Source organism: Rhinolophus ferrumequinum, chromosome 3 (assembly GCF_004115265.2).
Source record: "Rhinolophus ferrumequinum isolate MPI-CBG mRhiFer1 chromosome 3, mRhiFer1_v1.p, whole genome shotgun sequence".
NCBI classification, from domain to species: domain Eukaryota; kingdom Metazoa; phylum Chordata; class Mammalia; order Chiroptera; family Rhinolophidae; genus Rhinolophus; species Rhinolophus ferrumequinum.
Window position 1 is genome coordinate 81,517,917 of NC_046286.1, and position 144,179 is coordinate 81,662,095.

The 144,179-nt window shown below is 36.0% G+C and overlaps 2 protein-coding genes across 3 annotated transcripts; both read right to left on the minus strand.

The window, feature by feature from the left end:
* Positions 1 to 3,960: 3,960 nt before the first annotated feature.
* Positions 3,961 to 24,843, minus strand: ALDH8A1 (aldehyde dehydrogenase 8 family member A1). The gene is made up of 7 exons (XM_033103447.1): positions 24,659 to 24,843; positions 20,113 to 20,260; positions 18,537 to 18,692; positions 16,794 to 16,943; positions 12,336 to 12,592; positions 11,080 to 11,241; positions 3,961 to 4,860 (listed from the first exon to the last, which is right to left on the minus strand). Exons 1-7 carry the CDS (start codon positions 24,794 to 24,796, stop codon positions 4,408 to 4,410), a joined length of 1,464 nt encoding a protein of 487 aa, XP_032959338.1. The 5' UTR covers positions 24,797 to 24,843; the 3' UTR covers positions 3,961 to 4,407.
* An 8,565-nt stretch (positions 24,844 to 33,408) lies between these two features.
* Positions 33,409 to 108,848, minus strand: HBS1L (HBS1 like translational GTPase). Of its 2 annotated transcripts, XM_033102443.1 has the most exons (18): positions 108,622 to 108,848; positions 105,119 to 105,184; positions 100,047 to 100,169; positions 96,128 to 96,322; positions 62,519 to 62,627; positions 58,027 to 58,289; positions 57,388 to 57,553; positions 54,742 to 54,859; positions 52,359 to 52,505; positions 50,635 to 50,709; positions 49,978 to 50,095; positions 49,483 to 49,551; positions 46,584 to 46,688; positions 43,363 to 43,453; positions 42,830 to 42,938; positions 37,418 to 37,518; positions 35,168 to 35,312; positions 33,409 to 34,073 (listed from the first exon to the last, which is right to left on the minus strand). In XM_033102443.1, exons 1-18 carry the CDS (start codon positions 108,662 to 108,664, stop codon positions 34,062 to 34,064), a joined length of 2,055 nt encoding a protein of 684 aa, XP_032958334.1. In that variant the 5' UTR covers positions 108,665 to 108,848; the 3' UTR covers positions 33,409 to 34,061. The 2 variants fall into 2 exon arrangements, with proteins under 2 accessions (XP_032958334.1, XP_032958335.1); XM_033102444.1 differs by lacking the exons at positions 33,409 to 34,073; positions 35,168 to 35,312; positions 37,418 to 37,518; ... (9 more) ...; positions 58,027 to 58,289; positions 62,519 to 62,627 and adding an exon at positions 90,180 to 94,894 and having other exon boundaries at positions 108,622 to 108,805.
* Between the last annotated feature and the right edge of the window lie 35,331 nt (positions 108,849 to 144,179).

Sequence of the window (144,179 nt, forward strand, 5' to 3'; positions counted from 1 at the left end):
AGCTTGAACTCTATGGAAAATGGAAGTGTTGGAACTCATTTTCAGAACAGTGCACAGGAAGCATACAGATGTCTCTTCTATATGTTTCAAACTATACAAATCATTAAAAAAAGGAAAAAAAATAGGACTGGGCCTCCTAAGATCCTTCAGGGCTTGAAAATTAAATGTCATTTTCTGTATGGTTGACACTTAAGGCAATCAAAATAGGACATAAAAAGCTATCTATCGCTGCCATGATTTAAATCATTTTTCCAAAATGTGTTTTCTGAGACAAAAGGAGGTGTTTTCTGCAGTGAAAGGGAGGTGAATGAGACGGGGAGTATGTGTTGAACAGTCCCAAGTAATCGTTGCATTTATTTAGGTTTCTGCAGCTCTCTGGCCCTCTGCTTATGATATCAAAAGGCAGAAACAGCAGTGCTCACCTCATCATGCCACAGGATGTTATATTCGTTCTATAAACAATACGGTGCAAAGGTTCAGGGAGAGTGAGAAGTCTGAGCTGAAGCAGTTTTTCCACTACTTATCATGTTTGACAGTTACAAGAAATCAAGAGAAGGGATTTTCTTGTCTAATTATTTCTAACCTTAAAGTTCAGGGAGTTAGTCTTCCTCAAGATTAGGATGCACTAAATACATCCTGAGGAAAGGGTGCAGTATATTTTCTGCAAATACTGTCCAGGAGATGTGCACTCTCTCCCTTCACTTAGGATATCAGAGGAAGGAGCAGGAGAGGGGAGGATCGTTCAGTCATCTCAGCGCAGAGCAGATGCTTCAGCTCACGCTTTACGTCTCTTCCACCTGCAACAGGGAAATAGCCATCTCGGTGACGGAACTCAGTCTGCCCGCAGACCTCTACCTCAGACCAAGTCCGAGCCAGCGACCACGGGGTCCCAGAGAGTTCTAAATAACCCCTCAGAACTGCTTTCTGGTGACTTACGACCACTGAGTGGGAACATGCAATTCCCTGAAGACTCCGTAAATGAAGGTAAAAAGAACTCTAGAAGCATGGATTTTGCTGAACTTGAAATATTAGAGAAATAGTTATAGCCCAGGAGAGAAAATATGCTGATCATCAAGTTTTAACCTATCTTGATGATTCTCACATACTGTTTCTCCAGGCTGTTGCATGAAAATCAGATTTCTCCTATTTAGAAACTCGGGTGTTCCTTCTGCTTGTTTCCCAGTGGCTGACAGCATGATCTGATATTTGGACACCTTGATGAGATGCTGCGGCGAGAGCATTTGATGGGGGTGCAGAAATCTGCTCCCACACAGGTAATTGGCACCTGGTACAATGGAGCTTGTGCTGACACAGAAACTACACAGAATCAGAAACTGCTCCCCCACACCACCCCTGGCAGCCCAACCGCCCCTGAGGGGGGCACCACCATGCTTAGAGTCCACCAGAAAAGGGGTTTCCACCCTCTTCCACCCTTCACTCTTTCTAAACTTGAAACATTAAAATAAAATACTGTATTTCTAGTTTTACATATAAACTCAAATTGTAATTAAGACCTTCTACCCCCCACATGTTGTCCTCAGTGGACACAGAGGCCAGCTGCCTGGCTATCTGTGAGCGGGAACTCCAAACTACTTACCAGAATGTGCAATTGTTGTTCATTGTCCTCTGAAGACCTCTACCTCTTTGATGCTTGCCTATTTCTGCATCTCCAGCCCCACAGAGAGGCACTATTTACTGTTAGATCTTTGACAAGTCAGTTGACCTCTTTGTGCCTCAGTTGTCCATCTGGGAGTGGGGAGAGAGTTACACGGCATGTTCTCAAGATCCCTGGCAACTGTACCCTGTTATGATTCAAAGACTCCACCAGCCCTTAATATTCCCAGGAGTAGTTTTCAATGCTTTGTTGAACATTGTTGAGTCACACTGGAATGGCAATGTTAAGATGAGGTTGGAGAATAATATTTCCTGAAATAAGATTGGACTGAGGAAGGTGGATGAGGAATGCAATGCAGTGTGGGAAGGGAAAGCACAATCAGAGTGCAGAGATGGCATGTCCGCGGCCAACAGACAAGATTAGGCAAATTTCCGACCCTTGATCAATGGCCAGCTTTCATCGGAAATACGACTCTTCCCAGAAGAACTGTCTATCATCTGTTTGGCAGAAATCTCAGGGTAATGATGCCAGTCGTTTGCACAAGCCCTGGGTGAGTCAGCACTCACTGGGGTACTGATAAGTGAGGCTTCAGAGATGGACAGCGTGAGTGCTCAGGACTGTGAGGCGGATGAACACCAACCAGGACACGTTCCAGAAGGCTTACTATAGACACCAATAAACAAAATGTCTTCCTAAAACGATATCCTGGAACACTCACCTGCGAAGCCTGAAGTGAGGTGCTCATCCCTGGGACATCCAGGGGATGGATCCACCATTAATGGGGTCACAGGCAGCTGCAGGCCCCTCCAAGAAAAGGACACTGGAAATTCCCAGGAAATAAGCAAATCCACAGCAAAGAAGGACCATGTCTTAGGAGTTTTGTTTTAAACTCAGGGCTCAGGTTTAGGGGAATATCCCATATATTATCCAACCAGCCTCTCCCCCTCCCTGTGCAGGCAGGAGGGAAGGAATAGGAACAGTGGGAGGAAGGCTCTCCTGGGGTGGCCTCCCAAGGACTCCTGCTGGGCAAGCTGGCAGTGCTAGGGGCACTGGACAACATCTTCTTCCTTTGACCTGACATGGGACAGGTTTCTCAGGTTTTCTCCAATCTGTCTGGGTCTCCCAAGACACCAGGTGATCGCAGATCTCTTAAGGCAACCAGGGGTCAGAGTGCTGGAGACCTGGAATAGCCTCAGATAAAATGGAGCACATCCTCCCCAATTCCCACATGTGTGAAAAACATCAGTAGGTAAGTTTTTAAATACAGATATTATTATTTATAAAAGGCTCTTCACAACGTGTTAAAAAGTAAACTCAAAAGCATACCGAATGATTCACATGAAAGTCTCTCCATTATGCTCAACAGCCCTCCCCCAGCCTTAGTTCTATGTCCCAGAAGTAACCAGTTTGCAATAGTTCTGGTTTTAAGTCTTCTATACCATAGAACCGACCCATATGCGTGTGTCTGTATTTCTGGCCTTATCAACTTCAGATAATATCTGTTAGGTTCCTACCACGAAACCTAATTTAGTACACTTCCCTACCTCCCAGCCCATCTGCATTTCACCTTCCAACTCTTACGAGTTACATTAACATTTCAAGACCTCTAATTTTTAAGATTTCTAATGGTCACGTGCATAACTTTAAGTAATATGCGTAAATCCCTATTTCTTTTTCTTTTTTTGTAAATCCCTATTTCTTGATTCATCAACTTCTGACATTATCAGCCTGGTCCCTATTTTGCAAGATGAGGAAAGTAGTTTACAGCCTATAGCCTTGGCCCCCACTCTTTCCTCTTCGCAACTTGTCGGCTGACTAATACCCTAGACAGAGCCCTGGGTTCAAACCTTCCTCTGCTTCATGCTTTTTGTGTGACCTTGAGCATGCAACGTAATCTCTATAAACCTCAGTTTTCTCCTCTGACCACCAGGGGATCCAGAAAAAAAAAAAAAGTGCTAGAAAGACTTCTATTACTTAATATAAGTCTATACTCCGAAGAGGGTGGGGATGGGGAATAAAGAACAGTTCAAAAAGAAGGTGTATGCCATACTGGTTGCTAAACTTGCTCAACCTTTATTGTTTCCTTTAGGATTAGTAAATTGCAAACATCATCAAGTACATACACAAAGAATTGGAATTGATTAGACTGCACAGTAGGAACAACTCTTCTTGTTCTAAATTTCCTCCCCAAGCAGTAGCTGTATTATTTTTCTTTGTCCTTACACAGAAATATTTAGTGGGACCTGCTATATGTGTTCTCTGATAAAGTCCATGCTGTGTTTATCATTGACGTGCAAGGTCCCCTTGGGTAGTAAGTACAGTCAATTACCACGCACCAACTACTGGCTGACGAACAGGGAGACCATCTGGACAATCTTCCCAAAGGTAGGAAATCGTGGTCATTTGTTTCTCTTTAGCTTTGCAGAGGTTTTTTGAACCACCCACTTGCAAATGGAAAAAAAAAAAAATTCTGATTATCTGTGAATTTCCGAGAATTCAATCAAAATGATGATAAAAATCCTACGAAGACACAACATAGGAGGAGCCGGACAATTGTTTGGCTTCCTTTTTGCATTTTCCTGTTCAGATGCATTCTCTTCTTTGCCTTCACCTTGAAAATAGACAGCATCTCTTCACCAATGGGCAAAAGTACTTACTGAGGATAGCCAGAGATAACCTCCTGCTAGGTCAAGACCGGGTTGGAACCTACGCTAGTATTTCCATTCACCACAATGGACGACTGATTATCTGCAACCAGGTACTGACCATAATAGTTTCTCCATTGGCCAAGGTCAGTGTTTAACAGTGATAGTTTTGACTTCAGTGAAGAATTCATAAGAGTCCTTGGCTCCTTCTCTACCTACCCCGGAGCTCTTCATCCCTCCAAAAGGAAGGTTCAGCTCTCTGATGAGCCAGCAGTTGGTCCAGACCAAACCTGACTGCAACTTCTTAGCCACGCGGTGGACACGCCCCACGTTGCCTGACCACACTGTCGCTGCCAGCCCATATTTCACACTGTTGGCTCTTCTAATCACCTCCTCTTCGCTTTCAAAGGGGACAACACATGTCACTGGACCAAATATCTCTTCCTTCATGCAACAGGATTCGTCCTTAATGTCTGTTATCACAGTGGGAAGCATAAAATAACCTGCCTGATTCCTTGGGGGCAGATCCAACTTATCCACTCCCTCACCACACAGAACTCGGGCCCCTTCAGCACGAGCTTTCTGGATGTAACTTCTGACCTGGGTGGATAAAAACCACGATTAGCAACATATTGACATTTGGCTTAATACAAAGCTACAGGAAATTCAATATTTTCAAATCATCTAGGAAACATACATAAGGTCACTGCCAAGAAATCTAAGGTTGGTTATCTTATCACTCAGCTGCTAAGCCTGAGGGGCAGAAGTGCTCTAACCATCACTTGGTATTCAACCCTCACATGGAAAAGGAAAGAGTAATGTATGTAATGTCTAAGTGCCGGGATTAAGTGCCTTACATACATTGTCACTTAATTCTTTCAAAACTCTGTGCATTGTTATCCCCTACATGCTGATGATATAATAGCCTCAGAAAGGGTAAACATTTCACAACTGATAAACAGGAAAGCTAGAATTCACTCTCAAGCATATTCAGTAGTTAAACACACAAAAGAATATTTTCTCACTGTTGGGGGGTGGCAGGGACTATGTCCATTGCAGAAAGTGGGACGTTATGAAATTTTATTAAAGGCCAGGATATATCTCAGCTTCCAGAACAAAGAATTTCTAATTCTTAGCCTCATTACTGATTATATTCTGACACTATATCTAGGTAATATAACACAGCTAACTACAATGGGAAATAAATTATGTAATAAGTTAAGTCAGTGACTCACAGACAATGATAGATGTTAATCAATAATGGGTGTAGAAATGATTCATTATAATAATGATATATGGAAATATTGTTGAAGTCACAAAGATACATGATTCCACCCCTGAGGGGTATTTATTATAAGCCTAGGAGAAGTACAAAAACAATCCTCAAAAGTAAAAGTATAGACCAACAGTCAAGTAGTACATCAAAAGCAAGGTAAATTTTAAAATGACATTTTGGAACCCTACTTATCATTTATCGTCCAAATATTTTGCCCCAGTTAATACTAATTGGTACTCCACAGTAGAACTATATTCAATATAGAGCTATATATTTGCCATGCAAAAATTTTAAAAAGGTGATGTTATTTTATTATTAAGTGTGCTTCAATTGGTAGAACACTTACTAAAGCCATGAAGTCAAAGACTTTTTAAAAATAGAACATTTGGTCCAGCTTTATATTCCCCTCTGCTCCACTACCTCCCACAACAGCACCATGATCTCAAAGCTTTCCCAGAAAAACCGTAGCCTCTTTTGTGGGTAGAGACTAAAATAGGTCTGGACTTCTCTTTCCCCCTAGTCTCTTGCTCCTTTTGCAACAACCCACCCACATTGATTAAAAGATGCCACATGCAGCATCCTGTGTGAACAAAGGAAGTCCAGGGAAGATCTCCAGAGGCCCCCGCTGGAGGCAGTGCCAGGCTTTTGTCAGTGATTCCAATGGTGCAAAGGCTGTTCTGGCTTTAAATTATCACATCTAAACGGAATTACATGATTATCTCTTAGAAGCTCTTGGGATAATCAAGTATGAAGGGAAGTGTCAGTTTTCAAAATGTGAACTTAACATAGTTCATGTATAAGGTGACACATACTAAACTGAATTTATTTTCTAGAGGAAGTGTAATTGGATGATAGAAGGGTATCTACACTAGCAGTTCAGGAACTGAGATTTTCAGTAAACTCTGAGGGGGAAAAAAGCAACCCTTGTGACTAGTAATGTGCTATAAAATGTAACGAATTGTTATTATAAAACTTTTGTGTGAGAGAAGGGAGCACAGAATAGTTAGGACTTTGGAGCTTTGCACATAAAATCAGAGCCCAGCGAAGAGAGGGCCGGGGAGCCTAACTGTGTTCAAATTATTTATGAGCTGAGAGATTTTAAGTGCTCTGTGCCTCTGTTTCCTCATCTGAAAAACAACATTGCCACCTAGTCATAGGATTAAATCATATAAGATGTGTAAAACATTTAGCATGATGTCTGGTACATAGTTAAGTCTTTTGAATGTCAGCGGCTGTTGCTGTTGATGAAAATGATGCGTGATCTGACACTTACTAGCTAGGAGACTCCAGGGATGCCACTCAGTATGTCATTTTTTTTTTTTTTTTTTTTTTTTTTTTACCTGACAAAGAAGATAGAAAACTGCAAGAGTGGACCTTGGTTAGGGCTCGAGCCTGGTCCTACAGGGGGATGCACCTGTGAACTTCCCCTGGGTTTCCTCCAGCCACACTGTAAACCCTCCAAACTTCTACCTCGTTAGTTACTGGCATTTATGGGAAGAAAGGTATATAGCCCAATTCTCCAGACAGCCAAGTGGGGAAGGAGTCAGAAGGGCAAAAAAAAAAAACTCTGTGAAGTAGGCAAGGGGGTCTTTCCTTCATTCTTTGAGGACAGAATCACCTGCAATTTACTGTGCATCCCCGGCAGTTACTGGGCACCTGGAAAGTGACACGTCCACGTAGGAGCGTGCTTCATCGCTGTAAGTTACTGAGCTCTTTGCCATTATATAGTAACTTTTACACGTTCTAGTTGGAGTCTTCTGTCACTGCATCACTATCTATCATGACAATCACACAGAAGTAGGATGGACACAAAGACCCCAGACTCGCAGGGCTAATTTGATTTGGAGAAGACATAGACATACTGCAGAAGAGACGTGGAATTCAAAGATGGCAGATGGGCCCTCCCTGACAGCCCCCAAAGCTTCCTTGTGAAAAGCAGGGGGCAATGACCACCCGTGGAGTGTGTACACTGCCTGCTTGGTCCCAGATGGTTTGACACACTGAACTGAAAAGAGTTGCAATCTGAAAAGGACAAGAAGATGGGGAAACCAGGCTCTCCCTACATATCTTAGCCTGGACTCAGATGAGAACTTTCTCTCTTGGTGAAACCCATGTGGGGAGCTGGGCAGAGGCAGAGGGAGACAGGCCTGGGGTGTGGAGCCCCCTCCCCAGAACACCCCCAGAAGTGGGGTATTTCTCCTGCCTGTGCACAGGTGCTAAGGGACACACACACCCTAAAGGAGGTCTCAGCTCTCACATGCCCCGACCCACTCTCAGTCTGCAGCAGTCCCTGGGGTCCACCAGGGCAACCCCTGCCTGCCTGGGGGTCAGTGTTATTGGGCCCCAACTATCACCCTACTGAAAAGACAGCAATTTGGGTCTTCTCTGTGTCTTCTCTTCACTCAAAGACAGGAAGTTTAAGGTGTATAGTTTACTCTAGAAAAAACTTACAATATTTTATACTGAAATATTCTGATACTTTAACTTGCTAAATGATCTCTGTCCATTTTAGGGGTAATTAAAACTGCTGGGAATCACCAAAAACCAAATCGAAACAAAAACGAAAGTTTGAGAATTGGGAGGGTACCTGAGTGCAATGCGAATATGGTATTTTCAACTAAATGTGTTATAAATTAAGTTTTGGGTCCCTTTTTATAAGCTGGTTCTTGAGAAAGCAAAAACATTGTGGAGGGAAATGCAGACCTGCAGAAAATATTCCACTTGTCTCTTTACAGCAATGCTGTAAAAATCGCTAATGAATTTAGAAAATAAGCTGATCCTTTAAAAAAAATTCTTAGTTGGCATTTAAGAAGTAGGATTTGTATAATATTGAGGTATTGAACACCCAGATTTATCCAAAAATGTTTAAGAAACTAGAATTCCATACGAATGCTGCCTGTGGCATGAGCTGAAATAACCAATGAAAAGAAGAAGAGTTAAAGGAGAGTCTGAAGTAAAACCTAAAGGCTTGTGTGTGTCCAGATGGTCTCATTGTTGTTGCTGTTATTTCATGATCAGTGATACCAGATGCTGCATACTTGTGTTCAAGAGTTCAAGGAAAACGGAACTGTTAAGTTTGGGGGTTATACTGTGACGAGAACACATGTTGTAGTGTTAATTCAATCATTCGCCCAACAAATCCTATGCACCCACTATGCTATGGTCCCGGCACTTTTCTAGGGCCTAGGGATATAGCAGTGAACAAAACGGACCATGGAGCTTACATTCCAGCCAAAGAAAGATAGTCCATAAAGGAATACATAATATATATTATATGTCATAAGAATCACAGAGGAAAATAAAGCAGTGAAGAGGGAGAGGAAGTTCCGTGGGGTGCGATTTTGCACAGGGTGAGCAGGAAAGTGCTCCTTCAGACGATGACATTTGATCTAAGGCGGGAGCCAAGCAAATCTCTGAAGGACAAGCATTTCAGGCGGTGTGGGCAGCCAGAGCAAAGTTCGAGAAGAAGGACTGCTATTTTCAAGGAAGAAAAGAGCGGCTAGTGTGCAGCAGGGGAATGAGGGAGGGGAGGGCGGCCTTGGTAATAGGGGACAGAGGTATCAGGGGACAGTCTGCTGGGTCATAGTAAAGACTTAGGCTTGGCTGTGAACGCGATGAGGTATGACTACATAACATGCTACATCACAGCCAGTGATGAAATGACTCTGCTACTAGCGCCAGACTCTGCTACTCTGCTACTGCTATTAGCCAACAAGTAGCTTGGCTAATCTGGAAATACCCGCATGGATACAGGACCCTCTTCCAAAGGCATCGTGTGAGCTCAGCACAACCAGGCTTTTACGTCCACTCCTCTTGGATGTTGTCAGGTTACTTCCCGTCATCATGGAGCATCTAATGGGCAACCACATGGTCAGATGCTGGCCTTGATTACTCCACTGAAAGGACCCAGGGCTTGGAAGAGAGGTCTTATGCCCGTGTGGGGAAGAGCAACTCAGATGGCTAAGGCTGTTTGTTATTGGAAAGCAGAGATGCCTACAGGAGGGCCTGTTTTGGGGCTAGAATGATGGGGGGGTGGGGGGCAAGCTAAAGAGAGGGCCACTGTGGGCAAGCAGGGATATGCTGAACATCAAATATTGTGTCAAAGCCCACAGAAAAATCAGACACTTAGATTTGCTTCACTGATATATCTCCCCTCGTTGGGTAAATTAAACAGTTAGTATGGCCTCCAATAGAAGAAGTTGTTTTTCTGCTGATTTGAGATTAAGAGAACTTAGAAACTCAGGTGAGTGATGAATTGCAAAGGGGACCTTAGACTGCACGACAGCCTTAGCCTACTGCAAGATGTTCCTGGGAAGTTAACTTTTGCTCCACAGGAAGCATTCAGAACATGCTAAAGTTGTTTTTGACCAGTTATTTGAATATGTGGGCAGGCAGGCAGGGAGTCCTGGTGTCCAGAACAGCCAAAGAAAGAAGACAAGGAAGCATCTTGCACCTGGTGACTCCTCGCTCCACAATGGGGGACATCCACAACTGTGGATCCCATGGGCATTCTGAGGACTGCTGCCTACATACCTGAAAACTTGCAGGTGAATTTGGTGAAAAACAGCCATGCTGGGCACTTCGCTTTAATAAATGATCACAAACCTCAAACCTCAATGAGCCCTTGGAGCTGCCCTGCTGACAACATGGTCACTTCAAAGTCCATTCTCTCTCCTGATCGCCTGCAAGACTGTGTCACACTTCCTCTTTCCTCCTGAAACCTCCAACACTTTCTCTCCTTCCCAACCTGCTGCCTATTTCACTGAGGATACAGAAAAATAAAAAGAGACCATCAAGCTACTATACCTTCCCACCTGTGAGCATCTGCGCTTCACAATACTGTGAAGGTCAATATTAAAATGTGGTGTGTCTGCCAAATCTGCACAGTGTCAGAGATTTCTACAAACTTAAGTAAAGGCTCTGCCCCTTATCAGCTGACTGATGGAGACACATTTCCCTTAGTGGACCTTCCTCACTGCAGCTGAAAACAAAGTGTTTGCAGCACCAAAAAACTATGACACTTATTTTGGGCGTACTCACATCAGGTATAAATTAAAACAATCTTAAAGACCTAAACTCCATAAGCCACCCAGAGACCACGCATAGCTTCTCCCGCCTAGGCCACCACTAACAAGTCGCTTGATGTCATATGGATTACATGTGCTGGCACTTCGAATGCCATCTGCTATAAGCCAGAGGCAGAGCCCCTGGCAACATTTACCTATGGAAATTCTTGCCACCATTAATCCACATCATTCTTGTTAGCTGACCCTTTAGGCTTAGAAATTTGCCTTTCTCTTCTAATGGTCTCTCCCATGCTGACTTCTCAAGTGCATTCATTTCACATAGATGCTGCTTTAACCTGCACTACATTTGCATATTCATAGCCAACATTTTTAGACTCTGTGTCCGGAGACAATTTTCCACAGGTTATAATTTTTCAAAAACAGGGCAGTAAATGACAATATTTCAAGGCACGGATATGTGCTATGCCTTGCATGGAGCTTCTCTCCAAATAATTGACATGGCAGAGATTTACTTACTTTCTCCAAATGAGCTTTACTTATCAGAGCTCCCATGCTGGCTGATGGATCAGAGGGAACGCCAACTTTCCACATTCTGGTAGCTTCTACAAACCTCTTTAAGAAATCACTATAGATACTCTTCTGGACAAAGATCCTGCTGGTACAGAGACAGATTTCACCCTGCCAAGAATGACACATGAGGACAGATGAGAATTAAGGGCACACTCCATGGGTAGATCACGCTGCACTTCTGAGCACCTGCCATAATATATATAAATATGTACATTTCTGAACCACTTTCTCTACTGTGAGAATTACTGTGAGAGAAATCATTACAATTAAAATGATTATAAAAATAATCATTGTAAAAAATGGTTTTCATTCTCCATTCACAAAAACCCAGTTGTCATTTCCATAATTTACAGGTAAAGAAATGAAGGTTCAAAAGGTGATGCAAGTTATTCAAATGAGGTAAATAAAGATATATCTTATCCCATTCATCTTTCCTTCTATGGAAGTTGTAACTCTTTGGCTTAGGTCTTTGCTTTCTGCTAAAACATTTTTTAAATACACCCTTTGGAGAAAATCATTTAGTATTCATGCACACCTGTGCCATTCTAGGCTCCATCCCGGGTGTTGACATTAAAATGCTGCAAAGAAGCAGGCACAGCTGCCCTCTTCATGAAGCTCACAGTCTAACACATCTGATCCCGTGTTCTTAGCCCTTTGGGATGCCATAGCCTGAAGACTCTGATGAAAAGTATGGATCCCAGGAAAAGATCTATTACAGTTTCAGGAGATGCAAAGTTTCCCTGAAGCTCATCCATGGCTCTCAGGTAAGAAACCAGCCCTAGACTAGTTCGGGAATTTATTTCTAAGTATGAGAATGCATTTGGGGTGTTTTGAGAAGGAGAATAATTGGAGATAGGACATTTAGACAACAAGAAGAGACTGGGGGCAACTCTATGAACACAAGAAGGAAGAAGCAAACATCAATCATTTTGCCCATGGCTGGTCCCTGATAAAAGTTGTGTAACTCAAGAAGACAAGCTTGCTGAACCAAAGCTGTGACTCTACAAGGCAATGGATTGACACTGACATTGAACAGATAGTAAGTGGAATAACACAATGTAATAATTCTTCTTCCACTGAAATAACACTGGGTTGACCTACTCACTCCTGGCTTTGCCCTGTGATAAAACAGATCACAGGGCCACAGGGTTAAAAACAAACAAACAAACAAACAAACAAACAAAAACAGGCAGAGGACATACTTGGTTGGCAAAGCTGGACCTGACAGTGGTTGGAACACACTCCTCCAGGTTTGCATCCTCAAAGATAATGGCAGGATTCTTGCCCCCCAGCTCCAGGGAGAGCTTCTTGCAGTGGGGAGCACTCAGCTGTGTGATCCGCTCAGCCGTGGGCTGGCTCCCCGTGAAGGAGATGAGGGGCACCTCGGGATGGGACACCAGGGCCTCACCTACCCTGGGCCCTGTTCCAAACACAATATTTACCACACCTGGTGGAACACCTGGATGGGAAACAGTGTCCGTTACAGCAATTCTTCTCAGTATATTGAGGACTTCAGGTTACATGGAGATTCTCCTTGAAAGCCCAATAGCTTGCATGGGTGTGGGAGTAAATTCTTATGGCTGTCTGCAGTTTAATAGCAAGGCAAAGACTCCAGTGTCACCTCTGCCTAGAGCACACCCTAGGTGGCATTTCTGTGGGTGCTTTGCCCTAGAAAAATGCACAGTAGAACATTCTATGTAATTCATTCCATAAAATGGACACGGGCTGAGGAGGCAGAAATATCCTCAGGCAGGTCAAGCCCTGTGAGGGAACAGAGCCCTACTCCAAACTGGCATCCAGGAGTCACAGCTGAGTGTGAAAATGTTAAATAGAGGAGAAAGTAAATGCTGCAAACTCCAGAGAGAGGTTGACTATCGTGGCCCAGAGGAGTGAAGGAGGGTCCTCCAGGAAGGTAAGTTTTGAGTTGAAGGTCCTGTGCCCCATGATATAGATGCACTATTATACTCCAGGTCTGACTTAAGGGACCAAGAACACCCAATAATAGATGCCCCAGTCTTTTCTACCACGAGTCCCGATTGCCCTATGTCTGTATGTATTTCTTCACATGTTTTGTGGATTGACCCGTTTACTACCTACCTACCACCAGAAGGTATACTAGCTAAGGGCAGAAATAATATCCGTGTGTCGCTCTCCATGGAGTATCCCCTGCACACAGCCGAGTTTACCACATGGAATACCAGTAAATGCTCACTCACATTTACTGGGTGCTCACTGTGGGTCAGTCATTGCTGTGAGTGGTTTATACCGTTTAAACCCCTCAACAATTCTATTGGGTAGGTAGTATTACATCCTCAGGAGAAAATTGAGGCAAAGTAAGGGTAAGTGACAACAGTAAGAGGCAAAACTGGGTGTTGAAGATTAAGAAATAGTCATTGTTAAGTAAACAGATGAATTACTATTTAGTGTACATTATCCACGTTGGGAATGGTTCTGGACTTTGGGAAGCTTTAAGTGTCCAGAAAGAAAATCTATGTGCAATGGCAGTTCTTAGGGTTTGCCTGGCGGTAGCTGAGTTTATTCCTTCTGTTTCTTCAGTCTTGAACTACAGAAGGGGCAGAAATCCACCCTTGTATAAGGTTTCTGAGCTACATCCCTGCTCCTAGCGTCTTCCCTTTGTTCCAGGTTAGACATTCTGTCCATAGAAACATCCTCTCTTGGATTAAAACCATCTGTTCCAAAACAGGCTTTTAAAGTATAAATAATCATTTTGCACTGACGGTCCATTATCATCCAAACCACCTTCCCACGGAGCCACAGCCGTAGCCCAATCATCTTGAGGGCACAACCAAGGCCCCATTCAGGTGAGTCCCCGAGAAGACAGGTGAGAAGACTCAATGGATCATGATGGCATCTGGAGAAAACCTCACTGCTACACTAGGTGTGCACATTTGTTGAGATCCAGCTTCAGGCTGTTCTGGATCCTAAGTCACTACCAGAGGAGAGTGGGCGCACAGTCCGGCACCGTGTGAGAGCAGCTCTGGGTTGGGGCAAAGACGGTGTTTGGGGAGAGGCCCTCCCTGTGGCTGACGGGAGGAAAGCTAGGACAAGTTCCCCACCATTTCCAGACGGGGCCTTGCATCTCCCTCAAATATCAGGCATGTGGGTATTTGTCTGATATTTGGATAGGAGTTGGGGGCAGGAGAAGGTGGACTCTTGGGCTATATAAATCCTGAAGGCAAACAGTGAACCAAATCACTTGTAATGTTTACAGTAGCATTTTATCAAAGAGTGAGAGAAAACAGAAACACCACATATTTATCACCACAGGAAAATGAGCTTGTTTCAGCAGGCTCATGGCCTTCTACACAATGGCATAAACATTTTGTTACATTTCCTTGAGCTCTGATGGTAATACATTAAGAGCTACCTACTGCTCATTATTTCTCAGTACCATTTTGTCACTTGATCAAGACGTTAATGAAAAATGTTTAGAGATATCTGAGCTCTACCCTTAAGAGAGTCTAGTTATAAGAGAAGAGAGGCAGTTTAATCAACAAATAACAATTTGGTAAAACTCAGGATGGGTGCTAACAGACAATGAAGGGAACAAAAGCCCTCCAAAGCTAGGATATGGCAGGGTGACGAGTTTGAACTTAAATAGAACAGAACAAAAACTAATAGGTAGGGCCAAAAAACATGTCAGTGAATCCTCCAGGAATGGGGCAAATAATTGGTGCCCCCTGAAAGAAAATTAATATTCTAGGACTCCTAAAGAGGTCTTCCCTGCATACTTTTAGAAATGATTTTATTTCAAAGAAAGGTCATCCACCAAATTCAAGTCTGTTTGAACCTTCAGGACTAGAGGAGCTAGCTCTTTAAATGTCCTGAAAGCATCAGCAGGTGGTTTTGGCTTTCTTTTCCCTACTATTGGAAAGTTTCTCTCCCAATGCTCTAAAGCAAGGTTATATAAATGTGATTCACGCCTCCTCCAATCCTAGTGCAGAAACTGAGAGCTTAGACAGGTGCAAGCTGAGCATCGTACTCTCAGTGTTTGTCAGAGGAGGAAAGTTTGGCAAAGCTAGCCTGGGGAGGGGAGGAATGGAGGACCATCTTGACATCATAAGCTTAGTCATGCACAAAAAATAAGACCAATGCTGTGCAAATAGATAGAACCATAAAGCTTTCATGCAGACCAAGTACTGGGGTGTACGAATGGGGAGAATGGTTAGGAAAGAGAAATCATCAAAGCTCAAGAAATGGTTCATTTTAGGAGTGTGTTCTCTGGACCACATCTCTGCACCACCCTCCCCACCTCCATGGCACCCTCCCCAGCACAGATGAAAGCAGAGGTTAGACCCACTCCTACCTCACTCAAGGGAACCTACAATCAAAAGGCAGGAAAGAAATGCCTCGGACCTTTGCAGACACTAGAGACTCAATTTTGTAAAGAATGGGATTAGAACGTGATCCCTTGTGTAAGGGACAAATGGCACACGCTGGGTCATAAGACAGGTAGGCACATCCCCCGGAGGCCTAGGGCATCCACAGACATCATCCCAAAGACCTCAGCTGGGAGGCCTCATTCCTCTGTAGGATACAAGGGAAATGGGCAACCAAACCAGGGCCAGAAGCCCCATTGCTCTTCCCTAAATAGGCATGGTTTAACCTGCCATCTAGGAGTAAAGAACTGATTCAGCTTTCCTGGAAGCCAATGTGCATGTTTTTGCTTCAAGAGAAAAGGTATCCAGGAGCGAGAGATACCTCAATGGATGTGGGTAAGCCCAGCAGTACCTTCTCTGTGGACTTGAAGGAAGCAGGCACAGCAGAGATCAACAGAGCCAGAAAGACGGCCTCTTCCTGCCACCCAGCCATCATTCCAGCCCAGGCTGTGAGGAGACATGAGCTGAGGGACCCAACAGCAAGGGGTTTCCTCGTGGGGTACAAGCTAAGGCCTCTTGCCTGTTACCTTCCAACCTGGGTGCAGTGCCAGGCTGAACACCTTGAAACTAAACCAGGAATGCACCCTGAACGTGGCCATTACCATATTAGCAGCAAGAGAAGTTATTAGGTGGACGCAAAAATAATTGTGGTCTAAAAGGTTAAAAATAATTGCAAAAGCCACAATTACTTTTGCACCAACCTAATATATTATATCAGCATACGAGTAGTGGTTCCACATGCAGGGAATACTGAAGGATGTATATTCAAATCTCTTGAAAATGGGCTATTTCTGTCGGGTATTCTACAGCTACACAAACCAGAGAAGTACTTAGCAATATTCTTAGCAATTTTCATCAAGGTTAACTTGTGATTCATACCGAAGATTTAACTTCAAGACACTCCCTGGAGCAGGCTGGTGCCTGATTTATTCAGGTTCTTTAAGCCTTTCTATTCCTATTGTGTGCCTACTACTCTGCCAGCTGACCTTTACAGGCAGGAACTATCGTGCAGTAGCACCATTCTGGGGTTGAATAGAGAAAGCCGTGTGAGGGAACCCCCATGGACAGAGGGGATTTCTCAGAAAAAGTTCAGGGAAACAAAAACCAAAAATGTCACTGGAATCTATTTTGCTGCTGAGCGGATTGCTCTCCAAAATCACTTTTCCAATATCAGTCACCCAAAGGGGACTGAGCCTACGAAACGTACAGCCGGAAAGCCACTCACTGCTGTGCCTCCCCCACCCTCTCACCCCTAATGACCTGCTTTGTCCAGGAGTTTGCACATCATCCACGCGGTCACCGAAGTCATCTCGCTGGGCTTGGCTATCACAGTATTGCCGGCAGCGATCGCCGGAGCTATCTTCCAGGTCAGCAAGTAGAGAGGCAAATTCCAGGGACTGATCAGACCAGCTAACAGAGGAGAGCAGACGCAGGGCCAACAGTGACAATCAAAGCAAACTGGCCTGGTGGGGTTATTAAGATGCAATTCCTTCATGCCACATGACACTGAAGGTCCTAAAACCCTAAACTTTGCTTATTTGGAGCCAATTGCAGGGAAATCATTCTCTAACGTATTACAAGCAACTGTGCCTTTTAAAACTATAATCAACACAGTTTACTCTTTTCTTGATGACTTACAAAATATTTATGAACAGCAGCAGTATAAGTTCCTGAGCTGAAAGGCTGTCACATGCCACTATACGGTTCCAGGATGGGATGACTTTTGAGATTTATGGACTGATTTTTGTTTCAACGTCTCCCTCCTCAGCATTAAACTGCCAGCTACTATTGCTTCAAAGCTTTTCCATCTGTTTCTAATCTGTTATGGATTGAGACATAAAATCTCAAGCTTTTTAGAATTATTTGTAAAATCAGAGCACAAAGGTTCTGAGATTGGGGAATCCATTTTATCTAGCCAGAGTATTTTTGCATAAAAAAAATTCTCTCTATGTTCTCCTGATCAGGTAAGGTTTGCTGGGTAGGTAACAGAACCAACATCGAGAGTATGTCTCCGTATAATATTATGAAACTGTCTAGGCTTCCGACCATAAAACACACACAAATAATAGCTACCTTATGACTAAGTAAATGGATTCCACTTATTTTATAATCTTCCCTTAAGTCTGTGCTATAAAAATAAACATAATTTATATTATGACATTTTCCCATTGAAAAATCTTTCCTTTAGGTGATAACTATTATTTTGCAGCATAATGTATTAGCATACTTCTTAGGAGGCTGTTTTAGCTTTCCATAATGCCTTGAAAATACCATTTCCAAAGGGCTCAAATAATCAAAGTGGTAAAAATGTCCCATTTTCTTTCCTTTTAACTTACATTCTTTTATCCTGTCCTAAAATGTAACTAGTAAAATATTAACAGGGTTGATTTTTTTTTTTCCTCAGAGGAAACAATGACATCTAGTGGATATTTTGAGTCATTGCAGATACTTATATGTCAAAGGGCAGGAAGCAAAGAAATTAATGAGGGAAGCAGATAATTCAGCCAAGGTTTATTCACCACGTACCTGGCACTGCTCTAAGAGCACTACATTTATTAATTTATTTAATTCATATAAAAATATATAAATACAAAATTAAACTATTCTCCCAGTTTTTCAGATAAAAATACTAAAGCACACAAACGTTATGTAATTTGCCCCATACATATCTAAAAATCCATGCTCTTAACCACAACACTGTCTGGAAATATACTTTTTTTTTTTATTACAAAGGAAAAGAATCTTGGCTTGAATCTACTCTCAGCGTCATTCTTTTCCCTGTGATTTCCCAAGAACAATGTCCCAGGAATAAGTAGGGACCTTCACACAAAGAAAATAAACTAGAAATCGATGTTTTTAAGGCCAACTATGTTCCAGTCAAGTAGAAAACAATCACCTCCTTCCTTTTCTTTAGTCTGTTCCTTTCGATCAATTCTACAGAAATGACCCAGCATCTCTATGTGCAATTGTGGCCCAGGCTTTCACTGCACAGCAAGCACCTACCGATCCCCACAGGGGCCCGCACAGTGTAGTGCAGACAGCCCAGGTGGTCCATCTGTGTGCACTCTGACGTGTGGTGCAGGATGGAGGAGGCAAAGAACCGGAAGTTCTGGACAGACCGGGGAATGTCCATGGTTCTCGCCAGTGTTACGGTTTTCCCTGTAAGAAGCCAACAACAGAAAGCACTGTCAGTGTATTTCACCATGGACAGTGGAGACACTACAACACACGCACCTCAGCTCATACTGAAGTAGCCTCTGCTCCTTCCAGTCTCGGCCAGGCCCTCTTTGAATATACAGAGCGTTGATCATGGTTTGATAAAACCACGAAATAAGTAGATATGAGGTTACAAGAGGAGGTGGCGGGATTAAATTTGAGTCAAATGATCTTTGCTTTGTGAACTGAACAATTCGTAGGAAGCATCATGAATTTGCCAGATGCTACCACTTCACTCACACCAGCTCTTTCAACTCAAAATCACACACTTTGTACATACTGCAAAGGGGTTGGAGCCGTGGGTGTTAAAGCAGCTGTATTTGCACATCACAAAAAACCACTTTGACAAACACGTGATGTATATGAAATGTCCCCACAACACATGACAAGTCATTCAGATGGACACATGGCAGAACAACTGATGGGAACCCCTGGCACAGGACACTGTGTAGCACTTGATCACTATTCATGTGTCACATACACGTCCCAGCTCCGGGATTGAACAAAAAGAGATACCTAAGCTCACCTGGATTGTTAGTTATCTTTAGTGATGCAGGGAGACAGCAGTGTCAGGAGAACCAGCAGGAAACATGTTCTTTTTAAGGACTTAGAATCAGGCTGTTTCCTAACTCGAGGCTGGTTTACAGCGTGCATTATAATTTTAAAATGTCTTGGCTTTTCCTAATAGATATTATTGCAAAGTTCTCCAGACATTTACTTCATTATCCTGACGTCTGGGAAAGAGTAAAAAAAAAATTTGGAAATAGTGTTGGGAGTGGAATAGTGACACCTCAGATATCTTTCTAAATAACTTGACTCTTCAAATAACTTGCTCTTCAATTGCCTTTCCTTGGAAATTCTCCATTTAGAATTAGTGGTGGAAGACCACATGATCAACCCTACGTTTTCCTCTCTCCTCAGATCCATGCCCTTTGACATACATCTTTGCAGTTCCTTCCACCAAAGAGTGTATATATTTCCCTGCCCCCTGAACTTGGGTTCAGCGGTGACCCGCTTTAGCCATCGGAATGAGCAAGCCTCCGCCTTCAGAGGCCTTGGGGGGTTTTGCTTTCTACCTCTGCCTTTGCTATGAAAAGAGTATGTGCCACCCAGCCTGATGGTCCCAGGAGGGATAACACGAAAACAGTGCCGCGTTCCATCCATTACAGTTCAGAAGCAAGAGACCACCTGACAAACTGGAAGGAGGGAATGAATCGCTCACATCTGAGTAATGGATTGCCTTTCCATAAAGCATTTGGTAAGAGACAGCTGCACTCAAGTCCTTGCTCTGAGAGAGAGCCCGGAAGAAGGAAAAGGAAGAGGCCTGCAGAGTGGGCTCTCCAGACACGCCAGCGGCTCTCACCTTGGTCCTTAGATTCGGCCTGGGCCAAGTCCTCCAGGGACAGCTCCAGCAAATCTGCCAGCCGGTGCAGCACCTGCGAGCGCTCCTGTGGGCTCCGGGACGACCAGCCTGGGAAGGCGGCTCTGGCAGCCTCCACCGCGGCCTCAATCTTGGAGGAGCAAAGAGAGAGGGTCGCCTTGACACTTATTCCCCAGGGCTCGAATGACTCCAGAACCCACAGGTCCATACACGTCTTAATTTTTTTCTGACTAATTTCCCAGTGCTGAGTTATCCACAAAGTGGTGTTTATGTGAACCAGCAAAGCAGAAGCACCCCCCAAAAAAAAAACAAAAAAAATCACTTTGTTTCAACCAAGATATTCAGAATGTGGTAATCAGATAATTAAAAAGCAAGCTACTTGAATTTTATTTTTTTTTCCACACAGCAGCTCATGCTGGCTGTCTGCCGCTCACGCTGGCTGCCGGCCACTCACGCTGGCCACCGGCCACTCTTGGCCGCACACGGTGACCTCTGCTGCTCACGGCAGCACAGTTCCAGGGAGAGCCCTAGGCTACCTCGGGGTTAGGAGCATGGCGCTCCAACCACCTGAGCCACCAGGCCAGCCCTACTTGAATTTTAACAGATGTACATTTTCAATCATTTCAAAATATAGAATTTTGGGAATAGCAATATGAGGGACGAAAGTTAGCTGAGATGTGCAGAATCTCTAAACCCCAGCTCTGATCTATCTGATAAAGTGTAAAATTTTGTTTGAAACCACATACTGTCATTCCCACTTGAAATGATCATATTAGTCATTTATTGACTAATTTTTACATGTAACAGAATACGAGTCTGACAATTAAGTACACGAACTCATCTGAGAAAAAGTGCAACTTACATCATTGCTGAATATCACTATGGTCACCTTCCAAGTACTTGCATTGGGAACCTATGCTCCGTTGTCAGCACCTAGTCCACCCTTCAAAGCAATTTTGGAACTCTTTTTCTGGAATGGCCATCAGAGCTGGTGTTGTATTACCCTTGATGTCCTGAATGTCATCAAAATGTCTTCCTTTCAATATTTCCTTTATCTTTGGGTAAAGAAAGAAGTCATTGGGGGCCAGATCAGGTGAGTAGGGAGAGTGTTCCAATACAGTTATTTGTTTACTGGCTAAAAACTCCCTCACAGACAGTGCCGTGTGAGCTGGTACATTGTGACGCAAGAGCTCCTTTGGGACCATTTTTGCACACACCTTTCCCACGGCAAGCTTTTCAGTTAAGATTTTCCTAACTGTTTCTCTATTGAGGTTTACTTGGTCTGTTATGCTTCTCACAGCCAGCCGACAATTTTGACGCACAATTTGACGAATTTTTGCAATGTTTTCGTCAGTTCTGCTCATTACTGGCTGCCCTGACCTCTCTTCATCAGTGACACATTCTTTCCCCTCAGAAAAATGTTTCATCCATTTGTACACTGCTGTTTTCTTTATGGCAGTATACCTCAGGGACCAACATGTCCCTGATTTCACTTCCATTCTTGCCAAGTTTAACAAGAAATTTTATGTTTGTTCATTGCTCTAATTCAAGCTCTGACATTTTCGGGATGGCACACAAAAACACGCAACAACAACAATGAACACCACTCAACAAGACACCACCACACGCCCACACAAACACAGCTGTGAGACACTGATATGCCAAGGTTATGAAACCTCACCGAGCTGTTTGCACAGCGCTGCCAATGCAAGGGCATGCTGGCAAGTTCTCAGACTTAATTGTCAGACCTCGTATTGTAAATGCTTTACACAAATTATTTCATTTAACCCCTTTTAAAATTCTGTAACATGAGTGTTGCTTTGCCCATTTTACAGATGAAAAACTGAAGCACAGAAAGCTCAAGTAACTTGCCAGACAGAGATCACACAGCTAATAATTGGCAGAATCAGGATTCAAACCCAAGTCTTTGTGGCTCCCAAGACTACGTGCTGGCCTGCTATGGCCTGGCCACAGTGCCTGCCCCATGCCTGTCTTGCCCAATGGAAGAGACCTCTGTTGGACAGACGGGTATCTGTGATTGAACAGACAACTTGGCGACCTGGTTTTGGAGCTAAATCCAAAAGGAAATAATATATGGGAAGGTATGAGCAAGGCCAATTCATGCAGGCAGAATGAATTTTTAGGTCATCGGCTGCTTTTCTCCTCTCTTAAGCAATGTGTAAGCAATGCCTTTTCGAGAGATAGCAAATCCATAGACTGCCTTATGCTCTCCTGACTCACATGCCTGACAAACATTTATAATCATTCACAGCCTTTTCCTACCACAAGGCCACAGGCTCAGCCCCAGAATCCTTTTCTACAGGCTTCAGGCAACCACAGCTTATTTCTTATATCACATGACCTGACAATTCAGCCACGCATGCCTGTGCTAGCCCTCTCATACAGAATCTGACCTACATTTTCTTTATGTGAACAAAGACATTTTCAGATGAGCCAAGGTAAGGTGTAAAATGATTTTCATCTGAATTAGAAATTTCTGGAAAGATGGTTTCACTTCATAAAACTGAATTTCTGATATGGACCTGCAGACAGGATGAAGGTAAACATGTGTGTTTTAGTGAGCTCCACCCTGAGCTGCAGTCTCGCAGATGCCCTGCTGCGAGCCAGCCAGAGGAGGATCCATTCCTACAGCTGTCAATGTAAAAATCCAATCTTTTTTGATGAACAGGTCCAGTCAGATTTTTTAAATTGTTTTATGTCAAATATCTTATGTCAATTTAATACAGAATACAGGTTAATCTACTATACACAATAATGTTAGCAAAAGCTAATACTTAGAAAGCATTTACTATATGCCAGACACTAACGGTTTCAATATAAATCAGTAAATCAGCCTGTTTAAACCTCAGAACAACACTATGACATAAATTATTATCATCCCCATTTTATAGGTAAGGAGACTGAGGCACAAGGAGGCTCAGCTCTAAATCAAGACCCTAGATACTAAGTGGTGAAGCTGGTCTTTGAAGCCAGGCTGTCTGACTCCAGTCTGTGCTTCTAACTGCAACGCTGTAATGCAAATGCTACCAGAAGGGTGTGTGTGTGTGTGTGTGTGTGTGTCCACTGATCTAAACGTCAGAGGTAAGAGAATTAGCATACTGTCCTCTGTGAAATAAGGACGATGATAGTCTAAATTGTAGATTATGACTCATGTTTGGGACCATTCATATTAAGGGGCTTAGTGAATGCAAAGTAAAGAGCAAAAACTAAATGGGAACCACTGTTCGAGCACCAGCAGCTCTTTCTGTGAGTGATTTTTTTGGGAAATTGGGCATATAATTTCTATGGTGACCATATTATTCAAGCCAGAAAAAAAAGGGGGGGGGGATTTATGGGATCAGATAGACTATTTGCAAGCTAGATTGCTGAGAAATCCAAAATATCTAATCCTCTTCTAGCAGGAGCATCCATAACTCGAAAATGCATGAACCATAGCTGCAGAAAATATTTCAACTGAATTTGGCATATTTTTTATTTTTAACTTCAGTTTGGAAAACACTCAGATAAGGAGGATTGGAAAACACAAAGCTGGATTCCCCACATCTATCTTCGGTCATTTGAAACAAACAAAACTGTGAGTAACAGTTTAACTAACAAATTAGTCAATACTTGCAAACTTTAATCCACAAGGGTTTTTCTCTTTTTTTAATGCAAGACAGATTTAAAATATTATTAACAACAGAAAAATACTACCTTAGTTCTTCCAAAAAAAATTGCATATAATACTTATTTATATATGAAGGCTACAATTATCTCTTAAATAATCTGGTTCTTTGTACCTTAAAAAATAAATTAAAATCCACTGGGCATTAGATGAGTACACATTGACACATTTATCAGCCACATTTATCACTCCAGGCATATTTATATTCTCAGTGCAATAATTGATAACTAATCCAATAGATCACAAAGTTCTTCAAATAAAAGTGATGTGGATCACTAAAAATGTTTAATGTGTGTGACATTAAGCATTTGAATAAGAAAAAGGCTGCTATGAAATTTAACTCCAAAAATGTATGGGAATTTAATTTTGAATTTCACCACTGAAACGATCAACTTTGCTTTAGTAGGTATTTTGAAGAAATCAGGAATTATTAGAGGATAATCTAAAGTAAATCAATAGTTTTTAAAATTTTTTAGACATCCACGGGTACAGTGGCAAATTTAGGCAACACTTGGCAGAGAAGAAGGGGCACGTAATGCTGATAATTGTTACGAATAACACTTTTTTTACTAGACACTTACTAAGCAATGTCTGAGAATTGTGGCTGTTTGTGAAGTTACCTCGCTTAATCACTTGCTTCTACATGTCATAACCTGAGATTTGCTCCATATACCATATATGTCGAGTTACAAAGCAAACCTTCCTAGAACTAAAATCTGCCTACTGCTAATGTTTGCCATTCTCCACCTTTTCCCAACCCCCTTTGTTTCTAGAAAATTAAGTTACACATAATTCACCAACATATTAAACACATTTCAGTCTTCTATAAGTGGATAGACTCACCTCTTCTTTTCCACTGTTTGGCACTCTGCAGTACACCTCACCTGTAGATGGATCGTAAGAATCTATATATGAGTGGGAAGGTAAAAATTTTCCACCTATGAAGTTTTCCAGCATCAGAAGTGTCTTTGTTGCAGCCATAGTTAAGAGGACTCCTGCCTTTCTCCCTGACAATTGTTCAGTTAGGCTATCCCACTTTTCCCTACTCTTGAATTAGTCTCCTCCTCGTTTCCAGGCCCAAAGTCGTCATTTGCCAATCAGTGAAAGTGGGAGGTGCCCTGACACTCAGAGTATTCCAGTCTCCAAACTCCGGATGAAGAGAGTTCTCAAATATTTCAGACTTCTAGTACATTATGAGAAATAAATAATAATGTGTTAAACTAACATCCGCTTATCTGTTCATCGTACTTTAAAATTGTCACAAAGTTTCTGTGCGTATATTGTTGGGTTCACCCTGTAAACTATACATGACGCAAACACTGATTAAGTGCTAAGCACCGAAGCAAGTCTTTCACATGAATTTACTCATTTATTCCACATAACAATCCTATTAAAGTAAGTGTCATTACCTCCCTTCTTTCGTAGAAGAACTTGAGCCTCAGAGAGGTTAATTTGTCCAAAAGCACAGTTAATAAGAAATGAACATTAATCTTTTTGTGCTTTTCCCTTAACGCATCCCCGCCCTCACCCCTCAGAGGTGATGGAAGTCAGACTCTGTTTTTCCACTGCTCATCTGTTTCTCTTCACCTTGGATGCCGTCTCTCTAAACTTTCTCTCCATCTTGAAACCAGGGTTGCAGAGGAAGTGCCCATCTTCCCAGGTGTGCCATGGAGGTGAAGACGCAAACCAAAAATATGTACAATATATAACATATAAAAAATCCACACCTGTGATGTATGTTACAATTTCTACAAACTGATAAGAGAAATTTACCACCCAACAGAAAAAAATAAGCAAAGGATATAAAAACACAATTCATAGCGAAGGGAATCCAATTTGGTTAATGAATGTACAAAAGGATGCTCCGTCTCACTATTAATCAAGGAATGAATATATAAAGAGGTGCCCTGTTTGGCCAATCAGACCAGAAAACATTTTTAAAGATCAATAACATCTACTCTGTGTGAGGATGTGGAAAAGCACGTGTCTCTTATTCCAGGAGGGTTCACTGAACACTGGTTAGGGCAACCTGGTAGTGTCAATATTCAAATGTACCTACTCCGGGTCTAGCAATTCCCTTTCTAGAAATTTCTGTGACAAAATTACTTGTTCATGTGCAAACGTCTCTGTCCCCACCAAACCCCAGTGGGTGGACTTAGTGCCAGGTCCCGCACAGTGAGGATAGAGGACTCAAGACCTTCAGCTCAACTGACAAAAATTATTAAATGTGAAGTATTAGCAGGACCAACATTCTAAGAGAACTAGTAGTTCTAGAATATTCCAGAAGAGGACAGGGTGCTTTTACCTCATGGACAGAAGTGACTCCCTTCAAAAGGAGGGAGACAATCCTGGTTTAGTGAGCTCTGAAGTGTTTGGGGAGCGCTGGACACCCCAACCCAGGTGGACTGCATGCCAGGATGTATAACACGATGAGTTTAAGTGAGCATCTCCTATATGCCAGGAGCCACGAGTAAAGATACAGGTACTTGAAGCCGGAAGAACTCACCTTTTACTAGGGAAGGCGGACTGGTAAATAAACATCACAATATGGAAGCACAAGGGCACCCGTGGAGGTATGCGCTCAACAAGGCAGGGAACAGAGAGCCCCTCGTGATTTGAATGAAGACATCAGAGGATGAGACTTTGGAGATGAATAAGGATCAGTGGAGAGGAAATTAAATGATAGACAAGAGGAAAGTAATTCCAGCCAGAGGAAATACCTATTTGGGATCCCATCTTCCTTCCATCTCCATAATAACCTTGACGGCTGGATTATCTATCTGAACCTTAGTCCTTCTCCTCCTCCTGGCTCTTCAGCCTTTAAATGAATTCAAGCCTCTGCAATATAATATATCACGTGACCAGTGTGGAGGAAATTTGGGGCCTGGCAGGGTAAAGATGTGTGCCTCCACCAGCCTGAGAACACTGCTCTGAGAATCAGAAAAATTAAATCTAGCTTATGGGGTGTCAAACTAATATTACAAAGGCCACAAGCTGTGGAAGCAGCTACTACGATCTAACTCCATGGTGCCTTGATCAATATTTGTGACCAGATGTTTGGGAGGATCCCACATTAGAACCAATTAAGGTGCTGTTTTTCTGGGGGTTGAGGGGTGGGGGATGAGGGTGAGGGGGATCAAATGTACGGTGATGGAAGGGGAGCTGACTCTGGGTGGTGAACACACAGTGTGATTTATGGATGATGTGATACAGAATTGCACAACTGAAATCTATGTAATTCTACTAACAATTGTCACCCCAATAAATTAAAAAATAAATAATAATAAAAAAAAAAAGAAGAGGTTACTAAGATCACTTAATTTGATAGAAATTCTAATAACTAATAAGAAATTAGAACTCTAGTAGGATTCTGCAATCACTGATCAGTACTTTTTATCTTATATATTCTTTGCATTCCCTATTCATCATTTCAGTAATAAACCAAGTTTAAAGCAATCTGAAAAAAAAAAAAAAAGAAATTATGATACTTTATACCTAATGTATTACGTGAAAAGGATCGCGCAGCACAATGGGCTATTTAGAAATCAGTGACCCACAATACCTTAGAATGAGTGCACACTGATCTTTTCTTCTTTTCAAAACCTCCCAGAGTACAGATCCCTTCACCCCCAGCTCCCCGGCAGCAGCAGATCCTGTAGGCTTCCTAACTCCCCAGTCAAACCCAATTGGATCAAGGGAAAGAGTCTGAGAACCAATTTTCAAAAGAAGTGTTTCATAAAAAACGTCAAGGACCACACCTTATTATCCAAGAAATTTAACAGAATTTTTTCAAGCATATCTGGAATAGAAGACGTGCAAACCCTATAGCATGGGCTTCTTGGTCCACTTATACAATTCACCAGGAATAAGGCCACACATTTCTCTATTTCTTCACATTGGGAGGGAATTGTGGCTACCCATAGAGATCAAGAACAAAGGCACATGCAGAGATCTGCAGAGGGACCAGCTCTAGGCAGCACAGATACCAGAAATCTGCATGACGCTCTTAAGGTGCTAGAAACAGCAAACCAGAGATAGGGTCTCTCTGTGAAATGTGGGATTCAGGGATGACATAAACAGTTTTCCAGAAAGAGAACTTACACCTTAGATTCTTTAAGATTGAATATATAAGGTATTGCTGGAAGTTGACAACGTTAGACAACAGGACTCCTGGGGTGGGGTGGGGGGGTCAGAGAGATACCTCACCTCTTGACCCACCAACAGGAACATGGGTTTTATTCTTCATGGTTAGACTAGTGTTGAGTTTTTGGGAGAAGACCACAGACGGAGAGTGCCATTTTCACTACATCATACCAAAGGTATACATACCTAATCAACACGACCTAACCACTGTGGATGTTACTTAACCTTGATCATCTGGCCGAGGTAATATTTGTCAGGTTTCTCCTCTATATTCTTTCTTTTCACCTCTTTTCCATACTGTAATCTTTGGATAAAAGTCACCATGCTCAGATCACATTTAAGGAACGGGAGTTAGGCCGCACCTTCTGAGAATGGAGTATCTACATAATTTGGAATGCTTTTGCAAGGGAGATTTGTCTCTTCTCCCCTTTATGTATGCCAGCATTTGTTTATATCACTATGGACTTAGAGATGTATTTCCTGAGGAAAGTTGTTTTGTATCTTATCTAGGTTTTCTTGTTAAATATTTAGTTCATTTATTTCCTGTATGTTGATGATAAAATATGATAAAATATTATACTCTAATTCCATATATTATATTATATATGAATTATATATACATATATTTGTGCAGTTCACATATTACATATGTATATATTACATTATATATTTATGCATATATATTACATATTTGTGTCACTAATTCTTTTAGTTGTACCTAATCTGTTTAATCTAGATACCAGTTTTTAGTTTCAATTATTACGTTTTTCATTTCTAAGAGTTATATTTGGTTGATTTTAAACTTCTCTGGCCACGGTGCTCTCCTCCTGAACGTTAACAACCCCAGAATCTCTGACATCAGGCGAAGTCACTGTGATCCTGATGAAGTCAGACCGACCAAAAGTCACTGTGCAAACCGGAAAAATGGCGGAACAGCCCCCTCTTGTGGTTCACATGCGCAACTGCTTCTGCTTGACCCTGTCCCGTTTCTCCTACCTCCCAGATAAAAATTGATACCCAAGTGCAGAATGACTCCCACTTTCTGACAACACCCCATCGATCCAAAGGAAACCCTCACTCACTGGAACCCTCCTCAAAATCGCCTACGTGTGCTCAAATGCTTTCACAAGCCCCTCCTTGCACCTTCTTACGAAGAAGCACCCCCATTGTGTGGTCTCCGTTGCTGCAGCGACCCTCAGAAAAAATTGTGACTACAGTGGTCTTTGATGATATCAACAAATGATGGGCATCAACAGATGCTTGCTGCAGAACTTTCTACCATGACATCCCATTTTACAGTTTTGAACAACTTCTTTATGATCTGAGCATTTTAAATCCTGCCTCCCTACAGGCCCTCCCCCCCTCTCCCAGACGGACATCTTTTGAGACTTTCTTACCCCCACCTATAAACACGGCCATAGCTGAGTTATGCATGTGTGGGTTACAATCCCTCTAATGTAAAGTTTTATATATTTAGCTCCTGTGTCTCTTTGCCTTTTGGAATTTAGTGCTCTAGTCCCTTTGTGATGTTTTACATAAAATATGCTGTACTCTGTTCAAGTGCAATCCTGGTGTCTTCCTGTTCATCACTTTCATCTGTCTGCATCTAGGGGTGGTTCCCAAGGACAACTTCTGTATCATCAACTCCACTTTCTGTGATTATTAACTATTTTTACAGCTTTCAATGAATATTTGAATTTTGTTACTATGATCTAGGTTCCTGTGTAGCCCCCCTTCTAACCTATCCTGATTCTTTTCTCAACTCAACAACCATCTTACATCTTACAGATACCATGCAGCCATTAAGAAAACTTGTTTCCTGCAATACATCTGAAAGGTTTTTGCCTCCATGTGCTGAGAACTCTACTCTTCACGTCCAGCAGATTTGCTCACAGGCCTGTTACTGTATTTTTTTTAATCATCTCTAAATAAAAAGAAATATATTCAAGCCCAGTGTTGGAAAATAAGAATGCATCAATTACCTTCAGCCAACACACAGTCCGCTTGGGTGCTAGAAGAATCCCTGGCAGCCAGGTGATTACTGGTTCCCTTTCTGAAATGCAAGCACAACTGAATCTTCCAGGCTTAAGAGGCTCACCCCAGTTCAGGAAAGTCTCGACTGGGGCTGAGGTTCACCAGACAAGAGGACAGAAGCAGTTCTAAAGTTTGTGTATAACAAGTTTTCTTTTTCCTTTACTATAAAAAGAGCCCCTTCACACACATTATAACAGAAATAAAAGCTTGTAATTTTCAGAGAATACAGACAGAAAGAACTTAAAATTATAATGCTATCACCAGCATTAATGCTTTCTTTCATTTAACAATCTATGGACTATACCAGTTGCTGAAAAATAATGGTAAAGATAACAGAAGAAGTCTCTTTCCTGTTGGGACTTACATTTCAGTGGATGGAGAACACAATAATTAATCATACACATAAATGTAAAATTGCAGCCATGAAAGCATTTCAAGGATGGGGACAAGTTCCTAAGAAAGCACATGGTAACCCATTTTCCTGTACACGGGTCAGAGGCCAGGGGTTCCCTGAGAAAGTGGCAATGAGCTGGGACACAAAAGATGAATCTATTCTAACTAATCTTTATCATGTATAGGTATATGCCTCATCCCAACCCTAGTGTTTTATAGTTTTGATTTTTTTCTTTGTCAAATCTTGAAATAGCTTTGGCATCTTCAAAGAACCAGATTGTGGATGATTCGATCTGCTCCACTTTTTCTAGGATTTCAAGACCCCTGATGCCTAAGGGCTTTGAGGGGCTGCAGTGAGGGTTACGCTTAGGCTCATCTTACCTCTTGCATCCATCCCTCGTCAGTGCATGTCTCTGCGGGCTTGTGCCAGCTTCAGTCCCACTGTTAGATTCTTATTAGTGTGGCTCTTATTGGGGGTGGATGAGTTCTAAAGAGTGGTTTTTACTGTTGGTGGGGTTTTGAATGTTGCCAGTTTGGAAGACAAAAGCTTCCGTTTGGATGATTTTGCCAATGCAAAACTTGCCTCCCCCCGCCCCTACTAATTTCTGAATTGGAAGGAGAGGTTGTGATTACAGTTTCAGTTACTTGGACTCAAGAGAATATTTTCTGTAAGTAAAATTTTACTTCAGCTTCAATGGCTCACCCTCCTCACCTAGTCCCTTCCGTGTTGTCTTTAGGGGATGCCTCCTGGATGTTTTCATACTATGAATTCTCATTTGTAGTTTATGGTACTGAGAACCCCACCCTGGCTGCACTGTCAGCCCTATGAAGACCTGAACTCCAGAGCTCTCTCCTGTGCTGGCACCATGGCAAGTTCATATTTAAGGAAAGGAAAGAATGAATGATTTTTTCTATTTACCTATTTCTATGACTATTTTAGAGGGAAATTAGAAGGAGATGACCAAGTAGTTTCTATTGGGTCTTCTTATCTGGAAGCCTTTTTTTCTTCTTTAGCTGCATAATCTTGACTAATTCCTCTATATCATGGTGTGTAGTTTTGTATTTTTACATCCTTAAAAAAAGTTCTTAACATTTCTACTGAAAAATCTTGACTACATTATAAAATGAAAAGATCCTGACTAATGATCACAACTACATAAAAGAAATACATTTGCACTGAAGAGAAAAAAAAAATACATCAAAACGTTAGCAGGAGTAATATTTAGGCACTAGAACTATGGGTGAATTTTATTCCCTCTACTTTTGTGTATTTTCCAAATTTTCTAAAGTTGAATTACTACATTTAACAATGGTTAAAATTATCCTTGATCCGCAGATTCATGGAAGAAAAGCCTACGTCCAGAAATAGTTTTCTAAAACACTTCTCACAATGTAGGGGTCTCACATATTGCCATAAATAATGAACATGGAAGAAAAATTTAAAAATACTAACAAGTCAAAATGTGGATTTGTAATGCTTTCAGGATCAGTAGAATCTCACAGAGTCAAGAGCAGAGGACAAAGCCCCTAGTGTGATGAAATGGTGAAAGCATACATAGGAAGAAGTCAAGACAAGACGTACTTGAAATAAAATGGTACAATTGAAATAAAATCCACAAAGTGGATGTACTCTTTAGTATGGCCTGAAGTTTCAGGGGGAGGAAACGAGACGAAAACCAAGCGTGGGTATGCTTGCTGTACCTCTTGTCACTTACCTCACTGCCATCACTCTTCTCCCACAGAGGGGTCTCTTGGTATTACCACTCCCTTTGACGACAACTGTAAACATATTTGGATAAAGACTGCACTTTATCACAATTTAAAGAGGAAGAAATAAACTCATTCATTTCTCCTACTGCCATTACTATTCGTTTGATGCTAAATTCTTATTTAAAATTCTGAATTCTATCATGATCTTATATAATAGAGTGGATGTTTCTTGTTTTTGCCACAGCCCCCGCCAATCCATTTCCCCTTCCTGATTTTCCAACACTCCCACAATTCTCAGCTCTGTGTGTTGAGTGATATTCACTTCATATCCAACACCAAGGATACCCCAAGAAAAGAAACAAAACTCAATTATAGTCGATGATGAGATGCTTCTAGGGCTTCTGGAAAAAGCCATGCTCTTTTAGCCTGTCCCTGCCCAGCATGAGGGTCTGACGGTGTAAACATGGAATCACAGGGGTTCTGTATGGAGCTTGGGGCCAAACCAGTACTGGGGAAGGCAGAATACAGAGGGGTCCTTGCTGACACTGAGCAGCTCGATCCAGACTGCTTCCAAGCCAGTGCTACCAACTGCTAGCCTGTCCGTTTTGCTGAAGTCACTTTCAATTAGGCTTCTGCCAGATGTATCTGTTAAATTCCTGATGAACATAATATATACTTTCTTACCTTAGCAAGTTGACTGTGAAGTGACAACTACACAAATAGTTTTCAGTAAAAAAAATGTAATATATGCGTGTGTTCATGTGGTGATCATTCACCGAGCAGCACATTTATGCTCTGTGTACTTGATCATGAATGACATTCTTCAATTATGAAGAAAACAATGTTGTTGTATACAAGCAAGCCATCAATACGCAAGCCACACCATTTCCCAATTTAAAAAGTTTATAATACAGATAAGAATTCCGGGCTCAGATGAGGACAAAATCTACTCTAAAGCAACTTGTACCCAGGAGGCAGTTCAACAAACACTTGTTAACTAAATATACTCTGGAGTTTGGTGATGAAACTTTTAAGAAAAACATCATTCTTACTCACAGGGGACTTACAATCTATGAGGTAATGCAAGATAAAGTCATCATGTATATAATTCTAAAAGTGAGAACGGGAAAAAGAAAGTTAAGTTACGGTTAGAAATGGATTAGACTAAATTTGACCTGCTATTGGGATAAAATGTGAGAATTCATGTGAAAGAGTCCAGAAACTCAGGTGAAAAGGATCGCATAAAACCACCAGTCATATTTAGTGATAGTGGTAGAGAATCTCAAACATTTAAGAAACAAAACACACTTTGCTGTTATGCTCAAACTAAGGTATTTTATTAGTTGGCTTTACACCTTAAATAATATCTTGATTACCAAAGTAACAGTTTCCACTAATTCCGAACTAATCTTTCAAAAGTTTACTTATTGGCGAAAGAACATTCTTAGGCTCAACACAAAACACCTTTCTTAGAACCTTTAGCAAATCTTTTCTTAGAGTTAACCAAAGGAAAAAAAAATTGTTCAGGTCAGATATTAACTACCTCAACAACCCAATTTAGTTATTTTTCCTTAAAATGTATGCAGTAGAGTTGAAAATCAAAAGAAAACTGTAAACTTTCTGTGGTGTGGCTGGAAGTAGAGTTCATTTCATGATGATCCAACGTCTTCTAAAACATATTTCTGCTAGAGTCCATAAATCTCAACAAAGTAAATCCATTTACTAATACTTCAAAGGGAAAGCTGATTTTTAAAAATGAAAATACAATATTAACCTTTCTTTGCCAGTGGGCAACTTCAAATTTTTGCAGGAATGATGATTAATACTTCTTTGCAGCTGATCATAACTTTAATTTTCTCTCATTTAAAAAAATTATGGCATGTTCTTCCTTTAACTGAATTAACTGGATTCTTTAAAAACAGAAGTTAAAAGTTGCATTTGAAAACATGGTAAAATCCTGACCCCATCATTCTTTTATCTGTAAAGGAAAAAACATTATTTGCTATAATTTCATCAATCATATTATAAGAACAATAACAAAAGAAAAATGGCAGTGAGATAATCATTACATCAAGATGAAACTTTTTTTCTTTTGCCTGCAACATTTTCCCTTCCTTAGTTATGCTATTTCTGAGATTAACTATAATCTCTCCATTATTTTCCACAAGAGAGTTGATCTTATTTTTAGAAGACTCTTTTATAAGGAATACTTTGATAGATTCAGTGTGATATGATGACAATGGTATTAAGTAACATTTATTGAACGCTTTATATGTGTGACAATGACGGTGCCAAGTCTTTCTATAGGTCATTTCATTTCACAACTCAAGGAGGTAGATTCTATTCCCCTGTTTTTATAGAAGAACAAATGGAAGGAGAAATATTGTACTTGTGCTGCTAGATATCAGTGGAGCCGTAACACAAATGTGGCATTTTAACTCCAGAGCCTTTTACATGGTACATGGTGTATAACTGAGTTTTCATGCACCCTAAAGCCCCATGTTCAAAGTTTACACCCAGTAAGTTATGCAGAAAGTAATTATATAAACTAATAAAACCCCTTTTAAATTTTCTGGTTCATTTCTGGCTATGTTCTCCAAAACTCAACTGCACCTCACATTAGATAATAGGTTTGTTTCAGAAACATTACTGATATGTTCATCGAACTTTTTGAACAAATCATTTCATGCCCTGAGAGCCAGTTATTTAAGCAAAAAATTTAATGAGGACTCTTCCATTAAATGAAATTACTACCTCTCAATTCATTTGACTCTTAAAGTCTGTATTCTCATAATTTAGATTGCATACTTAACAGATTTTTCCGTGCATTTCCTTTAATTTTGAGCAATATTATTAGTGGAGAAATTGTTTGGAAGGCTCACTGCAGGAATCTCTAAGACCAAACATTTTTTTTCTATCTTTCTTTTAATTTTTTAATATAAATTTTTCCGTCTTGTTCTAATACCATAACTGTATTTCCCTTAAGCCATAAAATCTCAGTAATCATTCTTAAAGAGTAGAAAAAGAAAAGACATCAGAGCCATGGATACATAATCAGTCGCTTTAAAATACCTCAGTGACTACACCAGCAGCTATTGTAGAACCACTGTAACGCAGCATAAATCTCCCCAGCTCTTTAAAGTCTTTGTATAGCTCAAGTGCGATTGGTCTTTGTGTCTGTAGCTCTACCATTGCATTCTGGCCTTTAGTCAATAATCTATGAAGGGTGAGGAAAAAAAGAAGAACAAATGGATATATAACAGAGGTGAAATAAATATTTTACACTTAATCGACAAATCCAGTTAGTCTTTCAAAAGCTTTAAAAAAATAATTTTCTTAATATGAAAATATGTGCTTTGAATTTTTCTGGGTTAGTTGACAAAAATGACATGAGTAATTCTAGATTTAAGAAATATTAGCCAGTTCACATATACATATTTTTTACCAATCTTCCAAATACAACTGTGTCCCTTAAAGAATCCTATAACCTAAACTATGCTCAAGGCCCCTTCACCAAAGCCTTCCCTTTCATTTCCTCATACAACTGAGAGGTTCAATTATTTAATAAAGAAATTGAGGTACTCTCCCTTTAAGAGAGGGATACAATGTATACCTGAAAAATTAGTTCAGGGAAAGAAAGAATAAGACAAACAAGTTTCTAAAAAAGTATTCCAAAATTTCCAAATATTTGTTTTAGACAATTTCAGCCCAAAGTCGCATTCCTCAGGAAGGAGAGCATCTAATATAATCATAGTTTGTGCTTAGTTTCTAGAAAGTTCAATTCCATTCCACATAAAGCAATCAAGTCTACAATGTGCTGTGAGTGAAGATGAAAGGAAAAGGCCCAATGGTGTTGGTGCAAAATAAGAGAAAAGGACTAAGTCACAGATAAGGTGACAGGGAAAACTAACACGAGACTATATTAAGACCCAACATCACTGAGCTAGGACTCTAGCAGGAGAAGAAGAGGAAAATTCAGGATTAGACAGGATGAGCAAATTTCAGATTGAGAATTTTCCAAATCACTTGTCTGGGTCAAACAACCTGGCTCCTGCCAAAAAGAGTATCATTTATGTGAAGCAACTCACTGGATTAGAATCCTGGCTCTGCTACTTGCTAGCCTTATGACCTTGAACGTGTTATAAACCTCTGTAAGCCTCAGTTTCCTTATCTGAAAAATGGGTAAAAGGATAGTACTTGCTTCACATGGTGCCTGTGACTATAAACCATGCAAAAGCATTCAAGACAGAGAGAGCCTAGAAAACAGTGGTCCTCAAGAAATGTCAGTCATTAGTTACATCACTTTTCTCAGAACATGATGGCAGACATTCATGCTAGAAGCTAACGATTCAGATTAAAAATAAAGAACTATCTTTAAGAGAGATTAAGTAGCCCTTTCTTCCTATCTGAGAAACAGGCATGAGTTTAGAACAGTGTGAAGATTCTCTCTTCCACCTGCACCCAACCCATTAACCCACTAACTACCTTTAGCTTCTTACACAGGTGCAAATGAGGAGGAACACAAAAGGACTGACTGCAAAGAGGGGATTTTGGGTGGGATTCCCCATAGGGCTGAAGTGAGGAAAACCCCAAAGCTGAAGCAGCCAAGCTAAACTGTGGTTAGCCTTTAGTTGAATCAGGGTAAGAAACTTAAGTTCTCAGGAAGCACTTCCTTTGAAAAATCCCAACATTGTCCCAGCCAAAAGGGGAATCGTCCACACGTAGGCCTAGATATGAATGGGAATCAGAGGGGACCAACATGATGGTGATCACCTCAGAGTAAGGCTCCAGGTGGATTTTGAGCAAAAGGAAAATACTTTCTGGGTGGGGAAAAACCAAGGAGCTACAGAGTGCGCAGTTCACTTTCTTTCTAGGGTATTCTTAGCACAGGGAATGATTCTCATTAAGGAGATGACAAGAAGGGTAAGAAGAACACTCAGATGGAATTTGGAAACAGTGGCTAGACATAAATTAAATTCATCTTTCAAAATGTAGGGCTGACTTTTTAAATGCCTTTATTTTTGTATTGTCACTATGTAGGACTTCACATATACATCTAAGTTAATATTCCCATTTCTATTTACAAGTCACACCCCATCACCACCATACAGAACAGAAATTATATCTTGCATTCATACAGAAAATAGCAGCTTCAACATTTGTTTTTGTGTCTGTTTTAATCTAGTCCTGGAAGAAAACGATTTCTGGAAAAGTAAAGACAGACTTCACTTACCACCAAAAGATACACTACACAAATGAATTAAACTGTAAGAAATCTGCTTGAATGCCTTGTGTCCATTACTTATGCATTAAAACACTCACTTAGGCTTCTTCTTGGTGACTTCGCCCGTGCTTTTGCTTAGAACGCTAATCAATCGTTTAATAATGGCAGGTTCACTGACAGTTTGGTAGTGTAACAGCACCTAAAACATAAAATTGTAACATTGAAAAAAAACTGCTTAGCGTAGCATCTCCGGCCTATTACTCTGGTGCTCACATTTAACATTAAAGTCAGCACTGCCGTCCGGAGTCCTCCAGGATCTCCAGTTGCCTCCTCTAAGTCTACCCGTTCCAATCAGGTTGTTCCTTAACTTTCTAGGGGAAACAGGCATAGGGAGGCAGTTCAAGGGATCTCCTCCACCACTTACTGTGTCAACGTTAGTGAATTACATAACCTTCCTTACAGGGTTGTGAGGAGAATTAAATAGGATTAGAGACAGCACCTGGTACAGATGTTCAACAAACGTGAAGCAGAAAAACCAGGGAAGGGGAATCCTGTGACAGTCAGCGGGAATTAATGGATTCACCGTTTGGATAATGAGAATAAAATATTATATGGGAGTTTAGAGTGGCTTTGAAGTCAGGCAGACTGAGTGCAAACCCCAACTTCAGCCGTATGATTTGGGGCAAGTCCTTTAACAGCCGTCTTCCCCCAACAGCCCCAGCCTCGGGATCCTTCTCACTAAAATGAGGAAAACCAGACGCTTCCTGGAAGTGGTGCTCAGCCACTTTAAAATGGTCACCATGCACTTAACTGATGGCCCCAGGTATCAGCTGTCATTGTTCACGTTTTAAGGTTAAGAAAACTTAACATCAAAAAGGCCTTAAGTATCTTCAAGTGGTTGTGGGGACAGGAGTCGGAGATGAATTTTATGCTGAGATCAACTGGAGTCAGAGTTAGAGTGACTGTCCTCCACTCAAATCATAAGCACCGATGTGCACGATGCCCATAGTTTGGAAAAGATCGAATACCCAGGAAGGGGCAAAACCATGAACGTTTCTGTGGTTTGTAAATACTGCTTCACGCTGTTTGCCCGAAGAAACACTGACACGTCTACTCTGGAATTTCCTGGCTAAAACAGTTTGCTCATTCAGAAAACACAAATACAAGGAGGACCCAGTTGTGGATGCACAACCCTGGACTTAGTAACTTTCTAAACTCCAAGTGATTCAATCAGCACTTTGTCTTCTAGTTCTGTCTCCTTCTCTCTTTCCTCTCTGTTACAAAAGTAGTCCAGGACAATCTTCTCTCATGTGAATTAAACTGGAGGCTCCTTCCTGGTCTCTCTGCCACGACTCCTGTTCTTGTATCACATAACCCCTTCTTCATATCTACCCGACTGACATTCTAAAACACAAAGTTAATGATATGCCCTTGCTACTTAAGACCATAGAAACTTTAATTCCACTACAAGACACTGAGGCCCTTCTCAATCTAACCCTTCCTAACCTGTCCAGCCTCACCTTTCTCCATCCTCTCTTGCGTTCTATGTTCCAAACACATAAGAGCGTTCATTCCCTACATGTGCCAAGCCCTTTGTGACCGTTAGGCTTTGCAGGTACTATGCCCCTTGCCTAGAACACCACCCCCCATCCCCACAGCTTCATTTGGCTAACTCCTCCTCATCCTCGCCCTGCTCCCAGGAGAGTATCACCTCCTGCAAGAAGCCTGAACCCCTAGTCTGAGCTAGATATCCATTCTCGATGTCCCCTAATCTCACTACGTAACATCTTACTTTTACTACAATTGCTAGTTTGAATGTCTATCATCCTATGCAAATATGAACTCTGTGAGAAAAGGAAGTATGTATACCAGTGTCAGACGTCTAACTGGCACTCAGTAAATATTTGTGAAATGAATGTAAGAATGGAGAAATAAAGAGCACCTAAAACACATGGAGAAAATCAGTCACAGGGGTTTTGTTTTCTTTTAAGGCACAACGGAAGCTCCGTTACTCTACAAAGGCAAATTAGTTTTCTTTTTCAATGGCATCTGACCATTATAAACTGGAAAGATTCCAGAAAAAATGAAGAACTGACTCTTGGAGGGGGTGTGGGAGGGGGCGAGAAACTTCAACAATGCATGGTAAAGTGGTGAGAGCTACATGTGTGCACTCCATGGGTCCCAGTATCAATCAGCAGCAGGGTAACACAAATGCAGGTTTACATAGCTAAGAAACATCCCTTGTGCAACAATCAGGTGAACAAGCAGGATTCCCTTCGCTGGGCTCAAATGTGACTAAGAAATTGGTAACTGGTCTCCACGGCTTGCCAAATTTGAAAGAACAGAGGCACATGAACTTAGTAAGTTCCTTCTAACCTATGCGAGCTATGTGTGAGTTCCAGGGTAAAATCAGGACGGATGAAGCATGGGTTGTGGCAGCACGGGGTTAGGTTTTGTCTATGTCCACAGTGTCTCACAGACAGCAGCACAAACAAAATGCCCATTGAACACATGAGTGAAAAAATCTACATGTAAACAAATGGAAAGTAATTATATACTATCTTAACATGTTAATTCATATTATATATAACCAATGTCATCTACAATTCAAAGCAAATCGCAGCATAATGTAAAAGAAAAAATGAATTGAACTTCAAAGTGAAAAGTGCTGATTATGAGTCCTGGCTTGATCATTTATTTTTCAGATAGTCACAACCTCTCAAGTCTCCAATTCCTCATCTGTAAATGGGCACAATATTATAACAAGTCCACAAGCTCTTTCCTGCAATTCCAAAATCCCAAAATACTGAAAACCTTACTTTTTCCTAATTCTGTTATAAATCCACTTAAGTAGTAAAATGGGACTTGTATTGAAGTGATTTAATTTATAGTCCTATTTATTTCATTTAGCATTAACATTAATCAATAAGTTGTGGCAAAGAAATATTAGTATGTTTAATTACAAGGTGTTGCCCCATTCTGTCATGGGTTTTGTACAACATGCACGCATCACATCACCTTTCTAAAATATGAACATCTCTGAATTCTGAAGCACACTAGCCTGAAGAGTTTCAGATAAATACAGAGTTTCAACTCTGTATTTCACGTGGGGTTGTGAGAATCAAAATATCTAGTGTTTCATAAACTATGATGCATTATATAACCTATTAGGCAGCAAAATAAATCAATAGAAAGAGGTAATTTCTTAAGGGAAAACTGAAGTGCTACTTCCCAAAGAAGGAGGTAAGATTTCAGGGCATCATCAACAGATGAATAAACAAACAAAAGGTGGCATATGCACACAATGCAATGTCATTCAGCCTTAAAAATGACTGAAATTCTGATACATGCTACAACATGGATGAACACTGAAAACATGCTAAGTAAAATAAGCCAGACTCAAAAAGGCAAATAGGGTATGATTCCACTTACATAAGGTGCCCAGAAGAGTCAAATTCATAGACATAGAAAGCAGAATAGCGTGCCACGGGCTTGGGGGATGGGAGCGGGGAGCTAGTGTTTGATGGGTGCAGTTTCAGTTTGGGGATGAGGAAAGGGTCTGGAGATGGATGGTGCTGATGGCTGCACAACAATGTGAATGTACTTAAATGCCACTGAACTGTATGCTTAAAAATGGTTAAAATGGTAAGTCTTATGTTACGAATATTTTCTTTTACCACAATAAAAAAATCAAGCATGAATTTACTTAAATTCTTCTATTTTTCCTTCTTAAATAGAGTGTAGCATATAAACCAAGAGAAACAAATATATTTATGCAGCATTAAGTAATTAGTGCCTAAGTAGTAAAATTTTAATTGCTTAGAAAACCTTTACTTGATTAAAAAAAATTTTTTTTAAGGTTTCTTCCCACTGAATGGACAATGACAAAATACGTCCGTTTTTTCTGAAACAAATTTCATCTTGCTATTCGTAAATCAATATGTGCGGGTAGAATCTCATAACGCAGCACTGAAAAACTTTCAATTTATACTTATTTTTAAGAAACTACAGTAGACAGGAAGACAGTATTACTATTCAAAGTAACCACTGACCTCTTGACCTCTCTAACTCTCCACTGGCAAAGATGATTGCTGCATGAGTAAAAACATGCAGTAACCAACCTCTCCAGCTTCTCTCCATTGGACATACTGCTTTCTAAGAATGAGTGCCATTTGTTCATGGCAATTAAGTTGTAGTTTCTTAACTATCAAAATATTAATTTTGAATGTTTAAAAATTAAATATTTTCAACTATTACAATTTTTTTGGAGAGAAGTTTTTACTCTTTTTAGCATATGGGAGAAATGGAATATAATTATAAAACTAAAATACTTAAAACAGTATTTTATATATATAATTTTGTATGATCAAATTTACATAGAAATAATTATAAAGAATTATAAGCAGAGTACACGGTTATCACAAATAAAAATGCGTAAGTATAAAATGAATTTAAATGAGCTAAATAAATTCATTTCCAACCTCTAAAATATTATCACTAACTTAAAATTTAAAGGTCAATTGCTATTACTGTCTTACTTTTATTGCAAAGATGTGTCAAATGGTGAAAGACTCTTTATATTTGCAAAAGCAAGCCATTTAATTCCATTGAGAAACATTTTTTACTGCATGCACAATCTGTACTACAGAAGCCAATCAAGAAAAAAAAAAGTCTAATCGGAAAATGCTCATTTGTTAAGTAGCAAAAGCAAGGTACCAAATTATAAACAGAGTATGTCTCCAAATAAATGAAAAAATTACACATAAAACAAGGAATTTATGCTATGCACAAGTAGTAGTATCTTTTCTGGATAAGTAACATAATAGTATAAAATCGCCCTCTTCCCAAAAATGTGTATGTTCAAATGACGCTGGTCAATGAAAACCTGCAAACCAACCTCACAGCATGCATGCTGTCCGAAGGTGTTGTTTCAGCACAATTAAGTTTACCCTATGTCAAGCACCCCCAGAATAAACCCATAAACACCAATGGGTGAACAACATGTACACCGGAAAAATACACTGGAATGTAACATTTATGGATTATGCAATTCTAGAACATTATTATCTTTATTTTCTTGTGTTTTCCAAAATTTTCTATAACTATGTATCACTTTTATAATCAGAAATGCTACAAATAAGCACATTAAAACAAAACAAAAAACAGAAAGACCCAATGTAAGATTAGTCAGGCAAACTTTAGCAAACAGCAAAAAAGTATCTACCACTTTGCCTACATGAATTTTATTATTATCCTCAGTTTGTATCCTATGGATTATGAAATTTCTTCTCAATGTTTTTTTGAAGACAATCTTCAGGTTCAACGATGAAAATAAAAATCAAATTAAAAATGATTTTCAAATTCTAATTTCATGTTTTTCTGGATTAGAATAACAAGATGTTCGCTGAAAACAACTGAGCATCATCACTTGTAAAGAAAATTATCACTTTTTAGGATAAAGTGACTTTGACTTCATAATAACCGTAATAATGAAACATTTTGGAACTTACAGGAAATCCTTTAGTGATAGGAATTTCAATATTAAAGATGAGGATTCGGGCTCTGAAACGAGTGCAAGCTCTAATGGGTTCTTTGGGGCCACAAAATATGCAGCCAACACTGTAACAAAAAAAGGAGAAGGTAACTGGGGGATAAATAAATACACCTCCAATAGGAGTCCCTCTAAAACCACGTGCAAAGCAAAACGATCAAGCAAATGAGGGACTTTTTCTATATACCCCCCTCTGGGTTAAAGTGTGGCTTTATACCACTGCTAGCCTTACATCATTCTCACACAGTACAGCTTTCACTCAAAGAACATGTCAAGTATGTGTGCTGACATGTATTCATTTCAATTTTAAGTAGGTTTTTCTTATCGTTCTTATACTTCCAATAACTGCCAATTTTGGGCCAAATGAGATTCAGAATTAATACTCATTCTTTCATTTGAACTGGTGAATTGCAAAATGTGTGTGTTTTGAGGTCCTATATCCAAAACAGTGGTCCAAACTCAAAAATGGTTTAAACTCATTTTCTCACTCACTTGATTTTGATGATATCCATCCCAACCAACGTGAGACTAACATGATCACCTGCCGCCGCCCAGTCGACAGGTTCATCGTGCAGAGTGATTCCTGGAAATGAGTAAGAACCAAAGAACACAGTAAAACACCACAATACCGAACCATAACAACCAAGAGAGTTTGGCTGATTCGTGCCTCACCAGTCACTACTCATCATTTTCAATATGAATGGATTGAGAGTGAGAAGGGTAACTGTGAGCGTTGAGGAAAACACACTTCCTCTAGACTTGACTCTTCTGGAACACCACCCCAAACATAAACTGACTTGTATTTGTTCATAAAAGGCTGATTTCTGCTATTTTAATCAAGAATTTTAAACTCATTTACACAACTGACTATATTCATTAAACAGGCCCCATTCAAATATTTCTCTTATTGATGGATGCAGGCATAATAAATACAGTTCATATTATTTTTAATAACATAAAAGATGGGACTGGGGAAGGGACCTACTCTTGACCTTTACTTTTAATTAGACAACTACCTAAACAATCACCTGTGTTCTTCAGGTAACCAGTAACCAAGTAACACAGGGTACCAGGGCTTTTGGCTGACCCCTCCACTAACTCGTGTCTCAAAAGAACTGCTTCCCAGAGAGAGACACACACAAAGCTAACCGGTTATGTGAAAAGGGAGATTCATAGTGTAAGGACATTTAATTTAAAAATGACATTTAATTTAAAAGGTTGCTATATACCTTTCCTACCTAGGGATAATCCTGAAGAACAATTGCAAAGGGCAATACTCAGCTACCTTATTCAAAGAGTTTAAAAGGAACCTCATATATTATGACTCTATGGGGTAAGTTCCTTTCCACTGGGACTTCAGCCTCTGATGAAGACAATACATAGGCCAACAACTAGTTCTTGATTAACATGTTTTTAGTAAATTATAATTCACCCATATCTTTCTGGAAATACTTATTTTTCCCATGTAGCATACTCTAAAGTGGGTTTCTTCAAAAGTTTCTGAAAGTTCAAGGAGAAACCTTAAGAACTCTGAGACAACCTACAGTTTTATTCAAAATTTCATTGATGTGCACATCTGAATTACTTCTAGAAGAGGGGCCATAGCTTCCATCAAGGTATCAAAGAGCTTCTTGACTCCAAAATTGTTAACAATTACGATATTAAGGAAAGCATGTTAAATTTACAACTAATTAAACTTAGTTTTTAAATGTAAGTTTTAAATGACCGTATCTGATTTTGCTATGAACTGTGGAATTGAAGACAGGAGCTGGCTACTTTATAACAGAGATTGCCTTAACTGAAGGTTGAAGAGCTTTCATACTAGAAGCTCAATTAACAACATAAAATACTCTAAAGATAACATATAATCTGATTTTCTCCACCCAAACACGTTATACTATGCTATACATGATATTTATGCTCCTAAGGACCTTCTTCATTGGACAGACATTATACACAAAGAAGTTCTTTTTCAAAACTCCGTGAACTTAATATGTTAATACAGTAAAAACGTAATTAAGAATTTCCATTTGTTGGTTGCAGATTTAGTCACTTCTCTCTTTTAGGACACCACTGGTTAGTGAGCCACAGTAGCACCTAAAGTGTTCAGACAGAAGTGTGCATTCAACAACCAAGTAAATCAAGCAAAAGTAATAGGATTAGGAACTGAGAACTCAGAGCCTCCAAGCTGGGTTAGAAGCATGGCTCTCAAGGAGTGTGGTGCTGCTCCCCGGGTGCTTCTGATATGGCTTCCTTTTAAGAACCACTAGATCAAAGATAAATGGTTAGAATTTACTCTGGAAGAGGGACAGGAAGGAGGGAGGGAAATAATGTGGGACTTTCAGAAGTGAACAAATTGTCATAAAGCAGTCAATCTGTAAGGTCCATGGAAAGTTTTAAAATCACGGTTTTCATTCATATCAAATGATTATAAAAAATTTCTTATTCTCAAAAATGCTCATATAAAGAAATTAGTATTTCAAAAGTACCTAAACTCTGGATCACTTTCAAAACCAAAAACAGAGATCTGAACTTGCAAACAATAGATTTATGTTAAAATGAATTTTTTCTAAAGTGTGTATTACTTTATATCTGAACAGAAAGGTTAAATGGAAATAACTTTGGCTTTCATTCCCTTATTCGTCTTTAAATTTAGGTTAAACTGTTACCCAAACAGATATTCATTAATTTCTAACAATCTTTAAGAAATCAGTTTTTGAAGTAAGCAAATTAATTCAAAGGAAATGTACAAACTTATAAGCTAGTCAGGTACAACTCTGGATATAAACTATAAATAAGACTAACAGAAGGAAAAGTACTGACATTTTTTTAAATGTTTACATCCCCAGATTATACTTCAGCTTAATACTGTTCCAAATAATATTATTTTATAGTATAAAACAGATCTTCAGTTTTATGTTGAAAACAGAGGCTTAGCTGGAAGGCTTAGTCTTAAGGTACGTATAAAATTATAATCTTTTAAGCAGAACTCAGAAAAAGATAATACGCAAACATGTAAGGTCAAATGATTAGAAGATGGAAATAGTTATCAGTCATCATGAAAGCTCATATATTAGATTATGTGCAAAAGCAGTAACTGTGGCACTTTAGCTCAATTTCTCTTTTGAACGTTAGGATTCTCTGCATTTACATCTTGTTTTCTTAGGTCTTCCTGTAAAATATTTATTTATTTTTTTTGTATAAACAGGATCAAAGCTGTTAACTTACACTAATTCTGAAATACATGTTTCAAAACAACAGACTGTAGCAGTCTGCTTTGCCATTGACTGTTTAGTGTCAGGACAGGGTTAGATTTAAATTTCTGCTACTGAATACTATTTTAAATGTATCTGTCAGGTGTCTATGCATCTGGTTAAATCCTAACCAGGCTTCTTGAATCAGGGTCACAAAGAAAAAAAAAATGCTACTACAGTTAGAGTATTATATGTATGTATGTATATATATATATATATATATATATATATATATATATATATATATATATATACACACATACACACACACATAGTCACAAGAGAAAAAAATCGTTTAATGTTTTCACATTTTTATCTTCGACAGTTAGTATCATTTTGACAGTCAGTTACAATTTCAGTAAGAGGATATTTATTCTGGAGTTAATAACTAAACTACTTTTAAAAATCTGCTGTCTCAACTTAAGGGTTGTTTAGCGAAAGAATCTTACAGAGGAATACCTTTTGCAGTACAAGTTTCATTAGGAGGCATTGCTAGTAGTCGGTCACCAGCCTGGATATAACCAGCTTCAATTTTACCAGTTACACAAAATCCAGATCCTTGATCTGCAAAACATGCCCAAATCTTACAATGATTCATACAGAAATGTTATCTGATGATTACTATTACTAGCTCTATTTAGTTCCCTAGTAATTACATAAAATGAGTAGTTCAATGAACATTAATAATCATCTCAGAATTTTTAACATAGCTACTAAATATGGCATATCACATTCTAATCTTGATTTTCTTACAAATAAAAATGTTCATATTACAAAAAATGGGTATTTATTCCTTTTTCAAAAACGTATTGAGTGCTTACTAAATACCAGGCACTGTGCTAAACTCTGGGAATAAATAAAGAGATGAACATATAAGCCTCTACCCATAAGGAGTTTACAATAGTGAAGAGAAAGACAAAAAACAATTACATTGTTTGGAGACAATGTTATTAATAATGTACACTAGAAACAGAAAAAGATGCACTGAAGAATCCATGTTGAGGGAAAACGATTACCCTTTAGCTTGGCACTGAGAAGAAGGAACAGATGATCAGGTAGCTGTGTATACAGGTAGGAGAAGAAGGAAACCGCATATGCAAAACCACAGTTATAACCACACGTGGGATGTGCTAAGACCCTTATATCATTTATATGGAATTTATATGAGACCACACGGAATAACGAAGGAAAGGCAAGACATGAGGCAACATGGGTAGGCAAGGGATAAATGATAAAGGGACCTCGTAAATCACACTTAGGGTTTGAATTTCATTCTCAATTAAGTAACGGGTACCAGTATAGAATTGTGAACTAAGAAGGGACATGGTGGTATTTTCACGTCAGAGAGGAAGGAAAGTTGACTGAAATGCACACTGTGACTATAGAAAGGGAATAAACTCAAGAATTTGGGAAGAAGGTGTAACAGATTTAGGGTGATAAAGTAAGTGAGGGGTAATAGCAAAAAGGAAGAAATGTGAGCTGACAATGCATTAACTGTGAGATAGGAAATTAACAAGCTCCATTTTAGCCTTGACGAATTTGAAGTGTCTACAGACATACAGGTGAAGATGCATTCCAGGGGACACCAACCACACCAAATTCCATGAGCATAGAACCCTTGGAGGACACTCCCTGTGGAGATGTCCACCAACTGTTAACACATTTATATCTGGAGAGTATGAACAGGTCTGGGTTAGAGATACAGATTTGGGAAGCATCACGACGCAGGAGGTAGATGGACTCATGGATGTCTGTCCAAAAAGAGCGTGTAAAGTAAGAAGAGAACTAAAGCAGTAGTAGTTAAGAGACAGAGAAAGAGGAATCCACACAGAAGATACAGAGAGGTCAGAGACACAGACAAGATAAGGGGGTCAACTATATGGTGACAAAAGATTTGACTTTGGGTGGTGAACACACAATGCAATATACAGATGATGCATTAAAGAACTGTACACTTGAAAACTATATAATTTTATTAACCAATGTCACTCCAATAAATTTAACTTAAAAAAAGAAACCAAGGAAAATGTTATTACTGACTTTGGCAACCAAGAGGTCATTTAGTAACCTTAGTGGGAACATACTGAGGAGAGCAGTGCAGGCAGTGCCAGAAAATAGCCTGAAGAGAGAAAGTAGAGTCCACAACATTGCTAATCAAAAAGAAAATTAAGCACCTCTTATATTTTAAATTGATAATAGTAATTTGGAAAGCATCACCATATTCCCTCCACTACTAGTAGAATGCTGGAAGCTAATAATAATAATAATGATCAATTTCAATTTCATTAAATAATTTTTGTGTAGCACGTTTATTTATTCCTTTATCAAACATTAAGCATGTATCATGTGCCAGGCACTGAGCTAGCTCCTGCAGATATAGATATGGAAAAAACAGCACTTGCCCTCAAGGAGCTCACAATCTGAGTGAAACACACAGCACAGAAACAATTATAATACTGCATGAAAAATGCCATGATAAAGGATACAGAGAATCCAGAGGAACATCTTAGAGTATGTATTTGGGGAACTCACCAGTTATCAATTTATTGTTCCTCAGTTCCAAACCCACTCTTTAATGCCTGCTCTATGATAACGGAGATTTGGGGGACAACTGATATCTTTACCATACTGATTATTCTAATATATAAATGCTGTATGCTTTTATTCATTGAGATTTTGTATTTCATTTCCATTTTATAGTTTTCTGTATAAGGTTTTGTACTCATTAAGTGAGATGTATTCTTAGGTATTTAACACAACATCTTCTCTGAAGGTCTGCACCCTTTCTGTTTATCCTTCCTTGGGTATTCTTCCTCAGCCCCAGGGCACCATGTAGTTTCCTTATATCTCAGAGTCACTCTTTTATCATATTAATAATTCTTTATATTAAACTTCCCATTTTACTTATGTGTAGTATCTATTAATAGCTCCTGAATGGACCCAGACTCCTACAGATGGGTAGGAAATAGAAACATAAAGAGAGGGAGGAGCAAACCATGGGTACACATGTTGGCAGTCAAGACCCTCCCATGTGGTTAAGAAATAGTGAATGATCCAGAAAACTAAAGGGATCTGATGGGAGAAAAAAATGATGAAGCTAGAGAGATAAAGGATAAAGCTTTCTTAATATATACCTGGAAGATAAGTATGAGATGGGGAAATGGTGAGTAAATGGAAGATTTTCTGGGCAGGGAAGTTAAGTAACAAGAACTGGCACCTAAGTTTGGCAATGATCCTTACATTGGCATAAAGAGGGAGAATCTGAAGACAATTTAATGATTTTGTCCAAGAAAAGAGGTCAGGAGAGAACAGAAAGGCAGGGGTCATACTGAAGAAGCACTGGAGAGGTAGCACTTACCTTTGAAAACATCAGATACACATAATCTAAAAGGCTTATCGATAGATCTTTGAGGAGGTTTGAAGGAATCTGGAAAACATGGCGAAATGCAAGGTTCAATTTAAAAGTAATTTCTTACTCATGTCCAATGAGCCCATTAGAGCCCCATGTCTCCTAAAATATAGGCTTTTAAAATAAATATTAATAGTAAATTGACTGTCATTCATATAATAATTTGTAGTTTATAAAATGTTTTCACACATGTTAAATCATTTAATGTCAACAACAATCTGTGAGGCAGGAAGGGTAAGCATGAGTCTTGTTAATTAAGGAAAACTGAGTTAAGTTTTTTGTTAATTAAGTAAATATTGCATGTGATTTCAAAACTGCTAAAACTTAATCCTGAGTACAAATCCTATGCTTTTGCACACACAACACTGTCTCCCATAAAGAACTCTAAATAATAATTGTCAAGTTTAGTTAATGCATTAAAATTAGTTAAGATTGTATTCTTACCAATTTGTTCTAATAAACATAGTCCTTTATACCATTTTGTAAGTTCACTTGATTGAGATCTTGTGATTAGATTTTCACCACTGAGACCACTTGTAGGGATAAAAGCTACATCACTTTCCTATTAAAAAAGATCGAATACATGAAACAATACAACATTGTTTTTAAAAAGTTAAACAGTTCCCCAAGTTTATAAAAGCAACAAGGTACTTTTTAAAAAGTAATAGAAATCACAGTAACTGCAATCTTGAAGTTATCTGAAACAAAAGTTTTCAACTTTTTTGATTTTGTGAGAAACTTACAAATTTGTTCCCAAAAACTCAAGCACTTTTACTTAGTAAATAAGCATATTTCATATTTTTGCTGGAGAAATTTCTCTCTACTAGTTTCCACTTTTCTGGGACCTCCCTAAACCTATATAACTAATTTAATAGGTGCAGAAAGTCTTTTACTTACATTAAATCCAAGCCAACTTATAAAATATATGCAAGATTAGGTAAAGTAATCCAAAAAACATAATATATACATGATACCGGTGGAAATAAAAACAAAAAGAATTAAAGATACTTCACAAGAACACCAAAGTATTACTTTTATTTCTCTCATATCAGTAAAATAAGACTTAAGGGTAGCAACCAAATCAATTTAAAATTATCTTACCTTAAAACCTGCTTGCTTAAGAAAGTGCCCAAGTTTTCCAGTAATATCTTGAAACCTTTCTTGTTGCCAATTAACCTGATAAAGATCCAATTTATTTTTAAAACTATGCTTCAGACCATGCTATATATAAAATTTATATTTCTGCAACAAAACGTAAATAATCAAGAATATAAAATATAAATATAAAATATATTAAACATAAAATCCTTTAAAATTAAAACTCATAATATCAGCTCTAACTGTTAACATGATCTAAAAGTAACTTCTCCTACAACAGAAAGCCTAGAAACAAACTCTAATACATACAGAAATTTTTGTATACGCTAAAAGTTCTAAAAATGGTTTCAAATTTGGGAAGAAAAAGTAAATAATTTATGAAATTGTGCTTGGACCAACCGCTGAAATAAAATAAAGCCAAATATACTAAAAATGCATATAGTAATATGAACACTAGATAATATTATGTATGCTGTAGTATTTAGGGATAAATTTAACAATGTCTAACTCATTTGGAAATTTATATCAAAATAAGATGAATTAATGGGTGGATAAAGGCAGGGGTAGATAGACAAAAATGTGATCAAGGCTATAGTAGAATCTTAAGTAGTGGGTGTAATAGAGGTGTTTACTGTAAAATTATTTCAACTTTTGTATTTGAAAATTTTCATACTAAAATCCTGGGAAAAAATAAAAGGTATATGAGATAATGATCTCATAGAAAAACTATGTAGAAAAATACAGTTGAATATGTATCTGACTCCAGGGTAAGAAAATACCTAAGCATAAAGAAAGAAGTCAAAAGGAAATATTTATTAAGTCGACTAAATATCAAAAACACACCACAAACAAAATGGAAAGTAAAATAATAAATTGGGAAAAATCTAAGACAAGATGAAAGATTAGTATCTTTAATAAATAAATTATGCTTACAAATTGGTAAGATGTTTTAAAAATAAGCAAATTTATAAATAATTCCAAAAGAAAAAATACAAATGGTTAATAAATATACAAAGCATATTTATATATTATTAACATTCATAGAGAAGTTAACAAAGAAATACCATGTTTTATGTAGCAAATTGGAAAATAATCCTTTAATAACAGCAGTGGTGATAAGAGTTCAAGAAAGTAAATACACCATATGTGCCGAGAGGAAATAACTAGAACTTTTCTTGAAGGCATTTTGATCATGTACAGCAAGTCTTAAAAATGTATATGCTCTTAAGGTCCAGAAATTTCCATAATAAACTATTTTTAAATACACATATACACACATACACACAAAACTGGCAATATTCCTAAGTAGGGGATTGTCTGAATAAATTATAGCATATCTTTAACATAGACTAGAATAAAGCTATAAAACCTTCTTTATACAAAAATTATTAATAACTTGGACACATGCACAAGAATATTGGCAATTTTTTTGAAAGAGCACATAATTAGATTATAATCCAATGTTATTAAGAAAAAGATTCTTATCTATAAAAATAAATTATATAGATATACAAAATGAAAAGTATCAAGTTTTTTAGGGAGAAAGAAGTTGGGAATATAGGTTACAAATTACTTATATTGCATTTAATATCAGGATCGTGAATTTATTTTTTAAAATATGGCAACTAGACTAATAAAACGTACACTAGTCACATCTGAGATCATCAATATGGCAGATGAACATCTGAATTAGCATCTAAAGTGCATTCTCGTAAGTCTTTAAATACCTGATCCATTTTATTGACTGCAACTGCAAGCTGTGTTACTCCAAGAGAACGAACCAAGAGGCCATGTTCTCGTGTTTGTCCCCCAGTCTCAAATCCAGCTTCAAACTCTCCCCTGCTGGCATCTACCACTAAAACAGCTACATCTGCCTAAGGAATAAAAAAATAAATAAATGAAAGAATATCAAAACTAGAAATAATGTCACAGCATTTTAATTCAAAGGACAGATTACTCAATTACCTGTGTGGGTCAGATTTTAAAGGCAGGCTCTAACCTGACATCAAACACCAAAGCAAATCAAACAAAACAATTATACAAATGGATTAAAATTTTTTAAATAATAAAAAAAAAGTACTAGCATGCTGCCAAAAAAATTAAAAAGGCATAAAAAATTAAAAAGTTCCTTGGAATTCTTTATATAATTAAAATATCTAGGTAAAGGAGGAAAAATAAAAAGAAAACATAAGTAAACAGAGACAAATATTTTTAATATAAGGAAAAGTTACAATCGAATAAGTCTTTATGAAAAAAAGGAAAAAAAAGAGCTTTGTAAAAAAAAAAAAACCGTTAAAGGATATAAAAAATATGCTGAAGAAAAATAAATGGCCAATAAACATGAAAAAATTCAAATTCATTAGAAACCAAAAAGTAAAGATTAAAAATACAACACACTCCTCCCTTTTCCCACTTTTATAAGTTACATTGGCAAAGATTTAAAAGACTGAAATATTTACTATAAATAAAGGTGTAGTAAGAAGGGCATTCTCATACATTGCCTGTAGGACTCTAAGTGCAAAACCTTTCTGGAGGGCATTTTCACAAGAAGTTTCAAGAGCCTTAAATATGTATATTTTGCTTACCATCAACTCCACCTCTAGGAATTTATCCTAGAAAAGTAATTATGGACCTAGAAAGGTATTTGTCACAGTATCACTTATATTAACAGAAAAAAACCTGAATAAATGAATTATCAAAAAATAGCATGTTCATCCTCTACAGCCACTGGAAAAGACCCTGAATAACAAAGTTTCCTAACTTTTATGGATCATTTTGAGAATCCGATGAAAGACATTTCTCCTCTCATACACAACTTACACAAAATAAGAAGAAAAAAAGTGAACCTTAGCCTTAGCTCATTTTCCTTTTTAATCTTACTGATATTAGTTTTACAGGTTCCCTCTACTCTTTTATGCGATGCTTCCTTATGCAATTCCACTTGCATTATGTGGATGTAGCCTTTGAAAATTTACAGTAAACATTTTGCACAACCATAGATATTTCTCCATTTTCATTCTCATCAATTGTTTCTGTCAATGCACTGTCAGGGCATTGTTGAAAGGAACACTCACTTTTCCCTTATGTAGTTTTTGTCTTGTATGCATGCATACCTATTCTCATAGAAATCTGCTTTTCAGTAATCCAGGATACAATGACTAAATTTAGCATTCCCCTCTGTAGCTATCTCAGAACATTACATGATGGTCACCCTATCTCAAAGGTCCTCTTACATTCCATTCACACCAAGTTCTCTGACCTTTTGGTCAGAACAGAGTCTACAACAGCTTGTAGTTTCCTCAACAGCTTGTAGTTTTCTCTTTGTGGTTTCCTCAGTGATACTTTATGTTTGTATTATCCAGTTTTTAAAGAATTTCAGATATAATACCATAATGGGAAATAAAATTGTCATATGAACTCTAATTTCTTTAATGAGATCCAGGTCTTTTGATTAAGGATTCTTAGCTAATAGCAAAACGGGGGCAATAAATTTCAAAATTTCACTACTGACATGTAGGCACTAACAGGTACCACACGTCAAGCAAATTGTGTAATCTCTCTGGGTATCAATTTACTCACTTTGCAGAAACACCAGAGGGTAAGTATAATTTATATAAAGCACCCAGCCCTGACCTTCCAAATCCTAGGCTCAATAATTGTAAATATCTCTCATCAGGTTTTGCTGACAACCGTCAAATTATATTTACTTTCTTAGGTTAAAATTTGAAACTCACTAACTTGGTATTAAGTAAGGCCATAGTATTCTTCTTAATCCTCTTTCCTATTACCATCTCCAAAAATTTACTGGGCAATTTCTCTATTCTTTCTATGCAACAGCATGTCTTGGGAAGCTCATATTTCATGAAGCATTTTACCATTATTTTTACTATAAAGAAATTCATAGCTTTTACACATTTGCTTCTTTGTGAAAAGATTTTATAAAGTACCAACAAAAGAGACTATGAAAAATATAATATGTCTCTGTTTTTTCAAAATTGTTTAAGTTAAAATTTTTTAATATTTTAAAAGTTATAATCCTAGAATTATAACATCAGCATCAGGAAATTTTACGTACAATCAGTGCACTACAGTTAAGAAAATATCTGGTACCTGAGCCGCTCCCGTAATCATATTTGGAATGAAATCCTTATGGCCTGGAGCATCCATTAATGTAATAACCTTGGTTGTAGTCTCAAACTTTGTCATACCAACATCCATTGTTACTCCCCTTAAAGGAAACAGAAAATGGTTAGAATGCACTACATAGATAATCAGTGTTATGGATAAATTATTTCATAATATAGGTCAAATTACTGTCTAAATTCTTAAGTAATAATGGGAATTTTATTATACAGTCTATTATTTTAAGAAATTAAGCTATCGATTTCTGGAGTTTCTGCTCTAACAGAATTACACCCATACGGCTTTAAAACAAAGTTGTGGACTTAATCAAAATGATAGATACTTCTCATTTCCTTTTTTGGTAAGCAATGTAGATTGCCACAAAGAAAGATACATGGGGCCATCTCTGAAGAAGGAAACAAATACTGCACATGAGAAATGATAAAATGGAGAATGCCCACTACCAGGAGGTACTTTTCCTCATCGCATGTTTACGCTTCACTAATTATAGAAATTCATAAAACTTTCATTTGCAAGATTGGTCAGTATGATACACATTTAGAAAACAGGTAGGCAAAGGAGATGCCCAATTTTTTTAAAAATTGAGAGAGATGCACAGTAGTTTGTTTCACATCCCATTTCATCCTTCTTGGAGAGCAATGTACTGCTTCTTCACAGCCACAAAAATATAGATTCAGATTATAAGAAAGCCCTAGAAGGAACTACAAAGGTACTGAGTCATTCTAGACTTCAGGAATTTAGAAGGGGAAAATCAGGTGAGCAATGAGCTAAGCCATTATTCATCTGGTTTGCCCAGGAGAGTCCAGAGAAATCAATGAGCACTCCCTTTTACTAGCAAGTATCCCAACGATTCTAACGATAAATGACATGCTCACCCCAGCCGTAAGGTAACTGTAGGCCTCCTTACTCAAGTCATTCTAGTTTAATCTGAAACCATGAGCCATTTTGAATTTGTGAAAATGATGCTTCATTCCCTTTAATTATCCCCAAATAATTGCTTCTAGAATAGTGACAAACTAAGACTTCTTTGTCCAGAATATATTCTTTTGACCTAGCGCTGGTCTGCATTTGTAAGCCTAAGGATATGAAAATGTCACTCATTTTATTAATTTCTGTTTAACATATAAGCAGAACAGAGGATTTATAAATATTTAACATGGTGGGATAAACATATTTTTGAAATGCTATGAAGGAATATATGAATACACATACACACATATATATATATGAGTAGATATGTATATATATGATGTAAAACTCCCATTATGTATCTGGGAGCTTCTGCTATCTACAGAACAAAGGAATATTCAAAAAAATTGCATCATGCTGAGTAATAGAAAACTCGCAGCAGCAAAAATGATAGCTAACTAGCACATGTATTATAAAAAAAAAAGTATTGATTATTCTAGGAATGAGATTATTCGCTCACTTGCCAGCTCAACTCACGTATTAAGTAAATTCAAACAAGTCGTTCTGACTTAAATTATATTCTTCTCAATCTGTTTATTTACTTAAAAGATGACACACAAAAAAACTAAAAAGCCATATACTTTAATAATCTGCACAGTAAACGGATAGGTGAAAATTATTCAGTTTTTTCATATGACATCATACAAAATGCCACTGTATTCTAATATAAGTTTTCTAAAACTTTGCAAGTGTCCAACTAACTTTTCATACTAGGTTTGAAAAAAAGCTTGTGATACTATATATGGAAATCCAAATACATCCTCTAGTCATATTCAGAATGAAGACATCAGAGAACAGAGTAAACTCTTATTGAATTAGGACTTTCAGAGGACTTCTGTCTTTAGGGTCATCATTTTGACACAGTTGATATATCTGCCATTTCACTTCATTATTAAGGTGTTCTCTTTCTTTCCTGACAAAGGTGCCATTGGCTCCTCCATTCCTAACCATTCTCATGTGATATACATCACCATTCTAAAAAGACTTCAAAAGAAACACTATTCTTTGGCCAGAGGCATATGAGTAGCTACATTCTCCTGCTACAATCTCCCCCAAATTAGCACTGAACACAGTAACAAATACAGAAGGGGTACCTGACTGGATTAAATCTATATGGTAGGAGATAGCTTTATTCACTTGTTTGTTGACTTTTGTCTCACAAAAACATAATACAGAAAGTATAAAAATAAATTAAGTCTGGTAATTTGCATTTACTGGTCATTTTGATTCCACATAGAAGATAGTTTACTACAGAAAGTTGCCTTTCCTTTATAACCTCATATAAAATTAAGAGTCTTATCATTTTAATTCAAAATCAAAACTATCTGACATATACTTAGGAAAGTAACAATAGAAACTTCTCCCTTGAATAATTACCTAAGTGGGTTTTTTTTAATTTTTTAATAAACATTCTTTAAACTATTCTCAAAGAATAAGAAAGAGTAAAAAACATAATGTAGATTCGTTGTGTACATAATAATGAAAACTACAATAAAAATATTTTCCTAATAATTGAAAGCTTTTTTCCTAAACGCAGTGTCAAATATTTCATGGCATGTTTTACACATATTCAACACATTTTGTATACTTAATTAAAATACTATATATCATTTCAAACTGAAAATATTGAAATATAGTGACTACCTTTCCCTTTCTTCGCCAGTCTCATCCAAGACCCATGCATATGCAAACGAAGCTTTGCCAGCCTTCTTAGACTCTTGTTCGTACTTATGCATAGTTCTTTTGTTCACATTACCCAGAAGATAAAGCATATGGCCCATCAGGGTACTTTTCCCAGCATCAACATGACCTAAGGAAAATTGATTCAGGATTAGTACTAGGTACATTTTCCAGATGTTGTTCACATAGAGGCACTGCATGAATATGTAATTCAATAGTTCGTGTCAGTATTTAGAATAATAAATGCCAATTTTTATCAAATGATAGTAAAACATCCAAGTGGAGGGGAAAAGAGCATGTCTCTTTGGGTGGGGTGGGGGGGAGTTTCCCAGCGTTTTGGAAATCAAAATTGTCAACAAGACACGCCATTTTCAAAATGTTCACAGAATGAAAATGTCACAACCAATCTAATGACCTCCTTGGTAACTTGGCATCATTTTACCCAGGGTGACCAGAAAGCATTGTGATGCAACGCCCTCTTGTTTTACGTCCATCACACCCATAGAGAAACTCAGAGTGGAATGACGGTCTCCATGCTGCCACGAGCAAGCTGTCAGGCTAAAGCCCAGTCGAGTGACAATCTAGAGGAACAAAAGGCATTACCAATGACCACTAAGTTGAGGAGTTGCTTCCCTCCTTGCCGTTTCTCCAATTCCACTCGCACATCTATTTGCTGCCTCAGCTTGCTAGATTTTTTCACTGGTGTTTGTGTTGAACTCTGCTCTTCTGAGGCTTGAATGGTGTGGGATGGAAGAGCTGATTTAGAAACAGTCTCAAGAACATCAGAGGAGGCAAAGCTGGTATCTTCACTCAGATGTCCTTTTTGAGATGTGTGGAAACTATGACCATTTTCTTCAGCAGTTACTCTACAGAAAGCAGAGATAGGAAAAAAGAATGTAAACCAACTCAACTGAAGTCCTATAATGTCAGAAGGGTAGAGAAATTCTCTCTTCATATGTCTTACACTTGCAGACTAAAAATGATCTCTGCTAAGTGGCTACAGTTTGTTAAGGTGGAAATGATAAGTAGCTAGACCCAAACCACACAAATACAGACTTGAAGATCCCAGGAGAAAAACAGTCTACGAAAAACTAAGATAAGAGGAAGTATCCTGTAAAATAACGGAAATGCAAAGTCTAAGCGCATAGCCTCAGCCATATAATCCTATCGAAACAGATGGCATAAAGAAGACATTTTGTAAAAATTGGCACCAAATGTGTTCCTGGAGATAAATTAGTATTAAAAAAATAAATTTACCCCTAACTCATTCTTTTAACCAGACAGAGACCATCTCTTTTGCTCAAACACAATCTTTAAGGGAGTTATCTCTAAATGTCTACATATTCTTAATACTTTTGGCAAAAAAGCTTAAATTCATTAATTCAACAAATACTTGATTTACTAAAAACTACAACATACACTAGGCACTGATGCTGAGAAGAAAAGATGATATAGAAATAGAAATGAGAATGTTATCTACTACTCCCAAAGGCTTACAAGCTAGTGACAGACTCAGGTACATAAAGACCACCTAGCTTAATTTATTCTCTCCTTGACAATGCAGATGGCTCCAAAAGTATAAACACTGGTCTCACTTCTTCATTAGCTCTTTGCTTATTCTCCATAGAAATTATAGCAGTGCTACCCTTTGGAATGTGATCTTATCCACCAGACTACAATATGCCTTACATGTTCTTCAAAAACTATAGATAAATAAAATTAGAACAAAGAACAGGTTAAAATGGCAAGTTATTAAGAATGAAGCTAATTATATCCAACTCAATGTGGAGCTGGCAGATACAAAAAGTAGTTGATAAAAATCACTAAAGATAACAGTAATACTACTTTCTTCTTACTCACTGTACCAACAAACAGGTTCATTTTTCCCTCTCAGAATACCTTTATATGCTTGACACTGACCCTTCATCCTACACCTCAGGAAAGAGTCAGATAAGTTATATTTGCAAATTCACTAAAAACCTCATACCTATTCCCATTTAATTTTGCTTTGCAAATCCCCACTAGCCCATTTTGGTGTTCATTTTTAACACTGATTAGAAAGATTACCTTCATCTCGAACTACAGGGAAAAAATTTACTGTGGAAAATATTCCCATTCTTTTAAAGGATTTCAACAGGCTAAATCAAGTGAAATCTAACTTAAGACTATACATTGCAAGCAAAAAAAAAAAAAAAAAAAAAAACCCACTACAAACTACAAGAAAAGTTTTCAACAAGAATAACTAGACATAGGCTGTGGTTCTAATCAGACCTGAGAGAACTCATAATCTCTGGCTTCACATCTTTCTGTTTTTAGTTACAGAAGATTTCCAAAAGCTTACGCTGACTCCAACATGGAAAACAGCTAAAAGCAGAATGACTACGGCTGACAGAGTAGGTAAAGAAAGGCCTGAAGCTCGGCCCATCCACCATTCCAGGCAGTTCTCAGAGGGACTGCTCAGGATAGGAAGGACTTCACAAAACATGGGTCTGATTTGATTTTTTCATTTACAATTCAGTAACATGAAAGGTTTGCTTTTCTCTCACTTTCATGATAATATTCCCTTTCAAGTAGATCTTAGGTATTAAGTTAGTGCAAAAGTAATTGTGGTTTAAAAGGTTTGAAATAATTGCAAAAACCACAATTACTTTTGTACCAACCTAATAAATTGAAAATTCACTAAATTGTATAGTGTTAGAGGTAAGTAACCAAAGTAATTACAAAAGCATCCTAGTTAAGTCTGTACTTAGTAAAAACTTCTGCATATCATGAAGTCAATGTTTTAAGATTTTGAAAAATCTCTAAAATGAAGGCTAAAAATGACCATTCTGGGTTAAGGGTTATAATTACTGACTGATTGACTAGTCTGTTTTGTTTCTAAACCGTCTTTCCAAAAGTGGGAATATTTCTACATGAATCTAGAAGCTTAATGCTTCTTCTTGAATGATTTAAATGATACTGGAAAGTTAGTAATTTAAATTTAACAGGTTAACCACAGAGTATTCGTTCTCTGTATAAGGTTCTTGCTATTTTTACTTACATGCATTTCCTAGAGAGGTATTTAGTATCTTTAATATTAGTGAAAAAAATTTTGCTGTTTGAGTTTCTTCTAAGTAATGCAACATACTTGTTTTTTTTATATGCTATCTTTGGGAATCACACTTATGTAGGAATCAATGATGCTGAAATCTTCACCTAAAATGTTTTATTTCTCTGTGCTTGCTTGAGACCACAACAGAACAGCCTAAGTATTATCCCTACTATAAATTTGAAAAAACGAGAAAAAAAAAAAACCACTATGCAAGTATTTGGTGCAAATATAGCTTGGTCCTTGAGCAATGCTATATGTATTTCTGAGCATCTCTATCTGTACCTACAGACCTTTCACATTCTGATGACTTTTCCTATTGGGCCACATGAAAATATTAACTCACGGGTTTTTTTTTTTTTATACCTTTATACTATTTCCAAGTTTATTTTTAAAATAACACATTATTTCCCCAAGGACTCTGATCAACAAATCAGAGTTTAAACAACTCTGAGTTTAAACAACAAATAGTTTAAACAACTATTCTGTGAAAAGAATACCATGATGAATATTAATGGTCCCTGTCCTTATGAAACATATAGTTTTATAAGATTTTGAAAGGATCGTATTACACTTGTGAATTATAGAGTTGAGTTTTCAAAAATTATTTACTAGTTATTTTTACGTCTTGATCATTTACTACCCATTATTTCTATAATTATTCACATAGATAACTATGCATTTACTTCTAATATGATACATTAATTTGGGTTCATTTGCATGCTGCTTTCTAAGACTTCTGAAACCTTTTGTCTTAAGATTATAATCTCTTTAGAACACAGGATTGTATATTGTATTTATTTGTTTCTCGCTCAATGGAAATAATTCCATAATAGGATTAAATGGCACTCAAGAAAATAGGATAACAAAAGGCATTTGTGATTCATGACAACCCAATCCCAATTAAGAGAGAGAGGAGACATATATTAACCTTTTTGTGACTGAATCTGGATTCAAAATTATTTTAATAGGCTAAACTTACCCAAATTAAAAACTAACTTTTTCATTCATCTAATCATTCAACTAACATACTCTGAACACCTACTATGTCCTAGATATGGAGTTCTTTCCCTCACTAAATTTGAAATCTTATGAATAAAGTCTTGCTTTTAAAAATCAAAAAAATTGATCATTATGATTCCCAACCAAGACACATGATACGTCCACTAACTTAGAGGAATGTTGTAAGGGAAGAAAAAAAAAATCTGCTGAGTTTATATTTCTTGAAGTTAATTTTTAAAAAAAGCAAACCCTCTATTGTCTATATTTGATAACAGTGTTTCCTATCTATCTAACTGGCAGAGAAAATACATCTAAGTAATAGATTTAGGGAATGATTTAAAAATCTAAACCATTTTCAAGAGGTTAAAAGTTAATGTTTTCAAATTGTGCTGTTAAGCCTCAAGAAACCCACTTCCCTTGTCTATAAAATAAAAAACTCCTGGGAGAATTCTAGAGACTGTGATGAGAAAAAACAAATGAGTCCTACTAATGTGTGACTTGTTATCATTTTCCACTAGATATGTGAAATTCGAAGTATGTTACATCTTGTATTTTATGTCTTTGTTACACTGATACATTTTATTCAATATAGAAACTAAAAGAGTTTAAAGATAATTACCAAAAAAATTTTAATGAGTCCATGATTCACCAACTACTTGTAATTTCCAAATGCTGCTTACCTGTGCCATCTAGTGGCATAAGGAGTCCCGATCTCACAGTGCTAGATTTCAAAAAATGACAGAGTTTTTAATTAAAGTGGCTATAAACAATTTAATTTATATGAGGAAATTGATAAGTGAGATATATTGAGTAACATATATAGATAAGTCTGGAATTAACTCTAATTTGTCATCCCCTGCTCTTTGTATTATGACTTACTGAAGACTGGTATTTCAATGCTAATAATGTTATGCAATATTGACACAGATTCTCTTTCTCATAATCTAATAGATAATATTAATTACAATAAAAAAGGCAGGGGGATGAAGGGGTTAAAAACCTTACCCAGGCACTTCAAATCCCATAGTTTGCTTTTTTCCAGATACAGTCATTTTAGCAACTTTTGGCACAATTTCAGATTCACTTCGAGATGACCGGGCATCTACTGATTTTCCTAATTAAAGAGTAAAATATAAAAGGCTAATTAAAGATGATTTTTAGAAATGTACATTACATATTATATCTATTATATATGTATATATTATAATTACGTTTCACAGAATTCATCTTTATAAACACACATTATTTTCTCTAAAAAATTTTAGTGAAATATTAAAATGCTGAAAAAAATTCTTCTGTCATCCTATTCTGGGAAATCCCCTCCATAAGGCCTTGGTTATGCTTAACCTCCACCAAATCTCTTCCCAATTTTGAATTGACTCTTAAGTTTCAGTATTAAGAGGTCACAAGGTGGTTTCTGCACTGAGCCTCGTTCTGACAATATGCCTAGACCCTCCATCTCCGTCTCCTACCACACCCTTTCACAATACTAAAACTGTTTGGTCAGTTAGCAGATGGCTACACTATTTTTAATCCTGTGATACCTATAAACTGATAAACAAGTTGAGAGTCTGCTGAATCGTGCTGGATACTGCATTTATTGTACTTGAACACAATACTGAACTTAGCAAGATATTTGATACCTATAAAGAATATGGGGTAAGAGGTCAATGTAGAAAAGTAAATTAAGAACATGGAAGAGGATAAATTATGAGCTAGATCAAAGTAAGACTTTTATGTATTTGATCCTTTAAAAAATGTGTGTGTGTGTGTGTGTGTGTGTGTGTGTGTGTGCCGGGGGTTTCAAAAGAATGTATACAAGTGGACACTTTGGTCAGGACTGCTCAAGCAGTAGTTCACAGTAATCAGAAGTGTCTGGACGCTGATGGTAACCACTTTGAGCACCTCTTGTAATTGCAAATGTCAAACGTGACTTGAGTTCATCTTTTGTTAATGGTATATATTGAGTATCACAATTTTAATAGTTTTTTCCTTTCTTAAAATATGTATACTTTTTTGGCACCCTCTGTACATACAGAAGTTACTTTTTAAAATTAGGGAAGACAAATTAATGTACAGAAATCATTCAAAATATTTGCTATTTGCCTACTATGTGCCAAGCACTATGCTGGAAATGTAATAGCAAACAAGGTAAAATTAAAACTGTTATTAGTGCTATAACCTGTGCACGGTGCCGTAAGATTTGGTGATAGGGCACATGAGTTAGAGCCCTTCCACAGGAAAGTGAGAGTTGAGTAGGAATTAACCATATAAAAGAAAGAGCATTCTGGCCAGAGGGAGCAGCTTGTATATCAGCCCTGTTGTAGGAGGCAGCATGGTACTTCAGAGGAGGAAAAGCAGAAGGGGAAAGGGGGCATAGTTACAGGAAGCTGGGGGGAAGGGGATGCAGTGGGCAGGCCATGCAGGACCTGTGGGCCACACCAAAGATCCTAATGTTTGTTCTAACAGAATTGAAAGCCACCAAAATGAGGTAAACAAGTAAGGAGAAAGGGAAAGAGAATAAAGTAAAGGCTCAGGCTCAAAGAAGAGATCTGGGTTGGAGCATATGATTCATCAGCACATAATTAGTAGCTGACGGCACAGACATAAGTGAGATCACCAGGGGAGAAAATATAGAGTACAAAGAGAAGTGGTCCTAGGCAAAAGCCTTGGAATAATCCAGCATTTAATTGCAAGATAGAAGATAAGGAGCCTGCACAAAGGTGACAGAGGAGAGCTGGCGGAGGATAGTGCCAAGGAAGCTATGGGAAGAGACTACCTGATGGAGCTGGTATCACCAGTCCAGTAAAATGAAGACTGAAAGCATGACAACACCTAGGACGTGATCCTTTTAGAGAAAAGTCATTGGTAGAGTTAGTAAGAACCATTTGAGAGAAGTGAGGGAAGCAGCAGCAGAATGGGTTGAAAACTATGAGGAAGGTGAGAAAACAGAGGTGGTGATATGTGTCCATGATCTCTTATCATTTCAAAAAACAAAAGCTCTGAAAAATTAAGTGTTTTTTCTTTTAATAACTCATTTGGAAGCAAAACCTGACCTGGACTGACATGAGGCTATTTGTAGCCTTCACTTATCCCACTTAAATTCTAAATTCTGAATCAAATCTGGTCCAAAGGGCTTCAGATAGAAGATTACAGGTATGTATACATGACTCTTAAAAAGTTTGGCTGGAAAGGCAGGAATGTGGTAGAATGGTAACAAAGGGGAGATGTGAAATCAGCTGATGGAAAAGATATAAAATGAGAGGGGCTGTTTGAAAATGCTAGGAAGAAAAAAGATCATTTTTAGATATTTTAGAATTTCTGAGAGGTAGAAAGGAATGGAATCCAAAGCACAGGCAGAAACTGAACTAAAATAAGAGGGAGGCTCTTTTATTGCAATGGAGGGCAGATTTGTATGCTGAGGATATGGAAGATAAGAATTCCTAATGGTTAGCTTCTATTTTCTCCATAACATAGGAGCTAGTTACCTGCTAAGACTGAGAGTGAATGTGGAAAGTGAAAAGACTGGTGAAGCAAATAGTTGTCAATAATTGTTGCACATAGGAGAATGAGTTGAACGTATAAAAAAATAATAATAATAAGGGAATTGTTGGATAATATTGAAAGCCCATTGAAGATTTGTGACAATGAATTTATAATGGAATCAATCTGCCTTTCTATGTGACTTTCTCTAGCAATATTCAGCAATTCAGGAACAGACACAGAGAAGACATTAAATGCTTCATTCAGGGTTAAGTTTCTACCCAACAAGTACAAGGAGAAAGCAGAAAAACAAGGTAGTTGGAAGTATTGGCAAAGGTTGGGGTGGGGGGTATTGAAATTACAAATCATGATGCACTGGGAGAAAGTAGAGGGGTACACAGGTCAAGGTCACGAGAAACACAACCAGGTGGTTGTGGTCAGAATGAGACGTGTGAATTCCTGATTTTAAAGGAGGGGGCATTATTTTGAATTACTGATGACAGGTAAAGGTCACTAGAAATGAGGTGGTCAAGGAAAGGAAAGCTCAGGGTGTCGCACGTGGTGTTTTTCTATACCAATGGACAAGTAAGCTATGGTCATGAAGAGTTTGGGGTGAAGAAGAAAATTGTAAGCCAACATCAGTCTTCAAGGCGTAAGAAAAAGGGGCCATGAGGTTGATCAGGAGATGAGAGCAGTGAGGACTAACAACAAGCTGGTTCAGGAAACAGATGGAAACTCTGGGGAAGCAGAGCTCTAAGAGAAATAAAAAGGATGGAGGAATAATGGGTATTGGAAAAGTTAGCAAAGGGAACAAAGTCGGCCTTCCAAACCCTGAGGTTTTACAGGATATTAGCAAAGGTAGTCAAGGAAGTGGGGAAAATACAACCTAGGAAAAAAGATGGAAAACTATAGAGGGATTTGCTTTTCGTTTTTTAAAAGAGCAGTTCTTAGAGTTATAGCAAATGTAGAGTAAAAGGTGAGGATTAGGAAAGAGGAAACCGAGAGCATTATCCTGCTGGGGGTGGGGGGGCGCAGTGGGGTGTGTGTGTGTGTGTGTGTGTGTGTGTGTGTGTGTGTGTGTGTAGGCCACCCTGATTAAGACAAAGAAAAGAGGCATTTTGGATTTTGGCATCTGTTAAAATAGGGAAAAAGAACCATAAAGCATAAAAGTGTCTCAGTCCAGGCTATACAAGACTAATTCCCATTTCTCATTAAGATTCATTTTAATACCTTCTAACCATTTTGCATGTGAAAAATTTCTTGACCCACTTACACATTTAGTACGTTGAAATAATGTAATTTTGACTTTTAAAAAAAGTAGTTGGGTCATAAAATGACATATAAGGTCTCCAAGTATTGAGAAAAATTACACAATCCTATAATATTTGTAGGGATGCAATAAATATATTATTTTCATTTCTGGTGATTCTTATCAATAGGACATCAAACCCAAGATGTAGTATTTCAAACATTTCATTATGCAAGTGGAAGTCTTTTTTTTAGAGGAAAGAATCTAGTGATACGGATCTGAATACCACCCGCTAAAGAGTGGTTCTCCAATTTTTTCATTTCGGTCAGATAATCCTTTGAAAAAAGCTAACAAAACTATGGGACACTATTGACATAACAATGTACTATACACACAAAATTTTGCACGCTATTTCAAGGAGTTCAATAATTCCAACTCTAGAATCATGATTTGGTTATATTTGAGATATAATCTTGATTTGGGCTCTTTGAGAAATATGTGAATTCAATGTTATCCACAGCCAAAGAAAACAACATGCATTCAGTAAGTCTCCCACCGAGCTGTTGTTAACAGCAATGTGACATACTTCCACTTCTCCAACCATGTTACCAAGTCTTCTTCATAAGTAGCATCATGTCGATGGCAGGCAAAATCACTGACATAGGTCAGAAATAAACTAATAATTAAAATAACCAGTCATGGATCAATAAGAGCGACACATGGGAGTATTCAAATCCATCACGGTTTACTACCATGTTTCCCTGAAAATTAAGACCTAGCCGGACCATCAGCTGTGTCTTTTGGAGCAAAAATTAATATAAGACCCGGTATTATATTACATTATATTGACCCAGCATTATATTATATTATATTATATTATATTATATTATATTATATTATATTATATTATATTATACCTGGTCTTATATTAAAATAAGACCCGGTCTTACATTAATTTTTGCTCCAAAAGACGCATTAGAGCTGATGGTCCAGCTAGGTCTTATTTTTGGGGAAACACAGTATGCTTTCCCATCTTCCCCAACCAACTAGAAACTCAATCGCTGTATAACAACCTCAAGAAATTGAGCACTAAATTTTCACAAAGTCCCCCAAAATGGCAGCATGAAATGATAAAGTACTGGATGGAAAAAAGGAGCTTGGATTCTGGTTTCTACTCTGTTAGCTGTTACCTATTTTAAAGCTGAAGCAGTTCATTTAATTTCACTTGCTTCAGTTTTCTCATTTATATAATGAAGTAAATTAAATTATTTATAGTTCTGTGACAGTATGTGCCTTTGACTCCCTGACCTTTAAATCAAATAGCCCACAATGAGGTAAAAGTACAATGTACCATTTCAAAGGAAAATTTTCAATATCCTCCTCTAAGTCATGTAAAACCCACCCACCAAATCATCGCCACCAAAAAAATATGCATTGTGAAGACTCATATTAGTGTTAGGTCTCTAGCAGGATGGAGAATTGATCATTTACATTTTTCATTTGGATGGAAATTAATAGCTACCCAGTTATCAAGTCTGACCTGATTGTTTTCCAGACAAAAAAAGAAAAAAATGATGGACAAAGAAGTAAATTCACCTTAGTGGCAGGGCCTGCACTTATTCGTCTCTAAAGCAAAGACTTCGTTTGTCCCTTAATGGACTGCTTCCTCCAAGGCTCCACTGCTTCCTTTCTGGAGCTAAGATCTAACTAGCAGAGTCTAGATTTTCTCTTGAATATGAAATTATTTGGTCTCTTGTCCTGGAGAGTTGTTTTTTTTTTTTTTTAATGTATATTCCTTTGCATAGGATTCAAAGCTAATCTCGCTAGACACACAATTGTCATAGATTCTTGCTGAATTTAAATGAAACCCTCAGCTTGCATATGACATGATTTACCCTTTTAACTCATTCCTTTGGTCTTTAAACACACTCAATATTCGACTACCAGCTCTTTTGAGGATGGAAACTGCCTTATAGATATGTTCACCTAGTCCACAGACCATGACACAGTGCTCTGCCCACAACAAGCATTCAATAAATAGTGTAATGATTAACCCCTAATGGTTTAAATTTTGAAACCATGAGTTGATCTCTATTGCTTTCGCAAGTTATTTTAGATATCTCCTTCAGACAATAACCTCCTCAATTTACCCTCTACCTACCTCATGCACTTAATAGCAGCACTTCCTAATGTTTAGATATCTGGGTTCTAGAAAGCCAACTTGCACTTCATAACAACCATATAGGGTAGGCTTTTATTCCTGTTTTACTTTAGATTTGCCATGTGACATGGCTAGATTGAAAAAGAAAAGGTGTGTATCATATAGTGGCAAGCTTCTACACCGTCAACAAGCTCCTACACTACTGAGAGATAATTATGGAAGTTGTGGAGATGAGTTATACAGACAATAAGCAAGAGAATTCAAAGTATGTACCTGAGTAATTATGGAACATTTAAATGAAAAGAGATTTAATCTGACCCTGAAAAATAAAGAGGAGACAGAAAGAACATGAGGAAAGACATGTTTAAGGGTCAATGATTCAAAAAATTCTGAAAAAGACTGGGCAATGATCAATAAACTTTTATACTAAAACTATGTAATTGAAGCTTTGAATGAAAGGCCTTTTCAAAACAAAAAAGATCTTGGGTGGCTAAATGGATCAGTTGGTTAGAGCACGAGCTCTTAAGAACAGGGTTGCCAGTTCAATTCCTGCAAGGGATGGTGGGCTGTACCCCCCGGCAACTAAGATTGAAAACAGCAACTGGACTTGGAGCTGATGGGCCCTGGAAACACACACTGTTCCACAATAGTCCCCAGTAAAAAAAAAATTAAAAAAAAAGATCTTTTGTAGATTATTTTCAAAGATTCTATTTTTCTCATCTAATAAATTAAAAAATGTAAAACAGAAATAATGTTAAATATTCTAAATTAGGAAAGATAATTACTGAGACTGTTTAGAAATGGGGAAGGTCAAAGTAAGATTAGTTAAGAGAAAAACCACAGCAACTTATGTAATAATGATTTCACCATAAATTATGCTGCCATATCTCATCATTCTATAATTCCTTTACTTTCCCCAAGCCACTAATGAGGCATCCCCCAAGCTTCAGTTATCGAATGCTACTGAAAACACAACAGATAGCATCTACCCTGGAGTAATCAATTCTAATTAGTCTAGTATAGCTAGAAATCTACAGCTCTGCCACCAGAAAAGTCACAGAACTTGAGACTTGACCTAATGAAATATTCCAGAAACTGAGTTTATACCACTGCAAAAGGATACCACCACTATACTGTCTATCTCACAAAGATGTTGTAATACGCATTATATATGTGAAAACACTCAACTATCAATTTAAAAATAGTCTCAAACAAAACTAAAAAAAAAATGTAACAGACCTTCATTCTATGGAATTATCCCATCATTGTTCATGTAATATCCTTGCCAGAAAACTCTTAGATCAAAAATAATTGCTGAAGTTCATGGTCAGTACATGTTTACTGTAATTACTTTTAGTTTGACTGAATACTGCTGCACCTATTAACCTCTTTTCAAAGTGATTTTAGGTAATCATAGGATCAACGAGTGCAAGATGCACCTAGTCACAGAGAAACAGTAAACACTAAAAGTATACCATACCTTCGCTTGAACTAAGTGATTTTCTTTTGTTTAGTTTTTTATTTGCTTAAGTGTCATGCAAGTTAAGTTTAAGGAGTACATAACAACAAAAAACTGGTCATGCAAAATTCAGTGGGACTATTTTTGGGGAAAACATGCCAAGTTGATATCGAAGTTCATCTGGAAGAGTAAATGTGAGAGGATGACCAATAAAAATTTTAAATTATGAATAATGAATAATAGGGGAACTGAACTATCAGATATCAAGACTTCCTACAAACCTGGAGTAAATTAAGATAGTAATGGCACAAGAATAGCTTGATAAATTAGAATAGAGCATCTTCAAATGGAATTTGAATATATTAATAGGAATATGTTTTTATGTTATACATAAGAATAATACTTGAATATATGGAAAAATATATAGGCACATATGTTTTATACACTTATAAATAGAAATTCAGTATATGCAAAGAGATGTTTCAAATCAGTGAGAAAAGGATGGGTTATCCAATATTGTACTGGGAATATTGGCTATTCATTTGAGGAAAAGCTCTATCATTTGTCTGTGGTGTATCATATGTAAATTTCTTGTTGAATAAAGATATGAACATAAGAAGAAAAATATAAAAAATACTTATAATCTTCAGGTAAGAAAGACTGATAAACCTTATATAAAATTTTAAAAATTTTTCCCTAATTAAGGATACCACAAGTGAATATAAAGTATGTGGGGAAATATGTACAATATATATTTCTTAATATATATTAAAAAAAAGAGCTCCTACAGACCAATAAAAAAAAAACTGAGAAAAAGTGAGCAATAAATACACAACTCAAAATATACAACTCAAAGGCGCAGCTGGTTAGCTCAGTGGGTTAGAGAGCGGTGCTCTTAACAAGGTTGCAGGTTCGATCCCCACATGCGCCCTCCACAACTAGATTGAAACAACTACTTGACTTGGAGCTGATGGGTCCTGGAAAAACACACTTAAAATAAATAAAAGTTTAAAAACAAAAAATTCTTTAAAAAAAATAAACTGCCAAACTGTTTTAAAACACACACACACACACTCACACACACACACACACACACACCTCAAAGAAAGGTGTGGCAGAGAAAAGGGAAAACAGGAATGGGAGGAGAGGGGAGGGCCTGGAAGAGGAGAGGATGGAGAAGAGGAGGTGGGAAGAGGTGGGACAGAGAGAGACAGATGGGGGAAGAATGAGGAAAAGTACTTTTACTCTTTTTTCAGCCTCTGGTGTTTCCAAGGGAAGTGGAGAGAAGAGCTCCATGTGGCACTATTGGCTAGAGTATAGCCTGGTACATCTTGGGCAGGAAATTTGATAAAATCAAAAATTGTCTATGTACACAACACTTCTGGGAATGTGTTCTACAGAAATAGTAACACTATTGCACAACAATGTATGAACAAGTCTGTTTACTGTGTTGTTGTTTGTAGTGGCAAAAAAAATGTAAATGTACATTACTAAGCAAATGGTTTAACAAATTATGACGCATCCAAAAAAATGGAATAGTTTGCTTCAGATGCATGAAGAGAAAAACACGACACATTTGGAAAAAGCAAATCTTGATAATGCATAAATCACAGAGGCCAACTTCAGCACTGTATGATCAAAGACTCTTGGATTCATTCCACATAGATTTACCGAGAGTCTACAAGATAAAAACACTGAATAAAAGTACATGTAAATTGACTTGCATATTTTTATGCTCCTACAGGAGAGCCCCAATAACCACTCCATGCCAAAACCCTCCAATTCATAGGGTTTCGTAAAGTAGGTAAGATATGGACTCTGCTGCCAGATAGCCTGGGTTGAATCCAGGCTCTGCCACTTCCTAGTTGTGACTTCAGGGGCATCATTGAACGTCTCTCTGTGCCTAGTTTCCTCGTCTATAAAATGATAACAATAATAGAACGTACCTAACAGAGATGTTCGAAGAATTAAATGAGTTAATACATGTAAAGTGCTTAGAGCAATACCTGGTATATATTAAATACACGATGCTTCACACCGCTGACAAAAAGCAGTATAGTTGGTGGGTCTCTGATATCATCAAAATATCAACTTCCTTTTCCTCATTTAACACCAGGGAATCCAGACACAAATTACTCTCTGGTATTCACATATTAATTCATGATGAGAAGGAGGGAAATGCCAACTGCGTGACACTATGGTAGGCACTGGGACGAGATCAAAGAATAAGATATGATTCTTATCCTCAGGAAATGTTAAGTCTAATAGAGACGCCACACAAGCATATTATTACAACATGAGCTGCAATACTGAAGGCACAATGAGCGTGCAAACGAAAGGCACCAACACATGCACAGTGGAAGAATTTGGCATGGATTCCTTCAGAAGATTCCTAGTGAATCTTGGAGGAAAAAATAAGGAAAAGGGCATCAGGGGACATGACACATACATACAACTGCCAGTAGATCAGCATGGCTGAAACAAAGGGAAAGAGATTAAGTGGTGGGACAAAAGGATAGAGAAAGAGGCCACTCATTTAGAGCCATGTAAAACATTTAGGCACTGAACTTGATTCTGAATTGTAAGAGCCACTAAAAGAATTTAAGCATTGGAGTGTCTTACTGTGCTTTTAAAACTTACTCTGACCACAGTATGGAAATAATTTTGGGGGCAAGACCAGTACATTAGTACGTTAGTAAATTGTTGTACTAACAGGTGTAAGAAATGCTAGAGATTGACCTAAGGTAAGAACAATGGAGAAAAGGCTATCTACAAGAGATTACAAAGTAACATTAGGAACACTTGGTGCCTTACTAAACCAAGGGAAGGGAGAGAAAGAGCAGTTCCCAGGTTTGCTAGCAAGGTAGAAAGAGTGGATGGCTATGTCATCACCAAATGCAGAATACGTTCCAGAGAACGAAGGGAAGTCTGCTGGTCAGGACCTTGGACGTTCCTTTCATTAAGGGCAAAATTAGAGCAGTCCCCGGAGGAACTGCTTCCTCCTAAATAAACAGGAGACTGCCCTCAAAGACTTCATTTTTATAAAACAGTGCTAGATACTATCTCAGGTCTTTAAACTTTTCAGGTTAAATTATAACGTGTTCTTAGCACTGGGTACAGTCTGTTTTCAGGTAGCTTTCATTCTAGATCTGATGGACAAGCAGACAAAGACGACTGAAAGAAAATACAGAAGAAAGGTAAGGGAATTTTGCAGGAGACCACAAGTGCTATGACTGAAGCTGAGCAAGTACCAGAGCATAGGAAATGAGTAAGAGGGGACAGGCAGGAGAGACAATACATTAACAGGTAATGGTGATAAATTAAATGCTAAGGAGGCAAAAAATATAGATCTAAATCCCTAAGTCTCTACATTAGATATAAATACAGAACACATTGGGTCTGACAGTCTTTCGAGACAAATAGAAATTGGACAGAAACCTGGATAATCAAGTTGCAGAGCCGAAGAAATGAGAGCACCCTTAAAACATATAAAGCAGCTTGAGACCTGGGAATGGATGAGACAGCTTACAGATGAGAAGTCATCTCCTGATGGAACTCTAAGAGAGACAGGCAGGAAGTTTACTCACATTCAAGTCCTTATATGAATTTAGATTCATACAACCATGCAACTTTGTGGGCTGTATTTTTAGTCATTTGCTTCACTCCATCATTTTAGACGAAAATTTAAGTAAATTTCTACAGCTCACACACCTGATTCATAGAAATTTTGCTTTTGTTTTCTCCAGGCTACTTCCAAGGAAGGCACCCTCCCCTTTTCATGGTTTCTGGTTGCACCTCCTCAGAATCTCATAGAATTGGTTTTACCAAGATGATTGAACCTGGTGTACTTTGAAGTGTATACAAAAACTGCTCAATCAAGTACTTCTATAAAATGTTAATGCTTTTGTCCAGATCGTGATTTTAGTGAAGTTAATAATCATTAGTATCTACTCCGGTATTTCTGGTAAGTTAAGAAAATCAGTAATTCTGCGTTGATTTAGTATTTGCATTTTAAAGTCTCCTAAGACTACATATAGTTTGAGCTAGCAGTCAAATCATTCTCTGCTTAATAAAGTTAATATTGAATACAATTTTAATTTCCAATGGGAAACTAGAAAGCTAGGGTAGTCTTCCTCTAATAAGAAACGTGGATATTATCTTCTTACCTTTTGCTTATGCTGATTTTAGGTGTGGAAGGGGATATTTAGGTTCTAAAGTATGCATCTATCATAATTCTATCCATTTTAAGCCATACATGATAATCCCAAAGTGCTGAAAATGGTAACTCCAGATCAAAATGACTTAAAATCAAAAACTTTTATTGTATATCCTCATGTAGTATTTTCTGTCTGTACTGTAAAATATCATATAAAGTATGTGCCTCACCTCTTCAACTAACCTATCAGCACCAGAAGGCACTATTTGATAGTTTCTATGACATCCAATCCAGTGCCTGGTACATACGAGGCATTCAAATATTTAATAATGTTATGTAATTTTACATATGGGAAAAAGTAATATATTCTCTAAGCCAGTGATTCTCAGCTTGGAAGAAGTTGGATCAAAAGAACACAGGCAGCCTTGCCTCCCCCTCCTTTAAAAATCACTTTCACTCACAGATAGTGATGCTGATAACAAAGTGTTAAATCTCTCAGGTGTCCTGGGACAGAAAAAGTAATTGACAATGACTTATCTGGTATATAACTAATTTTATAGATGAAGTAAGGTTTATGTAAGTTAAATAACTTATCCAACCCAGTTTAACACTCTTTGCAAATTATAACTACCTACCTCTTGTTGACTGGTTTCAGGTTCACAACTAAAAGAATGTTTGAAGACCTGCCTCAAATCAGGAAACTGGTTCAGATAACCTTTTAAGGTTCCTGCCCTCATAATCTTATTTTTAAAAATAACTACTTAGCCTATTCTGTAAGAATCTCTCCCCCATACATATGTATCATTAATCTCTAAATGACACCTGCAAATTTTTTTAATATTTACTACTATCACTACTATACTGAAAACTGTTAAAGAAATAATATTCATAAATCCAATAAAACAACAACCAAGTTTTGCTTGTTTTCATATAAAATCCTTAACTAAGGGAATATTTTTAAAAGTAAGCTTTTTTACCTAATGGCATTAAGTAATTTCAAATTTGAATAGTACCTATAAAGATGTGAAAATGTTAGTACAAAACATTAGTTTTTGTTTTAAATTAAAAATGCCTTCTATAATTTCTTAATATTTTAAAAGTATTCTGAGATCTAACTAGGATTTAAAAATTGATTCCACATTTAAAAATGTATGTTCAGAGAGAAAGAGATGAGACAGATATAAAATTAAAAAGAGGGAAATTACAGGATACAAAATTGTATGTATAATAACTGTATGTAAAAACCTTGTAACATAAAGAATAAAAATGCGTAGCAAAAAACTGAAATATGCCAAATACAAGATTGTTATCTTTGGGTAAGAAAATCATGAATATCTTTTTCCTATTTTTTCTACATTGAGAGTATTGCCTTGACATTCAGGAAAATAGTTAATAGGTGATTTGAAAAGTTTCAAAAGGAGGAAATAATGTTTATATTTATATGGCTGAGATACAAACATTCAAAATAAATTCACAGTAGATTCTTAATGTAAGACAAATTCACAATTTAAAGTTATTCAGACCAAAACACTTTGAGTTCAAAAAATATTTAAGATTATTTAGAAAAAGAAAATGAGTTTTCCAGGTAAGTATACTTTTTATCAATTGTATTATTCCTATAAATGTTTCGATACGCTAGTACATGTAGGCACATGCACAGAAAGATTCTCAAAATTTCAAAGAAATCATTGTTAAATTTTCAGTGAAAAATGACTTCAAGTATGAATACATTTCACTGAATTGACTACACATTTAAATTCTAGTTACCCGATGTACATTCAGAAAGTACACCAACTAGGGCTACAGAGAATAAACCACTTCCTTCAATATTACAGCTGCACTGACTGTGATTTATTTAGTATGAATTATTTTTCACTTTAAAACATCCTTTATTGCATAACTTGCCTTATCAAATCCATCATGTAGCATCCATCTCCTTTCACACAGAAGAAAAAAATGTTTTACCTCAAAAATTCACTGGGATCAGATTTCAATTTTCTGATGACTGAGCTAGCAATTTTTAAAAGTTAAAAAGCTGTAGATGAACATATTTCAACCTGTATATTAGATGGGACTATATACCTTGAGGTAGTATCCAGAAAACTTCTAATCTATGCAATAAATTTAAATTACAATATTATGTCCATATTATAGCATTAAGAATTCTTGCTACCTTAATAGTTCAGGAATAAAAGCAATACTGTTACTAATACTTTTCCTTTAAAAAAAAGAAAAACAATTTACATTTTATTTGTAAATATTTACTGGTGATATAAAAAAAATTGTTTTTGCTTCGGAAGACAGCCTACAAAAACAAAGCCTTCTTACAGAATAAAACTGTGTGTCAAAAACCTTCAAAAAACACTGCACAAATACATCAGTGTTCCTCACCATTCTTCCCTGGGCCTTGTTTCATTTACTATAAACTCTCCCTGAGAGATCTCATCTGTATCCCCACGCCTGGAATTACGTACCTTTAAGCATCTACCTAACAAATTATGTTAATCCTTCAGGTCTTAAGTGTAGGCATGATGTTATTGGATAAGGATCAGTAACCATAAAACTCTGAGGTAGGTATTATTGCCATTTTAAAGAAACCAAGTCTCAGAGGAACCCAGCAACTTCACCAAGGTCATGCCAACAGTAAAAACAAGAGCTAGGTTGCGTAACATTATTGGCCTAATTTGAGAGCTACCGTCCCCTTCTACTATATGACACACTACCTGTCACAGCATACAAGTTGATGCATTTTTCAAATTCACAAGAAAATCTGGGGAAAAAAATAAAGCTTGACACTTCCCTACACTCTACGCAAAAGTTTTAGAGGAATAAAAAGTCTTGAGTGTAAAAAATGCATGTACTAATTATTCCCAAAGAAAACTTAGAATATATATAACCTAGAGGTTGGGGTTTGTTTTTTGTTGTTGTTGTTGGTTTTAAATCCAAGACTGGAACCTGGTTAGTTATAAAAGACAGAATGACAAAGTTTTTAAATCTTTCTAAGAAAAAGATCTAAATAAAGAATAAAATGAGATTTGGGGAAATTATTTACAACACATAAAATAAAAGGTTAGTATCTGTAATATAGACAGACTTCAAATAAGGAAAAGACAATCAAATTAAATAGGTAAACGGGATCAAATATATGGTGATGGCAGGAGAACTGACTCTGGGTGGTGAACACACAATGTGATATACAGATGATGTAATACAGAACTGTACACTTGAAACCTATGTAACTTGACTATCTATTGCCACCCCAATAAACTTTAATTAAAAAAAAATGGGTAAGGATATAATTAGAAATTCACAGAACAAGTTCAAATGGCAAATGAATATACGAAAAAATCCTCTTCATTAACTTCATTAATGGTCATGGAAATCGCAAATTACAGTAACAAGGAGACATTCACTTCTTATCAGTCACATTGTCCAAAATCATGAAAAATAATGACTCCTACAGCTGTTAACAGGGATGCACCATAATCCTTTTTATAGAGCAATGGCCACATCTGTTGAAAGCAAAAAACACCTTTCAACCCACCAATCCCACCACAGGGGATCCTGAGAAGCAAAAACCCTAGTTTGTGAGCCGGCTCCGTGCTCCTAACTCCGAAGGCTGCCAGTTCGATTCCCACAGGGGCCAGTGGGCTCTCAACCACAAGGATGCCACTGAAAGGACAACAACTTGAAGCTGAACAGCACCCTCCACGACTAAGATTGAAAGGACAACTTGACTTGGAAAAAAGTCCTGGAAGTACACACTGTTCCCCAATAAAGTCCTGTTCCCCTTCTCCAATTAAAAAACAAAACAAAAAAAACCTAGTTTGTAAAGAATGTTCTATAAACAACACTGTTCATAGAAGCAAGTAGGAAATAAATGTCCTTCAATATAAAAGAAATCTTGAATAAATTGTAGTACAGCCATATCATAGCATATTATATAATCACCAGAAAGAGTAAGTTGGAACTACGCATCGACAGTGTATTATAAAATAAGGAAAAGAAAAATTATAGTACATCTTTTTTTTTCACAAGAGTAATAAAAAAATCCCTATATGTATATGTCTATTCTTATATATGATTATGTGAAAATAAAGTAATATATGGAAGAATCTGTATCAGGTTGGCAAAATGGCTAACTGCAGACAAACAGGATAGGTAATCTTCCAAAGAGGATTATTTTTTATAAAAAAATCGTGATGTTTTCAAAAGCCCAAGAGTCAATGGAAATCATGTAAGCACCTCAATTCATCAGATTTTAATATAATCCCTTTTTAACAGCACTTGTTCCTTGAGGTAATAAAAGAATATTTCTTTGAATTGGGTTCAGTTATCACTTGCTGAGCATTTTCTACATGCAGATACCATGCTAACTGCATCACATGGGTGATTTTACTTCTCACAGAAATTTCTAAGTTAGGTACTATTGCTCATGAATAAATGGTATTTTAGACACTGCCAACCTGTAACAGCAGCACGTACACTGCACCATGGATACAATTTTTAGGAACACGTAGGTGACTGTCATCACTAGCCCCCCCACACAAATAAATGCATAACCCATCTTTGGTTCTTATCCACTCTCTTAATAAAAACTTCAATACGAATATAAAGTCCTTCAGTGGAATATAATTATCCTTTATAAAATAGTACGAGCAGTATTATAATGATTAACAAGTAAATGTAAGAAGTAAATTAGTACAATCTTTTTGAAGGGTAACTTCATAATATATACTGAAAGTCTTAAAAATGCCGATACCTTTTTATTCAACACTACTCTAGAAATACCTTTTATAAAATAACTGAAAAAATTCACAAATGTATAAAAGTGTTTACTGAAGCATTATTTTTTGTAAAATTGAAAAACTTAAGTTCCTATAATAAGTGTTTGGTTAAATAACAGATACAGTACCATGAAACCTAAATTTATTGGCATACAAAGAAAGTCTATGGGTGGTTGCTAGGGGCTGGGGAAGGGAAAAACGGAGTTGTTGAATGAGTATAGAGTTTCAGTTTTGCAACATGAAAAAGTTCTGGAGATTGGTTGTACAACAATGTGAATACATTTTACTAAACTATACGTTTAAAAGTAGCTAACGTGGTAAATTTTATGTGTATTTTACAATTAAAAATAAATTTAACAAAGGAAAAAAAATTAAGTATGTCTACAGCGCGTGATTAAAATTGGTTTAAAAAGTGAGGTGTGACCCCGGTTTTTAACAAAAGAACTAATATTCCCTATATGTAGAAACACATATACAAAGTATTGAAGAGAAGGCTTTGGTATTAGGTGCATCTTATTCTGAACGTTGATTCCACCATTGACTAGTTTTGTAGCCTTGGGCAAGATATTTTTGAGCTTCAGAGCCTCCAGTTAAAACTAGGATAAAAATAATCCTTACTCTACATGATTATTGTGAACATGAGAAAGCAGGTATAAAAGTTTAATGCAATATTTGGTGTGTCGTTATGTATTCATTAACACTGTCTACTATTATTGCTTAAATGCTAACAGTTCTAAATTCTGAATAATGAAATTAGTTACGTGTTGTTTTCCTTACGCTGGCTCAATTGAATTTTCTCAGTTTTACTCAATAAACATAAACTCAATAATATAAAAATATTATTTATTTAAGCTTGCACTTAAAAATGGCACCAAGCTTGCAACTATAAAAAATTAAATTATGAGATTTTTTAAATCAAACAGAATTGTTGCTAAAGTAAGGAATCAAAGACCACAAAGAGACTTAAAATTAAATAAACTAGAAGAGGACTTCTCATCTTACGACTGTTAATCTGCAATGATTTAGAATTCAATACCAATTCTCTGTATATAACCGCCGAAGTCTCACAGTTAAGGAATCCTGGCAGAAAAAACAGTTGAAAGTAATTTTAAATACTTCACTAATGATAAATCTGGTTTCCATAACAAACCAGCTTTTATCCTTAAGATATGCATCAACAAAACCAAACAAGGTAAAATTATTCCAGTATAAAATTTTGTTGCAAGTAATATACAACAATGAAAAGGACACTGGCGTTCAAAAGAACTGAGTTTGAGTTACAATTTGTCTCTTAATAGTTATGTGAAATAAGGCAAATTTTTTAATGAGCCTGTTTCTTCCCCCTACCTCAGATTCCCATAATGACCAAATAAAATATATATAAGGTTGGTGCAAAACTAATTGCGGTTTAAAAGGTTAAAAATTGCAAAAACCACAATTACTTTTGCACCAACCTACTACAAAGCCTGACATATAATTTACATTCAATATATTAATTCACTTTCCTATCTTCCCTTGAGACAAGCAGCTCCCAGATCAGAATACTTTACACATAGCCAATACACAGGTAACACGTTCAGAGAGAAAATACCTGACTATATTTGGTGTTTCTCCTAAATCAGACTTAGCCCCTGAAGGACTAGTATAAAGCTCTAGGGGAAAGTCTGTGACTTAAATCTATGTCCCCAACAGCTAACACAGTTTCTGAAAAAAAGTGAACATGCAATAAATGCTAGCTAAATTAAATTTTGTCTTTTCTATCCCTTGCTAAAACACTTAGCAATGCTTAGCACATACCAAGCACTCAAAAAATGTATTAAAAGGATCTATAATTGTCTAGGAATGAAACAAGAAAGTACATACAAATATACAAAATTTGATTATAATTTCTATGGTTAAAAAAGGAAGGTAAGATTAAAAGAAAACTCTGCATTTAACATTAACACAATTCTTATATGGTACTATTCATGAAGATAAGCTGTTTTGAGACTCTACGGCAAATTATTTTTAAATTAAGCAATTAGTGTTTCAGTTTTTCCAGTGTAGGTGTATAAACAAAGAGAATCTTAAGACATATCTGAGAACATTCTGCGTTAAAGTTTTTTCACTCAAATAAACCACTTCCTTTCAAAAGCCCACGTAATTTTAAAGCAGAAAGCCAATTGATTCTGAACTTTTCTGTATAAGTATAAAATTATTTTAATTGCTTGAATAAAATTATTCAGTGATTGAAAATTTTTTTCACCAATTTATCTAAGAAAAATACATTTAAAAGGGGACATCATAAAATTGTAAAGTATATCTACTTTAAACTCCCTACAAAAAAAGGATTTAGTAAAATGAAATATATATAGTATATTACTAAAAAGTTCATGTAGATTTAGAAGTTCTCATAACACTTCATATTAATAATTTTTCTTGGTAATACAGGCTTTTCAAATTAATCACAGGCTTTATCTCCAGGATAAGGATAAAATCTCATAATACATTTGACCCAAGAAACGAGAAAGAGTTTAGTTACATCTCCTAAAAATCTAATGTAACTATCTGTCTCATTTAATTACTCAGGTAACATCAAAGAAAGGGACAAACAGCACAATAAACAAGTAGAAAAAATGATCTTATTGAAGTGTTTACAGCTCCTGCTTGCACCTTCTCTAGGGAACAACCTGCCATCAAGACTCAAAAATATGATTAATCAATAGCCAGTACTACATAAGAATTGCATTCATGTTAAATGCAGAATTTTCTTTTAATCTTAATTTCAGAAAACGGACAGATTGTCCCACAATTTTTACTCCCTAAACATGTACTTGTTGAGCAGTCCATTCATACAAACGTGTCACAAAATTTTATAATCCATTCTAACCTTACGGGTATTTGCTATTGGTGACTTTTGACATTATACACCTATATGTTAATAAAATGAACCAAAATGTTACCTAAGTTAAGGAGACATACCAATGTTTAATATATTATTTTAGGTATTAGAGTTCCAATTTATTATCATGATAGAAGGCAAATTTTCACAAGTATTAATTAAGTTCTCATCCCAAAATCTAAAAATACAAAAACATTTAAAAATTCTCTAAATGAGTAATAAATTTCCTTCTAGACTGTTCAGTGGAATGTCATGATAAAGTCAGGTTGATATGTATAGTGGAATCATTATAGCTAAGCACCTAAATGTTTGGCACAAGACCTGCCATATCACATATGTAGAAAGAAATTACTCAACAAGCCTCTCAAATTAATCCAGTTTCACAGGTGAAAGGGGGGTTTAATCTCATCTAGTGCAGTAGGTAAAAAATATCCAGTCAAACAAAGTAACTATGTTTCTATTCTATTTTTAGTCCAAGAGAGTGAGTGACAGAGAGAGAGAGAGACAGAGAGAGAGAAAAAATGATAAAAACAACAGGAGGAAAAAGTTCAAAAATAAGCCAGCCGTGCTCATGAGAAATATGGGGGGGGGCACTACTACAGAAATAAAAGCCACTCTAGAAGCAGAATAGGACTAGCTAGTAACATACAATAATAGAAAAAGGTACAGCAATGTATGCAAAGCCCTCCAGGAAGGAAAGAGGGACCAAAGACTATTATCTGTCAATCTGTCATGCAAATATAGGTCACAGAATCATTTTCATATATTTAACAACTTTGGACATATTTCAAACTTGTATATTTTAGAACGAGGGGAAGATGAGAGGTTGAACCAGATGTCAAACAAGACAAAACAGAGGCCCAATCATGAGAATTCAATCAATTTTAAATTAACTATAGTTGGTTTAAAACTAAGGAAATTTAAGTATGGAATAAAACGAAAATGCTATCATCTTGGCGATAAATTATATGGCTAAAAATACGAATAGAAAAAGGAAGAAAAGAGGTCAAGTATGAGAAGTATAACTCTGATGAACTCAACTTTTAAAGCCAGGACTCATTAAATAACTGTTTAAAGTTAGTAATTTAGTTAATAGTTTAAATAGATTATAAAAGGTATAAAGGTAAATACCTTATCTAAGAACTTAAAATATTAACAAAAATTATGAGAAATAAAGAAGAGGTAAAATTTAAGTGTGTTAATTTCTTCATCTTTCATAATGAGAAATCAACACATACTGTTTAAAGCTGGCAAAATTTTTTAAAATGTTAATGTTATTACATTATAAACTACAAATTTTCCAAGTTATCAAAGAATATATACAAAGTCAAAACAGAGACTATATATCAAAATATATAAATATAAAGACCACTATCCATATTTTTAAGTGACAGCAGGTATATTTATACTATCAATCCCATAAATGGGAAAAAAAATCTATGACAACAGTTTCTGATAAACCCAATTATACAGGAAATACAACTAAACCAAAGTGACTCAAAACATTAAAAGCAAAAGGATGAAAAATAAAACTTAAAGCAGCAACCATGATATTAATGTTAAAGAAACTGAATCTAAGGCAAAAAAAAAATCATAAAATAAGCCAAAAAGAAACTTCACATTAATGAAAAATTCAAATCTACAAAAAGACCACGTATCTTTACATATCAAAATATACAAAGTAAAATCTATAAGTAATAAGATGAAATAAAAATCAAGGATATTACATTTTAACTTACCTTTCCCTACAACCAATCAAGGAAACAGAATTTAAGTAAGATTGCTGAACTCTATAACAATTAAAAGTTAACTAACAAAACTATCATATTTTGTGTTCTTCAGACAGAATTTGTATTTCTGACCAGTTACTATGAGACCATTATAAAACTACATTGGACCATAAAGAAAAACTCAGTAAAATTCAGCAAGTGAAGGGTATATATTCCACATTCTCTAATAACTGTACAATAACCAAGTAATCATAACAAAAATAACACACACCTGAAAACTTTAAAACTGTTTTAAATTCTTGGCTTAAAAAGGAAACCAAAATTAAATTGTGGATTATCCAGAAAATAACAATAACGCTAACAGAAATCACAAAATAACTCTAAAAGAACCCATATGGTACAGCAAATAAAACATTCATAGGAAAAATAATTAGAGACGTAAGAGAATGAGAACAATGCATATCAACTTCATAGTAGTGGGGAGGAACAAAGTAAGGGTAGAGTTAGGATTCCAATCTAACAGTTTTTTTCTTGTAACACAGAGAAATAAATCTGACCTGTGTGGCAAAATGTTACCTTCTGTTAAAACTAAATGGTGGGTCTTTGAGTGTGTTTGTTATATATTTTCTGTATTTGAAATTTCCTAAATTAACTTTTAAGATAAAGAACTAAAAATGTATTTATGTTCAACTGAATGTTCCACTCAGGAAAGCAGAATATAAAAAATGGAAAACAAATTAGGTCATACAGATTAATGAATTAAAACCAGAACTAATTATTTAGGAGACAATCTTTGGAAAAGGGGGAAAGCAGAGAACAAAACAGTATTTAAAATAAGAACGGAGATTTAACCACAATATAGAAGAATCTAAAATAAGACAGTATTTTATCCCAAAACTGTGCCTTCTGGAATATTGACTAAGCTGGTTATTAAGAAACAAGACTAAGAAAGAACCTTTGACCCACTCCATTTCCCGCCTAAAAGACTCAGACGGAAAGGCCTACTCCAAGAAGGAATCTTAGAATGTTTGTCTTAGCCTAATTTGAATTGAGAATGATGGTTGGGGAGCTCCAGGAAGGTAGTTAAATCATCCCAAGTCCCACTGATGCAGGAATTTACTTTGCTGTATGTGTTCTGCTCTTCCTCAATGAACTGTAAATTGCCTATTTCTTTTGAAATCTCAGACCCCTGCTCCCTCTTTCTTTTGTCCAAAATGAAATATGAGGTGTGATTAAAAAAATATGGTGATTGTTTACATAAAAAAGAAATTACTACAGTAAGACACATTGCCATTCATACTCCTCAAAATACCCCCCTTCGCTTCAAACACACAATCCCATCATTCTTGCCACTTTCTGAAGCAGTTCTGGAAGTCCTCTTTCATGAGTGTCTTTGGTTGTGCTGTTGTGGCTGCCTCGATGTCCTGAATCGATTCAAAACATTTACCTTTCATGGTCATTTTGACTTTGGGTAAGAGCCAGAAGTCACATGGCGCCAGATCCAGTGAATATGGTGGATGAGGACACACTGTAATGTTTTTTACATGATAGAAATCGCCATAACAGGAACAATGTGTGATACAGACCCTTTCCGTTGTGATCAAAACGTATGGTGAATGCTGCTGCTGAGTGCCATCCAATGGAAAGGCAAGGATCTTCACTAAGGGAAGCAGTGCATGGAATCTTAGTAAACAGTGTGTGACAAGTTTCAACTTGTTCAGTGCAGTCAGTAGTGTGTGAGCTACAGTTGAGAAAATATGCATTTTAAAGTGTGCCACAAATGATCCTCCATCATGACAATGCTCCGTGTCACACAGAGCTTCTGGTATATGGCAATTTCTGTCAAATAAAAACATTGTGGTTTAACCTCATCTACCTTATTCACCAGATCTCACACCATGTGACTTCTGGCTCTTCCCCAAAGTCAAAATGACCGTGAAAGGTAAATGTTTTGAATCGATTCAGGACATCAAGGCAGCCACGACGGCGCAACTAAAGACACTCACGAAAGAGGACTTCCAGTACTGCTTCAGAAAGTGGCAAGAACAATGGGATAAGTGTGTTTGTAGCAAGGGGGAATATTTTGAGGGGATTAATGGCAATGTGCCTTTTACTGTAACAAATTTTTTTATTTCAACATTCACTGTATCGTCTGATCACATCTTGTATACACCCAATTTTACCTCACTATCTTTAGATATTTTCAATTAAGTGAATTTCCGTGCACATGAATTAAAATTTGATTTTCTCCTGTTAATCTTCTGTATGTTATTTGAATTATTAGCCCAGCTAGAAGAACTCAGAAGGTGGAAGGAAAAGTACTTTTTTTAGCCCCCACACTAAAATGCTAAACAAATATACTTGTCAACCTGGATGAAATGGACGGTTTTCTAAGAAAATTAAAACTTTCAAAATTGACCCTAGAATATTGAGAAGGATAAATTGTATCATGAAACAAATAATTTCAATGCTCTTTAAAATTTAAGAATAAAGAAAAACTTCCTAAATTCTCTACAAAAACATCACAAGAGAAACCAAAACCTGACAAAGAACATACACATAACTGTGAATTAATTTTATAAGCAGATGAAATAATCTTAAATATTAGCAATGACAAGAAAAAAAAAATTCTGAGATGTTCTAAATTAGAATTACAACCGCTTGGAAAGCAGACACTTCTTCCTTGCAAACTTTGCTGCCCCTATCCCAAAACTAGACTCATTCCATCTTCTCCCATCCTCTTTGTCTATAGTTAATGTAAATTCTTTCAGAACTTCTTCCTCCCCATTACTTGATATATAAAAACGCTTACAAAACTCCGGGATGATGGACATTTTGCCTTTCCTACCTAGGCATGGTGCTAGTGGTTCAGACTCCATGACCCAAGTCAGGTCTTCATTATTTGCTAGCAATGGCGTAATAAACTTTTTTTTAAAAGACTTTCGGCCATAGAAGTTAAATTTTTGTTTTGTTTAACAGCAAATAAGATCTACTAGATTAAAAGAATAATCTACAAGTAGGATTCTTTCAGTATTGTAAGATGAATAGATTAATACTAGAAAATCTATTAAAATAATAACTGAATGCTTAAAAGTATAATGTCTAAAGCCTTTTGCATCTATGAAGACCATATATTTTTCTCCAAAAATCTTTTGATAACATTAAACATTCCAATAAAAATTATAACTGAATTTTTTCAGTAACTTGACAAGCTGTTTCTAAAGTTCACGTGGGAAAAAAGAGCTATGTGAGATCCAACAAAATTAAAAAGGAGAGGAAAAAAACAAGATAGCCCACAAAATATTAAAAACCTAACAGTAATAAAAAGCTACATTAATTAAAAATTTGGTCTTGGCATAGAATAAGACAAAGAAACAGCCACCCAAAACAGAAAGACAGGTGCACAGAGAGGAATTTAATACATGTCAAACATGGCATCTCAAATCAGGTTTAAAAAGAAAAACGATGTGTAATTCAACAAAAGGTATTGTGACAAATCCAGCTTTCAGAAAGTGGAAGGATGCGGGTAGAAAAACAGAATTCCTCCCTTACCCCCTAACAGCAGCTAGATCAAAGACTCAAATGTTTAAAAAAAAAAGAACCTATCAAACACATTAGAACAAACAATTTTTAAGAAAATTATCTTATAATTCAGAACTCTGAAAAAAACCCATAAAAGATTGATAAATTCAAGTATATTAAAGTGAACAATCTGTCTTCTAAAAATGACCTTCAAAAAGGACAAACTGAGAATAAGAAAAAGTATTTTCCACACATATAACAAGACTAATTTCCTTAGTATTTAAATATATAAATTAATTACATTAATTACACACACACACACACACACACACACACACACACACTCCTAAAAGTCATTATGAAAGAGAACTAGCAGAAAAATGGGCAAAAATCAGGGATAGTTCCAAAAAAGAAATACAAATAATTTAAATATATATGATAGAATAGTCAGCCTCACTCATTAAAGACATATAAATAAATGAAAAAATATTTTCCAATTATCAGGCTGGCATAATACCAAAAAGAATTAATAACCATATCTGTGAGAATTTTAACAGAAACGCTCATAAACTTGTGGGAAGGAAATTAGTACAAACTCTAATAAGGACAATTAGGCAGTATCTATCAAAAATTTCAAAGTACATACTTTTGGGCCTAAACATTCAATTTCTAGCAATGTAGGATGTTCATTTTGGGATCATTAGCAATAGCAACTGAAAACATTTAAAATTTTTATCAACAGGGCCAATTTAATGTACAACCATGTTATGGAATTATGCGCAGCTTTGAAGAAGAATGTGATTTATCTCTACAAGCTGGTAAGAAAAGACTTGCAAAATATTAGAAGTGATGCAGATATACATATATATGCATTCACATATGTACAATACGCAAGTTTCTAGAAAAATACAAAAGAAACAATTTGTTTACAGCTTCCTCTAGGGAACAAAACTATGGGACTGTATTATATACGTGAGACTCACTTTTTACTTTAAATCCTTTTCCACGTTAATGTGGACATATTCTAAGCTGGGGATACAGCTGTGAATACCTAAAATCCTTGCATTTGTATAAATTACTCAGGGGAATGGAGAGTGGTGAGGAGACACATAATAAACAAAAACAACTGTGTACACACACAATGTCAGACGATGTAAGTGCTGTGAGGAAGAATAAAACAGAGTTCCAAAAAAAAGGGACGACATGTATGGGGGAGGTATGATCTTACATGGGGTGGTAATAAAAGGAATACAGTGAACTACAGTGAACATGAAGGCTGCCCTACTACAAGACTGGGAGTAAAGTGATATATAAACTACATCCTGAAGAGCAATTAGCCAGGGGAGAAACGGGCATGGGGTTTGGGGGGACAGGAGCGCAAAGCAGAGGAAATTCAGGTAGCTATTCCTGGGTGGTTTTAGGAAGGGGGGTACACAAACAGAAACCAGTTCATAAAAGGTCTTAGAAAATAATTTAAAGGTATTGTACAGGGGAACAGAAAACTCAAAGCTGTATTTTGGGAGTTACCCTGGCTATAGTGTAGAAAGCATTTGGGGGTAAATAAACTGAGAAGTAAAGAAACTAGTTAAACGTTTCTGTAACTGCCCAGAGCTAGTGAGCTTTATGAGAAGTAGCAATAAGAACAGAGTAGTGGGTCGAAAAATGTACAATCTTCATTATTCGCAGATTCCATATTTGTGAATTTACCTACTCGCTAAAATTTATTTGTAATTCCAAAGTCACTACTGTGGCACTTGCACAGTCACTTGGGGACAAATACGGAGGAGCAAAACATTTGATATTCCCAACTGAATGGAATAAGGTAATACCCTGCCTTCTTGTTTCAGCTCTCATAAGAAAGTATCATTTTTATGACTTATTTAGTGCCCCATTTTTCACATTGTGATTTTAGTTGGAAATTTTGCTGGTTAAAATGGTCCCCAAGAGTAGTGGTGAAGTACTGGTTAGTGTTCCCAAGGACAAGGCCGCTGTGATGTGCCTTACGAATAACATGTGTTAGATGAGCTTTGTTCAGGCATGAGTTATACATGTGTTAGATGAGCTTTGTTCAGGCATGAGTTATAATGCCACTGGCCATGGGTTCAATGTTAATGAATCAATAACATATAAACAATATACATTTAATAAAGTATCTTTAAACAAATACATAAGATAAGGCTATATATTGATTGGTTGACAAAATGTGACCAGAGAATCACAGGAACTTAGATAACCCTGTATTTCCTACAGGAGCAATGGTTCAGTATTCGCTGAGTCAGTGTTCACCTAGTTCATTCAGCGTTGGCTAATTTCTGACTTTATAAAACATAACTACCACAAATAACAGCAATCGACTGTATATGTACACACCTGTATTTACTTATTTGTAAAGCGGAAACCATAGGATTGGTAATCAATTATAAGAAATAAATGAAGGAGAGAAATCAAGTATGATATTAACTAGGCTTCTGGCTTAAGCAACTGAAACACAGGGATAATATTACTGAAGATAGGAAATAGAGAAGATGGTGACAGTTTGGATCGGGAAGGCAAAGATGTCAACTTTGAAGAGTGTAATGTTATACACGCCACACTAATAATTACGTATTAAACTAGTCAATCCACCCCCCCCTTAGAGTAAGAATCATATCTTTGTTCACCTTGGTATATCTTCTACAACTACAGTGATGCTCCCTTAAGTCATCTAATATAAACAGGCATGTCAACACCAGAAATGTGCACTTCTGTCAATTCTTTCACTTTCCACTGCCATCTTTACAAGCACATTACTCATGCTTACCATAATCTATACTTTAATAGTGTTTCTATGTGAGTCCTAAAAAGTAAAAATATATAAAATTCCACCTTTTGGAAAGCAAGAATTCTAAGTGACAAATATCTTACAAGAAATTCTGTACAACCAGGTAGTTTGTTCTTTATTTGTTTACAGGAACATAAAGTAATTAATACCTTCAGCATAAATTATTAAAATACCATTGAAATATGAAGCTTATACAAAAAAATCCTAATGGATAAACTGTAGTTTTCACACTTGATTTAAGAAAACCTCAGAATTATAATTTATTTCAATGTAGTTTTTACAAAAATATATATACACTCAAAATGTGACAAATATTTTTATACACTAAAAACTAAAAATTACAGCACACAATCACATATACTGAAACTAAATAATTATAAAAGACTAATAAAGAAATTCACATCAATCCCTATCTAGTCGACATTATCTTTGTTTATATAAGTAAAACAATTTCTAGGCTACTATGAAACTGATTTTATAACCAAATACTTTTGTGAACACAAAACAGAAAACTTGATACAAAGTTCTTCCTCAATATAAAATTCTATACTTGTTTATTTGCAATGGTCCACACTGAGATTCAGGGTCAATGTAAAAAGTAAATAATCACATGAGAATCTATTATTTTTCTGTGGTTATCTTAACAGTGCTTCATTTTACATACAAAGAAAAGCAATGTGCTAGTTTTATCCTTGGATGTGATAATTAGTTGCATGACCTTCCACTGAATACTAAAACTTAAATATAAAACACTGCGAATAGTGATTACTACTTATATGGTAAGAAAAAGGGTGAAAGAAAAGTTCTAAAGAGGAGGATTCAAAGACAAATGGAGAAAAAGAGGTTAGAATGCCACTTCACTAACTAGGAAAAAGGTAAAAGAAAAAAGAAAGAAAAGTTAGGCAAAGTATTCTGTACAGAGGTGACACCTTAGTTCTTGGCAATCAATGGTAAGAAGAGTCATAACCAAAAATGCCAACAAAGACTTTAAATGCAAAAGGACAAAACATCCATGAACATCAGATCTTTTAAAAAACAAAACAAGTGAAGAGTAAAATGGTAAACTTAAATGTCTTTTGTATTTTATATCATTTAGAATGTAATTATAATTATTATTTCTAATCCTAAAGTAAAATATTAATGCACTTGATCATAATGCGAACAAAAACGGCTTTGCGCATCAAAATTGATATTTGAACTGGAAAATAAACCAAAAACACTTAGCATATCTGAGCTACCAAGACAGTGGTCAGCGAGTCAATAGCAGCTGGCGCAGAATACGCACTCAGTGAGAGCGCTATCCCGGGAATGTATCCATGAACAAGCAGGCCCTTGTCTCCTTACCAAGGGCTCATGGCCAAGGGTGGAAGGGGCAGAGGGTCTTTTTGGTTCCACCCTCTGAACCTCAGAGACTCTGACAACAGGGCAAGTATATACCACGTACATGCCTGACAGACCAGTAGCCACAAGGAAAGTAGGGAGACATTTACAAATGGTTGCTTTCATTATTACCTTGGAGCATAGAATTTTTTTCCTCTACAAAAATAATCCCCATAAAAGGTCGTTATAATCCTAATCAGCCAACAAATGGAGATCTATTTCACTCTAGAGGATCTATTTGTGACTTAAAAAGTATAGTGTTTCCACCTGAAAATTGGTTTGTTACAAAAGAAGGTACCATACAGTTCAACTTCAATATGGGCTAAATAAGTATTTGTGTATTCGTGTGCAAAGTGGACCACTAGTGTAGCGCTTATTCTATCAGGAATTATTGTCAGAGCCAAACAAACTCTTAGAACACAATTCACTTCTAAGTTGGAGACTGCCTATATATAAATCTAGTTGATGAGTCATATACTAATAGTTCAAAATCACTAAAATGTTTGATCAAGGTACAAGACTAGAAAAACAAAATCAGCAGTTGGGGTAATTCAAACTTGAAAATGAATCATAAAATATAATGTGATTTATACAATCTCCTAAGAATCAGTATAATGTGCACTGAAATATGAAATTAAAAATAAAACCTGAAGACATCACAAAGTGTTCGGTCAGGAACAATGAAGACATAATGCTGGCTTAAATTTTCCCACCAAAACAGTGAATGTAAAAATACCATACACAGCTAAAAAGATTAGACTGCCATTCTGAAAATAAACAGAAGCAAGAAATACAAAAAAATTTATCAAAAGCATAGTGAAGTGGCTGTCAGAGAAAAGTATTTCTTTACTGGGAAAAGGCCAGTTATTTCATTTTCATTAAGACATAGTATTTTAGATACCATTTTTTTCTGTAAGAAATACTAATAATATAATATCAGCATCATTTTATGCAAAAGACCGTAATTTCTAATTAGCAGTTTTCTTTGTTATTCTGGATTAGAAAAATGTGAATTATAAATTCAAGTTGGTCAAATGTTATTCTATGCATTAGTATTTCCTTTCTTTCTACTGATTTCCTCCTCTAAGGTAGTAGTTCTCTAGCAGAAGTAACACATCAGAATTACCTAGGGACTATTTTGAAAACACACATTCCCCAATGCCATCCCTGAGACTGACCATGTCTCAAGTAAAGCCACAGCATCTGTGTTTTGAAAAAGTTCCCCCAGTAACTGTGATTGCTAGGCAAAGAAACTGCTTTAAGGGATGAATTACATCCTGGTTCTACTGACTGGAAGAGCTCTTATTTGGTCTGCCATTGCTGAAAACTTACATTGTAGCACATACAGCTGTCAGTAAAAAACGTGGAAAACTCCATATTCTATTATTTACAGTAAAAAAGTTAGAGATGTGAATTATCTAGTCAAAAACCATGCAACCATACTTGAAAACACTTTCTATATTTCTATGTATTTATTTTAAAGTGTGCATTTAGAACCAATGGTTTTGAAAATGTATAAAAATAATTTATATATAAATCCAACCTCAATATTTACATGGTCCATTAAAGGATTTTTTTTTTTATTTTCATCAAAAAAGTATTTCAACAACCTCCACTGTATTCTTAAAAGTCAGGAATTTTAAGATTTTCGAATAAAAAAATTTTAGTATTCACCTACAGAAAAATAATAAAACTGGGAATAATATCACTAATATTTTAAAATATAATTATGTCTCAGCTATGTTATGCTACATATAAGAAAAACCTTCATCACTAAACAAAGATGCCAAAAAATGTATACACATTTTAAGAAAGGAAAAGCTGTATTAAAATTGTTAATACTCAATATATACGGTAACAAAAGATGAATACAAACCATGTGTATACATTTTTTTGGAACCCCCAGTATAATCATCCTAAGTGGTGGCATTTCATTTAAGAACAAAGCGCAGAAATAGTTTATAAAAGAAAAGGTCCCGTTGTAAAATAAGTTGAATTCTTCAAACAAAAATACTGTATCTGAGATATGCTTTCACAATATCACGTTTCCATATGCACCTTGTAAACATAGCCATTATAGCCTATCAACTTAAATAAAGCCACCTACCACTAAGAGTAAAAAGAGAAATTTCAGTGTAAAAATACTTATCAACTAAAGTTATCAACTGAGTTAAGACAATTTTAATATAAAAATTACAACTTAAATCTCATAATATAAAGTAATCCTATGAAGACTTTAAATCACTTTAAAATAAAGAGTTCTACAACAGTTATCAAGTTTTCCTTTTGTTACTATTCTCTAGTAAAAACTTTCTTTTGATTAGCTTTTACAATGTCATCAGGAGATGCTGATTTGAAGTCAAATGGTGTTATTGCTACAAGAGGACTTATTTCTTTGTCCTTTACATCTTGAACTTGTCTACTATAAAGAAAAGTCTTGTAGAGGTTAAGGGTGCGTCGCTTGCAGCTCTTCAATGGGTAATGAAGACACAGTGTTGAAGCAAAAGCTGAAGGTCTAGCAGCAAGGGCCTTGGTCCAAGACAAAGCAGAAGGTGGTTTCCTGATCAGAGAGTCTTTATTGTTTTTCTTACTATCCTTGGCAGAAATGGAATGTTTCCCTAGCTTCGAATTTAGAATTTTAGTTCCTGGTATTGGGGCAACTGATTGGTCTACTACAGGTTTTGGACCAAAATCTGGGTTTTTTATAAGGACACTAAGATCAATATTTGAATCTATTCCTGGTGATCTCATTTCAGATAAACTGAGCTTAAAGGAATCGTTCTTAATCTGAGAACTGTCTGTATCAATTGTTTCTGCGATCAAATCTGAAAGTGACAAATTCTCAAGGTCTCTCGTAGGAGAAGCTTTATGAAATGCCAAAGATGACAGAGATCCTGTTAATTCTGATATTCCAGTAGAAGACTGATACTGATTTGCTGGTTGTGACAGGGAAAAGGATCCCGAACTTAGATCGGTGAAACTGGCAGATGACTGGTTACAAAGATCAGATAAACTAAAGCAGTGGCTTGGATTGTTTTCTTTGTGGTCCTGAAACAGTTCAGCTAGGGATGGGCTTTCATACTGGGAAAACTGCAAACTGTCATTTTTTGAAATGTTATTCTTCACACTTTGTTCAACTGAAGAAACATTTCCAACTTCAGTCATTTTACGAGCATTTAAATTATCAGAAGCCACATTTTCCAATGAGCCAGTTAGGAGCAAAGGATTATTTAAACTTCCTAAGCTGTTTTGTACTGGAATGTTTTGCAAATCAGGTAGTGAATTATTCTGAATAAATAAAGAGTTATTAGGTGTCGCGTTCTTTATCATTAAGGATTTTAAATCTGGTATTCCTTTGAATGCACAATCTCTGGAAACACAATCAGATGCATGAGTTCTCAACAAATGAGCATCCAGACTCTTTGAAAGTAGACTTTCCAGACTATCTGTGGATGATAATCCAACTGACAGCTGATTTTTACAAGCATCTCTTGGCATATCATCAATTAGGTCAGCTAGTGACAGCTCTCTTGTTAACTTACACGATTCTAGTTTCTTTTCACTTTTAGGTCTGTCAAGTTTCTTTTTTTTATGGAGTAAACAGTGACTTGGTACAACTGAGGAATTATGATAGAATCCACATTTTGTTACTGGACCAGAAAAATCAAATGGTTTGCTACTGCAATCTAAATGGTTTGCGGACTGAGGACAAGAGCTTGGAACTGAAACTTCAGAGTAAGAGAATAAGACTCCTTACCTTACAAGAGCCATTAATTTTCAGATGAATAGGTTCACAGATGCAGAAGACAGTCACAGCAACCAAAAGGAAACATGAAATGAGGCATTTAATTACTAAATGTTTCTTTTGATTAGGGCATGAATCAAGTGACATTTGATCATCATTTGACAAAAATTGAACACTCTAAAAAATAATAACAAAGGAATTTTACCTTCCTTTAACCTCTAAAGTGACCTTCATACTTTGTTCACTGACATATACAAACTTAAGTACCAAGTTAGTCAATGTTCTCATTTCCACAAATTTTGTGAGGTTTTAACATATTTAAATCACAGTCAGGATTGTTATCAAATTCAAAATGTTTAAAAAAAAAACAATGGAAAGAACTAGGTTCATCTGCTGTATTTTTAATGTATGAAACACAAGCAAACAACACCCTATAATTTCTACCATGATCTTGGTAATCTATTAATATAGATAGCATAATAGGGCTCATTCTCAGATTGGTCAGTTAAAGTTCATCCCCCCCAAATTTAAAAAAAAAACTTAAAACAGAAAAAAAACCCATCCTATTTCATGGTAATAGACTGCATATAACTTTGTTGTGGTAAAACTCTAGTCTTCAGCTGACAGGAAATATCAACCCAATTAACAAATCACCATGCTCCCACTGACAATTCTCATACCAATTAATATAAAGGTACCTGGGTTCCCATCTTATGATGACTACATTCAAAATTTAACCCCAAATTCTACAACTTTGAAATTGAAGATCTGGCTACAAAATGCAAGAGTAGTATAATTATGATAGTTATGATATTTAAATAAAACTAAATTACATTTATCAGTCCTATAAGCACAAAGGGATTTTTCTGACATTAATTGTCCGGCTATTAATTTCCATCTGCTGACCCATTAAGAGTTAAAAAAAATAAATAACTAAAAAGCTCTCTAAGCTACTACCAAGCAAAAAGTGTCTTGTCTTGTTTATAATCCGATTTTCTTTCCCCTATATCCTTATTAACTTTGAAAACAAGCAGGGAACTAATAAAAAAAACAAGCTTTAACAGAGGGAAGGGAACATAGTGCTCAGCTTAAAAATTCACCAACTAGAAAATAAACTGATAGTATTCAAGTCATTGTTAACATGCAAAATTTTCTCCCCATTTTTCTCAACAGCTCAAGAAAATTAAAGCCTCTTTTAAAGCATTAACTATAAAACTAAAAAGAGCAAGTAAAAGCATACCTTTTGCTATCTTTCCTATAGATACTGCTCCCTCACTCTTGACCTTCAAATTCTGCATTTTATCTTGTTGCAGAACCAGTGCCAAAGCCTTCTGCACATCAAACTTGTTCTTCAGAACTGCTTCAATCAATATGTCCTCTGGTACAGCATCTCCAAGTACCTCCCTCATGTGATCAAGGCACGAATAAAGACGGGCTAGAACAGACAACGATTAATTAAAAGCTGTACTAAATGGTGTCATGAAAGAACTGTCACTCTTTAAACCTGAAAAAAAAAGAATTTGAAACTACAATAGGATGTTCAACTCGCCTTTTTCTTTGGCAAAACTTATGATTATATTTTTATCCACAATATACTTATCTTCCCCTATCAAAGGAACAATTTCATTAATTAAGCAATCACTGTAATAAATGTCTCCTAAATAACACTGACTAATGCTTGAAGAAAATGTAAATTGCATACATAAATATCTATTTTCAGTTGATGATGATGATGATGTTTCTCCACTGATGACGTTTTAAATATGTACAAAGGGAGGGGTAGGTGTGAAAACATTTCTAACTTGTTAGTGAACCCAGTTAATCAGTAAGTATATTTCTTTTTGACTACTTCCTTAAGTTTTCTTTTAGGCTAATTTCAGTTTTCCCCAGCCAACTAAAATCACCCCTAATAACTCTTTTAAGATAGGCAAGATAACCTAACATAAAAATGTCAAAGAGGGGGCCCGCCGGCTGGAGAGCCATGCTCCTAACTCCAAGGTCGCCGGTTCGATTCCCACATGGAGCTGCACCCTCTACAGCTAAGATTGTGAACAACAGCTCCCCCTGGAGCTGGGCTGCCGTAAGCAGCCAGAGGTTGGTGTGAGCTGCTGAGTGCTGCTGTCGGCTACCGTGTGCTACGTTTGCTGCCAGGAGCGGCCGGAGGCCGGCAGCCCGCGAGAGCTGCCGTGAGCTGCTGTGAGCGGCCCACCGACTGCCTCAGCCATGGGGAGCTTAAGGCTCATAATACCAGATGGGCCAGGGAGCTGTGTCCTACACAACTAGACTGAGAATCAACGGCTTGAACTGGAGTGGGACGGGGAGGCGGGAGAAAGGGGGGGGAAATGCCAAAGAAATAAGGAAGTCCCGTAGGTTGAGAATGGACATTCATTTTAAAAATAACAAATTTAAATCTGGAAATCCAAAATCGTTAAGAATTTTTTTTTCTGGTGACTATATTAATTACTTATAAAAAGTAATTACTAATAATAATTCATTAATGATGTAAAGTCTACAAGAGCAGAGGCTTTATATCCCTGGGTCCTAAAATAATACCTGTTGGAGGCCACTGAATAAAAACGGATGAACATACTAATTTTATTTGTATAGCACTTGACAGTTTTCAAAATACTTTATATCTTTTTTTAATCCTCACAATAACTCTATGACCTAGATATATCAGGCAAATTCTAATCCATAAAGTTATGACTGAAAATCATGGAACTGCACCCCACAATACCAACTACAACACCATCTTTAAAATTATAATCAAATACTACTAAGGAGTTTATATAGCAGTAATCAAAATAGAACTCAGGTTTTCAGACTCCCTACTCCTCGAAAACATTTCACAGAATGCAATTTAGATTACATTTTATATGTTTATATTTCGAGCCGGAATCTACTGGCAATACCCTCCCCTTAATAGAAATCAAAAAGTATTTGATACTTTTTCCATTACTTTAATTTGTCATGCGCCACATAACTACATTTCGGTCAACAATGGAGTGCATATACAATGATGGTCCCATAACATTATAATGGAGCTGAAAAATTCCTGTGGCCTAGTGACATGACATCACCATCGTAATGTCCTAGAGCAACCCATCACTCACATGTTTGTGGTGATGCTGGTGTACACAAACCTGTGCTACCAGTTGGGTAACAGTATAGCACATATAACGATGTACAGTACATAATACTTGATAATGATAGTAAACAACTTACTGGTTTATGTATTTACTGTATTTTTTATCATCACTTTAGAGTGTACTCTTTTAAAAATGCGTTTTTCGGAAAAAATTTTCTGGAAAAAAAAATTTTCACTGTAAAACAGTATGCCATGTTGCGCCGGCAGCAGTCTCCTACATTTCATTTACCACATCTTGATTTAATCTTGGGTTGTTTTGTACAGTAACATGCTGCAAAGGCTTGTAGCCTAGGAGCAATAGGTATACAACATACACTAGGTGTATAGTAGGCTATACCATTCAGGTTTGTGTAAGCACTCTATGATGTCCACACATTGATGAAATCACCTAACAACGCACTTCTCAGAACATAACCTGTCGCTTGGCGGTGCATGACTGTATTAAAAATAATTAATTTTCTCAAACATTTGGGCAATTCTGCTTTGCTTGAGTTCTAGATTGATTCTAGGCTAATAAGTTAAGCTATACTTAGAAAATTATACCATATCTATTTCACACTTAGTATAGCTAGTATCAGGGCTTCTTCTAACTATAGCAACTATTTTCTACACATCTACAAAGAGAATAGAGATATGAAATCAGGCTGTTTTGGTTCATATTCTAATGCCACTTATTACTAGCCAGTGAAACCTCAGTCAATTTACTTCTCAGTTTCTTATTTTCTCCCCTATAAAAGGAGGATGAGTGGCCTACCTCATAAGGTTGCTGTGAATATTAAATATGTTAATACCTTAACAACATTTAGAACAGTACCTGGAAAGCATTTAGTAAAGGTTAGCTACAATCATTATTATTGTTATCATGCAATTACTTACATGTGTCAGGTGGGCAAGTTAAATAATTAACTTTCAATCTTAAAAAGAACTTTGAATTTCTTACATTCTTAATCATTCTGAGGCACAGCAGAAAAAGTGTAAGACTTCTTCTCAATTCCTACCCTCTCACCCCACAATGACAACTACAACACTTGCTTTAAAAACACAGTCGTGAGGGGTGTAAATGTCTAATCATTACGTTTTGTACACCAGAAGCTAGTATTAAAAAAATTAAATTTAAGAAAAACTGATGCTCAAATTCTAGGTGCTATTATAGTTTAAACAACAGAACTTTATTGAATAGCTCTGTACCAAGCACAGTGGTTTTACTAAAATGCTCATAACATTTGGAAAAAAAATACAATCAAATACTATTAAGGAGTTTATATAAAGCAGCTCCTCCACAAACTTTTATCCACATTGTTAAATGTATTTGCAGTTGATAAAGAAATGTTTTTTTCCTATACCTGTTGTTTTCCTTTCTGCTTCCTAGTTTTGAATATTTGTGCTTTCTTCTCCATATTTCTTGGGTTGGTTAGCAGCTGATATATATCTTACCGATTTATTCAATGTTCAACTCTGATTCTTGTATTTCCTCTTTCTGTTTTCAAATTAATTGAAAAGATGCAAACTCAGAACCAAAGCCATTACCATTTAAGAGTTCTATCTTGAAACTTAATTTACATGGATATGAACCATCAGGACACTTGTACAATGTTACTTTGGACTTAAATTTTTTTAGAAACCAGTCTTATAAAACCTAACTTTTTGTAAGGAAATAAGCTTCTGTATCTAATCATAAGTTCTACATATTGCTAAAAGAAAACAAGCCACTGATGTTTCTTTCCTGAGAAGATGAGATGAATATTTCAATCAAAAATTTCAGTTACTAAAAAAAAAAAAAATTTTCAGTCACTGAATAAGAGCCACACAACCAATTTTCAACAGTTAACCATACAGTTAATCATACACTGCACAAAATATACTTAATATAAATTTTCCTTAAAGATATAAGATGTATTGGTGCCATTACTACCCAACCATCACTATTACGTACAATCACAATAAAACTGATAAATTCTGATACATTATTAATCATTTTCAGATAAGAAATACAGATTACTTTTTACTATACCTTGATCAATTTCACTTAGCTGATCACTCAAAAGAGAACTAGAGGATTCTTTCAGATCTTCATAATCATATTCTTCTACAGGCTCAACAGGTTTGTCACGCCGTGAGTAAATAAACTGAGCAGCTAGAAGATGAAATGATGGAAGAATGCTGTAGTACAGCCATTTCTCATTAACTTTTTTTTGTTTTTTTACAAATGTTAAAGTGAAAATTAGGGATGCTGACCTACTACCTAAAGCCATATACCCACATTGTACAATAATGGATTAAAAAAAAAAAAACTAAGACAAAACATACCCCAAATTCTTCTCAAATGTCCTTACAAACTATTCATTAGCCTCTTATAATCACCTTCCTTCTTTCCTATCTCCAAAACCATTCCCGAGCTTACTTTCTCCACAGTTTTCAAAAACTGTCTTCCCTAATATCTCATGCTTGCCTACTGCTCTGTCTTCCTTGAAATTTCCTCTTCTTTGGTACAAATGCTTCAAAACTTGTATCAAACTTGCTATTTGCATAATAAAGAAAATACTAAAAACAGACTAGGTTTCCAATTTCCAAGAATTGCTAATTTTCTATGAACCTAAGAGTTACCAAAATCATGTCTTAACTTCCGAAAAACTCATATTTTCCATCACGCACTGACACTGTATATTGTTGTTATATACCTAACTTTGACTTTCAGACATCAGTCTGCGCTATTCTGCACTACTGGCAGGATTATCACTCAATATGTAACTGGGTATTATATATTTCATTAAAATGAGGAAAGACAAGATATCAAAGTGTCAATACTATATGCCTGAGTATCATACACAAAATACAAGTAAGCAAAGGAGAAAAATCATCATGCATGCCCCAAGTGTTGACACTTCCACCTCAACTGAATGCCCACTAAACTCAATTCCTAGAGACTGTGTTCAACTGTGAAGGAACAAAATTAAAGTGTAACTTAAGGAGGATAGAAACATCAATACAGTATTCTAAAAGCAAGATGTTCTTAGGGATTTTATATTATTTAATTTTCTGGAAGGGCATGTAAATATAAGTCTACTGCTTAGCGTTCCCACAGTTGTCTTTTGTACATGTTTTCTGGAAGGCTCTATCTATGAAAGTCAGGAAAACTAAGTACATTCAAAGTTTCTAGATAATGCATATATAGACAATAGATACTATACTATGGCTTATGTGTAACATCTATTCTCAGAAGGCCATGGAGTGCTATCTATTCCTAGTATAAATCAATGATGGCCTTATAGATTAGCAAGAAAGGCAAAAAAGAAAAATGTAATACGTATTTTAAAAGCCAAATTAGTACAGATAACAAGTGCTGCAGAAGCACAGAAGATGAAGTAATCACTGAAGACTGGGGCAATTATATAATAATAAAGGAGGTACAAACATCAAAAAACTAAAGAGGTAGAAGACATCATAGATAAGAAGTGAAGAAGAGAAATACAGAGCAGTTGAGAGAATTCAATCTTTCTGCTATAATGCCCATTTCATTAACCAAACCAGCTCATACCAAATGGTAAACGGGAAAGATGTGAGTATAACATTCAATTTTATTTGATTTATGAAAATCCCCCCCACCCCATACCTGAATGTTTTGCATCACTGCCTAATAGCAGCAGGTACAAAGTTAATAATGCCAATCACAGAATATTATATTACAATTCTAATTGTATTATAATACCAAATAGCTCCACATTCTTCCTCTTGGCCCAGTTTGATCACGTGTCCTGTCTCTGTGTGTGCTTATTGCCTGGCTCTAAGCATTTTGCTTTTGCAATATTATTCATCAGTTTCAACTCTTTCTTACACCTTTTTCTATCAGCCTTTTCCATATTTTTAAATGTAATGTCTTATATTTACTGGAATATTTATTAGGAAATTAATGTATCTTTTCAAATGTGCAAGAATTTTTATTAAGATGATTACTATTTTTGTTAGTACTTTACAGGTTGAGTAGTCTGTCATGATCCTATTTTTCCCCAGAAGTTCTATTATTTTTAGTACGCCATTTTGGAAGGCCAAAAGGTTATACACATTATGTATTATATATATATATTATATATATTATACATACAGTGCCAAAAAATGTGTACACATTTTAAGAAAGGAAAAAACTATTAAAATTGTAATACTCAATATATACCGATAACAAAAGATGAATACAAGTCACATTTGACTTCTGCAATTACAAGAGGTGCTCAAAGTGGTTACCATCAGCGTCCAGACACTTCTGATTACAGCGAACTACTGCTTGAGCAACGTTGACCAAAGTGTCCACTTGCATACATTTTTTTTTTTGTGGCACCCCCACTATATATAAAATCCCTCTTTTCTCCCCTCTTGAGCAAGAATATAACATTGCTATTACAAAGTCAGCATGACTAGACAGGAAAGACAACCTACTTCATAGATACCCTAAAATAACCACTTTTTCACATTAATATCTCAGAATGAGGTAATGTATCTCAATCACATGGCACCTTAGCATTATGCAATACTTAGACTGACGGACGATTTTTTTTAAAGTGGTACATAAAATAATGGTATGTCTGATAATCCGTGACATCTTAGATGTAATAACATGTGGTTGTACTAAAAAATGTGAACTGGGCCATTTTGTGCCTAGTGAGTTACAAATTACTTTCCTGGCTGAAATAAACTATTCAATTTAGCCTAAAAATAACAAATACATTTTCCCCAACTTCCTCTCATAGCACTAAACTGTGAGGAAAAACCTAAGACAAATCAAAAATTAAGTGAGGTAAGAAATCAAATAGTCCTCAACAATTTTCACTTGGGAAATATTAACAGGGAAAAGGAAGTTGTCATGCAGGGACTCATGCGGGGTCTCTGGTCCCACTCCCCACATAAGAACGCAGGATATGGTGAGGCCAACAAGGAACACCCACGGAGCCATAGATAGGGGAGTCATACCACTATATTCTCGCTGGCGGCTGGGTTGGAGACACAGGAAGCAGGAGCCACACGAGCCACAACCCACCGTCCACTTGTCTCTGCCAACCGACCTCGCTTGCTGGCTGCAACCTGCCTCTCTGCAATCCGCAACCCACACTCCGCCACACCACGCCACTGCACCACCCTTTGCTATCTTAGCCGCGGCAATTATATCAGTGGCTAACGGCTAACAGGTAACAGCCGATGGCCAACTAGCCACAGCTGATGGCCATTTATTACCTGAGCCAGCACCTTTCCACGTGAGGCCCAGAGCCTGGAAACTGCACTCCTGGCTCTGTCCCCACAGAAGTTGTCAATGTCCAGACTTCAAATCTAACTCCTAGGAGCTGTTTTCTCTAGGGAGTTTTCCCATGCCCTCCACACACACAAATCCAACTCAGAAACCTTTATTGTGGCCATTGTTTTGGAAGTAGTAATGGCTGGATTTGCTGGGGAGTGGGAAGGAGAGTAGGAATAGTCCCCAGGGAAAACAGCTACTTACAGGGGGAAAAAAACGTCCAAATCTTTGAAGTGACATAAAAGCCCAAAATGCAAAAAAAAATATAATAAAAAGAGTGAGAGAAAAGCAATGGTGAAAAGGGATAACTATAAAATGCTGTTCTTTTCTTAAATGCTTTCAGAAAAATTGGACAACCATAGTGACTTAAAACTTAAGCCATTTTAACAAATATAAAAGTTTAAGATTTCATGTAACTGCCTAAAATTATTTCCTAACCACCTTAAAATAAGCACTCATTAAAGATACGGCGTTTTAGGCCTCTTCCCCTGAAGATATTGATTCACTGGTGCTGGATTGGAGCAGGAAATTTATAATTTTAAAATCACTCCCAGCTGACTGGTATCATCAGGGAAGGTTAGGAAGCACTGGCCTCGGGTCCCCCCTTGCACCTATTTCACCTGTAGTCCACTTTGTATCCCATCACACTTTCGTATTATAAAATACTGCCCCCTTACTGAAAAACCTTCAATAAGCTGACACTACACACCTAAAATTAAAACCTGTCTTCCAAAATTTGGCTCCTATTTCTTTTCCTAGCCCTCTTTCCTGCTGCAACTGCATTAATCGTGTAACTCTTCCCAAACACACTTGACTTAGAGCCCACTGTTGTTTCCTGTATCTAGAATCCATTCTACTCCCAAATTTACCAGTCCCAATCCCCCCTCCTTCCAGAAGCCTTCCCAGACTCCTTCAGGCAGGACTATTTCTTTACCCACCATACTGTTGTATAGCACGTTGTTTGAATGGGACTTTTCCCCGGCTGCCTTATACCACACTAATTTGTAAATTTATTAGAAGAGACTTATTCTTACAGGTTAACTGATACTCAATAAAGATTCTGGGTTGGAATGGACTGAATAAGGATTACTACTGTTAAAGTAATCACACAAGGAGGCCATTAGACTGAGGTGGCTCCAATGCAGGGGTGTCCAAACTTTTTCCAACGTTTTTCACCAAGGGCCATATGCGGTAAAATACACAAACAGCCGGGCCACTCACTCGAGGTGAAGTACGTATTGCCTCACCTGGTTTATTTAAGTAAACTAAATGTATTTTTGGAATTTGTTGCGGGCCAATTAAAAATGGACTGCGGGGCGGTCCGCAGTTTGGACACCCCTGCTCTAATGCCTTGGTGGCAAATGGAAAACTAAGCCAGTTAATTCCTGTGAATGCCTCAGGACTAAGAACAACAGCCAATCACAAAAAGCCAATTAGGCTTCTCCAAATAATAACCGTTTAAACTAAGGCCAAGTAAATAACTGCCTTGCGTTGCTTTGTGTCCTCTCTATAAAAACCCTGCTCTTAGCTCCTGTAGTGGAGCCCTCCTAACCACTTGCAGTTTGGAGCTGCCTGACGCTTTCTGCAAATTGTTTAAAGCTAAATGATAGAATCAAAACTTTAAATTCTATTCACAGGTAAAGAATTATTTTATACACCTTTAAAAGTTAAAATATAATTACCTTTTTAAATGTTACATAGTATTAGTCCTATGGAACACTCTAGTCCTAGAATGGCAATAGTACTTGCTAAACGTTTTTAAACACCCAAATAATGAATATCAAATTATTTTATTTTCAATTCACCTGTTGATGGCGAAATACAATAATCATCCTCTACAGACTGGCCATAGAGATCATCATCTTCAAAATCTAAAATAAAAACACACAAGGTAAATTCATGGACAATTTCTTTTTATATTCTTAGTTATTAACAAGTAAGTATCTGAATTCTTTCCAATGAAAATAAATTATTATCAAAATTAAAGGAATTTGGAATGTCCACTTTTCCAAAAAATTCTAAAAATTTTACCCACCAAGTAGGTATTGCCTGACTTTATTTATACATTTATAAAGACATACATGGTTCTTCGGTTTTTAAGCTAATTGGGTTTTATTAAGTTGTTCCAATATTTTACCTCAGGTGATCAAAAAGTAATAATCCCACAGACCACATACTTGAGATTTCTTTCCAGTGTTGACAAATATCCGAAATAAAATCCATCCATTTTTCTTCACCAAATGCCCTCTATAACCAAAGCATTTATTTTTCATACAACTGACTATAATAGTGTATACAATCAGACCATGAAAGCAGTTTTTCTTCATGTAGAGCTAGATCATCTCTATAAAAACCAGCTTATCCTAAACTCTCTTGTGGTCACTCTGCTCACGCTAATTGGTCTTTTTTCCTACTGACTAGACTCTGCTCTTTAACCAAATTTTCCTTAGGCTGTTCCCTTCTTTAGTTAAGGTTCCTACTCAAATGTCAGCTATTTGCAGAAGTCTTCCCTGACCACTCTGGGTAAAAAACAGCAAGCCCCACTGCCATTTTTACTCTCTAGCACACTCCTCCCACCGAATGTCTTCGAAGCACTATATGTGTTTCATTCCCTGAGACTACAAGCTCTTTCAGAGCAAGACTATCTATCTAGCCAACTACCTGGTGCATGTTTGGCACTAAACTAATTCTTGTTTTATTATAAGTTAATGAGTCAATCAATTTAAAACGAAAAACCCACAAAGAACATAAATATATCTCCATATATCATTTATTCATTTGACAAACACCAACACTAGGCCAGGGACTATTAGAAACGTTTGGAGTACAACAGTGAGTGACAGGCACATTGCCGTATCTCTACAACTTAAAATCTAACAGGGAACACAGACAAGAAACGAACACTTACAAAACCATATGACAAGTGTTTCACATGAGAAATACAGGGCTATTTGGGAACATACATGTACAACAAAAATAGAAGTGGTATTCGGGTTGCTAGGGAAAGATCCCAGAAATACAATATTTAACCAATTCCAAAGGAAAGTTAGCTACTTTCTGAGGGTATTCATACAGCAGGAACAACATGTTCAAAGGCTGAGACCAAATGTTTATGGCAAAGAAAAATTAAATAAATGCTACTATTGGATTAAAATGTGTAACATTCAATAAGTTAGATAACACTCCCAAGTTCATAACTTATTAGCAAATAAATGAGGAGCCATTCACAAAAATGTATTTTTAGATATAAAAGACACGAAGAATCTTTACTAGGTCAGTTTTTCAATACTGAAATTGACCCTAAAAGTACCACAATATAAAAAGATAAAGAGAATTCTTTTCTGGGATTTTTGTAAAGTGGTTCTTTACCTCAACAAAATTTTGGGAGAATTCCCTGCATGTAAGCATCGTGCTGGCTACTAGAATAAATATAAAGTATGGACTTTGCCTTCCTGGTACTTTTAAATTAGTAGCTAAGGCAGTCATGTAAAGTGCTATTCAAATCACAAAGAAGAACGAAGTGAGAGTTAAAAGTACCAATAGGTTTTGCAGCACAAACTCTCTCTAATGAAGTTCTATTAGTTTTGAGAATTTTTAATTTATTATTCTAAGAGTACAAGGAAAAGCTTCACTGGGAAGAAAAATAAACTGGACCCTGAAAGTGAGTGGAACTTTTGTAAGCAGGAAAAGGGATGAGTCTCCAATGCTATAGGAATAGCTTAGTTATGACATCATCAATTGTTCCAAAGAAACATAATAACCTAACCGGGGGTTGCCAAGGTGAGAAGATATTTAGCCCTCACTCACTTCCTCAGGCCAAGAACTTCTCTAGGAAGCTTTCCTTCACTTAGAAATCCTACTCAAACTCCTCCAACCCATTCTGAATAAGGTGTTCTCACAGAGCTTATAGGCCACTGTACTTTATGTAGCATCTCATACGGTAAATGGGCTGCTTGTGTACCTTCCCCTTGCAGACTCCCTCAAACATCTTACTACCCATCCCCAAAACTTAGAACAGTATTCTAAGCATTCAATTCATGAAGAATAAGCACTCAATTAATGTTGCTTGAGGAAATTATATTTATTAAAGAAATGAATAAGCAGTAATTAGACCTAGTCATGTCTTTTTTATCATATCTGCAAAACTATCTCCCAAGCTAACATCCCTTCTTAGGTCACCATGGTCCAAATGCAATCCTTACGTCCACTGCAATACTTTAAAACAGACTCCATTCTAAAGTGAACACCAGGAACCTAACATATGCCAGGCTGACTGGATTCCAGTCTCCAAAGGTGTTAGCTACCCTCAACTATGGTTAGAGCATCCGCATGTTCTCCAATAATCTGCTGGGAGTGCCAATAATAACCACCAACGTATTAAACACCCTACATGCTCTGCATTTTACAGAGCAATAGGTCTTCATTCCTCTTCTGCACTGGATCGTATTTGTTTATAATTTTAGTTTGTATGATGCTTGGCGATGCCTATAATTATCCCCTACACAGAGACTAACTCTAACTTCTTTTAAACTCCTGGAGAACATTCATATACAATTTCTTTCTTTTATTACATTTTTTAAAATCAGTTCAGTCATTTTCGAAGCCCTCTTTCTTCTAATACTGCTTTTTTTTTCCATTCCAAAATACATTTACATTGAGATTATCAACCAAGAATTGAATAGACACATAAGATTATCTAATGGACTCTTTGGGCCTTTTTAATATGTATCTTTTCTTCCCCCTTCTAAATTTCCAATTTAACTTGAAACTCATAGAAAATAAATTAAAGTTAGCTCAAGCCACATTCTGCACTAAATATGTATGAACAAACAAAATATTTACCATGTAAATTTCACACAGCTACAGCAAAACAGTTGATTGTAACCATTAAATAAATCCGTATTTTACAAATAAGCGGCGTTTCATGGGCACTTTGAATGGGAGGTGGCGGGAAACAGAGGTAAAAGTAGGCAAGTGTGTATTTCTCCACGGAGGAAATAATGAAGAAGGAGAGGAGACAATGATTACGTGTATAAATACCAGCGGATCACAGCCTCGCCAAATGTCCTTCCCATATGACACCGTAAAGCACCAACCCCGCCCTATGTAACAATCCCAGAGGTCATGACATAAAAACAGCACAATTCTCTGGCACTCAAATGTCCTATTAGTTTTTCCAACTAAGTCTCCTCGGAATTCCAGCCTGGCACCACTGTCGAGGAACTCACAAATCGAAGTGGATGCCAATAAGCTGGGATCCCGGCTGGAACAGAGAAAAATGACAGTCCGGCATACGCATGTCACTTACCTTCATCATAGTTATAGCCTCGAACATTCCGATGCCGGGCCATGGCGGCGAAGAAGGCATTCGCCACAGTCCCTTACAAAACACCCGCTCAGATACTGATAAGGCGCCAACTGCGGCCTGGACAACACCTATACGCCATCTTGGTTTCCGGCAGTACTCCGCGCTGAGCGCCTGCGCACACGCAACGCCTTGTCTGTGCACTGAGCTACGGCAACCTCTCAGGGTCAATCGAATCCCTAGGAACGCATGCGCACTCGTACCTATGGGCCGGGGATTGCGTTTTAGCGTGCCCTCACCTGCTGGCAGGTTGACTGACGGGAGTTCCAAAGAGGCGGAACTCCACTGCTTCCAATTTGTTGATTTGGACCAAATGTTAGGAGCTGGTATCCTTGACCTACGCCTGCGTTCCAAAATATTTTCCAAATTTGGTGTCTGATAATCTAGTGAAAAAGCTAATTGTGTGCTGAATAAGAGCCAAGGCCTTGTCTTATCCAACTTTCATCTTTGCGGCCTACTTAGGTCCGTAGTAAGCATTAACAAACTTGTGTACATTTGCTTTAAGAATTAGTCCAAGCTTTGGAGAGGAAAAACTATTCTTTTTAAATATATAGTTTTAACCATATGGTTAAACTGAGCATCTACTACAATAGGTCACCATGCTTTCGTGTAATTCATGGTTTCATGTATATGGGTCCTGCATAGATACCTCTAGTAAACAACTATCTGCCCTTGGCGATATAAATTATTATTAACATCATAAAAAAGGATTCATTGAGCATTCGTTTAATACATAATGGTGTGTAACATGCTGAGTATTAAAGCTTTTTAGTCATAGCACATCATGCCACTTATGTGCTAATGATAATTGTTGTTGATGAATAAATCTATAAGCTACTGTTACATGTCCTTATTTCTTAGAAAACAAAGTGAAAACAACCTATGTAACAAACTATGTAAAAAAACAACCTCATACTGAACAAACTACACTTCAGTTTTAGCTTGTGTATTTGAAATGGTGATACTTTACTTAAGAGTAAATATCAAATTCTAGAAATGAATGAAAAGCTTACTCAGCTTTTTATTATCCACAATAGAAATAATAATACAAATTCAATTCATATTTGTAAGTGACTTGAAATATAGTTTATACGTGCACCTGAATGCATCTAACAAATGTTTGTTCTTAACTATCATTGCTGCTTAATGTAGCTCCAAGACAAACTTACACACAAAAATAGATAGTTGCTAATTTTATATGGCTTAAATGTTTCCTTTTACACTTCACGACAATTTTTATGCTGCAATCTGTTTGTCAGTAATTTAGTAATAGTATCTAATTCGTAAAGCTGTGAATAATTATCTATGTAAGAGGATTTCACACAAATATTAGTAGGTGCTTTAAAATTTTAGATATTGTTAAAACACCAATGGCAACTTCCAGCTCACTGTAATTGTCAGTTACAAGCTTCAGTATAACTCACTGAGGTATAAAATAGATGAGTTACAAACTGACCACATAAACAGAACTACAGGAGCAATGAAGAAGAAAACATTACTTCTGCCTGAGAGCTAATATGTAATTTGCTTCTGAGTCATCAATAATGCACTCCCTTAAAATTCTAAATACTTGAGAGTCTTGATTATGACTCAAACAATAAGGCCTCAGTGGCAAAGCATTCACTGATTTCCATAGAAAGTTTTAAGGATTTTATTCTCCCAGAGCTCTTTAGATGGGATTATAAGTTTTGTGTTGTGGTTGGATGAAAAGTACCATGACTTAGAATTACACAAACCTGGATTTCAGTACCAGTTCTGCCACTTCCTGTATGTTAACTTCTTTGGACTCAATTTCTTCATCTGTAAAATGGATACAAGAAGTTATGTCTTCTCTTTTGTGAAAAGTAAATGAAGTGATGGTTGTAAATACAGTAACTGTTACAAAATAGGTACTGTAAGGGAGGAAAAATTGTCTACCTACTTTAGGTCTCTGACTGGGTCTAAGAATTAAATTGACATAAGGCAGGTTAACAGGACAAAAAACATACAAGTTTAAATATTTACTGATATATGAGAACTTTCACAAGAGAATGAAGACCTGAAGAAATGACCAGAGCAGAATGCTCTTGTACCTTTTAGACAAAGAAATAAATGTGAAGAATTGACAAAACAATGGGAAGTATTGTAAGGAAGTAACTAGGAGATATATGGTGTGTGGGGGGGGTGGTGTGCGAAACTAGTGGAAGATAATTGTTATTTCAGTAAGTTTGTACAGATCCATTTCAACATCAAGTTCCAGTCTCTGATGAGAAGGATGTTCTTTCCTTCTAGTAGAGGGAGGGCACCTTTCTCATGGGAAATTTGTGATCTGCTTTAGATAGAAAAGGGTAGGTAAGATAGCCCTTCTCATATCTGCTGTAACTCAGGTTCCTTTGGCTCAAAATAATCAATATGTTATCTTGGGGTGACATGCTCTGAAATCTTTCAGTGCTCAATAAATGCTAGTTCTCTACCACATTTATTAGAAAGCTTTACCTGTGTTTCTCCAGAACCCTAATGTCTGGAACTTTGAATGTTTGCTGGATGAATTACTGAATTAAAAAATACTGTCTTTAGATATGAGCTATTTAACAAATGCCATAAGTGACTATACAAATAATTATGTCTATTTTTGTAAAAATTATAAATGAAAGTAGCATAACTACATTACTAAAAAAATTTTAACACATTTATTGAGGAATCATTGACAAACAATAAACTGCACATACTTAAATCATACAATTTGAAATGTTTTGACATGTGCATTCACTAGTGAAACCATCAACCCAATCATGATAATGAACATATCCAGACTCCCAAGATTCCTCAAGTACCTTTATAATCTCTCCTTCTGCCTCTCACTGTCTCGTCATCCTGGCCCCTGCCAACAACTGATCTCCTTTCTGTCACTATAGATTAGTTTGTATTTTCTAAAATTTTATATAGAGGAAATAATATAATATGTATCTTTTTAACTGGCTTCATTCACTCAGCTAATATTTTTGATATTTATTCATGTAGGTGCTTGAATCAATAGTTCAGTCCTTTTTATTGCAGAGGGGAATTCTATTGTATAGATACACCACAATTTGGTCTTCCATTCACCTATGGATAGATGTTGGCTAGACCAAATAAGGCTGCTATAATTATTCATGTACAACTTTTTGTATGGAAATAAGCTTTGATTTCTCATAGGTAAATACCTAGGAGCAGAATGGCTGAATGAAATGATAGGTTATGTTCAGCTTTTTAAGAAACTGTCAAACAGTTTTCCCAAGTGGTAGGAACATTTGGTGTTCCCACCATCAGTGTAGTTACATTTTCTCCACATACTCACCATCCCATGGTATGGTCTAAAGATATTGTGTTTATTTGACATTTCTATATCCCCTTTGGTGAAGTCTCTGAATCTGTTTGTCACTTTTTAATGAGGTATTTGTTTCCTTATTTTTGACATTTTTATATCCTAGACACAATTGCTTCATCAGAAATATAATTTGGAAATATTTTTCCCAGTTTATAACAGGTCTTTTCATTTTTTAATAGTGTCCTTCAAGTTTTCAGTTTTGATGAAGTCCAATTTATCAATTTCTTGTAATGGATTGTGCCATTGATTTTGTATCTAAGAAATCTTTGCCTAACCCAAGGTCACAAAAATTTTCTTCTATTTTTTTAAAATAAGTTTTACAGTGTTGAGCTCTAAATTTAGAGTTTTATTATCCCTTTTCAGTTGATTTTTGTATATGGTGCAAGGTTTAAGTCAAAGTTTATTTTTACATATGTATATTCAAGTGTTCCGGCACCGTTGTTGAAAAAAAGTCCTTTCTCCACTGAATTGCATCTTTATCTTTATCAAAAATTAGTTGTCCGTATTTATATGGTCTGTTTCTGGACTCTCCATTCTGTTTCACTGATCTACTGATTTACTGAACTAGCTTGACACCAGTACCATGCTGTCATTATTGTAGCTTCATAAATCGTGAAATGAGGTAGTGCCAATCCTCCAATTTTGTTCTTTTTCAAATTCTTTTAGCTATTTTAGGTCCTTATAATTTCCATGTAAATATTAAAATGAAGTTATTAATTACTACAATTATTCCTGCTGGAAGTTTGTTATTTTATTGAATCTGTAGATCATTTGGGGGGAAATTAACATTTTAACATTGCTACAAACATGCAATGTTTCAGCACATGCACATTATATGTCTCTCCATTTATATATTTTCTTTAATTCCTATCAATAATGTTTTCTAGTTTTCAGTGACTGGTTTTGCACTGATGATTTAATTCTAATTATCTCATATTTTTTTATTCTATTGTAAATAATATTTTTTAATTTTAAGATAAAATATACAATTAAACTATTAAAATTAATAAGTTAATTAGTGCCATAAATACACAGAAAACTGTACTTGTATATAACAGGAGCAAACAGTTGGAAAATAAAAATTAAAAATAAGGTACCTATGTTAGCATATAAAATGTTACCAAATATCTAGGATAAATATCATAAAAGATATGTTAGGCCTAAACTGAAATTAGAAAACATTGCTGAGCAAAATAAAAAAATTCACATTAAATAGAGACATATGCCATGTTTATGGATTGGAAGAGTCACTATTATTACATTAAATGAGAGAGACGTCTATTCCTCCCAATTTAATCTGTATCCAATGTTATCCTAATCAAATCCTAGCAGTTTTTTGGTGGAAATTGACAGGTTATGTAATTTAAACAGAGCAGCAAAGATCCTAGAATAGCTAAGATAATATCAAAACAGAATCAAGTTGGAGAACTTACGTTATCATTAAGATTTATTTTGATGCAATAGTAAGTTAAACAATCTGATCCTGATACAAAGGATAGAGAAATATAACATTGAAATACTATGGAGAGTTCAAAAACAGATCCACACATGTGATCATCCAATTTACAACTCAGGCACTACTGCAGAAAATGTGTATAACCACGAGTGAGCAAAGATATTTAATCAGAGCACAGAAAGCACTAACAATAAAGGTAATTATTCATAAATTAAACTTTATTAAAATTAAGAACTTCTGTAATAATACTATATTGTATTTTGAAAGTTAGATCTTAGAAAGATCTAAAAGAGTAGTTTTTAAAAGTTCTCATCACAGGAAAACAAAATTGTAACTGTGTGATTATGCATGTTAAATAGACTTATTGTGGTGATCATTCTGCAATATATACAAATATCAAATCATTATGTTATACACCTGAAACTAATATAATGTTATGTTTCAATTATATCTCATTTAAAAACTTAGGAACTTCTATTTATCAAAAAACAACAGTAAGAAAGTAAACAGGCATGTATGAAAAATGCTCAACTTCAGTAGCTATTATGGAAATGCAAATCAAAACTACAATGATACACCACCTCACCCTGTTAGAACAGCTATTATCAACAAGACAGATAATAAGTGTTGGAGAGGTTGTGGAGTAAAAGTAACCCTCATACATTGCTGGTGGGAATGTAAATTGGTACAGCCACTCTGGAAAACAGTATGGAGGTTCCTCAAAAAATTAAGAATAGAGTTACCAAACAATCCTGTAATCCCTCTTCTGAGTATCTACCACAAAAATCTGAAAGCATTCATCTGTAAAGATATATGTACCCCTACATTCATTGTAGCATTAGTCACAGTGGCCAAGACATGGAAACAACCAAAGTGTCCCTCAACAGATGATTGGATAATGAAGTGGTACATATATACAATGAAATACTACTCTGCCATAGGAGAAGGTGAAATACTGCCATCTGTGACAACATGAAGGGATCTCGAAATTATCATGCTAAGTGAAGTAAGTCAGACCAAAAAAGTCGAGAACCATATGCTCACACTCGTATATGGGATATAAAACTGAAAGCAACAAATGAATAACACAAACAAGCATAAACTCTTAGACACAGACAACATGTTAGTGCTTACCAGAGGGTAAGGAGGGAGGGGGAATTGTAGAAGAGGGTAAAGGAGGTCAAATATATGGTGACAGAATGAGAACTGAGGCTGGGTGGTGATTACACAACGCAATATATAGATAATGTATTATAGAATTGTCCATTTGAAACCTATATAATTTTACTAACCAATGCAACCCCCAATAAATGTAATTTTAAAAAAAAAGAAAGTAAGCAAGTTGCAACCCAGGAGAACATATTTGCAGCACATGTATCTCACAAAGAACTCATATCTAGAACACACAGAGAAGCCTATTCAACTCCTCCAAATATTTACCACCCCCAAAAAACATTTTTAAATGAATAAAAAGTACCAAACATGCACTTCACAAAAAAGAATATCTATATGAACATTGAGCATTTGAAAAGGCCCTCAGCATTATTAACCAGCAAAAAAATGGAAATAAAATAATAATGCATATAGCCCCACCAGACCGACAAAAATTAAAAGGACTGACAATAGTTAAGGGTTGGCAAGGATGTGGAACAACTGGAAGTCTCAAACATGGCTAGTGCATGTGCAAATCGGTACAACCACCTTGAAAAACTTTTGGTAATACTTCCAAAAGCTAAACATATTCTATGCCCTAAGACTCAGAAATGCCACTTCTTAACTAAGTGCATACCCAACAAAAATTAGTACTTGTATACAAGAATGTTTGTAGCAATATTATCCATAATAGCTCCAAAATGTAAACAAACCAAATGTTTATCAACAATAGAATAGATTAATAAATTGTGACATGTCCATTTAATAGGAAACTATAAAACATTGAAAAATAGCAAGGGAGGTTTTATCCATATGTAAAATTTTATTGTGCTGTATATTTAAAACTTGTGCACCTTAGAGTATATGTTATACCTAGACTAAATAAAAAGAAAATGGAAAAAAATTTTCCATGGAATTTTCAAACTGTCTTTGATGTTTCAAATGTTTCCTTTATATCCCCATAGGATCCTATTTTAAAAATATGAATAAAAACTAAGAACTTTTATATATGTGGGTTAGAATTCATTCAGCAATATATCAGTATTTCCCAGAGTACAGTCTGTTTTCTATTTTTTGTTCTCAACTGAACAATTATTGATCCATTTGAACTTAAATTTAAATGTTTCTGTTATTGCTCTTGGAAGCTACTTAAACACTCATAGTTTTGGAAGATAAATTATGGTAAGCTCTGTACTCATAATTTTTAAAAACAATAAAGGAATTCTTAATAATTAAGAAAGTAAGAGTGGGAATATTGCAGTTGTCATCGTAATATTAAATACATCTTATCATAAGAAAAGTTCTAGAGTTTTCTAGTTAAAAGCCTAGGAAAGGATGGCCTATACCACAAATTATAAAATGACATAATTGTGTACAAGGATCCTTTTGGGGTCCTTTGCAGTTCTGGGATTGTGGTTATACATTAAGGATTATTATTATTACCAAATATCTGTAAAACCTATAAATAGATGACTTTTTTACTGCTGACCTTCTAAACTAGTTCTATATCTGACCTAACAATATTCTTACCTTCTTCTATGGAATTTCCCCTGACTTTCCTCACATATTATTCATTTTTTTCTTTCTGTAATTTAAGGCAGAAATTTAGCTGACTAAAAATTGGCAAGATTCAGTGAATAGGTCCTTCATCAAAACAAAGCTTTGCTTCCAAAGGGCTTAAGGCTGTCCAGGGAGGCCATGTTTGACAGAAGCATTGACAGCATAACTAAACAAACAAGAAGGTATTCAGGGAAGGTGAAACAGGATCTTCAAAGAAGATTCAATGGGTGATTTTTAATTTCTGTGTGGTATTATAGGGCTTATTGCTGAATATATCAAAACCTTAGGAAGGCAATGGTAGGGTCATGAACTTCATAAGGCACAATGATTTCCCAGAAGAAAAAAAATAGAAGTCAAGAAGTTTTACATTGAGATATGAACTACTAAATGGGGAATACCAATAAAACAATAATGCCTGGGCTAAACCTTCTTCCTCAACAGATAAGTCCTTTCAACCACCAATCCAGGGCTATCTGACTGTCAAACACTTTATCATGAAATATAATAATAAAATAAATATGGTTCAGGAGTTTTCTATAAGATTTGCTTTTCAAAGGTTCACCTTGTTTTAAGCGTTCTAGTCACAACTAATTCTCCAGTTTAAAATCTTTAAATGGAGCCACATGACTTATGCAGTAAATCGAAACCCTTAGAAAGACATAGGAGTTCATTGTGATTTCACTGCTGCCTGGTTTCCCATCTTACCTGCCACCACTCCACCACCCGACCTGAGGCACTCTATGCCCCAGCTCCTACTTTTAGGGTTTCAAGTCCAGCCATGCTCTTCCTGCTCCAGAACATTTGCATGCTATTCTGTCTGCCTAGTCTGCCCCTCTATCTTCATGCCTTCTTATATTGCTCAGAAGAGCCCCAGTATTATCACACATCCTCCGACACCTCCTTAACTCTGACAGAATAAGCACCCCCACTCTGTGACCTCAAAGTACCCTCTGTTTGTCTCTGCTATAACACAAATTAATATTCCACATACCATGTTTCCCTGAAAATAAGACCTAGCCGGACCATCAGCTCTAATGCGTCTTTTGGAGCAGAAATTAATATAAGACCCAGTCTTATTTTAATATAATATAAGACCACATCTTCTATAATATAATATAATATAATATAATATAATATAATATAATATAACATAACATAATATAATATAATATAATATAAGACTGGGTCTTATATTAATTTCTGCTCCAAAAGACGCATTAGAGCTGATGGTCCGGCTAGGTCTTATTTTCGGGGAAACACGGTATCTATGTGTGCTTCTACCCATTCTCTACCTCCCCAACAAGATATAAATTCCTTAAAAGCAGGACACTCTTTAGTTTATTTTACATCTCTAGCATCCAATATAGTGCCTAGCACAAAACTAGAATAAATAAAATGCATTTTGTTGAATGATTGTTGAATAAATTTATAACTTGAAAAATAAATATATTTGTAAGGTAGAAGAATTTCATGACTTTGGAGACAGCAATATCCATAGGATTCTGGAGAGAAAAACTGTTTGCAAGGAATGAGAAAGAGAGGGTGGATAATCTGGAAATAAAGGTTCCTCGTAGAAATTTCTCTTTTATATATACCCAAAAGAAATGAAACATGCATTCACACAAAAATTTGTACACAAATGTTTATAGCAGCATATTTATAATATTCAAAAAGTAGGAATGGCTGAAAAATCCATTAACTGATGAATGAATAAATTAAATGTGGTATATCCATAAAGTGGAATAACAATAAAAAGGAATGACGCACTGATAATATTCTACAACATGGATGAACTTTGAATACAGTATGCTAAATGAAAGAAGCCAATCACAAAAAAAAAAAATCACATGTTGCATGATTCCATTTATGTGAAATGTCCAGTGTAGGTAAAACTAGAGAGACAGAAAGTAAATTAGTTGTTGCACAGGATAGGGAAGTTGGTGGCAAATGGGGAGTGACTGCTAATGGGCAGGGGATGATGGAATTGTTCTAAAATTGTGATGGTATTCCTATACATATGTGAAACTCTGTAAATATACCAAAACCACCACTCTAAAAATTGTACACTTTAAACATGGATGGATCTTGAGATTATAATGCTAAGTGAAATAAGTCAGATAGAAAAAGCAGAGAAGCATATGATTTCACTGATATGTGGTATATGAACCAAAAACAACAAAATAACAAGACAAACAAATGAGAAACAAAACTCATAGATACAGACAATAGTTTAGTGGTTACCAGAGGGTAAGGGGGGAGGGAGATGGGAGACGAGGGTAAGGGAGATCAAATATATGGTGATGGAAGGAGAACTGACTCTGGGTGGTGAACACACAATGGGATTTTAGATGATGTAATACAGAATTGTACACTTGAAATCTATGTAACTTTACCAACAATTGTCACCCCAATAAACTTTAATTAAAAATAAAAGAACAGAAAAGAGAAAAGAAAAAAGAAAAAAATAATAATTTTCCATGAGAAAATTAAAAAAAAAAGTACACTTTAAATGGCTAAATTGTATGGTATGTTAATTATATATCAATAAAGCTGTTTGGTTCTTTTTAAGTCTCTTTGTTGGAGGGAAAGTTGAAGTGAAGAGAGACACTTAACTAATTGGGTTAAACATTTTAATTTTGAAAATTTTACAAAAACCTATGAATGTGTGAATGAACTAATAAGGCCTCTCTCAAAACCTAGGAAGGAGCCTATGGAACTTACAGGTCCTGAAGCTTAATATTATTAGTTTCATGGCAAATCTGCCTGTTTCTTTTGCTAATATTTATATAATTTTTTTCATAAAATACTTTTAAAGTCTATTATGTGTCTTGAATCATGAAATACAAAGATGAATTTATAGTTTGGGTGAGTTCAGATTTCTTGAAAAGCTACTTTAAATTTTTATTTGTTTGCATCTTCAACACTCTTTCAACATGCACTTTTCAAATATATTTATGCTTTATGGTGAAATTAAAAGCAACACCCCGATCTTAAATCAATGAAATATATGTATTAACTATATAAATACAAAATAGTTTTTTATAAAGTATGTTAGAATACTAAGGAAATGATCCTTGTGGAATAAATTTATATAGGAAAAAAGTCTTGGAGTTATCATAAAGGGAATGGTAGGCACAGAATGAAGGAAAGGATTGACAGGTAAATAAATACAATACAATACCATACCACACCATACCATACCATACAATAGAGATAATCTTGTCCAAGCCCCTTACTATATGTTTGAGGAAATTGAGGTCCTCAGAAGTGAAGTTACTTGTTCAAGAGTCCATAACCACTGGAGAATGAACAACTTTCAACCTCAACAAAGAGAAATCATTCATTTACCAGGCATGTTTAAGCGTTTACAATGTGGTATGTTAAAACTGAACCCTAGCTAACCAATGGCATTGATGGTGTAGGGTACCAGTGTATGGAAGGCAACTATAGGATCCAATGATATTAATCATGGCAGTTGATACTGTTGTGCTTATCTTACTATGAAGAATTTGGTAATAATTATTATGAGCAAAACAATACTTTTCATGAAAATATTTTAGATTAGTATACGGGTTCTGCCATATCTTTCCTTTTTTAAGGGACTGGACTCCTAGTTTGATATACAGAAATGCTTATACTGTAGTTAAGTTTGAGCCATTTCCTTAACATTAAATTTTTGTACGAAAGTGCTAAATATATGAACAATAGAAAACAAAGTAAAAGAAAAAACCGATAAAAGGAAGTTTGAGATGAAGGATTTTGACTAAGTCTCAACTACTATAGATTTGTCATTTATTTTGCAATAAACTATTTGACTTATTAAGTAGATGTAAAACTTCCTCACAGAGTGTTGTAAAGAAAAAAAAAAGCAATGCTTTTAAAGCACATGTTGCAATGCCTAAAATATGGCAGGTGCTTAATAAATATTAGCTATCTTTATTTTACTAATAATTAAAACAATAATTCTATGACTTAACAAAACACTTGAAAATGGGAATATCCTCTGGCATACCTCCATCTCTCTTACTAACTTTATGTTTTCATGTGTCCTTTCAAATAGGCCCATATATATAAATAATCAATATATTTTATAATAATCTTCACTAAAATGTTCATATGACAACATGTTAGGGAACATTTAACATAGCAGAATTTAAAATCAGAAACCTATGTTCAAAAAGGACTGTTCTCTTCAATCTGATGTTACCAGTATCACATAACATTATGTTATCCTGGGGCTGCCAAAAAAATGTATACACATTACTCATATTCATCTTTTGTTATTGGTATATGTTGAGTATTAGAATTTTAATACAGTTTTTTCTTTCTTAAAACATGTATACATTTTTTTGGCACCCTCTCTATTAACAGCTTGAGTTATGGAGCTGAAAAACTTTACTAAACCTTCAACAATTAAAAAGAAAAACTAAAAAAGAAGTTTCAGTCAACTTATGCCAAAAGAAAGATTGAGTTGTTTTTCTATTCTCTCTACAGAAAATATTATAAAATCATTGTCATAGGAAAAGGCGATCAAATTGTCAGGTAAAAATGTACGAAAAAGTATTACAAAAGAGTGATAGTTAATTCATAAATATGTTATTTTATGGATTTTAGAATGTTTGTTGTATTTGTCAGCTTTTTAAATAAATTTGTAATTTTTTGAGATTCTTTTTTCAACCTAAATACATACTTTTAAAAATAATTTTGTAATCATTTCATATTTCTCTTTTCAAAGAAGGACCCCAAAATCCAGTAAGCTACGGACCCCACTGAACCTGAATCTACTTTAATAAGAAAAGTCACAGATGAATAAGCTTCCTTTATTTTATACCTCTTCTTTAAGCATCAATCAAAAGTTGCACTTCAAAAATCTACAGTGTCTTAGACAAGGGATAATGTAGGGGCAGATAGGAAGCAACCAAAGGAAAAAGCGAAGTGGTGTGGCTTGTTTGCCGTATTGTTGGAAAAAGCATGACCAAGGGAAATATATTATATTAGCTTGTGTTAGAGAGCTGAAGAAAGTTGGATAAGAAAAAAAGTTGGGTAGAAATGCTTCAGTGAAAAGATGCAATACTTATTTGTCCATCCTGGTCTAAATCAAGGCTTGCTGGACATACACGGTTAGTGTACACACAAACTTCTGGGATCTGTAGATTATCCATTTCTGTGTATCATCTTGAATGCTGCTTGTGTCTAACTTAGGGACACATAGGGATCCTTCTCCACTGGAAAGAGGTGTATGTACAGCACAAAATGCTCCAAAGCATCAATGGGATATTGATAACAAATCAAAGGGAAAGGCATTTTTAAATCCCAAGGGAAAATTCAAAGCAAAACACTTTTTTTTTTAATTTGCAAATCAAATTTAAAGTAGAAAAAGGCATAAACATAAAAGATATGGTTTGAAAAAGTAAAATAGGTTCTCATTAGAAATCATTTAGAACAGTGAACTGTTGGAGGAATTTCCCTTCCTTGCCTTATCATGCTCTGTTTTCTTTGAAAAGGCAGATGGGCTATAGTGTCAGTATGTTGTTTAGAAACCTAAATCTGTAAAAACTCCGAGAAGAGAAGAGTAAAATAACTTAAATCAAAACCACGTAAGTCACTTGAGATAGTTTTGATTAGATCTTCTTAAGAGGAGAAAGTTGGAAAGTGGGTAAAGCAGAAGGGAAACATTTTTGCCCTCTCTTCATTTCAGTATGTGTGTAGAGCTAGAGGTGATGGCCATCTTGGAAAACTGGGATATAGAAGTCACACCATAGTATTGCCTGTATATTGGGCCACAGATTTTGCAGACTATCTCTTAAAATCCATTATCAGTTCTGAAAAAAATCACACTGAGAAGAGACTTCTGGGTACTGATTATTTTTCATGTAATTTGACCAAGGGTTATTTAAGGGACTTTTGGCTCTTAATTTTTACTTCTGCCAGAAAAGGATTCAACGTGATTAATCATTGTCTTATTTTTCTTATATGCTGATTTGTGATTCTTCTTATTTTTCTTACATACTGATTTGAGTAAGCAGGAGTTAATTTTGACTCTGGTTGATATACACATAATTACATTGATATGACTAGAACGTTTACAGCCATGTCCGCATTCATGTAAATAGAATAGGCATTAGTGCTTTTCAAGTAGAACACTGAGCAACAATTAGTTCTCATGATTTCCCATCACCATTGTGTAGATTATATTTCCCTAAGATGTCCACTCCAGTATACCCCATTCAATATGCTTTCCTTACCATGAGAGATGCTTTTCTTTCCATTGAGAGATGGGGCTGGAGGGAGCCTGTATTCCCCCCCTTAAAACTGGTTGGACGTGTGACTCCAGTGGAAGTAATGTTATGTGTTTTCTAATGCTAAGCCAAAAAGAGCGATAGAGCTTCCACTTGATCTTCTTGGGATGCTCACCCTTGAAACCTAGCCATATTTTAAAGAAGCCAAATAACCACATGGAAAGGCCATATGTAGGTGTCCCAACATTAGCCTTAGCTGCGGTCCCAGATGACAGCCACCATCCACAACCATGAGACTGAAGATGATCTCTGCCTTCAGCCTTCCAGACGCTCCAGCTGATGCTGAGTAGAAGAGAAAAAAAACCTGTCCTCACAAATCCTATTCACATTGCAGATTTATGAACAAAAATAAGTTTTGTTTTTGTTTTAAGCCAATAAGTTTTGGGGAGATTTGTTATGTAGCAATAGATAACCAGAATAATTATCAACTTAAAATAATATTTCCAGGGGAGACAACACTATTTCCATATTTAATAACAGTTGCATGCCTATACACTCTCTTAATTCATCAAAATGTTAACGATAGTTAAATAAAATAAAAATGATAGATACTATTGATTATAATCATTTATATGACAAAGAATAAAAGTTTAGAAAGTCTGTTTCAAGTGAGGTTTTGTGTTTTTTTTTCTGCTCACTAGCCACAATTCAGAAAACTGCCTCCTAGGGACATAATGAATAATCACAAAAGATCTTTTTATTCCATTACATTGATATTCTATACTAAAATGACTCAGGAAGGCTAGCATAACAAGAACTTTATTTTTTTTGACTGGAAAATTTATGTTATGAAATTCTGTAGTCTCCACTCTTTAATCCATTACCCAATATGTTAATTGCCTGAAAAGTTTTAAGGAACAAATATTTTATTCAAAGGTTTATGGTTTTTTAAAAAATCCACAGCTCAAAAAAGAAACTTTTGGTATAATAGCCTCTTCCCAAGTAATATTAATGTGGGTCATTTATGATTTTTAAAAGTATTGCTACAGTGTTATTGCATTTTAATTATGCTGATAATTGATTCAGACTTATCCCAAGGACTGTGTGTTCCTTAAGACATTTTTTGAATAGTGAATGAGAAAGAGGGCAGGAAATGAAGCAGCATGCAATTAACCATGTCACTAATACAATTTAATAAACACATAACATTCTATATAAGAATGTTTTTAAACCTTCAGTAAAATGCTTAAGAATTAATTGATCGCCTCCAGGTCTTTTAGACCGAGCAAAAGGTGAGACAATGTTGTTTCTACACTCGGAATATTATTAGTGTACATACCTCTGTTTTAATGTATAAGTACATAAGTCATAGCCTATTGCCTGTCCTATAGTTATGGAATCAATTTATTTTGTGTTGCCCTAGAAGGGTGGGCATTACAAGGAGAACAGTTTCAGTTGAATATCGGGACAATTTTAACAAAGTCTTTCTGCAATGGAATGGAGTGCCTCAAGAGACAATAAATTTCCCATAATGGAAAGCATCCTGTTGAGAAAAGTTTAAGAATATTTCCTCATTTGAAAAGAGATTGAACGAGATGTCCTTGTACGAGCTCATGCAACTCTAGTCTGCGATTTTATTTTTCTAAGTTAAAGCAAGAAAATATTTTAAGCAAAAAATAGAGACTGAAAAAAAGCTCAGCAATGAGAAAGTAATAAGGATATAAATGGGGAATTAAGCAGAAAAGAGAGTATGGTACAATAAAAGACGAAATTAGTATAGAGATTTAGCCAAGTATAACAAAGCATTTTGACCTCCAGGATAAGGGTCAAGGCCATGATACAAAACGCAGCCAGAGACTGACAGATTGACCAGAAGAGAAAGAAGAAAAATCAGAAAGTCAACGTGATGCTATAGAGGTAAATGACTGTTAAGACATGCCCAGTGCAAATGATAGGTCAGCATCCAATGACTTCAAGATTATAGCAATTTCAGTGAGAAAAGACCAGAATGTGGGCTAAATTCTTGACCATATGTTTTTGCATACTTTATGTCAATGAGATAATTGCGGTCGGGGAGGAGGAGGAAGGTGAGAAGTTGGGAGAAATGAATGGAAAGAGAGATGTGAGGAGTTTTTGTGAAGGTAAGGGAGAGAACTTTCCAGGTCTGCATAATTTGCATATGTTTTTTACAATGTCACTCCTCCCTCAAGCAAAAGGGAATTCTTTTAAGGATAAGTGAAAAAAAATAAGTGAAATCTGAGCCCTTCACACATTTTCATTTACTAAAGATTACACACCTACTTCAACAGGAAGGTATGTTAATATCCTCACATCCTGGTCAAATTTCAAGTTGAATAATTTTGTTCTCCCTGCCCAAATACTCTGCTGTTTAATTGAGGGAAGTCACACTTCACTCCAGGGGAGTCACACATCACTCACTTCAACAAAGGCTAATAAAACATGTATGGAGTTGTTCACACTACTATACTATGAAGTATAATATAATTCTTAGATTCTTAAAAGTCCACGAACTCTTTGTATCCCTCAGAAAAAGACTCTAAACTTAGGTTGTCACCATTTGTCCCAGCAATGACATTTTGGATCTATATTATGTTAGTTACATATGTTTATGAAACATTGTGATAAGGAAATATAATTTAATATGATTTTTTTTATATAGCAAGATGGCATCTTTCCTCAAATTACATAATAGAAAGCAACTTGCAACTTTTCTTGTATTTTGTTTGGTTCTCTTTTAAATGCTTGTTAGGCTTAACACAGAAATCCAAGGAAACATCAACCTCTGCTTGTTTCTTTACTTTACCTCTCAGTTGTCAGTTTTTCTGAATTCTCTTTTATATTAAAGCAAGACCTAACTTGGCTTGGTTGTTGGAAAATCCTGGCCATCATAGGAGGATGGAAACTTGGTCCTAATCCAAATAACTTTCATGATAACACCCTTTCAGCTTCATATTGGTGGTTTAATGTGATAACCAGAAAGAAAGGAACTACTTAAAAAATATGTCAGCTTACTATCTAGTTTGGTTCACACCTCTAAATTAAAAAATTCTATTACCCATTGCTAGGATAAATGTCACATTTTGCAAAGACTAATCTTGTTCAATGGATGCACTTTTACATTGTAAATCTACTTAAAAACCCATCTGATAACAAAGACATGCCTGCAGAAGGATAATTCAGTTATATCAATGTACTTGTCACTCAGACCTCAACCCCCCAAAAAATAATGTGATGGGGCTGGGTGGGTGTTAAAAACATGCAATCTTGATAATAGGAAATCATTAGCCACAAGATGAAAAGAAGAAACTTTTTTTTTTTAAGTTCCAGGCAAAAATTTGTCTAATAAGTTTTTTCAGACTTCATTACATGAGTAGAAAGAGACAAACTGTCAATTTGCCTAAAAAATTGGTAAATCTTAAGAAAAGTTCTATTTACTTTGGCCTTTATCATTATTTTTAAATTGAGATTATACATATTGCCCTTACTCATTCTCAAATGGCAGGTTTGAAATTGCTCAAATGTAGTCAATTTTGAATACTTGTAGGGAAGAAAGACTTTCTTTTAACTATACTTGCAGAAAATGCATTCTATCTCCCTACCATTTCCTAGTTGCTCCTATTTTCTTGCCCAGTGTCTCAGTTTAGTTATTTGTTAATATGGTATAATATAATTTTACTTCTAGAAACCATTGGCCAATCCAACAGCTTCTAACTAAAAGTGAAGGTCATTTTCTATACATGCTTTAATACTTTAACAGAGCACTTTAATTTAACTATGTCCAATTTGGCATAAGAAACTGTTCCTCTGAAAGCTAATTAAACAATTCTAAGACAGGAACACATTTACAAGTTTGCAAAATCCAGCCCCCAAAAGGCAAAAAAATAATAATAATAATTCCTTTTTTCACACAATCTAAAGTCTCTGCCTGAGCGTTGAAAGCATACCTCAACACACACATACACACACACACACACACACACACAGCCCCTCAGCAAAAAAAATAGGAATTTATTAGTTGAGGAATTTAATGAAATCTGTGAGCAATCACTAGCTGACCACTAAGCTAGCCAAGCAGAGACTTTAGTGGCCAAACTGAACAAAATATATAAGGTCTGACAATTAAGTTCGTGAACTTGTTGCACGAACAATTTAGAATGATGTTACTAACCTTTTTTGATATCAGAGGGATTATTCATTATGAATTCATACCAACTGGACAAACAGTTAACTAAGTTTACTCTTTGGAAGTGCTGAAAAGGCTGCGTGAAAAAGTTAGATGACTTGAACTTTTCCCAACAATTCATAGTTCTTGAATCGAGACAATGCACCAGTTCACAGGGCCCTGTCTGTGAGGGAGTTTTTGGCCAGTAAACAAGTAAATGTATTGGAACAACATCCTCCTTACTCACCTGAACTGGCCTCCAATAACTTCTTTCTTTACCTGAAGATAAAGGAAATATTGAAAGGAAGACATTTTGATGACATTCAGGACACCCAGGGTAATACGATGACAGAAAAAGAGTTCCAAAATTGCCTTGAAGGGTGGGCTACGCTCTGGCATCAGTGCATAGCTTCCCAAGGGGAGTACTCGAAGGTGATATTCAGCAATGACGTATGTAGCACTTTTTCTAGGGTGAGTTCGTGAACTTAATTGTCAGCCTTTATAGAATTAATTTGGAAAGTCACTAAATAAACAAATAGCATTAGTAACAACAACAAACCCTTGGATTTCCAAATTTCTACAGTTGCCCCATTATGTTATTTTTAAATGTCCAATTTTCAACATTAAAAAATCATAAGACACACAAAAAATAGGAATGTATGGCTCATATATAGGAAAAAAAGAGTCACTAAAAACAACCATAAGGAAATACAGACATTGGATTTCTTAGACAAAAACTTTAAATATTATGAATATTTTAAAGAACTAAAGGAAACCGTGTTAAAGAATTAAGGAAAACGAGAATGATGTCTCATCAAATAAAGAAACTCAATAAAGAAGTAGAAATTATGAAAAATGAGCCAAATAGAAATTCTGGAGTTGATAAATACAACTGAAATGAAAATTTCACTAGAAGGGCTCAATATCAAATTTGAACTAACAGAAGAAAAAAATCAGTGACTTTGAGAATAAATCAACTGAGATTATCCAGCCTAAAAAAATAGAGGAAAAAGAATGAAGAAATATAAACAAAGCTTTAGAGATCTTTGGGATTACATCAATGGTACCAAGATAAATATAACGGAAGTTCCAGAAGGAAAGGAGACAGAGAAAAGAGCAGAAGAAATAATTGTTAAAACTTTCCAAATTTGATGAAAAACAATTTATACATTCAAGAAGCTCAACAAATCTCAAGTAGGATAAACTTAAAAAGAACAAGATAAATAACCAAGTCATTATCAACCTGTCAAAAGACAAAGATAAAAAATCTTGAAAGTACAAGAGAAAAGTGATTCAACATGTACAAGGGACCCTCAGTAACAATATTCTGGCATCTAATCAGAATCCATGAAAGCCAGAAGGCAGTGTGATAACAGAAAGTGCTAAAACAAAACGATGGTCAACCAAGAATTCTATATCCAGCAAAACAATCCGTCAATAATGAAGAAGAAATTAAGACATTACAAATAAACAAAGTCAGAAAACACTAAAGGTAGGCCTTTGAGCTAAATGAAAGAACACTAGACAGTAATTCTAATCCACATGAAGCAATGAAAGCACCAGTGAAGGAAAATTTACAGGTAAATATAAAAGCATACATGCATTTTTTGGTAACTCTTTTCTTCTATTTGATTTAAAAGACAATTGCATAAACAACAATCACATAGCTATGCTTATGGGCTTATAATCTATAAAGATGTAATTTGTAAGACAATAATAGTATAATGGAGGTGCAGGGAACAGAGCTATATTGAAGCAAAATTTTTATATCCTTTGAAATTAAGTCATTCAATCCAAAAAGATGATTTTATATTAATATTTACATTCTGTTGATAATCCCAAATTAAAGCACTAAGAAAATAGCAAATACATGTATATGAATTAAAATGTTACATGAGAATATACCAATTTAACATAAAAACAGGTAATTATTATAATATTTCATTCAACTTTTTGGCTTAATGTGGTGAAATTAAACCACTGAGTTCCTATTAGGTAAAATGACCATATAATTTATCATCAACATCAAAGTAGTTTGAGAGTGACAGAGGACATTATTAATAATTATTTCAAGACAAAGTATAAATTGGAACTCGCTGGCTAGCCAGAACATAAGATCACCCTACTTTTAAGAGAAATGTTTAGGTATATTGAATAATAAAGTTAGTTTGCATTCTATCAACCATTTTTTGGTATTCATATTTAGCTACTAACTCCTAGGACAAATTAGGCACTATGTTTTAACATTCTAATACAACCTGATTATGAGAAATTACTTTTAATGATTTAAATATGGCAACTAACACCAAGTAAATATTTTGTTTGGCTTTATTGATCAATTATGAGGAGAACTGTTTCATAGTTTACATTATACAGGTCTTGCATCTATGTTGTTAAACTTACCCCTAAGTATTTCGTGCTTTTTATGCTATTGCAATCTGTATATTTTCAACTTGTTTATTGCTAATATAAAGATATAAAATTGATTTTTTTGTACTGACCTTGAAATCTGCAACCTTAATAAATTCCCTTATTTGTTCTATTAGTTTTTTTTATAGATTTCATTTTACCCTGTCAGGTAAGGCTAAAAGTTTAAAGCACTAATTCTTACTACAAGTAAGGATGCAGAGAAATTATATTTGGAGATGTTAATTATTAACACCGTTTTGGAAAGCATTTTGATAGCATCTATTAAAATTTTATATATATACATATATGCATATATATATGTATATATATATTTCGCTCAGAAATCTCACTGCTGAAAATTTATTTCATAGCCAGTATAAGTATATATGTACAAGCATGTTGATTGTAGCTCTCATTCATAATGGCAGAAAATGAAGTGGATGTAAGCAATAGGTGAGTGGCCACCATTTGTTTAAGCTAGCTTGAATGAGTTTCTCAGGCTAATAGAAAAAACCTATTTCAGCGAAGGAATATTAGTATATTAATAATAATTCATTTCCAGATCTCATATTTGCTGAAAACCATAAAAGTTCAAAGATCTATTACTGGCCAGTGGAACATCCTTTATTTTTTTTTCTAAAGTTTTATCTTGCTTTAAGATGAGGTATCCACAGTATGCAAAACATGTGTTGGTTCCTTTTGAATTTTCATAACAGACATGCAACTATGACTACTCAATTTTTCTATTCAATTGTCAGAAATTTTTCATATCTCTTTCAATAGGACCTACTTAAATATAGCAACATATGTATTTAACCTATTACTAACTTTAAAAAAAAAAACTCTGGTGTCTATCTCTCTCCAATCATTACTTCCTTAAAAAGAAAAACAAACAAAAACAAAGAAAACTTTATTCCAACAGGTGATGAAATCACCATGATTTCTATATATCTCCTAGTATCACATTCTTTCATGCATACTTTTAGTAATGGACGCAATCTGAAATTATTCATTATATCACTGGGTATCATATTAAATGCCTATTTTTATGGCTCTGTAGACTTTATTTCCCTTTGAAGAAATACACAAATACTTTTCTAATAAAAGTAAAGAAGTAAAGGAATGTACAGAGGTGTTATGGTCAGCAGATCATCTGCAGGGCCATTAACAGCATACCATGGTTATCTTCCTAAAGCTTGACATATGAGAGGTCTGATTTATAGCAGATTCTTGGAACAACTACTATCTGGAGAACCTAGCAGAGAGAAAAAAATACAAAGACATAAAGAAACTCAAAAAAAATAAGTCACTTTTGCATAGTCATTAACTGCAGAGAATATGGTTAATGTCCTTAAAAAGAGATCGTTTGAAACATCTGATGAAGAGGGGAGGTCAGAAGCAGTGACAAATGCTTCAAATGGGGCTTAAAAAGGGAAACACAGATGGACTGGGGAAACAAGCTGATTATTTCTTTTTCTATGTTTTAAAATTTTAGAATTATTATGAAACTTCTTTTTACTTTTTTCTTTACTACCCCCTTTGCCTGAAATGTTCTTATTCTGCTATAGTGTCTAATTCTCAGAAATATTATATTTCCTCACCTTTTGCCATGAACCAAAGAGTTCACATAACAATAAATTGAAAATTAATGCTAAGTACATTCTTCAGAGAGAACGAATTCTCCTTCAAGCAATCCCAGACTACCAGGTGTTCTTATAAGTAGTCAAAATTCTTAGAACTATCTATTGAGGTAATATTCGAGGAAACTTTTCAGTCTAATCGCCAAAGATACTAGCTTGGTTTCTGTTGTGAAAAAAACATACAATAATAACTTTATTGAGTGTTTTCATACATTTATCAATATAGCCAGCTAATTTCAGTAAGTATGATGTCTTAAAATGAGTATTTCCTTCAATATTTTGTAGGTTTTATTTGCAGCTGCTCAGTCCTTCATCTATTCAGAAGAAAAGTCCCAAATAAATATTTACTGAAAATCAATATACTTTGTCTGTCATGTAATACACATAAGAACAACCTAATTGTAGTGCTTATAGTATCAGTCTAATATAGAAAACCATAATTTGGTGAACAGGGGCAAAAATGAATGAATCAATGAATCAATGAACGAATAGGCAGTTTCTGAATTTCAATCTTCACTCTATCTAACCTGTTGAGAATAGAATGTATGCTGCAAATTTAAAGCATTGTTTCCCAGAAAAGATTAAAAATTAATGAAAAATCTTGTAAATTTGGTGGAGATTCTATAATCATCGAAATAAGTAGGAATAAAATCACTGTAACCTTCGAGATGCCTTAGAGGTGCCTTTACTAAATATTACATATAGAAAATATTTTACCAACAAAACCCTAAGGAAAAACAAGAATCTATGACACTGGCTTTGGGTTGTCAAAGCAAAGATTAACCAGGATAAATAAGAGGTGGAAGATGATGACTACGACACATTTTTTAAAACAGCAAGATTGAGCCAAACGTGGAACTCCTCCTCCCCACGAATAGATAAGCCAGGCTTTAAAATTACTTCCAATTAAGCTCTTGGCTTAGGCCTGGATGTCCCTGGCCAATTTCAGGAGATCAGCTTTACCCTTTCTTGGGACTCGCAGGGAGCCCCTGAGAAGAGGGTGGGGGGTAGATTACTCGTGCTGATTTAACATCCTTGCCGGGGTTATTCTTGGCTACAGACACACAGACGAATGTGCTGCCATGATTGACTCTAAAGATTACCTGATTAAGATCATCTAATTCAGGATGATGCTTTAATGTGTTTCTGCATATGCAATCATACCATAAAAAGACAAATTCAACTACTTTCACTTTACTTTCACACAAAGGAATTCTCTTAATGCATTTTCTCCTTTTTGTTTATGTAATAATTTCCTCCAGATTGACTGGGTTCTAAGTTTTTTTTTTATTTGATAAGTCTCTCAATATTGTGTGTCTATATTACACACCTTGTATCTGTTACTATTATTGTGGTTCTGCACTCTGGATTTTAAAGTCTGAAAGATATAAGTAATCATGGTAAGGCAACATCCGTGGCTCTGTTTAAAATATTCCATCAGCAGGAACTTAGCATAAATAACTTTCATTTGAACAGCCCAGGCTCTCTTAAATATCTTTATATTTAAATGATGTGTTAAAAAACAATGACACTTATTTTTACTTAACTTCAGCCACATTTGGAAGAAGACGAGGACGTTTATTCTGAACTCCATCACTTGAATGTTATTGTGGTTACTTCATTGTTAAAACCAGGAAAATCAGGCTGAAATGTGGAAAGAGCAACTAAGTAATTAATTCCAAATTTTCATCCACAATGACTGGACTATGCCCCTTCCCAAAGACAAAAAAAAAAAACAAACAAACAAACAAAAAAAAACACTGTTTTAGAACAGTAGAAAGAGTGCAGGCTTTAGAGCCACATATAGACACAAATCCCTGGGAAGTGTCTTTTGTTAAGCTATTTAAGGTCATTACATTTCAGTTTCCTTATCTATAAAATGGAGACAATACCTCCTTCATGGCATTGCTGTGATGATTAGAGCATGATGGGTGAACCTTAATACTTGGCACACAGCAGTTACTCAATATCTGGGTGCCATGAGTAATAGGAGGGCCTCTTTCTGCTCATGATATGGACAGTGATTAAGAACCAGACCAGGGTTATTATGATGACTACGTAGAAAGACTGGGTTCTATGGTGACGTCAAGGTCATAGGAATGAAGACACAAAAGTTTCTTATCCTTTTGTGAGACTCACTGAAAAAGAAAAAGCTAAGAGTGCTGAGAGTTAAGCATCAGGATAGCAATAGTTGCATCAACACCTCTGGACCAGATGGAGCCTGATGGTTGAGCACAATCATCTTTTTCCCTCCCCAGTCCATAAACCCTAGAACCCATGCCTCTGTGTGAGCTTTGCCGATGTGAGAGGCAGCTAGGATCTCCCACAACAGGTCCCCGCTGGCATACCTACTATCGACTTTCGCCAAATAACACTTGCGTCCTGCCTTCTCTCCATGCCTTCCTGCCCTTTCACTCACAATAATTAACACCTTTGTTATATGATTGTTTTATTTCATTAAGCAAAATATTCTGACATCCCACATGCAATTACATTCAAAACCTAAGTTCTAGTACTTGAATAATGATTGTGTGGTTGTGGTTTTTTTCTCCCCGCCCTTGAGGGAACTTTACCTCTGTAAACTACACGGCAAAGGGACAAGACAAAACAGGAGTCACAGTATACATAGGAACAAACCACCAAATAGCCAGACATTAAGACAGACAGCGTCACAACAACTCCAGAGCCTGGCAGTTTCTCGGCTTCTAAAGTAGAATAACTTTTTTTTTTTCTAACTAGATAAACCACAGCTACTTGTGTGGTTGGTGTGTAGCTAAAGGCCATGTCTCTCCTATCACATGATCTCACACAGAGCAGAAGTTCGTCTAGTAAGCAGGTGCTAACGGTCCCTGAAAACCAGTTTTTAGAAGAGAGCATAGAGGGGTCAAAAAGACACCTCCAGCTCATATCCCAGAATGATCTGTTTTGAAATTGAAAGAAACCCAGGTTTCCCAGAAAATGGATATCAAAGTTGAACAGAGATTCCAGTACACGCGCAGGACACAATTTACCCACCATTTATCGTTATTGAGCACCTGGTACCGTGTGCCAGGTACCTTGACCTTCCCCAGTTTTGTCTATTTAAATTCTGCTGTTTCTATAAATCTCAGGGAATCATCAATGAGGAAGGACTTTCCTTCCTTCCCTGGCCAGGTCAAATCCTATTTTATACATGCCGATAATACTATGCATCTCTCCGTCACAGCACTTACCAAGCTGAAATTTATTTTTGTTCCTCTTTGAATAACATCAGTCTTCTCTACCGTGGTGCTCTAGCAAGCACCATAAGAGCAAGAGATTGTAATAGACAAGAAAACAGCATACATTCTATTTCCTATATACAATATTTTTATAATATATAATAAAATAGTTTTTTCTTTTGAATATTTCTTTAATATTACACTTAAATATTCTATATAAATACAGCACTATCACAATGTAAAAGCCCTGAAAGGCAAAAAAAAAAAAAAAGAGTTTTCAAAGGGTCAGACCAAGCTTTGGATTCACATCGAAAATTACCTGTGTACAGTATCTGAGAAAGGAAATTGGATGACTTTGGTCATCACTATATCCAAGAGTGTAGCAGGCACTTGGTATAATATCGGCAAATGATGGCAGGTTTTAGGTGACTACAATTTTACACGCTCTTAAGGCATATGTTCAGCTGAACTGGCTTGGGATCAGCTAGAATGAGTAAACATTGAGGAATAGTACGTATTTCTTCCTTTGGGAGATAGAATTACCCACACCAGTCATGAGCTGGTAAACCAGCTCTCCAAAAACAACAAACACAACAAATCTGATTTGCATTGTTGCTATGGCTTATATTCACAGACACAAGAGCAGGCTACAACATCTTTTGTCCTCTGGTAGCATGCAATTAGAGACCTCAGGAAATAAAGTCACAAATGATTCACCAGGAAAAGGCAATGTCACTGGGAATGGAATGTTAATTTTTCAGTCTGCACAGTATTGAAATTATAGTTAGGATCCTGTTTGATGGAACATGGATTCATGTTAGGACTCTCAGCGTAAAAATAACCTGGGAACATATATTCTCAGTTTAGAATATTATTGAGCTAGTACAAGAAAAAATAATGTTTATAAATTATTGTCTGGGCTTCAATTGGTCAACTTCATAAGTGGCCACAAAATGAAGACTTGAAGGACTTCAAAGAGAATTTTTCCCCCTAGTCTCTACTTCTAAAATTCCACTATTAGAGGTGCTATTTTTTTAAGCTTATTAGGGCTGTAAAACCACTGTAAAAGTGAGTATTCTCCAAGGAGAGCTGGTACTTTAATCCTTCATCAGCCAACACTTTACTAATAAGTGAAAATGAGAACCAGTAGAAATAGTCTTGGTCGGCCCCAATACATGGGAACAAAAGCATTGGAAGGAGAAATAGAAATTTGCATAAACAGCTTATCTGCCTCACAGTTATTATATATTTATTTCCTCACAATCTAACCACCTACTTCTCTTTAGGTTTCTGCAATGCCTAATATTTTACTTTCTAATCATGTATTTGTGCTAACGTTTATTGAACAATCACATTTGTTGAGAAAACCTATAGGAGCTACGGGTTTAGATCCAGAAGATGGTTAGTTTGAACCACCTGCAACTCTCACATAAACATGACTAAGAATTCACATTGATTTTTTGTTAAATATAAATACCAGAAGCCATTACCTAAATGGCTACTATTTTCTTTAAAGTGGTCGCCTTGGAAGGCTCTATAGGTATTATATAATAATATTTCTAACATCTGCCAGAGCCTTTGGAGCTTTCAATAGCCTCCATGTCAGTAAATCTTTGACATTGGGGGACAATTGATTACTGAGTTTAGCCAATATCACATGGAGCCAAGTCTAGGCTATAGCCTGAGTGTAAACCTGGGGGACACTATTGGGAACAAATGAGGTCCAGAGCCCAGTAATGGGACATACAGCAGCTGGACACACTCTGAGGATTGAATGCAATATGCTGACACACGCTGGAGCTTCTAGCACAGGTAGGTACTCAAAAAGCCTTTATTTGATTAACTATAAACTTAAATATGTGAAACAAGTCTTCTATAAAAGAAGGTTAGAACATATTTTATAATAGGTACAAGACTGAAGCAGTAAATGGGGGGGAGGCAGATATGACAACGGAGTCTTTGATGTCAATTGAAAGTCAAACTGGAAAATATTCATCCTTCAGAAGCTCAAATCCACCCACACTGGAAATTGTCACTAACGTACTCTTGCCCAGGAATAACATACATCTTCTCACTTGTAAAATTTGTCTGGTTCTTTTATAGTAGAAAGAGGTCATGGGGCAGAGAGAGGACAATTTACAGTTCAAATAAAGCCAGGTTGAAATACATCAGAATTTAACTGGGCAAAAAAAAAAATGGTGAACAATTTCAGACACTAAAACAGTGAGAAGTTATGTGACCCAGATTTTAAACAATCTAGAAAATCATCCTTCTGATAGTCTAAATATCTATCAGGAAAGATCTTAACTTTGAAATATTTTATTTCCATCCTGAGGGACTGGGCAATTCCCCCTTCACTTAGTTACAGTGCTTGGCTTATGATAAAATCTTCTGCAAATATCTCAGTAACCAAATATAACATAGCTGCATCTCCTTTGTGATAACTTCCTTTTTGGGGTCCCCTAAAGTACTGGTTGTTGTTTTGCAAGAAAATATGGAGCTGTGGTCGTTTCTCAAAAGTGAATTTTTGCTTTACAGAATGTGGTAAATAGAATAATGGTCTCCACAGACTTCCAAGTCCTAATCTCTGGACCCTGTGAGTATTTTTAATATACATGGAAAGAAAGAGACTTTACAGATGTAGACATTAAGATGTAAAGATTAAGGTGAAGGACCTTGAGATGGGTAGAGTATCCCAGATTATCTAGGTAGACCTAACCTAATCCCAGAAAAGCAGGGAACACTTCCCAGCTGAGGTCAGAGTCAAAGAAAGAGATAAATATAGAAAAAGGGCTAGAGAAATGTGATTCGAGGAGTCAACCCACTTTTGCTGGCATAGGAGACGGAGAGAGAGGCCTGTGTGGCAAGGAATGTGAGCAGTCTGTACAAGCTGGAAACAGATTTTCTCCTAGTCTCTTGAAAGGAATGTAGCCCTACCAACATCTTAATTCCAGTCTGGTGAAACTTGTCAGACTTCTGATCTATAGGACCGTAAGATAATAAAAGCCATAAGGTAAAAAATTATGTTGTCTTAAATGACTATATTTGTTAAATTTGTTACAGAAGCAATAGAAAACTAAAGCAGCTATTATCAAATGTATGCCCCACTGCTTTGTTTACATGCCTTTTTTTGTACACACTTACCTTTACTCTCAATGCCAAATAATATCAAAGTCTTTGAAAAGACATCTTACATGACAATTAAACTCAATACCTGTAGTGTCAACAATGCATGTAATTAAATTAAATCAACCATAATACAAACAGTTATGACAAGTTCATGCATGCTCAGGCAACGACAACTGCAAATGCCACCTCACTGACAGTGACTATAGGATTGTAAGATGCACCCCAATTGCAGAAATGTTAAAACGTAAACAAATAGGACCTATGAAATATGGAAGATAGGAATTGTGCTCTCCAGTTCACAACCCCCACCACTCCCCACCACCAACTTTCTATGCTCACTGGCATTACTTGCCTGGCATTTGGGGGTCCCTGGTTTAACCTCTCAGTATCCTCTTTTGTAAACAGGAAAAATGATATCCATTCCATTGGTTCATAATGAGGGTGAAATAACATCACAAGTATGGAGACCTGTAAATACTACAGAGTATCCAGCAGATGACCAAGATGCCCTTAGGCTTCTAGTTATCAGACTGGAATCCTTCGCAACCTCTTTTTCTTTCCCCTCTCCTCTTCAATCCATGTCCAATTGGAGCTCAGATCTTTCCATCCATCTACTCTTTTTCCACTGCTCATTCCACATGCTAATGCTTAATTATTTTAATAACCTCCTAATGGTTCTAACTCTAGATGTTGTTTCTCTTCTCCTTCCGTCAGTTTACAAAAACAAAGTCTTATCTATGTCTGTCTTCCTTGACAGGCAACTCCAAACCTTTAATGGTTCCAAAGTTTGACTGAAAAATCCAAACCCCTCAGCCTGGAATCCAGGGCCCATAGCAGTGTTGCTTTCTACCAGAACACACCATAAACCCAGCACGTCTTTGCTGAGAGCATTCTTCTAGTCTCTCTTTCCTCCTCTATGAATATCTAAGTTCTAAGATTTTGTTAGAATTGAGCTGAAGATGCAGCTTCTCCACAAAACCTTTATCAACAAACCCAGGCCTTGAGTGCCCTCTCTGACGCCTTGTATCTCACGTTTAATGCCTCTAAATTTTCTGACACACCTAGCTCTATGCCCTAAATGGCAGTTGTTAATGATCACGAAAATCTTCCCAGGTTTTCATTGTCCCTTGACTCTGTTATGTTCACCCCTGTATTGGCAATATACTGATGCATTTCATTTTTGACTGAAGCACCTTTCCCTTACCTGTAATCTGTCCAAACCCTACTCACCTCTCCAGGGCCAGCTCAAGTTCTCCACCTCTCCTAAGAACTTAACCACTCTAGCTCATGCCATATGCACTGTTTGAATTATTAATTTGGACACCTGAGTTTGGTCTGTGAGATATCTCTATTTATCTAGGTGATATGTGTAATTCATGTTTTTTCCTCCCACCAAATTTCAAGCTCTTTAAGACAGGAAACTGTGTCATACTTTTTGGATATTAGAATTCCACCCCTGCCACATGCTTACAGTGTGCCTTGGGAAAGTCACTCAATCTTCAAGAGCCTCATTTGTAAAATTTCCTCATTTATAAAATGGAGAAAATGTATGAGAAAAGACTTCACAAAGTGCCTGGCACATAGTAAGTCCTCATTAAATGTTTATGTGTTTATAATATAGTTTATAAGCTTCTATCCCATCCCATTCCCCGCTACTCTGTCCACATACCATGTTTCCCCAAAAGTAAGACCTAGCCAGACAATCAGCTCTAATGCATCTTTTGGAGTAAAATTAATATAAGACCCGGTCTTATTTGTATAATATTGAGTAATAATGTAATATAATATAATATAATATTATAATATAATATAATATAATAAATATAATACCGGGTCTTGTACTAATTTTTGCTCCAAAAGACACATTAGAGCTGATGGTCCAGCTAGGTCTTATTTTCGGGGACACACTGTATATATAAGGCTACTTGTTAAACCAATTATTTCATCCCTAAACTGGTATAATTCTAATCTTTGGAATGCTTTGTTACTCACCACAATGACCACAGCCAATGATACGCTAACAAGAGACAGACACTCCCAGAGGTTGGTGCTTTGTTAGTGAGATATGGAAGGAAAACACTGTCATCTTTTGATCTTGAACCTTATATTTTTCATCTACAATGACACTTGCCTCCTTAACAAGAGTTTTGTGAGGTTCAAATGAGCTACATTATGTGAAAGTGTTTTATATGTTTTATGACATACTATTAACATGTGGTGTTATCACAGTGTCTTTATTTACACTTTTGTTTTAATTAAATAGCTTTCTCAATTACAGTAAAGAGGCTACAAACAATTCTCAAAGATTACTCATTTATCCATTCATTCTCTTTGTCAACAAATATTTACTGATGTCCTTTACAGGCAGAGTAACTGTGCTAATCACAAAGAGGGGGTGACTACAAAGATGTAATATATCTACCCTCAAAAAACTTTGTGTGATCCCTTTTTTCCTTCTCACCTTTCACCTTAAACCATCCTGTTTATCAACTGAACATTTTATGTGTCTGCACATGAGACAGGATGGGGTGGAGAAAGAAGCTGAGTAGGTGACACAGAAGGGGACTCGTTTGTATGATCCACTCTGTTGTACCATGTGAACTACAAGAACTGTATTTATAGTGAGTGAATCTTCTAGAGATTAAAAGTCTCAGCTCCAGAAAAGCAATACCAAGTTATGAAAAATCTGAAGGAAGAAGAAAACCACCAAAGGGTATTCTTAAAAAAAAAAAGTAAACCTACTGAAGATTCTGACCACATATCATTATGACTCACAGTAAAATGGTCCTTGGTGATTCATTGTAACTTATTTTTTTTAAGCATGATAATTATCTTTACTGCTTAAATTAAGCTTTTTTTATTTCCAAAAACAATTTTTTAAAACCCTGAGGCTTTGTTGAATTTTTATTCCATTGTTTAATGTAAATAAGATTAAATATTCTGAGCCTTTCAAGTCTAACATGAGTCTTGGTTACATGTTTGTCATACAGAATGTATTTTGAGTTCCCATTCTAGATTCCTTTTTGGAACAATAAAAAGGTGGGGTTTTTTAAATAAAAAGTTAGCTATAAAGTAGAATTTTTGAAGGTAAATTATAAAAATGCTGTTTCAATGTATTTTACACAGTGAGCACTTAAAGATAAGCAAAGGAAGAGAGGCTGGGAATGAAAAGTCTATGAGATATTTTCACTGCCTTTTACTTAAACAAGTATTAACCTATTTCAAAACCAATATCAGTATCATAGTAAATGAGTTTTACATGTACATGATTATGGTTATGTTTTAATTGAAAATGGCCTGGCCTGAGGCCAAGAATCTTCTGAGATACTAACCACTTCAGATATTCTCACTACTACATATGTTCATTAATGAGTGAATTCATCTGATAGGTAGATTGGATGCAACTGAACTCTCCATTAAGTAATTGAGTTTATTTTTTTAAATGCCTGAGAATTTACAAATAAGGAAATAACCTGAAATACTCTAAAGAATAGCAAAAGCATATCCTCCAAAGACCAGCTTATCTCCTGAGCATGGTCCTTATTCTATTTTGTAATTCTACACATCTACCATGGTACTTGGCACATGGTAGTTTGTTGTCCAATGTGTTCTTTTTGAATTGCAAAGAAATCAAAGAAAAACAAACCAAATTCAGAGAGAAAGTGTGCATTTCTGCATATGTATTTTTAACAATCTTATCCGACTTATTATGCAGAAAACAGTACTTTGCCAAGAATTTCATTATTTAATTAATTAACACTGCTACTAATTTATATCCTTTAACCAACTCACTACTACTTTGTTTGTTTGTTTATAACTCCTTTAGTATCTATGAAATAGGACTATCTTTTATGACTTTATAAATGCACAAATATATCCTTTGTACCTGCCAACCTAGGCAAGGATATATAATCAGAAGTTTGTATGTCACAAACTCATTAAAAGGCTAGTGCTTAAGCATATTTAAGTACTAACACAAGACTTACTTGCAATACCATCTCACAGAATTCTGCAAAATTTTAGAAAACATCTATTCATATTGTCTTGTGTGTCTTTTGAACGTATTTAAAAGAAACAGTCTCTCAGACACTTAGGAACTACCATGTTGGGAGAGTTAATTCTAGATTTGACCCTAATTATGATTTTCAGTCCTTGATTTTCTCTTAAACATCTGTATTTAAAGGAAGCTACTGAGAAGACAATAGACTAACCCATACTAAAATACTCATCTTTAATACAAAAGTTTTCCAAATATCTTGTACCATTTAACCTACCCAATGCACTGATGAGTTTGGTAATATCACTGATCCTATTTTTCAGCTATTGTAATAATACAGAGGACCAGGTGGTAAAAAGGCATAAATTAGTTCAATGTATACACAGAGCCATTGCTCAAGAGAAATGTGGATGTGGCTAGAAGGAATCACACATGTATGAAATTCAAAGAAGTAGACTTGTTCTATCAGTGAATACTAGCAACATTATGTAATTAGCCACTAGACCACATGCATGTATATACCGGGGTGCCAAAAAAATGTATACACATGGCTTGTATTCATCTTTTGGTATCAGTATATATTGAGTATTACAATTTTAATACAGCTTTTCCCTTTCTTAAAATGTGTATACATTTTTTGGCATGCCTCTCTATATAACTATTTACATGTTGTTTAATGTTAAATACATATTAGTACCTTCATAAGTGTTTGGCACTTATTATTCTAAGCACATTACATATAACTCTTTTAATCCTCCTAACAAATTTTGAGATAAGTATCATTATTGATCTCATTTTACATATAAAAAGCTGGGACACAGAGAAGTTAATGCCCAATGTCCACATAGCTAGTAATTGAAGGACTTGGGGTTTGAACCCAACATTCTGGATTTTCAGCCTCTACAGAGCAAGGATTGTTTTCAACAATCACGCACTCCTGACATAATTAATGTAGTACGTTGTATTTGGAGGCATTTATTAAGTGTTTGCTGAATAGAACTACGACAGCAGTGAAAGGTTTTTTTTGGTCAGTATAATTTAGGGAGCCTTTCTTTGTAAGCCACTGTCACCAAAGTACACCAAAGCTATTGCCTTTAACTGATGTTTATTGGGGCAATTAGGACTTTAGTGAACAAAACAAACTGGAAATTTCATCACACCTTGCTCTGCAACTAGAAGATGGGTAACAGTCAGCAAGCTCTCTGAACCTTAGTTTCTTCATCAGTAAAATAGGGATACTTAATACCCCGAGAAAGAAGTTGTGGGGATGAGATATATAGTAAGTACTGCAGAAAGTAACATATTGCAATTAAGTGGTTAATAATAATAATAATGCCTGATTATTATTATTGTTCTCAGTAGCTCTAAAGACACTTCTAGCTGACGGAATGAATGGAACTAGAACCAACATCTTCATATTTCTAATGCAGCCTGTGCAGACACTCATTGTTATTTTTTCCCTTTATGTTATTAGGGATGAATTAAATACCTTTTACATCTATTTAATACCAGCATCATACATTCAATGCACAGCACTTTTAAGTTCTGTTTTTAAGCCTGATTGTGAAAATAATTTTGCGCTGGTTCAGGAGAACAAAGCAATTTGGTCTTTCTGATTAAGGAACTCTACTGACACTACATCAGGATTAAATTCACTCTGGAAAGCAGATGTTATTATATCAAAACCACAAAATGTTATCAGGGCGGTTCCCTCAGAAGACACTTACTGGCAAAAACTTGACACTTACTATCAAAAATTTAACCTTTTTCTCTGTATTAGAGTTTATGGTAGAAATTTTAGAAAGTAGAAATGAAAAAAAGAAAGAGTTAAATAAAAATTTCCACAAATACCATCACTGAGAAAAGCATGGGCCTGTGGTGGGGACGGGGCGGGGGGAAGGAATTGTTCTGAAGTATTACATTTGCATTTTAATTCTACAGTAGACATTTTTTTACGTCATTAAATAGTCTTGTACAAATCGCCTTAAAAGGCTGTGTGGAATTCTATTGTATGGATACATAGTAATGCAGTTAATAGAACATTTGTTTGTTTACAATTGTTTCACTTATAAACAATATTGCTGTGAAGATTCCTGTTCAAAGATAGTTAAAATCTTAGGATAAAATTCTGGAAGTGGATCAGTTGGTCAAAGGTTTTAAATATTTTTAATGCTCTCCAAAGTGCTTCTAGCAATAAATGAGCCTTTCCAACAATAAATATTATCACTAAAAACTATCTTTGTCCATTTGTTGTTATTTTTAAAATGATACCTTGCTAAGCTTTTAAAACTCTGTATTTTTTGCTTACTAATGATACCCAAGTTATAAAACATATTTATCTCTCAGTTTATATTCTTTTTTGGTGAAAAGTCTATTCACGTTACTTCATCATTTTTATATTGGACATTTTTTATTATTATTTCTGTGAACTCTTTATGTAGTATTTATATATATACAGCAATATTTTCATCAGTCTTTTTTCATTTGATTTTTAATTTTTTATGTTATTTACAAAAAAAAACCCCTCAGGGTTCTTATTTTTATGTAATTTGGTCTGCTACATTTGGCACCAGAATTAGAAATTCTCACTCTACCCAAAGATTATAAAAATACTAACAGCTATTCTCTGCACTTAAAGATTTTAGTTTTAAAACTTAAGAACATAATGTATCTGGGATCTGTTTTTGGATATTACTTGAGGTAGCAATATACATATACATAGAGACTCCTATACAAAAGTACATATATAATGTATATTTATGTTTTCTCCCTCAGTGATTAGCTATTTGTTATAAGACCATTTGTTGAATAACTTATCATTCGAATTGCACACTTGAAATTTATATAATGCTGTTAAACAATGTTACCCCAATATATTAAATAAATAAATAAAGCTAAGGATCTACAATTTATCCATTAGTGATCTAGTAAAACTTGTAATTCACAGAGTGCTTAAAATTGCAATACTTCTGACTGGTAGAAAAAAAACAAGGTTGTAGATTATGGAACATGACACTAGAAAAATTTGTGAATTATTTTCTCTATGTTTTTAATTCTAGGATAGTCATTTAGATGAATATGTTTTGAATATGTTTTGTACACAAAAACAAGACGTTCGACTCACATTTCCTCGTCATAAAATTCTGTTGATTTTTCCCCATAATTTTTCTGAAAGTGTGATCTATGTGAT

What these genes read in the sequence shown, in the direction of transcription:
- ALDH8A1 (XM_033103447.1), bottom strand. Translation starts at nt 24,796, where the DNA reads ATGGCTGCAACAAAGACACTTCTGATGCTGGAAAACTTCATAGGTGGA. An exon ending in CAAACAGTGGAAAAGAAGAG is followed by an intron (nt 20,261 to 24,658) that starts GTGAGTCTATCC and finishes TGCTCCTCCAAG; the next exon opens with ATTGAGGCCGCGGTGGAGGC. An exon ending in GCGGGCCCCTGTGGGGATCG is followed by an intron (nt 16,944 to 18,536) that starts GTAGGTGCTTGC and finishes CTCCTCTGTTAG; the next exon opens with CTGGTCTGATCAGTCCCTGG.
- HBS1L (XM_033102443.1), bottom strand. Translation starts at nt 108,664, where the DNA reads ATGGCCCGGCATCGGAATGTTCGAGGCTATAACTATGATGAAG. An exon ending in ATGTTTATTAGAACAAATTG is followed by an intron (nt 49,552 to 49,977) that starts GTAAGAATACAA and finishes CATGTTTTCCAG; the next exon opens with ATTCCTTCAAACCTCCTCAA. An exon ending in ATGGATATCATCAAAATCAA is followed by an intron (nt 42,939 to 43,362) that starts GTGAGTGAGAAA and finishes TTTTTGTTACAG; the next exon opens with TGTTGGCTGCATATTTTGTG.